At 42.9% G+C, this 144,179-nt stretch overlaps 1 protein-coding gene across 10 annotated transcripts; it reads right to left on the reverse strand.

Moving 5' to 3' along the window:
• Window positions 1-1,494: 1,494 nt before the first annotated feature.
• On the reverse strand, window positions 1,495-58,646 carry LOC130282724 (dual specificity phosphatase 29-like). 10 transcript variants are annotated; one of them, XM_056531288.1, is made up of 5 exons: window positions 58,144-58,530; window positions 57,922-58,060; window positions 13,342-13,559; window positions 12,343-12,563; window positions 1,495-2,401 (listed from the first exon to the last, which is right to left on the reverse strand). In XM_056531288.1, the coding sequence occupies exons 3-5, from the start codon at window positions 13,536-13,538 to the stop codon at window positions 2,166-2,168; spliced, it is 654 nt and encodes a 217-aa protein (XP_056387263.1). In that variant the 5' UTR covers window positions 13,539-13,559; window positions 57,922-58,060; window positions 58,144-58,530; the 3' UTR covers window positions 1,495-2,165. The 10 variants fall into 10 exon arrangements, with proteins under 10 accessions (XP_056387263.1, XP_056387259.1, XP_056387258.1 ...); XM_056531284.1 differs by lacking the exons at window positions 57,922-58,060; window positions 58,144-58,530 and adding an exon at window positions 58,542-58,646; XM_056531283.1 differs by lacking the exons at window positions 57,922-58,060; window positions 58,144-58,530 and adding an exon at window positions 58,581-58,645.
• Window positions 58,647-144,179: the final 85,533 nt, after the last annotated feature.

The following is a 144,179-nucleotide window of genomic DNA, read 5'->3' on the forward strand; positions in this document are numbered from 1 at the left end:
CATAAGCTTGGCGTGAAAGAACCTGCCCAGTCACAGAAACAAAGAACAGAGGGGAAAAAAGCCCTGACGCGTTGTCCACAGCCTAATCCTAACATGGCCGATGCTGTGGATGACAGTAAGAGATCCAACGCCAAACTAGAGCTTCCTGGCCCACAAACGGGTAAGAAAAAAAGACAAATGCTACACACACACATATAACACATATGAACATTAAAAGATGTAATATAGCCAAAAAAAAACTTATCCACCGGAGTACCCCTTTTAAGCATGATCATCGTACTATTAAGAGATTTGTGGCTGATTCAGAGCACAGATGGGTTCATGCAGATAAAGGCACATTGAGGAAGATTTCAGCCTGATCCATGAATCAGATCAAGACAGCAGCTGCTAAAATACTATTGCATAGCAGCAAACTGATATTTGAAGCTGCTGGTGCCTCTGGAGGACTCTACACCTTGATGTCCTTGGGACTCCAGAGTCTTGCAACTGTACATAAACCTATTCAGCCACCACTAACCAATGCTCACAAGCAGAAAAGGCTTCATGGGCAGACAAATACATGAAGACTAATTTTCAGTCCTGTTCACTGATGAGTGCCGTGCAACCCTGGATGGTCCAGATGGATGCTTGGTGGACAGCCACCCTGTTCTAACAAGGCTGCGAGATCAGCAAGGCGGTGGTGGAGTCATGTTTTGGGCCGGAATCGTGGGAAGAGAGTTGGTCGGTCCCTCTCCAAAGTATGTGGAGTTTCTGACTGACCACTTTCTTCCCTGGTATAGAAGGAAGAACTATGCTTTCCATAATAACATCATCTTCATGCATCTCAATGCACCATCTCATGCTGCAAAGAATACCTCTACATCAATGGCTGCTATGGGGATAAAAGGAGAGAGAGTCATGGTGTGGCCTCCAACCTTTGGAGCATCCTCAATTAAAAGATCTATGAGGTTGGGATGCAGTTTACAGCAGCTCTAGGTGGCTATTCTGACATCTTGCAAACAAATTCAAGCAGAAACTGCCTAAAAACTCACAAGTTCAATGGATGCAAGACTTGTGAAGCTGCTATCAAATAAGGGGTCCTATGTTAAAATGTAACGTGACCTGTTAAAATTTTTAAAATGTTAAAAGTTTGATTGAAATTTCAGTAAATATGCTGCAAACACAACAAATGACAATTTTCAGTTCTTTACAACCTATAAAGTGTTTTGAAACTTACTGTGCATAATACTTTGGAACAGTGCATTGTATGTTTATGTTAAAAATTTTTTACTGTTATCATTAGGAGGTTTGTTCAACAAAATTTGAATTGTACTCTTAATAGTTGATAACATGAGAATTATGCTGATTATTTACATCAGTTATTTAGGTAAATGAGAAAAATATCATTTGCATAATAATTTGGAACAGGGTGTATTTTAGAAAGGTTAATGTGTTGCCAAGATGTACAACATAATAAAAGTTTTTGAATCAGACAGTGCCCAAATGATAGTGGTTGTAAGATCATATTTATTAATGCTATAGAAAACTTTTGTAAACATCAAAAAACATAAAGGGAGCTTCATGCTACATTTGAAGTATAAACAATTATATAAATAAAGTTAAGATACCTTTCATTTCCCTACATTGTTTAGTATATGCAGAGCTATCTTTAGCAAACCTGCTTAGTTCCCCCTTGGCATCCCATTACTACGATAGCAAGAAGCAGCAGAAATCTTTTCTGTAAGACTATTGGTAAACATACTCTCTTAGAATTATGTGAATTGGAACAGGTAGTCTAAAGCATCTTTCTTCAACACCCTTAACAGGCTATGGCTCGAGACAAATCCCATCATTTCATCAAACACTTCATGCCCATTTTTTTATGCTTAATATATGGCTTCCCAGGCACATCCCTAATACATCTGAATAAACCCTAGCTTAAAAAATTTGCAGGAACATATTGCACATTTATAAATTGTTTGAATACTGTGCTTTAGTTGCTTTGAAAGAAAACTTGAATGATAACAGAATAAGAAGTACTAGGCCAGCTTCTGTAGAGGACTGAACAAGAGGTCACAACCTGTATAATGGGAGACACTTGATGCAGATCAAAGAAGAAACTAAACTGAATTTGAGATATCCATCACAAACTGTAATTTTGGATTATTGGATCTGTTTTATTAGTGTCATTCATTCTTGTCAAAACCATTTTCAGCATCCCGTGCAGCTCGCCTCTCTAAAGCGAGCTCAATGTCCAGCTGCCGTAGTTGCTTCAGGAAACCCCGATTGGGAAGGATACAGCGATGTTTCAGAACTTGTGTAACTGCATCAACAACTGTCATTTTTTCATAGATCATCAGGTAAGCCAGGGCAAGGGAGGCTGAGCGGCTTCGGCCCATAGCACAATGAACTAACACTTTACCTGCATAAAAAAGAACAAGTGGCTTAGGGAGTGTTTTGTCATGGTATTGCAATAAAACGGAAATTGTGTGGCTGGATACTAAAAAGAATTGGGCTAAGTTAAGGCAGAGGTACTGAGTTGCACTATACACAATGTGCCGGAAAAATCATTTAAAACCAAATAGATTAGAAATCAGACCTCAAGGTATAAATGGACTTGTGTTTTAGGTGTGTAATTATTTACATAAAATTGGTGGGAGTGTAACTGGAGTAATACGATGCAGCTGGTTTCATATAAAATTGTGTAATTTATTAGATAAATACAAAAATTTTTATCTGAGCAGGGCCCTTGCTACAGATCCAGTGATATATGGTTGATATAATATTGATAAGATTATAAAACAATACTAGGACGATAATAAAACAAAGTTAGTAAATGGAAGTGACAGTATGCCACCTTAAAGGAAAACTGTCAGCTTTCTCCACCCGCACTAAGAAGCGGTACTGGCTGGTAGTGCAGGGGATACTGATCAGTTTGATCCTAACCGTGCCCGGATCCGCAGCGCCGTTCGGCCTTGCTCTTCTATTTTCAAATTAGGTGCTAATTGGCACTCTGACGTCAGTGTCGGGCCGCATCGCCGCCCAGCTCATCAATATTCCTCCCCTCTCTCTTCATTAGAGCGGGGAGAAGGGGGAAAGGCGGAGGGAGGGGAGGAATATTGATGAGCTGGGCGGTGCTGCAGCCTGGCATGGACGTCAAAGTGCCAGTTAGCACCTCATTTGAATATACCGAAAATAGAAGATTACAGCCGAGCGGCACGGCGGATCCGGGCACGGTAAGGATCAAACTGATCAGCGTCCCACGCACTACCAGCCAGTACCGTTGGTTAGTGCGTGGGGGAGAAAGCTGACAGTTTTCCTTTAATGAAAAAGTCTTAGTATACTGAAAGTAAAGTAATCACTTTGGTAATGCTAGATACCAAAGTGCTAGCGCTAGTGCAAGCGATAGGTGGGGTAACTGAATTACTGTATCAGATGCCAGCAACAGATATCTCAGTTTAGTAACAGTTCTAGGTTACAATGATAGTTTCAGTGCAGGAATAATGTATTTTCTGAATGTATCAAGAGTTAGCAGAATAGAGATAAAGTCTATCCCGTTAGGGTGGGCTATACAGGTTGGCACGGGCTGCGCCCGGCCTGCAGATACAAAATACCTGTATTGAAGATGAAGATCGCAGCTTATGGTAATGTGTATCGCCGGGATTTGCTGACTATGCACTGTACCGGGAGATGCCAGGTGACGCTGCTGTAATATGGCACGTATCTGGCCTCATGAGTACAGACCACAGCCAAGTACTGCCACCTTATTGCCACTGCATAACTGCATCCTTATTCTCTTGCAAGCACTATAGTCTCCACAATCGGAGACCACTGCAAGATGTGTTACGCACCTTACATCTTTCCAACTGCCGCACGAGGACATCACAGACAAGGTCTGTACCTGTTACTCCTGCTGCCCGGACATCGCGACAGTTAGCTGGACGCAGATATACAGCGGAGTCAGCACATCCCAACGATACACAGCATCACTATAAGCTGCGATTTTCACCTTCAATACAGACATTTTTTATCTGCAGGACGGGCGCAGCCCGTACCAACCTGTATAGCCCACCCTAACAAGATAGACTGAATCTCTACTCTGCTAACTCTTGATACATTCAGCGAATACATTATTCCTGCGCTGAAACTATCATTGTAACCTAGAACTGTTACTGCACTGAGATATCCGTTGCTGGCATTTGATACAGTAATTCAATCACCCGCGTATCGCTGCATATTGGATCTAGCATTACTAACATGATTACTTGACTTTAAGTATACTAATAGACTTTTTCATTAAGGTGGCATACTCTCACTCCTATTTACTAAAATTGTTTTATCGTCCTAGTATTGTTTTATAATCTTATCAATATTTTATCAACCATATATCACTGGATCTGTAGCAAGGGCCCTGCTCAGATACCAGTTTTTGTATTTATCTAATAAATTACGCAATTTTATATGAAACCAGCTACATCGTATTACTCCAGTTACACTCCCACCAATTTTATGTAAATAATTATACTCCTAAAACATAAGTAATTTATACCTTGAGGTCTGATTTCTAATCTATTTGGTTTTAAAGTGTTTGTTATGGAACAAAAATTAGACCTCTGTCTGTAATTGAGTATACTGTATAGTAGTGCTTCTTAAAGGAGATATCTCATGGAATAAAAGGTATCCCCTAAGTTTTAGACAATGGGGGGTCCAAGCGATGACCCCCCACGTGATCTCCTGTATGGAGCCCTGGCTCTTCCCTGGAGCAATGCGTCACGGCCCCCACCCGAAGCGGGGGCTGCCACGCCCTCTCCGGCTATCTTCACCCCCCCCCCCCCATAATCTAAAACTTATCCCCTATCCTGCACATAGGGGATACGTTTTTTTTTCCATGAGACTACTCCTTTAAGGGATAACACAAGGGATGCCAAAGGCAGTGTTCACACACACACTTTCGCTTCTCCTGTGCATTTCTTCAGTGGTACGCTAATGTAAACTAGTGAATGGGATTTGATAAATAGGGAGAGATTTATCAAAACCTGTGCAGAGGAAAAGTTGCCCATAGCAACCAATCAGATTGCTTTTTTCATTTTGCAGCAGGCTTGTTAAAAATGAAAGAAGTGATCTGATTGGTTGCTATGGACAACTGGGCAACTTTTCATTTGCACAGGTTTTGATAAATCTCCCCCTATAGTGCTGTTGCAAGAAAAAAAAAAGCATGTTATAGATTTAATTTACTGCTGATACATTCTATTAGTATTAAACTTTTTTTTTTTTAGTAATCTCAAGCAAAAGATAATAAACAGAATAGGCCAATTCTGTCTTGTGAATAAGTGATGAGTGTCCCTTGTGGACCAAGTTTACAATATGGTAGATGGGGAGACACAGGTCTTTACTACTGCCACACACTTTAGGCTCATGCACAACAGAATTTGGTGCTGATCCCCAGAATCAGTATCATTTGCACAGCAAGTGTTTTTAAATTATTTTTTAAACATAATAAAAATCATATAAATTTGGTATCTGAGTAGTTGTGACCTGCTAAGTTAACTTGACATGTCATTTATGCTGCATGGTAAATGTTATAACAATGAAGTAGAAGTAGAAGATATTCTTAGGGTATCTACCAACCCAGATATAACCATATCATTCAGCAATAAGCAGTTAAACTTTTATTTCTATATTCTAAAATACACAAAAAAGTGCCTGTATGATGAACCACCAGGGGCCCGAAAGGATGGCTCACCAGGAAATTGGACAGAAACAAATTCCCCTCAACCAATCTGTTAAAGGGGTACTCCGGTGGAAAACTTTTTTTAATTTTTTATTATTTATTTATTTATTTTTAAATCAACTGATGCCAGAAAGTTAAACAGATTTGTAAATGACTCCTATTACAAATTCCTAATCCTTCCAGTATTAGTGGCTGTATACTACAGAGGAAATTCTTTTATTTTTGAATTTATTTTCTGTCACGACCACAGTGCTCTCTGCTGACACCTCTGTCCATGCAAGGAACTGTCCAGAGCAGGAAAAAGCCCCCATAGTAAACATATGCTGCTCTGGACAGTTCCTAAAATGGACAGAGGTGTCAGCAGAAAGCACTGTGGTCATGACAGAAAAGAAATCCAAAATTAAAAGAATTTCCTGTAGTATACAGCTGCTAATAAGTACAGGAAGGATTAATTTTTAATAGAAGTAATTTACAAATCTCATAAAACAAAGAGAATATGCTTGGCACTACTGTATTAACGCTGTATGGGGGAGAACTACCGTATTAAAGTACTGTCCCCTTGCAACCGCTGGAGATGCCAATAATGGTGCTTCCACGCTTGTAGTAGAAAGTAAATCACGTCCAAACAATGTAGATAGAAAAAAGCGGAGCACTCACAACATTAGACTTCTTGATTGCGATCAGACTTTATTCATGTAGTCTTACGGGGATACAAGCAGGGGTGTGCGGACGGGGGTGCGGGGGTGCCCTCTTGGTGACGGACCGTTTGGCGCCGAAGCGCTTCGTCAGACCGGGAATGTCAGGATCACAGGAAGAGGTGTGCTTAAGATAGGTCAAGATATTCATGACGTCTCAGGTAAGTTGATGCGCCATTGGATACTAGTTACCTTAACCCCTTAAGGACTCAGGGTTTTTCCGTTTTTGCACTTTAGTTTTTGCACTTTAATTTAGTTTCCTCCTTACCTTTTAAAAATCATAACCCTCTCAATTTTCCACCTAAAAATCCATATTATGGCTTATTTTTTGCGTCACCAATTCTACTTTCCAGTGACATTAGTCATTTTACCCAAAAATTCACGGCGAAACGGAAAAAAAAAATCATTGTGCGACAAAATCGAAGAAAAAAAACACCATTTTGTAAATTTTGGGGGCTTCCGTTTCTACGCAGTGCATATTTCGGTAAAAATGACACCTTATTATTCTGTAGGTCCATACGGTTAAAATGATACCCTACTTATATAGGTTTGGTATTTTCGTACTTCTGGAAAAAATCATAACTACATGCAGGAAAATTTATACGTTTAAAAATGTCATCTTCTGACCCCTATAACTTTTTTATTTTTCCACGTACAGGGTGGTATGCGGTTTAATTAATGATATATTTTTATAGTTCGGACATTTACGCACGCGGCGATACCACATATGTTTATTTTTTTATTTTATTTACGCTGTTTTATTTTTTTATGGGAAAAGGGGGGTGATTCAAACTTTTATTAGGGAAGGGGTTAAATGACCTTTATTAACACTTTTTTTAAACTTTTTTTTTGCAGTGTTATAGGTCCCATAGGGACCTATAACACTGCACACACTGATCTCCTATGCTGATCACTGGCATGTATTAACACGCCTGTGATCAGTATTTTCGGCGCTTGACTGCTCCTGCCTGAATCTCAGGCACGGAGCAGTCATTCGTCGATCGGACACAGAGGAGGCAGGTAAGGGCCCTCCCGGTGTCTTGTAAGCTGTTCGGGACACCACGATTTCACTGCGGCGGTCCCGAACAGCCCGACTGACTAGCCGGGATACTTTGACTTTCGCTTTAGAAGTGGCGGTCAGCGTCGTTAAGGGGTTAATACAATACATTGTGTAAAACATACAAAAAAGATTAAAAGCAAACTTCTATTACTGCGAGACTTATAGAATATGATAACAAGTTATAGTAAAGCTCCATATTCTTGTTTTTCTTTTAATACGAGCGGGCCTGTAGCGTCCGTTCGGATTATCCATCTAGCTTCACTTTTTAAAAGACTCTGATGCCTGTTCACACCTCTACTTCCAGTTTCTACTTGTTCTATAGATTCAAACCGCAGTTGATCAGGATTATTATTGGGGCATTCTCTCATGTGGGATATGAGGCATGGGGCTCCTATTCCAGTTGTGAGGGATTTTAAATGCTCTCTTACTCTGTGATACAATGGGCGTATTGTTTTCCCTACATAGTAACGCATGGACAGATCAAGCAATATACAACATGTGTCGTTTTACAAGTAAGGAATTGTTTAATTTGGATAGTATATCCACCTAGTTGTATCGATTTGTATCTGCCATTTTGTTTGCACTGTTTACAGGATCCACATGCAAAATTGCCAATAGGACGAGAATCCCAATTACTTCTATGTTTCGTTTTTTCCCTGCTTCTTTTATTGTAAAAATCTTGGATTGTGCCATTCCTGCGGTATGTTACAAAAGGGTTATGTTCAGTAATGTGTGTAAGGTCTGTATCCTGTTGTAGCATGTACCAGTTTTTTTTAATAGATCTCCTAATGACATCATTCATAGATGTATTTTTAAACGTAAACGTGAATCTATTTGAGTTTTGTTCTTTCCGGGATGATGATCGTAAAGCTGTTCTCAGGATTTTACTAACTTTATGTCGGGCTTTTTGTAAGACAGGTAGGGGGTAACCTCTTTTTAACAATCTCTCCTGTAATTCATCTGCCTGCTCTTCATACTTTAGAGGGTTATTATTGATTCATTTTAGTCGGATGAATTGACCTGTAGGGATACCATTTATCCGTCATATTAAACTCCTCCTCCGGTTTGTTGATGATGTGTTCGTGGTGTGGGATGGGTCGGAATGTCAATTCAACTCCTTTGTGCAATATCTCAATGAGGTTAACACCATGAATATGTTCACGTCTGTATTTAATAAAAATGTGTTAGTTTCTGGATGTCCAAGTGGATATTATTAATCATTCTATAGTTACATCTGGCTTTAGAAAGAGTACATGCAGAAACTCTATATTGCACTATGACTCATCCCACCCAATCCACACAAAAAATGGTATCCCTACAGGTCAATTCATCCGACTAAAACAAATTAATAATAACCCTCTAAAGTATGAAGAGCAGGCAGATGAATTAAAGGAGAGATTGTTAAAAAGAGGTTACCCCCTACCTGTCTTACAAAAAGCCCGACATAAAGTTAGTAAAATCCCGAGAACAGCTTTACGATCATCACCCCGGAAAGAACAAAACTCAAATAGATTCACGTTTACGTTTAAAAATACATCTATGAATGATGTCATTAGGAGATCTATTAAAAAAAACTGGTACATGCTACAACAGGATACAGACCTTACACAAATTACTGAACATAACCCTTTTGTAACATACCGCAGGAATGGCACAATCCAAGATTTTTACAATAAAAGAAGCAGGGAAAAAACGAAACATAGAAGTAATTGGCTAACGGATTCTCGTCCTATTGTCAATTTTGCATGTGGATCCTGTAAACAGTGCAAACTAAATGGCAGATACAAATCGATACAACTAGGTGGATATACTATCCAAATTAAACAATTCCTTATTTGCAAAATGACACATGTTGTATATTGCTTGATCTGTCCATGCGGACGTTACTATGTAGGGAAAACAATACGCCCATTGTATCACAGAGTAAGAGAGCATTTAAAATCCCTCACAACTGGAATAGGAGCCCCATGCCTCATATCTCACATGAGAGAATGCCACAATAAGAGTCCGGATCAGCTGCGGTTTGCAGCTATAGAACAAGTAGAAACTGGAAGTAGAGGTGTGAACAGGCATCAGCGTCTTTTAAAAAGTGAAGCTAGATGGATAATCCGAACGGACGCTACAGGCCCGCTCGTATTAAATGAAAAACAAGAATATGGAGCTTTACTATAACTTGTTATCATATACTATAAGTCTCGCAGTAATAGAAGTTTGCTTTTAATCTTTTTTGTATGTTTTACACAATGTATTGTATTAAGGTAACTAGTATCCAATGGCGCATCAACTTACCTGAGACGTCATGGATACCTTGACCTTTTTTAAGCACACCTCTTCCTTTGATCCAGACATTCCCGGTCTGACTAAGCGATTCGGCGCCAAACAGTCCGTCACCAAGAGGGCACCCCTGCACCCCCGTCTGCACACCCCTGCTTGTATCCCCTGAAGACTACATGAATAAAGTCTGATCTCAATCAAGAAGTCTAATGTGGTGAGTGCTCCGCTTTTTCTACCTACATTGTTTGGACGTAATTTACAAATCTGTTTAACTTTCTGGCACCAGTTGATTTGAAAAAGTTTTCCATCGGAGTACCCCTTTAAGGGGAAATCAGTAAGAATAAAGGTCGGCATTTATCTTTGTAGGTGTAAGTGAAGCATTTTTCCTACACTTTTTTTTTGTGTGTGCTGGTAATGTGTAGGAGCCCCAAATTTATTAAATGGTCACAGAGCATTTGATAAATTTTGTCAGGTCACATTTTCTGAAATTTCTCTCTTCACATACCCCAAAAAGCTCAGCTAAGTCTGTTTTAGAGACACTTCAGTGGCTTTTTGCCTTTTCACAAAAAGGCGCAGTTGATAAAACCCGTCCATATCATGTATATTATATTGTGTATTTCCACAATCAGTGGATTGCAACTCAAAATCAGCAGAAATGTGTAAACCAAAAGGTGCAAATAAACACACAAAAAACTGTCTAAATTCAATGATAAACGTCGGCCACAATCTTTATGCTAGATATGCAGAAGATAATATCTCACACCACCCTCACCACGCGTTTTAGCCATGACCTCGTATGACCTCATCAGGGGACACTGTGAAGCATGTAGGTATATGAAAAAACTTATCAACAAAGCATATTGGGTGATCAAGATAAACAAAATATACGTCCCCCTAACAAAAAGCCCTTTATACAACTCTATACCAGCATAGTGGGCACAACTGCACAGCCTACCACCACTTCAGCATTGGGACATAGCACCCCAACCAATGATGATTAGAGATTTATTCTTGCTGGTTTCTCCTTAACAGATTGGTGGAGGGGAATTTGTGTCTGTCTCATTTCCAGGCCACTGGTGGTTCCTCATATACACACACCTTTTTATTTTAGTATGTATAAATAAAAGTAATATTTTATGCACTTTCCATTTCCTATTTCCCTGTTTATAAAAAAACAGTCTTAAAAAACAATGGTGGAATCTTTATATTTCTTACTCCTAGAGAATGATTTAGTTTTTAGTCTCAATAAATTATATAGTGGGAAAAAAATGATTGTCCAACAAGAAAACAAGCCCTCATAGAGTCAGTCAATAGAAAAATAAAGTTACAGCGGGGATGAAAGAAACACACTATTGTCAAAAAATATTGTAGCCCTGTTAGGTAAACAATGCCATTTTCTGACAATGTCTGGCGATATCAAATAAAGAAAGAATACAAAGTTAAAGGGGCAATCCAGAAGGAGGAAAAGTGAGTTTTGTTACACTCACATTTAATGGCAATATCGGTAACATCGCTTGTCTATTGGTCATTACACGATTTTGCCTGGATGCAATAATCATATATATGGACATTTATCAAAGGGTTTAGTCAGGTTTTCTTTACTATAATTGTCGCAAAATTGTCGCAACTGCGACTACGCGATTTTTCTGGAAAGCGACATTTTGACTGGAAAGCGAGAAAAGCAAGTTTTCCAAAAATTAACTACGTGGTAATAATTTTAAAATGTACTACGGGTAGTCAGGTATTTATTAACTGTGACAGTCGCAACTGCGCAAAAAAAAGTCGCAACAGGGTTAATAATTTACTGAATTTACTCCAGCTCAAACATGGAGCAGAAAAAGCTACTACCAAAGTAAAAAAGGAAAAATTGCTTACGTGAAAGAAAATTATCAACAGGCTGAAACCAGTTGATAAATAAGTCACACATAAGCAAAAAAAAAAGTAAGGAAAAAATTACTAAAAAAAGAATACATAAGCAAACATTGATAAATGTCCCTCATAGTGCACTCCCCCTCCTCTAAATCTTAAAAGGTATATTGATGGGACTGGGGCAGAAGTGGAGCACCGAGAGCAAAGAAAAGTATTTACTTGTGACTTACTGAACAAATTGCAAAAAAAGTTGATGGATTGTAATAGCATATGTGGGTTTTGATTTTTTCCCAGTCATTGCTAAAAGCAGAGGATTTTACAGCTCCCAATGAGGTGAATGGTATCTGTATAAATCTATTTACACTAAATTATCCTGGTGTTGGCTACAGACAGCGGTTTGTCAGTTACGATAGGAAGGGAAGTGGAGTATGGCCACACATAAAAAGATCGCTTCCTTCATTTTTTAAGGCCTGTGAAAAATGAAAGAAACAATCTGATTGGTTGCTATGGGCAACTCAGCTACTTTTCTTCTGCACAGGTTTTGATAAATCTCCCCGAAAATCCACTGATTCTGTGTGAGTTTTCTGTAAATTTTGTATCATGTGAGGCTGTACATGTAGGGGTTTTGGAATGCTCTTGTAAAAATTACTGAGTGTGTAAGTATTACCTGTTCTTGGGTACAACTTGGATAAGTAGAATTACATTTTTCTATGTTTACATGCATTTATACTTACTGTTTGACTTGTTAAGAGCCTTGTGGATGAATTCAGCTGCAGGGTAAAAAAACTGACTAAGGTTAAAGCTGGGTAGATCTGCTGCTTCCACCCCATAATACTCTATGTCCATATCACTGTAATACTCTGCCCCTGTATCCACATTCCAGCGCCCATGTGCGGCATTGACAATATGCGTGAAACCACTTTTCTCCAACCCATAGCGGTCCAGAGCAGTTTTTCTATAAGAAAGAAAACAATTCAGTGACAAATGATTTCATAAATGAATGGGAATATCACATTCTACAATTTTATTGACTGGCTTGGAATGTATGCTAAACTTTTGGAAAGTTAGATTCAGTTCATGTCAAATTTGTCAATCCTATCTATTTACAGTATCTAATTTCTGCCAGATATTCTACTTTCTATGTACAGAAATATTATGGTATGAGCTCTATTAAAACGTTAAATAAATTGTCCTACAACACAAAATAGTGTAAACAGACAAAAACATTAGTAGTACAATAGTAAAGCCACATTGCCCAAACAACAATGGGGTAAGAGGCTGAGCAAATAAGGCCCACAGGTTTACCCTCACCAAACTGCCCAAGTATATGAATAAATTCCCACTACATGAAGTCACAAATTGTCCCACATGTCCCAACGCACTTTCCCCTTAGGTAAGAAAAACTATAACTGGATTCATCAGAAAACTTCAAAAGGCAGTATAGCAGAGTACAAAGAGATGTGGCTGTGATAGTCAATAAAACTACCAGATGGGGAAAATAGCTTGGTCCGCTAGGGAACCACTCATTCAGGTCCTAACATGAGGGTGCTGCGCTAGGAAAGGGATCTCTAGATGGACGGTCTCCTTTCCTCAGGGCAGCTGCATTTTGTCAGAATCATTATAGCAGAAGTCTTACAACATTTGGGTTGTAGTTCATCTTTTCTTCCTACACTTACTTACAGCTTATATTTTGTTTGTAATTATGTTAATAGGCACATTATGACTATACTCACTCATCACCAATATACAGGTTGGGGAAAACTTCATCAACATGGCTATGTTTGGCTGGACCATGCCAAAATATTCTTTCTAGCTCAAATGCTCCAGGAGTGCAATATCCTGTATCTGGATCCACAGCCACTGCTGCATATGCATTGGTCATCTTCTGGTTAATGGTGTCAGCAGGCATTCTTGCTTGGGCAATCGGCATAGGCAAATGGTTTTGTAGTCTCTATATGGACAAAAGTGTTCAAAATTAAAGTTGGGACCATTTTTTTCTAGGATACAGGATCATTGCAGATGGCAAGTACAAAAACAACTTACACATAGTGTAGCTATTCAATATGTGAAGGACTCTTGAAACTTTACTGTCTTTTTTAAAAACTTTATCAGTCGTGGTCTCGTTGCTGCAAACTTCATCTCCCCCCATCCCCCAGATATAGTTGGGAGAAGCCTGAAGAAGTGCACTTGACTTACCTGTTCAGGCGCTTGGCCCGACTCACTGCAGGAGTTGTACTTCATAGACTATAATAGAGGCTCTCATGATGCAAGTCTCCACCAACAAATGATCACTTTATAAAATTATCTTTTGGTGTACATTCACACTGCAGAGAATCTGCAGCAAAAAAAAAAAAACCCTTGTGAACGTACGCTTATAACTGTAACTATTTATTCTGCCTCTGCCAGATAAAATGCATGTTTTAAATTAAATTATGATTTTAGAATGATGGCATATATGCAGTCATTTAACATATTTTATTTATTCATTCATAGGCATGACTGTCTTCATCAAATTCCTTTCTCAGCAACTTCAGAGGCTTTTCATAGGTCATGAACTGCTAATCACTGTACAATAATATATTCTAGGCCAAAAACAATATCCGCTTTACTGCTAAACATTGTAAAACGCATACCTGCTGTCACCCTATATAAGTTTAAAAAAAATTCTACCTTAACCCCTTAAGGACCCAGCCCATTTTCACCTTAAAGGGGTACTCCTCCCCTAGACATCTTATGCCCTATCCAAAGGATAGGGGATAAGATGTCAGATCGCCGGGGTCCCGCTGCTGGGGACCCCCTGGTCCAGCAGCGGGACCCGGCGATCTGACCATCATCATCCCCCTATCCTTCGGACCTAGGGCATCCAGCTCGATCACCGGGGTGGAGTACCCCTTTAAGGACCCGGGCATTTTTTTGCTCATCTGACCACTGTCACTTTAAGCATTAATAACTCTGGGGTGCTTTTACTTCTCATTCTGATTGAGAATGTTTTTTCATGACATATTCTACTTTGTTAGTGGTAAATTTTCATCGATATTTGCATCATTTCTTGGTAAAAAATAAAAAAAATTGATGAAAAATTTAGCATTTTTTTTTTTTACTTTAAAGCTCTCTGCTTATAAAGAAAATTGACATCCCAATATTCAAAATATATATTGATTCACATATAAAATATGTAGGGATGCACCGATATATCGTCGGCCGATACACATCGGCCGAAAATAGCTATTTCGGGGAAATGCCGAAACAACAAAAATGTGCCGATAATGACCCACCTCCCCTGCCCGCCCACAGCACAAGTTGCAAACACTGCCAGTGGCAGAGGCGTAGCGTGGGGGGGTGCAGGGGGGGGGGGCGGCCTCACTGGGCGCAACATCTGGGGGGGCGCGCTCTCCGGGATAGGAATACTTCTTTTTATGTGCCCGGGCCAGCTCCCGTGTGTGGCTGCAGGCGGGGGCCAGCCAGCGCATATAAAACCTAATACTGTATACTAAAAACCAGGGGGCCTCCAGCTGTTGTGAAACTACAACTCCCAGCATGCCCGGACCGGCAAAGTCACTGACATCCCATGCGTACAACCATAGAGACGCAGGAGGACCGCAGGATCGTCGCAGGAGAACGCGTGCTGGCCGGGGCCTGGTAAGTGACCGGCAGCGCGTCATCTCCTTGAGTGTTCCAGTCACCGCTCCCCGGTCCATAGGCCATAGCAGTAGGTGTGACCCAGGGCCGGAGGAGCGGTGACCGGAACACTGTGGGGGCAGCAGTACAGACATACAGCCTCCAGCCATACACTGTATATGGCTGGAAGCTGTATGTCTGTCGGGTGGGGGGAAGCTGCCTACTACTGTGGGGGAACTGCTGACCTAATGTGGGGGGGAGCTGCCTAATATTGTTGGGGGAGAGCTGCCTACAAATGTGGGGGGAGCTGCCTAATATTGTTGGGGGGAGCTGCCTAATATTGAGGGGGAACTGCCTACTATTGTGGGGGGGGGGGGAGCTGCCTAATATTGTTGGGGGGAGCTGACTAATATTGTGGGGGAACTGCCTACTATTGTGTCGGGGAGCTGCCTTCAAATGTGGGGGGACTGCCTACAAATGTGGGGGGAGCTGCCTAATATTGTGGGGGAACTGCCTACTATTGTAGGGGGGGGGGAAGCTGCCTAATATTGTTGGGGGGAGCTGCCTAATATTGTTGGGGGGAGCTGCCTACTATTGTGGGGAACCTGCCTACTATTGTGGGGGAACTGCTGACCTAATGTGGGGGGGAGCTGCCTACAAATGCGGGGGTGGGGGGGGGGGGAGCTGCCTAATATTGTTGGGGGGAGCTGCCTAATATTGTTGGGGGGAGCTGCCTACTATTGTGGGGAACCTGCCTACTATTGTGGGGGAAATGCTGACCTAATGTGGGGGGGAGCTGCCTAATATTGTGGGGGAGCTGTCTATTAATGTGGGGGAGCTGGCAATCTAATGTGGGGGAATCTAATCTAATGAGCGGAGCGCTGCATTTTACCAGAAGACGTTGAGAAGTCATTTTCGGTTTCGGTATCGGTTTCGGCCGGACATTTATTTTTTTTTTTTTTCCGGAAATTTCCATTTCGGTGCACCTCTAAAAAATATGTCTACTTTATCTTTGCATCATAACATTTACATGTTTTTACTTTTGGAAGACATCAGAGGGCTTCAAAGTTCAGCAGCAATTTTCCAATTTCTCACAACATTTTCAAAAATTGGAATTTTTCAGGGACCAGTTCAGTTTTGAAGTGGATTTGAGGGGCCTTCATATTAGAAATACCCCATAAATGACCCATTATAAAAACTACACCCCTCAAAGTATTCAAAATGACATTCAGAAAGTGTGTTAACCCTTTAGGTGTTTCACAGGAATAGCAGCAAATTGAAGCAGAAAATTCAAAATCTTCATTTTTTTTTTTTTTTTTTACACTCGCACGTTCTTGTAGACCCAGTTTTTTAATTTTTACAAGCGGTAAGAGGAGAGAAATCTCCCTAAAATGTTTTACCCAATTTCTCTGGAGTAAGGAAATACCTCATATGTGGATGTAAAGTGTTCTGCGGGCACAGAAGGGAAGGAGAGACAATGGGATTTTGGAGAGTGAGTTTTTCTGAAATGTTTTTTGGGGGGCATGTCACATTTAGGAAGCCTCTATGGTGCCAGAACAGCAAAAAAAAAAAAAAAAAAAACACATGGCATACTATTTTGGAAACTAAACCCCTCAAGGAATGTAACAAGGGGTACAGTGAGTCTTAATACCCCACAGGTGTTTGACGACTTTTTATTAAAGTTGGATGTGTAAATGATTTTTTTTTTGCACTAAAATGCTGGATTTCCCCCAAATTTTACATTTTTATAAGTGGTAATAGGAGAAAATGCTCCTCAAAACTTTTAACCCCATCTCTTTTGAGTATGGAAATACCCCATGTGTGGAGATCAAGTGCACTGTGGGCGCACTACAATGCTCAGAAGAGAAGGAGTCACATTTTGCTTTTGGAAAGCAAATTTTGCTGAAATAGTTTTTGGCAGACATGTCGCATAAAGGAAGCCCCTATGGTGTCAGAACAACAAAAAAGAAAAAAAAACATGGCATACTATTTTGTAAACTAAACCCCTCAAGTAACGTAATTTTTTATTTTTTTTTACTAAAATGCTGTTTCCCCCCCCAAATTTTGCATTTTTACAAGAGGTAATAGGAGAAAATGCCCCCAGAATGTGTAACCCCATCTCTTCTGAGTATGGAAATACCCCAAGTGTGGACGTCAAGTGCACTGCGGGTGCACTACAATGCTCAGAAGAGGAGTCACATTTGCTAATTTTGCTGAAATGGGAGGGCATGTCGCATTTAGAAAACCCCTATGTGCCAGAACAGCAAAACAAACAAAAAAACAGATGTCATACTAATTTAGAAACTACACCCCTCAAGGCTCTCTGTACTGCTTGTTACATTCCTTAACACCCCACAGGTGTTTGATATATGTTCATTAAAGTGGGATGTGATAAGGAAAAATGTCATTGTAAATACATTTCTTTGGAGTAAGGACATACCTCATATTGGGATGTAAATTTGGAATGTACTCTGGACTTGGTACATTGGGGTCAAATTATGGGAAATTAAAATGAATAGGGAAAATGTAGTACTTCATGGAAGTGCGATACTCCATCAAGCAGTTTTTAATGCAGAGGCCTGGATGATCGGGGCAAGTGTCACATTGATAGGTGGTGTCCTTCCGTATCCCCCTCTTGTGACACACTCTGCATTTTTTTCTGAGATCGTCCCTTCTTTCCAGTGTGAGGGATTTCACCTGGAAAGTGCTGACCTGGGACGATCCTGGCACCTATAACTCCAGTTTCTTGGGAACTCCGGCCTGCTCTTTCCCAGTCACCAAAGATCCGGGCCTTTAGGAGGAATGTCCCTGTGTTGCCAGCGTACTGGGACAGTACAAAAGAGTTGTACATGGCAACCTGTACTAAGTAGACCGCAACTTTTTTGTATGGCTTGAGGACTTGATCAGAGAGATCCACTCCCCCCATATACTGATTGTAGTCCAGAATACAATCAGGCTTGATGACCATTGTTGTGGTACCTCTCACAGGGACAGGTGAGTTGCCATTACCATGAATTGTGGTCAGCATAAGGATATCCCTCTTATACTTATACCTGACCAGCAACAGGTTTTCATGGGTGGGCATGGGACTCACCCTTGGGCATAGGTGTCAACAAAATTTAGAGCGAGGCCTCTCTGGTTCTTCCGCACGGTCCCACAAGCAGACGTAGATCTGGTGGCAAGGGAGGTGAACAGAGGGATGCTGGTATAAAAGTTGTCCACATACACGTGGTAACCCTTATCCAGTAATGGGTGCACAAGGTCCCAAACGAGTTTCCCACCCAGAGCAGGGGGACATTCTGGGGGTTCAATATGGGAATCCCGTCCCTCATATACTCTAAACTTGTGTACCCGGAGGTACTCACACAAAGTTTGTAGAGTTTCACGCCATAACACGCCTGCTTCGAGGGAATATACTGGCGGAAGAGGAGTCTCCCCTTTAAAACTGATTCATCTACAGAGAGCTCCCTGAGCGCTGCATAGGCCTCCAAAAATTTGGCACCAAAGTGATCTATGACCGGCCTCACTTTGTAAAGCCGGTCATACGAAGGATCACCTGGGGGGGGGGGGGGGGGGGACATGCCGCACTATCAGCGTAATGCAGGCATTTCCAAATGGCCTTGAACCGCTTCCGTGCCATGGCAATACTGTAAAGCGGGGTCTGGTAGAGGATGTCCCTCGCTTCAGTACTGCCTGACACTTGTTTTTTTGACTAGGCCCTTATGCAGTACGAGGCCCCAAAATGTACTAATTTTGGCTGCACTGACGGCGTATCATTCATTGGACCTAGCCTTAAACGAATCAGGGTAGTGGGCAATTAATTGTTGGGTGTACAAGTTAGTTTGCTCCACCATATGATTGACAAAGTCGACACTGAAATAACTAAAATAGTCTATTTCAGTGTATCCGGCAGCAAGTCGCCAACAAACACAAGAATTTGTGGCTGATACCCCTCTGGGGGTCCTATTACGAGCGGCATGGACTCTCGTACTAGTGTCATCCACTGGGTCACTATCGTGGGGGTATGTGGCCTCACATTGCCGCCGTCTTCTGGGGGACTCATCATCAATGCTAGAGGATGAGGAGGATGTGGAAGAACACAGGAAAGTAGGATCTTCCTCGTCCTCACTGGCAGATTCAGAGTCGGAGGCAAGTAAAGCGTTTGCCCTCCTCGGTCGAAAGTGCCCGGCAGGCCATCACCTTTTTCTCTGCGGGGGGTGGGGGGGGGGGGGGCGAGTGTAGTGTATGTGTTTGGTGTAGCTTATATATCATGGTGTTATAAAAAAATAAAGTAAAAAAAAAACGCTGTATCCCAAAAACAAAAGGGGGGGGGGGGGGGGGCAAATGCAGCGCCCTGAAACCCTGATAGGGCCCGACCCGCAAAATCTGTGGTGGACCCTTGAGGACCCATTAGGGGGTCAGGGGGGGGGGATTTTTATTTATTTATGAATTTATTCAACCTCCCACCTGTCCCTGCACTGAATCTCACCCTGCACTAACCTCTTCTTCAGCCCTGAGGGGCACAGATCTTGGCAGAGGGGCGTCCCTGGATCTTCCGCTGACTGAGCTCGGTGGGCGAGCAGAGCTGAGAGAATGGGACATTAACCCCTCCCCTACCGGCTGCTATTGGTTGGACGGTCCGACCAATAGCAGCGCTCTTGGGGAGGTGACGGGATCACCATCTCCCCCCAGCTCCACAGGAGGTATTTGCCAGTATATAGTACATCGCCGATCACCTTCTAATTCTGGGTCATCGGGTCTCACGTGACCTGTATCGCCGCAGATCGCCGGTGTGAATTCACTGTGGTCTCAGGACCCCCCTGGGCATTGTCACGGGATGCCTGCTGAATGATTTCTTATGGATATCCTTTCTCCTGTGAAACCTGTCTCGTGAGCAGAGAGATTTCACTTTAACTATATAAATAGCAAAAAGGTCAAAAATGAAAGTGTAGGCCCTTTAATATATTTTCTTTTTCCTGATGCCAGTTTATAATTTCTTCCTCAATTTTTGTAAACAAATTCTTCTCCACTGTGTTCACCGAGGAAAATGAAATGCCAGGTGAAATACAGCAAGATAAGGTAAACTCCCCAGTACAGGTCACCTGTGTAACCCAGGAAGAAGTACAGTGCCACCTACAAAAAATCAAAATTGACAAATCACCAGGTCCAGATGGCATTCACACTTGAGTTCTAAATAAATTAAGTAATGTGTGGTAGCTTGGGGGTGTAGGGTAGGTAGTGTGTAGCTCTGCAGTGATGAAAGGGTGTTGGATTAACCCTTAACTGTCGTGATGCCAGGGTGAGGGTTCCTTTCTGTATATATGTCCTACTGCCACCCATCCCAGGAACGATAGAGAGGAATAAAGGATTGTCCACAACCGGAGTTTTAGTAAATTGAAGATAACTTTTACTGCAGATTTTATGCAGGTTAAATGTAGTAACAGTCTTTACAGAGGACCGGACTTTAGGTTCCTCACAGGACCTTGTAAGCTTGAAGCAATTGCTTTATGCTGTTCCACTGGATTTAGGGGAATTGTTTAGGTCCAGCAGCCACATAGGATTAGGATTGAGTTAGATTGAACTCACGGTTTTGTATTCGGCTGAAGTTAGTAGGCTTCAGCCCTAGATTTGTCTTGAAGGTATACACAGAACTCCTCTCTCTGCTAGGCCGGAACCCAAGAGAGTGATGATTGGGTAACAGCGCCCTTATATCTAAAGGGGTGGGCTTTAAGCTTATTGGTCCCCCAGACCTGTCAGTCCTAATACAAAGCATTGTGGTACAACACGTGACATGAGCACCTGACCTGGAAGGTCCTTAACCTTAGCAGAACAATATAATTAATAATCATGTGACCTAAGGTCCTGGAATCAATATTTACACTATACATTACATATATTACAAACACATAAAATTAAAGAAGGAAGAGGTGACTAGGGGTTATCCCACTAAGCATCCTATCAGTGCGGAGGAACTCTGACCTTCGGGACTTATAACACAAGGTACAGTACGTGTACGGTATCGGGACACCACAAATGTAATAGACAGACCCCTATTTATTTAAATGTTCAGGGACTCTATAGTGACAGGGACTGTTCCCCAGGACTGGCGCATGGCAAATGTGGTGCCAATATTTAAAAAGGGGTCAAAAGGTGACCTCGGGAATTATAGACCTGTTATTTTAACCTCTGTTGTATGTAAATTGTTTGAGGGTTTGCTAAGAGATGCTATTTTGGAGTATCTTGATAAAAATAAATGTATGCCTCCATGTCAGCATGGCTTTATGAGGGATCGGTCCTGTCAAACTAACCTGATCAGCTTTTATGAGGAGGTGAGCTCCAGACTGGACCAGGGGGAATTGCTGTATGTCGTGTATCCAGATTTTTCCAAAGCATTTGATACAGTGCCACATAAAAGATTGATGAATACATACATACATTTATACTGTTTTTTTTTTTTTTTTTTTAAATGGGAAAAGGGGGGTGATTCAAACTTTTATTAGGGAAGGGGTTATATGATCTTTATTAACTTTTTTTCCACTTTTTTTTGCAATGTTATAGATTCCATAGGGGGCTATAACACTGCACACACTGATCTTTTACATTGATTAATGGTTTCTCATAGGAAACCATTGATCGATGATTCTGCCGCTTGACGTTCATGCCTGGATCTCAGGCACTGAGCAGTCATTCAGCGATTGGACACCAGGAGGCAGGTAAGCGGACCCCCCTCGTGTCCTACAGCTGTTCGGGATGCCGCGATTTCACCACGGCGATCCCAAACAGCCCCCTGAGCTAGCCGGGGTAGTTTAGTTTCACTTTAGACGTGGCAATGGACCTTGAAAGCCGTATCTAAAGGGTTAATATCGCATGGCCCTGCATTATAGAAAGGGAAAGGACCCAGGATGTACATGTACGCCCTTGGTCCTTAACAGGATAAGTATATCAGGGGACCATACAGAGATCTCTCCCATGATCTATTTATACCCAGGACTGTATCTATAACAAGGGGGCATCCTCTACGTTTAGAGGAAAGAAGGTTTCTACACCAGCACAGACGGAGGTTCTTTACTCTAAGAGCAGTGAGACTGTGGAATTCTGTTTGAGGAGGTGGTCATGGAGAACTCTGTAAAAGAGTTAAAAAAGGGGTCTGGATGCATTTTATGAGAATAATAACATTACTGGTTATGTATACTAGATTTATAGGGACAGAACGTTGATCCAGGAATTTATTCTGACTGCCATGTTTGGAGTCGGGAAGGAATTTTTACCTCTAGTATGAGGGTTTTTTCCTTCCTCTAGATCAACTCAGTAGGGCTCATTAGGGTTATAGGTTGAACTTCATGGACTCTGGTCTTTTTTACCAACCTCTATGAACTATGTTACTGTTACTTACGGCCTCCTTTCAGTGACTAATGTGCATGTGCCGCTTCCAGGGAACATCTGTAAGTGAAAACTCTCTGCTTGAGAGATTGATTTCACAGAGCAAGGGATATCCATATGTATATTGAGTGTTTACTATGAGGAAGTGGTCCGGACGCCATGGTGCACTCAGGGCTTAGGAATGCCCTGAGTGCACCAAGCAAGTTCATTTGTATAAACAGAAAAATGGCAATGATGGAGGTATGTAGCCACGGATCGGGAAATGGTAAAGACCATTGGCATTAGTGTTACCCCCACTACCAAAAAGTTAGTGCTGGTATTCCCTTTTAACATATATAGGAATAAAATAATCACTGATGGCCAGGGCTTAGACAAGGTACAGAAGTAGCAGGGTTAACAGGCCCTTAAGAAGGCCCAAATGAAAATACCAGTTATATAAATAGCCCTGGGTTGTAGTAGCCCGTTAACATCTTTGCATAGTATAACCAGCCCCATGGATTAAAGATGCACTGCATGTTAGCTGTTGAGTTGTTGTTTTTTTGTTCCATAAGGCAGACCAAGCAGTCGCTTATGGGCGCACGGACCAGAGGGCGGAAAAATCAAGGACTTTTTTAAGCCGTGTTGCGCCCCGCCGCCCGCTGGGCTGTGTTGTTTGTTCCATGTGTGTCGCTCGCTCATAGAGCGGCGCCCACGGCAGCAGAACAGTTACTCTCCTGGGCATCATGAACAGGCTTCACTACTACTTCACTTGCTCCTAGTGCAACCTCACACCTCCCCCTGGGACCACAGATAAATAAAAGCTGCCCTGTGCAGCCGGTGCAGGGGCCTCTCACAAAACACATATGAGCAGCGGCGCTGCACCGCCGCTGCTTACTGTTCTTAAGTGCCTGCTGCGCTATTATGCGCCGCAGGGACTTTAGACCAATTGAATTTCACTTCTGGCGGAAGCGTCAGCGTCATGTGCTGAACGCTTCTGCCAGTGAGGATCCTGCGCCCGGGCAGCAATAACATGAGGGACGCTTCCTGCAGACAGAACGCCGCACAGGTGAGGGTGGGGAGCGGGGATTTTTAATGCAAATGGGAGGGGGGTTGATTAGAAGGGGTAATTAATAGAAGTGCGGGTGTTAATGGAAGCAAGGGCAGGAGGGGTGAATATAAGAAGGAGCGGGGGGGGGGGGGTTTAATGGAAGCAGAGGGGGGGGGTTTAATGGAAGCAGAGGAGACAGTGGAAGCAGATGGGGGGGTTAATGGAAGCAGAGGAGACAGTGGAAGCAGAGGGGGGGTTTAATGGAAGCAGAGGAGGCAGTGGAAGCAGAGGGGGGGGGTTAATGGAAGAAGGGGGGATGGATAACGGAAACAGAGCAGGGGGGATGGATGATGGAAGAAGGAGCAAGGGGGGGGGTTAATGGAGACGGGGTGGATAATGAAAGCAGGAGGGCATAATGGAAGAAGGAGCAGGGGGGATGGATAATGGAAGCAGGGGGGTAATGGAAACGGGGGTGGATAATGGCAGCAGGGGGGGTAATGGAAGTGCGGGGGGATGGATAATGGAAGCGGGGGGGGGGGGGGTAATGGAAGCGGGGGGATGGATAATGGAAGCAGGGGGATGGAGGTAATGGAAACGGGGGATGGATAATGGAAGCGGGGGATGGATAAGTCGACTACCACACTCCACCACCGGCCACCAGAACTCCCACACGCAAGTACAGATAATGTATAGATGTGACCTGCAGTCCTATGTAACACCACAGATAACACAGTGATAACCCTCAGAGTACAGATAATGTAGTAGATGTGACCTACAGTCCTATGTAACACCACAGATAACACAGTGATAACCCTCAGAGTACAGATAATGTAGTAGATGTGACCTACAGTCCTATGTAACACCACAGATAACACAGTGATAACCCTCAGAGTACAGATAATGTAGTAGATGCTACCCGTGTTATCTGTGGTGTTACATAGGACTGCAGGACACATCTACTACATTATCTGTACTCAGAGGGTTATCACTGTGTTATCTGTGGTGTAACATAGGACTGCATATCACATCTACTACATTATCTGTACTCAGAGGGTTATCACTGTTATCTGTGGTGTTACATAGGACTGCAGGACACATCTACTACATTATCTGTACTCAGAGGGTTATCACTGTTATCTGTGGTGTTACATAGGACTGCAGGACACATCTACTACATTATCTGTACTCAGAGGGTTATCACTGTGTTATCTGTGGGGTGACATAGGACTGCATATCATATCTACTACATTATCTGTACTCAGAGAGTTATCACTGTGTTATCTGTGGTGTTACATAGGACTGCAGGTCACATCTATACATTATCTGTACTCTGAGGGTTATCACTGTTATCTGTGCTGTTACATAGGACTGCAGGTTACATCTACTACATTATATGTACTTGCGTGTGGGAGTTCTGGTGGCCGGTGGTGGAGTGTGGTAGTCGACTTGGGGGGGAGCTTCGCTTGTGTTGGCAGAAATCCTTGCACCGGCCCTGTCCATATATATTTTGAGTATTTAAGCTTATAAACAGTTGCTTAGTTGTGTCAGTAGTTATGCATGTGTGTTACTAGATACATCCTCAGCACTCCTCATTCTGCTGATCACTAAAGATCCTGTTCAGTGTGAGGTCAAGTGACCAAAGAAGCATTGGACAGGACCTCGGCATGTAATTTCAGTCTTTACTAGCGAATGTAACTAAGCACTCTCTGCTCAGCTGTGTGACCCCTGACATCATCTACAGCAGTACAGTTCCCTGACAAATTGCCCTCAGCAGACATATGTACAGGCTATGTCTGTTTATTGTCAGAAAGACATTTCATAAATGTGCTTAGTATTGGCAGTATGTTTGCAATTATTTGCAACCTTACATATTTATTTTCTTGCTCACTCAGGCAGTTTAATACAGTTGCCTATTGATATAAATGGTTAATGTTTAGTTTAAGTGTGCAAGGTATGTTAAGGATTTCCAAAACTTTTAAGAGATAGAACACAAGCCTCTGGTGCCCTCAACTTAGGTCAGACTGTGATTTTAAAGGGGAAAACATTTATTCATTTCAAATTTGTAAATTACTTCTATTTAAAAGTTTTAATCCTTCCAGTACTTATCAGCTGCTGTATGCTCCAGAGGAAGTTGTGTAGTTATTTCCAATCTGATCACAGTGCCCTCTGCTGCCACCTCTGTCTGTGTCAGGAACTGTCGAAAGCAGGAGAGGTTCACTATGTCCTGCTCTCAACAGTTCTTGACACAGACAGAGGTGGCAGCAAAGCGTAATGTGGTCAGACTGTAAAGAACTACATAACTTTTTTTTGAGCATATAGCAGCTGATAAATACTTTATAACTTACAAATTGTTTTCTTCTCTGGAGTATGCCTTTAAAAGCAGCCCTGGTACACACATCCCACACACCCACATACAATATCATCCACCCAGCCCTCTCTGGATGTCTCCCGGTCACTCAGAAGACAAATTAAATGGAACAGTGGGAACATGGAATGTAAAATGGGCCTTAGAAAGGTAGAAGTTGTTATCTTATGGGTAACACAAGGATTTACTATAACAGAGGTAAGGAGAGCAGACAGATCCTCTATACATCCAGTGACACACAGGTGGTGATTTCTCCAATCTCTGAGCTGTTCTCTTTCCTTTTCTTCCCCATCCTACCCCGAACGCTATCATGGCTTCTGCTCATGACTAGTCTCTTCAGAGTTTGTCACCAATGTTTTTGCTCCTCACCTTTGCAGCATATCTCTTACTCTCTCTATATAATACTGACACACACTGTGCCCCTGAATATAAAAGTGCCACACACTGTGCCTTCTGGATATATTGGTGCTACACCCTTATATAAAAGATGGGTTTTTGTTTCAAGTCCTATGCAAGTATATGGGACTTCCAGTACCTTACTCCACAAACTCCCCTCTGCATCTCCTGGTGAATGTGTCAGTCCGGCTTGCAAGCCACACTCCATCTCACAAAGACATGCCCACTGTTTAAGCACCACCCCTTTTATTCTCTACCCTTTTTGTGCATCGGTCTGGCTTGCAAATCACGCCCAGTCCCACAAAGTCATGTCCCCTTCTATTTTCAACTTACAATATCTTCATCACAAATCAGTCCCACCGGAGGACAGGACATGAGGAAGGGATAGGAGGATGGGATATGAGGATGGAAAAAGAGGTCGGGCTAGGAGGTCGAGATATGAGGATGACCCATACGGTCGGGATAGGAGGACGGGATATGAGGACAGGATAGGAGGTCTGGACATGAGGACTGGGTATGAGGTCGGCATATGAGGACGGGATAGGAGGTTGGGATATGAGGACGGGATAGGAGGCCGGGATATGAGGTCGAGATAGGAGGTTGGAATAGGAGGTCGAGATATGAGGATAGAATAGGAGGTCAGGATATGAGGATGGGATATGAGGTTGAGATAGGAGGACAGGATATGGGGTTGGGATATGACAACAATACATTACATGAGGATGGGATATGAAGTCAAATGCTTCCTCCATTGTTGATTTTCCTCCCCAACATGGATTAGGAAGGAAAAACCAGGCAACGCCGGGTACTCAGCTAGTAAGTAATAAACTTAAAAGATTTTTTAGACAAATTTGTAAAATGTATAATATTTTTTTTTACATGTCCTGTAGATATGCCATAAATGTATTAAATGGGAAAGGCACTTAAAAAGGATCTGTTAAAGGTGGAGCTTGGATGTCGAGCTAAGCGGTCGCATGCGCTGGAGCTCCTGTTGCTCTGCACTCCTGAAAAGTGGCCGGTACTTACCCCTGCGGCTCTTTGGCTCTAGCGGAGGACCTTGCTGGTATGCGTTGGCGGACTCTGTGTGCAGCGGTCTTCTGGTGCGGGAATGGGGTTCTCTTTTGCGGCTGTCGGGCGGCATCTCTACCGCTCTGCGGTGGTGTCAGCTGCTCCCTCCAATCCTTGGGCTGAGATGAATCTTCTTTGGGCAGTGAGGACTCTTCGCCGCCATTGCAGCCTTGTGGGCATGGCTTTCCTATCGCTAGGATACTCCTCGGCTCCTCAGAGCTGGCCTGGGAGGTGTCCATAAGGCTCCAGGCTGTTTGCTGCTGCAGGTGAGGTGGATCTCCATACAATCTTCTATCTTTGCCTCTGCTGCCTTTTGCCCTACCATTACGGGTGACTTGTTACTGTCTTACTGGGGCTTTTGGTGCTTTGTGGTCTGCCTCCGCAATCTGCGATACGCTGTGGACCCTGCTCCTGCCCGGTGTGCTTCATCTGCATTCCTTGGACTGGGTTTCTGGTGACTTTCTGCCTGCTCTTTGTGTGGCCCTGTTGATCATGGGCGGCCCTCGTCACAAGAATAAGAAATCCAAAGTGTATGCTGAGACCTTTCGGCAGACTTCTGATGAGGAGGCTTCCTCTTATGACGGGTCCTCCTGCTCCGGTGGCCCTTCTCAGCAAGATCCTGGTACTCAGACTCCGTTTCCTACTAAAGTTTCTGTGCAGGCGGCGAAAGCGCTGAGCCAGTTCTTCAGCTCTCAGGACCGTCCTAGAGGTGATTCTCCTGATCCGCCTCTGTCACTGATTGAAGGGTCTCCGACTCTCCAGCAGCCGCAGTCCCATAAAAGGTCAGTCTATGATGCCACAGCTATGGACCATCGGTTCTCAGAGCTCTTAGCGGCCTTTACCTACTGTCAATCCGTTATGGTGACTAAAGTGGATGAGCTGCAGCAGGAATTTATCTTGCGACATGAGACCCAAAAGGTACGTGAGCGCACTGAAGAGGTGGAGCACAGGGTCTCTGTGGTGGAAGATACCTTACACCCCCTACCAGAGCAGGTAAATTAGGTGCACAATAGATAAGCCTAACCCTCTGTAGTTTGGTCTATATTTATGCGGGACAGAGACAGCTTTGATAAATCTCCCCCAATCTCAGGGGGAGATTTCAGTTTACCATTTTCTTTGTAGGATATATATGTCTATATGGGTAGTGTCTACAGTGTTGACAAAGTTTTTCTTGTGGGATTAGATTAATTGTGGTTTTAGTCATGTTCGGCGTTCTTTAAATGCCCGTAGCAGTTGTATTTAGGGTCTAGGTCTGCACTGTGTTAGAGACTAGCAGTTTGTCACGTCCCGTTAAGTGTTAGAGTGATTGACTTTGTTTCAGTGTTATGTGTCTGTGCCCTGTTCGTCTTTCTGTTGGGTGAATGTGGTATGTATGGTCCCGGTGCTCTGCCCTTCTCTGTTCTGGTCCTCCCTCGGGTTTTCCTGTGCATGTGCAGTGTTATATTTTATGATGGGGACACAAAAGGTGGCTAGCTGGAATGTCTGGGGGCTTAATTCCAAGTTTAAACGGCCTTGTGCCTGGACTTTTTGAAACGTCAGTCTCCTCACATTGTCTACAGGAGACTCATATTACGGGTCAGAAAATTCTTGCTCTAAAAAGGGCCTGGATAGCGAGGGGCTATTATACTTCCTATTCCAACTATGCTAGGGGTGTTTCGGTGCTAATCACGAAGTCCCTGTCCCTGGCGGTTTCTCAGGTAGCCTGTGACCACTTTGGGAGATTTGTGATTTTACACTGTTCTCTGGGTTCTTTCTCATTTGTTCTTGTCTCTGTTTATGTACCTCCTCCCTTTCAGGTTTCTGTACTGGAGCTTGTTACTAACAAACTAATGTCTTTTCCCTCTGACCCTGTCCTTTTCATAGGTGATGTCAACATGGCTCCTGATCCACTGATCAACCGCACCACTGCTGCTGACCCTGGCTCCTCCTCCTTTAATACTTGGCGATTGGCGTTGGGCCTGAACGACCTCTGGAGGTGGAAGTACCCCACTGCTACTTACTTTTCCTTTTACTCGTTCTCTCACATTGATTTCGCACTGACATCCGACGACCTCCTTCCTTTGGTAAGAAAGGTTTCCTACACCACTAGGGGTGGTAGTCCTGCACTTAGGCCCTAATCCCCCATCCCGTATCTGGAGCATGCACCCTGGGTGGCTACAGGCCGGGGCAGTTGTGGAGGCTCTGGGAGCTGCTCATGCTGATTATTGGCACATAATGCCGCTTTTCCTGACCCCTTAGTTAAATGGGACACCTACAAAGCCATGATTAGAAGTGTCTTTACAGCAGGAGTAGCAGGCCAGCGGAAATGTAGGTCAGAGATGAAGGGTAACAGTTCAAAATATAGGGCGGTACTTGGACTAGCGTTGTGCATGAGGATAGAGATAATAGGAATAATGTAATGAATCCCAGCCCTCACTTATCTTCAAGCAATGTAGATTTATTCATGCAAGACGCGTTTCGGCGGTAAGCCTTTTTCAATTGCAGACATATCTGCAATTGACATGTCTGCAATTGAAAATGGCTTACCGCCGAAACGCGTCTTGCGTGAATAAATCTACATTGCTTGAAGATAAGTGAGTGCCGGGATTCATTACATTATTCCTAGAGATGAAGGGTAGGCTGTTGCAGGAGGTGAGTGTTCTTTAAACACAGTATGTTAGGAACCCCTCTCCTGAGACAGAGAGAGTATGGGCCAAGGCGCAGAGATCCCTGTTGGTTATTCAGAAAGATGGGGTCCAGTTGTGGTTAGCGGATAGGGAGGCTGCCCACTTTGAATTTGGAGATAAAAATGGTAAACTTTTGGCACATTTGGCGAGGGCGAGTCACCCTGCTACCTCTATCCCTTGTATTAAGGGCAATGACAGTGCTGTGGTGGTAGACCCCCGGCTGATCTGTCTTTCAGGACTTTTACTCCTCTTCGTATGCGGCCCCTTCTTTGCCCTGTCATGGGGAAATGTTGTTCTTCTTGCGTGACTTGTCCCTTCCCACACTTAGTCGTGCACAGGCCGAGGCATTAGATGCATTAGATGCCCTCTTCACAGTTGAAGAGGTTGAACTGGCCATATGTGATCTTCACCATGGGAAGATCCCCGGTTTAAATAGGATGATAGGTGATTGGTATAGGATGAATGAGGAGCAACTGGCCCCTATACTTCTTAAATTGTTTCACTGTTTCGATAGCTGCGGCTAATGCTCTTCCAGACTCTATGAGGGAGTCGTTGATTGTAGTGATCTCTAAGCCTGGAAAGGACCCGCTGCTGCCTGATTCTTATAGACCTATTTCCCTGTTGAATGTTGATATTAAGATCTTGGCTAGAGTCCTGGCTACTCGCCTATATCGGGTCATTAATGCTATCATTCATCCTGACCAAATTGGGTTTATGCCGGGTAGGGCCACTGATGTTAATTTGAAGCGTCTGCAACTTAACATAGCTGCGGTGGGGGAGGGGTTTCCTACTGGTGTGGTGGTTAATCTGGATATTTACAAAGCCTTTGACTTTGTGTTGTGGCCTTATCTGTGGGAGGTTGTAGGTGCGTTTGGGTTTGGTCCCCGAATTTGTGCTTTGGTTCGCGTACTCTACAATGGTCCTAGAGCCCGTATTCGCACTAAATTAGATGTTTCTGCTCCCTTTCTTCTGGGCCATGTGACGAGGCAGGGGTGCCCGCTATCTCCCTTCCTTTTCGGGTTGGCGATGGAGCAGGGACCCTGCGATCTGTGGTATTCCCAGGGGGTCAATTGTAGAGAAGGTTTCAATGTATACGGATGACACCCTGGTATATTTAGTGGATGCAAATGGTTTGCTCCTGTCCCTTATTGATCTACTTGACTGGTTTCCTTCAATTTTGGGCTTGCGGGTCAACTGGACTAAGTCATCCCTAATGGCACTATCCTCTGGAGTTTCCCTCCCAGCCTCTCTTCTGGCAGGGGTGCAGGTAGTTTCCCGTTTTAGATATTTAGGGGTCAAGGTATCTGGATCCCGGATACATTATCTGCCCCTGAACTTGGAGCCTCTTCTCCGCTCCACTGTGCTGTGGCTGACTGCCTGGTCCTAACTCCCTCTCTTCTTAGCGGGCAGGATCAATATTTTTACCTTCCTAAATTCCTTTATCTGTTTCATTTAGCTCCCACGATTCCCCCTAGGAAATATTTTAACACACTGTGTGGTGCTCTGGGATCCTTATACTGGAAGGGGAAATCTCCCAGACTTGGTCGGGCTCTTTTCCAGGCTCCTAAGTGGCATGGCGGCTTAGCTGCCCCTGATGTCTAACTATTTTCTTGCCTCCCAACTGGTCTACGCAGTGTGGTGGCTCAATCTGGATGTGTCCAACTCAGCGACTGCCTTGGCTGGAGCAATTATGAGTTCCTATGAAGCTCTTACTAATACACTCTACAGGTATCATTCTCATTCTTCTTTTCCTATTCCCCTTCAGACTGTAGCTAAAGTATGGTTCGTGGTGTCGAGTAAATTTCCACAGCCTCTGGTATCTCCTAGAGCACCCTTGTGGGGGAATGTACATTTATCTCACCTACATGGGTTACAGGAAGCCAGGTTCTGGGGTTCTCATGGTGTCAAATTTGTGATCCACTTGTTTGCTGAGGATCAGGTTCTCTTTTCCTTCTCAGACATGAAGGAACGTTATGATATCCCTGGAAATGCCTTCCATAGGTATCTTCAGCTTAGGCATGTGGTTCAGGTGCAGTTTGGCTCCCTGACGTATATTTTCTAAGGTGGAGCTTCTCCTGGGCACCATGGATTTCTCTAAACCCTAACTCAGGCCAATGCTCTCCTTCAGACACTTGGGCCTAGCCCGTTTTCACAAGAATTTCCTAAATGGGTGGCTGATATCCCGGATTTGTCTGAGGATCAGTGGAAGGAGGTTGAAGGCTCTTATTATTCTACAGTAGTCAGTAGTAGAGAGATGCTGATCCAATCCCGGTATGATTTACGGTTCTATTATACTCCTGCTAAGCTGAAGCGTATTGGTGTTTCTCAATCTGATTTGTGTTTCCGTTGTTCTTGTGAAGTCGCCACTTTTCCACATGCTGTATGGAAATGTCCTGTCATTGCTCTCTTCTGGAGGGAGGTGATGGGGTTTCTGGCTGATAATCAAGACTTTCCTTTCCTACTCACCCCTATGGTATGCTTGCTGGGAGTCATTAATGAGGTGGTTTCTAGTTCACTCAGATGCCTATTGATTCGCTTTTTGCTGTTCTGTGCCCGTAAGGTGGTAGTGATGACTGGAAGGATACCTCCCCTCCCCCGCTGTCTCTTTGGCTGACTTTGGTCAACAAGTATGTCCCGTTATACCAGGCTCTTTATGTGAGTCGTAAGTGCCCAAAGAAATTTGACAGGGTATAGACCCCCTGGCTTCTGCTTGATGAGTCAGCCAAGTGTGGTGTCCCGGTACCACATCCTATACGGTACCTATGTATGTGTGGGTCCCCATAGCCAGAGTCCCTAGGACATAGGGATCCCTGTCACTTAACCCCTTGTCGCCTCTATTTCTACTAATAGACCAGTGGTCTATATAAGGTTAATGTAAATGTAATGATATATCTGTAAATAAATGGTTAATTAACTGTGCCATAGCGTTGCAGGACCTGCGGGTGAACTCTATGGTATTAAGCTTAAGGACCTTTGGAGGCCCTGTGACGTAAGCAATCCCATTACTCTCTGTAATGGTGAATGACAGATGTTCAGACCAATCGGATTCACCCCGCCCCCTGCCCATATAAGCGAGCGGCGGCGGCCATGTTTCTCTCTCTTACCTCGTGGGCTGTCATGAGAGAAGGATCTGCGCAGCAACTAACGCAGTGAGTTAGACCCGAGCCTTGCGGCAATGGCTGAACAATTCTAAGTCTAGAGTGTATCAATCCCCAGACACTCTGCAGCATCACCGGACCTAATAATACCCCTAAATCCGGACGGATCTGCAAATATCTACCCTAAATTCAGAGACTGTATGACTAACTCAAAGGTCCACAACAACTGCCAGTCACTAAGCAAGATAAGGACTGTTTATATGAGACTGTTACTGTGCCTTGGATACTGCAAGCACTTAAGTAAAGTTGTTCAAGTTCATGTTCAATCTCTTTGTGGACCTTCAGTCATTTCATGCACATATCGTTACTGGGAAGGGCGGCGATAGACCGGAGCATTGACTCAGCATAACAGCCCTCAGCCTGGCATCACGAACTATAGCATTACATTATAACATTATTATAACATAACATTAACCCCTCCTATACCGATACCATACCACTACTACCATACACCCCCCAAGGGCTACCACACAAGGCTAAAGAGTTATCTGAACCCAGTTCTGTGAAAGCAGCTGTCATTGTACTTGGTTCCCTGAAATATGGTTGTATGCAGTTGGCAGTTCAATGAATGTCTGGGCTTCTTGGTATTACAAAAAAAATCATCTTAAAATCACTGAGTGACAAGGTCAGCACCCTCCATACTTAAGACACAGACAATAAGTCATAGCTAGAATGCTTCAGCTTCTAAGCCCCACAAAATGTCTAATTATAGGTGGTAAACTAATGCTTGTAATGCTGTATGTTAACATGTTTATTATATTAATAATTAAATCAACATATTACTTCTTAATCTGAAAATCTGAAAATGAAATAATACAAATTATTTATATCATGCTACAAAGTACAGTTAAAGTACAACTCCATTATAGCCTACAATATTAATAGAATTGTTTTTTAACCCCTTAACGATGAAGGACGGGGTCACGCCGCTATGCTGACCGCCACGTCTGAAGCGAAAGTGAAAGTATCCCAGCTGCTCAGTCGGGCTGTGCGGGACTACTGCGGGGAAATCGTGGCGTCACGAACAGCTTACAGGACACCGGGAGGGCCCTTTCCTGCCTCCTCTGTGTCCGATCGGCGAATGACTGCTCCGTGCCTGAGATCCAGGCAGGAGCAGTCAAGCGCCGATAACACTGATCATAGGCGTGTTAATACACGCCTGTGATCTGTGTAAAAGATCAGTGTGTGCGGTGTTATAGGTCCCTATGGGAGCTATAAGATTGCAAAAAAAAAAGTTTAAAAAAAAGTGTTAATAAAGATCATTTAACCCCTTCTCTATTAAAAGTTTGAATCACCCCCCTTTTCCCATAAAAAAAACTGTATAAATAAAAATAAACATATGTGGTATCGCCGCGTACATAAATGTCAGAACTATAAAAATATATTGTTAATTAAACCGCGTCAATGGCGTACACGTAAAAAAAAGCGCATTTTTGGTCACTTTTTATACCATTAAAAAATGAATAAAAAGTGATCAAAAAGTCCGATCAAAACAATAATGGTACCGATAAAAACTTCAGATCACGGTGCAAAAAATGAGCCCTATACCGCCCTGTAGGTGGAAAAATAAAAAAGCTATAGGGGTCAGAAGAGGACATTTTTAAACGTCAAAATTTTCCTGCATGTAGTTATGTTTTTTGCCAGAAGTACGACAAAATCAAACCCATATAAGTAGGGTATCATTTTAACTGTATGGGCCTACAGAATAATGATAAGGTGTCATTTTTACCGAAATATGCACTGCGTTGAAACGGAAGCTTACAAAAATTACAAAATGGCGTTTTTTCTTCGATTTTGTCGCACAATGATTTTTTATTCTGTTTTGCCGTGGATTTTTGGGTAAAATGACTGTCACTGCAAAGTAGAATTGGTGACACAAAAAATAAGCCACAATATGGATTTTTAGGTGGAAAATTGAAAGGGTTATGATTTTTAAAAGGTAAGGAGGAAAAAACGAAAATGCAAAAACTGAAAAACCCTGAGTCCTTAAGGGGTTAAGCAATAATACTCTTCCAAGAGCAAATATGTACAATTTTTTTATATCAACTTGTTACAGAAGGTTAGACAGATTTGTAAATTACTTCTATAAAAAAAAAAATATCTTAATTCTTACAGTATTTATCAGATCCTGTATGCTACAGAGGAAGTTGCATAGTTCTTTTTAGTCTGACCACAGTGCTCTCTGCTGACACTTCTGTCCATGTCAGGAATTGTCCAGAGTAGGAGCAAATCCTTATAGCAAACCTCTCCTGCTCTGGACAGTTCCTGACATAGACAGTACTGTCAGCAGAAAAGCACTGTGGTCAGACTGAAAAGAACTACTCAATTTCCTTTGTAGTAAACAGCAGCTGGATTAAGATTTTTTTTTTTTTATAGAAGTAAATTAGAAATCTGTTTAACTTTCTGGCACCAATTGATTTCATTTTTCCCCCCACCGGAGTACCCCTTTAAGGGTGTATGGAGTGTGCTCCAGAGCCAAGCCAACTTCATACCTGACAGCTGCTGGCTGTTTTCAGCAACTTAAAGCCGCTGCTAATAGCTGGCATGAAGCGATCTCTTGTTTAACCCCTTGATGATGCAGTAATTTTTCATTTATGTATTTTCACACTTCTCCTTTTAAAATCCTTAAAGGAGAACTCCAGAATATAAAAATTGTCCCCCATACTGCCAGCAGTAAAAAAAATAAAGATGTACATACCTTCCTCTGCTCCCCCGGGGCCTTCGGTAACCGGTTCCGGTCTCCGCCGCGATCCTCTTCCTGGTTGCCGGTGGTCGGCAAGCCATACAGCACTCAGCCAATCACCGGCTGCAGTGAAGTCCCGGCTTGGCTGGCGATAAGCTGAGCGGCAGTCTGACGTTTTTGGCTCCGGCAGCAGGTGCCGGTGTAGTGAAGAATTTTGTGTCTTAAAGGGTTCTCACACTGCCGCTCAGCTTATCACCGGCCGAGTCGGGACTTCACTGCGGCCAGTTATTGGCTGTGCGCAGTATGACTCGCCGACCACCAGCAACCAAGTAGAGGATTGCGGTAGAGACCGGAGCCGGTTACCGGAGGCCCCGAGGGAGCGAAGGAAGGTATGTATATCTTTATTTTTTTTACTGTCGGCAGTATGGGGGACAATTTTTATATTCTGGAGTTCTCCTTTTAACTCTTTCAATTTTCCCTCTACAGACCCTTATGAGGGCTTGCTGTTTGCGGAACCAATTGTACTTTGTACCACAAAGTCTGTGGAGAAGCCCCCAAAAATGATTTTGGTTGCAAAATTAAATTTTTTTTTATTTCTACGCAGTACACTCTGTAGGTCCATACAACCATACCCAATTTATACAGTTTTTTTTATTAGGTGTTTTATTTTACTAAGTTAACTTAATTTAAATTTAATTAATTTAAAAGGAGGGCACTAAGCTTTGACAAGAGGTTCTCAAAAATTGATGCCCAAGTGTCTAAAGTTTCATTAAAGACTATGCGTCCCTTTGATGATTCCTCTTAACTAAAGGACCCGATGGATAGAAGGGCAAGGGGTCATCTTAGGAGAGCTTGGGAAACAGCTGCTCTCCTAAATGGTAATATTGCTGCTATTTTATTAGGAAGAACTATGTATGGTTCAGCTAGAATATTGTCTGAGGCCATGTTTACACAACAAAATATCTGAGTGGAATCTGGCAGAAGAATTCTTTAACCCCTTAAGGACCATGGACGTACGCCTAAGCACCCTGGTAGTTAAGGACCAAGGACGTACGCATACGTCCGTGGGAATTTCGGTTCATCAGACCCCCCCCCCCCCCCCCATGTCGGCGATCGGCGCAAATCGCAAGTGAATTCACACTTGCGATTTGCGCGATTCTTGGTCATTACGGGTCTATGGTGACCCGGAATATAAGGGGGATCGTGGTTGTCCAAGACATCCATGATCCCCCTGAAGGGATAGGAGTAAGGTGGCAGGGGTGCCCCCCCTCCTATCCCTGCTATCGGTCGTATAGACGCGACGACCAATAGCAGATTAACTTTCGTTTTCCCCGTTCTGCCCACCCACAATTGGCGGGGCAGACCGAGGAAACGAAGGGGACTGGCTTACCCTCAGGGCAACTATCTGTGTCTGAGATCGGCGGGCGGCGATGTCGTGCAGCAAGCTCCCTGGATCCGATGGAAGCCGGTAAGTTGCCTAGCAACATCTGTAGGGCTACAGTCCAAGACCACTATATAGTGGTCTCTATACTGTAGCACTCCAGATGTTGCAAAACTACAACTCCCAGCATGCCCAGAAAGCTGTTTGGGCATGCTGGGATTTGTAGTTTTGCAACAGCTGGAGAGCTACAGTTTGAGACCACTATACAGTAGTCTCTGAACTATAGCCCTCCACATCTTGCAAAACTACAACTCCTAGCATGCCCACACAACTGTTTGCTGTCAGAGCATGCTGAGATTTGTAGTTTTACAACATCTGGAGGGCCACAGTTTGCAGTGGTCTCTATACTGTAGCTCTCCAGATGTTGCAAAACAGCAAATCCCAGCATTCTGGGAGTTGTAGTTGCGATCCCTCCAGCTGTTGCATAACTACATCTCCCAGCATGCCCTTCGGCAATCAGTACATGCTGGGAGTTGTAGTTTTGCAACTGCTGGAGGCACACTGGTTTGGAAAATACTGAGTTAGATAACAGAACCTAACTGAAGGTTTTCCAACCAGTGTGCCTCCAGCTGTTGCAAAAGTACAACTCCCAGCATGCACGGTCTGTCAGTACATGCTGGGAGTTGTAGTTTTGAAACAGCTGGAGGTTTGCCCCCCCCATGTGAACATACAGGGTACATTCACACAGGCAGGTTTACAGTAAGTTTTCTGCTTCAAGTATGAGCTGCGGCAAATTTTTCGCTGTAGCGCAAACTCCTAGCGGGGAACTCACTGTAAAACTCGGCCAGTGCAAATGTACCCTAATAACACTACACTACACTAACACATAATAAAGGGTAAAACACTACATATACACCCCCTTACACTGTCCCCCCCCCCCCCCCCAATAAAAATGAAAAACGCATTTTGCAGCAGTGTTTCCAAAATGGAGCCTCCAGCTGTTGCAAAACAAAAACTCCCAGAATTTCTGGACAGCCACTGACTGTCCAGGCATGCTGGGAGTTTAGCAACAGCTGGAGGCACCCTGTTTGGCTCTACCAGAGCCCTGTCGTATTTCAAGGAAACAGTTTAGGGCCACATATGGGGTGGGAGAAATTACACTACAAATTTTGGGGGGCTTTTTCTCCTTTTACCCCTTATGAAAAGGAAAAGTTGGGGTCTACACCAGCCTGTTAGTGTAAAAAAAAAAATGTTTTACACTAACATGCTGGTGTTGCCCTTTACTTTTTATTTTCACAAGAGGTAAAAGGAAAAAAAGACCCCCAAAATTTGTAACGCAATTTCTCCTGAGTACGGAAATACCCCATATGTGGGCGTAAAATGCTCTGCGGCACACAACAAGGCTCAGGAGTGAGAGCGCACTATGTACATTAGAGGCCTAAATTGGTGATTTGCACAGGAGTGGCTGATTTTACAGCGGCTCTGACAAACGCAAAAAAATAAATACAGACATGTGACCCCATTTTGGAAACTACACCCCTCACAGGATGTAACCAAGGGGTATAGTGAGCTTTAACACCCCACAGGTGTTTGACAAATTTTCATTAAATTTGGATGGGAAAATGAAAAAAAAAAAATTTCACTAAAATGCTGGTGTTACCCTAAATTTTTCATTTGCACAAGGGAAAATAGGAAAAAAGCCCCACAAAATTTGTAACCCCATTTCTTCTGAGTAAGAACATACCCCATATGTGGATGTAAAGTGCTCTGCGGGCAAACTACAATGCTCAGAAGAGAGGGAGCGCCATTGGGATTTTGAAGAGAAAATGTGTCCGGAATTGAAGGCCACGTGTGTTTACAAAGCCCCCATAGTGCCAGAACAATGGACCCCCCCAACATGTGGAGTTTTTGGAAACTACAGCCCTCACGTAATGTAATAAGGGGTACAGTGAGCATTTACACCCCACAGGTGTCTGACAGATTTTTGGAACAGTGGTCTGTGAAAATGAAAAAATGTATTTTTCTTTTGCTCAGTCCACTGTTCCAAAGATCTGTCAAATGCCAGTGGGGTGTCAATGCTCACTGCAGCCCAGATTAAATTCTGTGAGGGGTATAGTTTCCAATATGGGGTCACATGTGGGGAGGTCCACTGTTCTGGCACCACGAGGGGCTTTGTAAACGCACATGGCCCCTGACTTCCATTCCAAACAAATTCACTCTTCAAAAGCTCAATGGCGCTCCTCCTCTTCTGAGCATTGTAGTTCGCCCTCAGAGCACTTGACATCCAAACATGGGGTATTTCCATACTCAGAAGAAATGGGGTTACAAATTTTGGGGGTAGTTTTCTCCAATTACCCCTTGTAAAAATGTAAAATTTGGGGAAAAACTAGCATTTTAGTGAAAAAAATTCTCTTTTCATTTACACATCCAAATTTAACAAAAAGTCTTGAAATACTTGTAAGGTGTTAAGTCTCACTGTACACCTAGTTACGTTCCTTGAGGGGTGTAGTTTCCAAAATAGTATGCCATGTGGGTATTTTTGCTGTTCTGGCACCATAGGGGCTTCCTAAATGCGACATGCCCCCCAAAAACCATTTCAGCAAAATTTGCTTTCCAAAAGCCAAACGTGACTCCATCTCTTCTGAGCATTGTAGTTCGCCCGCAGAGCATTTTACGTCCTAACGGGGTATTTCCATACTCAGAAGAGATGGGTAACAAATTTTGGGGGGCATTTTCTCCCAATACCCTTTATAAAAATTGTAAATTTGGGGGGAAAAAACTGCACTTTAGTAGAAAAAAATATATTTTTATTTTTTTCATTTACACATCCGACTTTAACAAAAAGTCGTCAAACACCTGTGGGGTGTTAAGGCTCACTGGACCCCTTGTTACGTGCCTTGAGGGGTGTAGTTTCCAAAATGGTATGCCATGTGGGGGTTTTGCTGTTCTGGCACCATAGATGTTTCCTAAATGTGACATGCCCCTCAAAAACCATTTCAGAAAAACTTACTGTCCAAAATCCCACTGTCGCTCCTTCCCTTCTGAGCACTCTACTGCGCCCACCGAACACTTGACATACACATATGAGGTATTTCCTTACTCGAGAGAAATTGGGTTACAAATTTTGAGAGGATTTTTCTCCTTTTACCCCTTGAAAAAATTCAAAAACTTGGTTTACAAGAACATGCGAGTGTCACTTTGCTGCTATTCCCGTGAAACACCTAAAGGGTTAACACACTTACTGAATGTCATTTTTAATACTTTGAGGAGTGCAGTTTTTATAATGGGGTCATTTGTGGGGTATTTCTAATAAGAAAGCCCTTCAAATCCACTTCAAACCTGAACTGGTCCATGAAAAATTCTGATTTTGAAAATGTTGTGAAAAATTGGAAAATTGCTGCTGAACTTTGAAGCCCTCTGATGTCTTCCAAAAGTAAAAACATGTCAACTTTATGATGCAAACATGAAGTAGACATATTGTATTTGTGAATCAATATATAATTTATTTGGAATGTCTGTTTTCCTTACAAGCAGAGAGCTTCAAAATTAGAAAAATGCAAAATGTTGCATAATTTATTGGTGAAAAATTTGATGAAAAAATGGAAGTATCGACAAAATTTTACCACTAACATAAAGTAGAATATGTCACGAAAAAACAATCTCTGAATCAGAATGAAAGGTAAAAGCGTCCCAGAGTTATTAATGCTTAAAGTAAAAGTGGTCAGATGTGCAAAAAACACTCTGGTCCTACACTGAAAAATAAAGCGGTACTCCGGTGAAAACCTTTTTTCTTTTAAATCAACTGGTGGCAGAAAGTTAAACAGATTTGTAAATAACTTCTATTAAAAAATCTTAATCCTTCCTGTACTTATTAGCTGCTGAATACTACAGAGGAAATGTTTTTCTTTTTGGAATGCTCTCTGATGACATCACGAGCACAGTTCTCTCTGCTGACGTTATTATAATAATAACGCTTTATTTATTGTTGTCCTTAGTGACATTTGAACCCAAGTCCCCAGCACTGCAAGGCAGCAGTGCTAACCACTGAGCCACCATGCTTCCCTTAGCATACATCTGCTATGCATGGTTGCTAAAATGGACAGAGATGTCAGCAGAGAGCACTGTGCTCATGAGGTCATCAGTGTTCCAAAAAGAAAGGAATTTCCTCTGTAGCATTCAGCAGCTAATAAGTACTGGAAGGATTAAGATTTTTTAATAGAAGTAATTTACAAATATGTTTAACTTTCTGCCACCAGTTGATTTAAAAGAAAAAAGGTTTTCACCGGAGTACCCCTTTAACCCCTTAAGGACGCAGGACGTAAATGTACGTTTGGTGAGGTGGTACTTAACGCACCAGGATGTACATTTACGTCCTAAGCATAACCGCGGGCATCGGAGCGATGCCCGTGTCATGCGCGGCTGACCCCGGCTGCTGATCGCAGCCAGGGACCCGCCGGCAATGGCCGACGCCCGTGATCTCGCGGGCGTCCGACATTAACCCCTCAGGTGTCGGGATCAATACAGATCCCGGCATCTGCGGCAGTTCGCCATTTAAATGAACGATCGGATCGCCCGCAGCGCTGCTGCGGGGATCCGATCATTTATAACGCCGCACGGAGGTCCCCTCTCCTTCCTCCGTGCGGCTCCCGGCGTCTCCTGCTCTGGTCTGTGATCGAGCAGACCAGAGCCGGAGATGACCGATAATACTGATCTGTTCTATGTCCTATACATAGAACAGATCAGTATTAGCAATCATGGTATTGCTATGAATAGTCCCCTATGGGGACTATTCAAGTGTAAAAAAAAATGTAAAAAAATGTAAAAGTTAAAGTAAAAAAAAAGTGAAAAATCCCCTCCCCCAATAAAAAAGTAAAACGTCCGTTTTTTCCTATTTTACCCCCAAAAAGCGTAAAAAACATTTTTTATAGACATATTTGGTATCGCCGCGTGCGTAAATGTCCGAACTATTAAAATAAAATGTTAATGATCCCGTACGGTGAACGGGGTGAACGAAAAAAAATTAAAAAAGTCCAAAATTCCTACTTTTTTAATACATTTTATTTAAAAAAAATTATAAAAAATGTATTAAAAGTTTTTTATATGCAAATGTGGTATCAAAAAAAAGTAAAGATCATGGCGCAAAAAATGAGCCCCCATACCGCCACTTATACGGAAAAATAAAAAAGTTAGAGGTCATCAAAATAAAGGGATTATAAACGTACTAATTTGGTTAAAAAGTTTGTGATTTTTTTTAAGCGCAACAATAATATAAAAGTATATAATAATGGGTATCATTTTAATCGTATTGACCCTCAGAATAAAGAACACATGTCATTTTTAACATAAATTGTACGGCGTGAAAACAAAACCTTCCAAAATTAGCAAAATTGCGTTTTTCGTTTTAATTTCCCCACAAAAATAGTGTTTTTTGGTTGCGCCATACATTTTATGATATAATGAGTGATGTCATTACAAAGGACAACTGGTCGCGCAAAAAACAAGCCCTCATACTAGTCTGTGGATGAAAATATAAAAGAGTTATGATTTTTAGAAGGCGAGGAGGAAAAAATGAAAACGTAAAAATTAAATTGTCTGAGTCCTTAAGGCCAAAATGGGCTGAGTCCTTAAGGGGTTAAGGGGTTAAATAGAAGAATGCTTTAAATTAATTTCTGCTGTATTGTGCTCATGGCGAAAGTCCTGATTATGGCTTCCACTGAAAGAATTGTCATGTCAATTCATTCGACGGAATCCACTTGGAAATGCATTGCAGTCTATGGAGACGGCACATCTCTGATCAGTTGTCTGCAGAATGTCCGCCTAGAAAATGTCCAGGCAGACATTCTGCTGTGTGGACAAGGCCTTGGATGGAAACTTAGCAAAGCAAACATTAGAAAATACAGGTGGGAGTGCATTATAGCCAAAAAAATGTGGACAGTAGATGACACCAGTCATTCGAAATTATGTGCTATTCCAAGCGAGGGGAATTTAGTTTTTGACCCTACTCTAAGAGTCTAGATAACTCTTGAAAAAGTACATAAGAAATATTTCCTGAGGCGAAAGCTTTTACCAGGAATGAATCCTTTGTTACGTGCAATGCTGGAAACTCAGCCAGTAACACATTAAATCCTCACCAAAATGACATACCAATTCTTGAAGCAAAATTAAAATCTGCATTGCAAATTCATAAAATGCAAATTGAGTACATTTAGTTAATTTAACATTTTGACATAGATTATATATCTCTATATTTTTTTTGTGGATTTCATGGTGGAAGCCATTTCAAGATCAGTGTCAAATCCAACTCATATTGTAGAACATACCCTTTGTGTGGTCATGTTTTTATTTGGTTCTTGTGAGAAATATTATATGCTTCATGTAGAAGGTAATAAATTTGTGCCAGAGATTAACTGTACTTGTTAAAGTCCTGGGAACAGCATTTTGTTAGCTATTCAGTACTCGGATCCTTGACTTTATAAATAGACATGTTAATATTATAAAACTTATATTTTATCACTAGCTGGGTACCCGGCATTGCCCAGTTTTTCCAACCTAATCCTTGTAGGGGAGGAAAAACAACATAGGAGGAAGTACTTGTCCTCATATCCCGACCTCATATCCCATCCTCATATCCCGATCTCATATCCCGACCTCATATCCCGACCTCATATCCCGACCTCATATCCCATCCTCACATCCTGACCTCATCTCCCGCCCTCATATCCTGTCCTCATATCTAATCCTTGTATCCTGTCCTCAGGTGGGATTGAAAAGATTTTAGGCCAGAAAAAGGAGGCGTGGTTTTTTATGACTTGCAAGCCGGACCAGAGGACAAAAAGAGTAGAAAATAAAAGGGGTGTGGCTTAAATGGTGGGTGTAGCTTTGTGAAATGGGTTGTGGCATGCGGGATGGATGTGGCTGGACTGACCCACTCACCAGGAGATGCAGAGCAGAGCTTAGAGTAAGGTACTGGAAGTCCTATATACTTGCATGGGACTTAAGACAAAAACACTATCCTTCACGTTAGGGGGTAGGTTAGGGTTAATTTAACTCATATATTTTTATTAGACATAAAAGTAACATGTATGCCAAGTTTCCTCAAAATATCTCCAGCCATTTGGAAGTTATGCTGGAACATAAATTTCCCATAGTCTTAGGCCCCTTTCACACTATAAAAACACTTCCGTTATGAACGCCCGTTAGGAAATCGGCAGTTATATGGCCGGTACAAAATCACTAACGGCCGTTAGAAAATCCCATTATAGTCTATGGGATTCTTCTAATAGCCGATTTAACCAGTTATCGCCCGTTATTAATAACAGCCGTTATTTTGTGACGGGCGATAGTAACGGGAGAATTAGTGCATGCACTATTTCTCCCGTTCATTTGCCCGTCACAAAATAACGGCCGTTATTAATAACGGGTTAAAACGGCTATTAGAAAAATCTCATAGACGATAATGTGATTTTCTAACGCCCGTTAGTGATTTTGTACCGGACGTATAACTGCCGATTTCCTAACGGGTGTTCATAACTGAAGTGTTTTTATAGTGTGAAAGGGGCCTTACATGGGACTTTAAACAAAAACCCCAACCCTCGCAAATGGGGGTGGGTAAGGGTTATTTTACCTATCCTATGTTTGTAGTTGACATAGTAACATATGTACCAAGTTTCATGTTAATATCTTTAGTGGTTTGGAAGTGATGCTGGAACATGCACATACACACACACACACACACACACACTTTGGCCGACACCTTTCATTGTCTTTAGACTGTTTTTATGTGTCTAGAAAAGGTGCAAGCAGAGTTTATTTGCGCCTTTTGGTTTACACATTTCTGCAGATTTTGAGTTGCAATTTACTGATTTTGGCAATACACATGATATAGAAAAGTTTTATTAACTGTGCCTTTTTGTGAAAAGGCACAAAAAAGGCGCAAAGCCACTAAAAAAGTCTCTAAACTACACCAGCCCAGACTTACCTTAGCTTTGTGGTGTATGGGAAAAGTAAAATTTCAGAAAATGGGTACCTGCACAAAATTTATGAAAAGTTCTGCGACCGTTTAATAAATGTATTGTTCCTACACATCACCAGCACACAAAAAAAAAATGTGTAGAAAAATGCTTCACTTACACCTACAATGATAAATGCCGGTCTTTTGAGTTTTATATATGTAGATTAATCACGCAATATACAGAAAAGAAATGCCACCCTTATAGGTGTTGGGTAGTTTTTAGTTTTTTTAAATAATACTATTGGAATTTGGTTAAAAATGAATGTATGTTGTAAGTAAATGTAAACATATTTTTTCAGAAAACATCTGGGAATCAAACTGATTGTGCCAGCAGAGTTGCCTGCTTTCTGCGAAGAGGGTTGGCTGCACACATGCAGTCAACTGTTTGTGTCAACCATACACTATAGTGGACAGTGAACATTTGCATGTGACCGCCACCTCTATAGAGGACCATACTGGCCATTAGGCACTTGAGGGCCTGTGCCTAGGGCTTCAATGTTGACTGGGGACGACACTTGGAAAAGTGGTTTGCCCGCAAATAAAATAGATGGGTTCCCAGGCATCTCCAACCTGTTTGCAGCCGCTGGAGCCAAATTGCATAAGACAGCCAAGTCAGCTGTCTTATGCAATTTGCTTACCTCACATTGACATTATTGGGCTGTGTGCTTATGGCAAAGCGCCAGGAGCTCTGGACAGAAAGTGCTAAATAAAAATAGACCTACATACTTTTCCTGCCCAGGGGTCATTTGTTATCTAAAGGGTCTTTACACAGGGTGATTATCTGTGGAATGGGCCATTTATTGCCCAGTGTAAAGGACCCAGCCATCAGCTGATGGATGAGCAAACTTCTTTCCCTGGTAAAATCTCTTTGCTTTTAACCTTTCCTTTAAACTGGATTCCATTTGCACATTCCAGTTAGCTCTTTTTTATGCACATTTTGTGATGCGTAGAAAGCAGTGGCGGACACAGACAGCAGAGGGCCCCTGTGCAAAAAATTTGCCTGCCCCCCCCCCCCAACATAGATGAACATATAAATGCAAATAAATATATGCTGCCTAAAGGGGGGCTCTAAATCTATGGTGCCTAAAGGGGGGCTCTAAATCTATGCTGCCTAAAGGGGGGCTCTATATCTATGCTGTAGATTTAGAGCCCCCTTTAGGCAGAATAGCTTTAGATCCCCTTTAGGCAGCAGATATTTAGAGCCCCCACATCAGGCACTGGCAGCATACTTACATCTGCCGGCGGGTCGCGGGATGAAGAGATTTCTTGGAGGTGCGCGCTATAAGTGATGTGTGCACGTCATCGCATGTGCCACGCAGGAAGTTGCGCTTGCAATGACGTCACTGCGCGCACCTCTGCCAGGAAGTACCCGCATCCCATGACCCGCAGGCAGATGTAAGTAGCTATTAGCAGAAATCTCCTGCCCGGCGCCCTGGGACTTCATGTCCCAGGCGTCGGGACACGAGAGATACAAATGCTGCATGCATCATTCAGGTCCCATGGTAGGGCCGGCCCAGCATGAGAGGGGGCCAGCTGCCGACGGGCCCCCTCTCACGCTGGGCCCCTGTGCAGTTGAACATGTTGCACATGCGATATGTCCGCCCCTGGTAGAAAGATTATCTAGAATTAAAAATTGAAATATATGAATAACATGTAATTATTCATGAATCTCATTCTCAAAGGGGTTTTCATAAGACTTCAGACTGCATTTTCTGTACTGTATGTCAAGATGCAACAAGTGCTCTGCATCAGGGACATCACCTTCTGAACAGCACCTGCAGGTATCACCAGTAGATGATTACCAGTGTTTTTTTTGGTTTTTGTTAGATCTTCTTAGAGAAAAAAAAAATATATATTTTTTCATTTAACAGACTCCTTTCCTTTTCCCCCTTCCCAACCCTCCACCCAACTCACTGAAAAAGAGCTTGATTCTGTCTTGTGCATCAGTATTGTCAATATTTTATAATCTTGCAGATATAAACTGACCCCCCTCCTTCCCCAGAACAGTGCTTACATTATACTTTTTTTTTATTTATGCATTCAGTGTTGTTCTAACACATTCTTACTATATAATATAATCTGGATTATGTATATTACTATTTAGTAGGGAGTTGAATAATGTTTCATGCGCTATATATACATATATAGAACCAAGCACGCTGAGCGAAAAAAGAAAGAAAATCATGGCTGGATTGAGTCTTTGTACATCTGAACCAGGATGAGAAGAAAAGGGCAGGGGAATTACGCCAGTCAGAGAGGACATCACCTGTAACCTTTAAACTGTATTTATCACCTAGATTTTTGTTTTTGTTTTTAATGATTAGAGCCAAATACTAAAACAAGTTTTTTTTTTTTATCTGTTTCTATTTTCTGATTGTAATTTTTTTTTCATTTACATTTTTAGTACATTAATATGGGGGAGACTTCTTGTCTGAGCAGCTTTTATTAGCATTCAGAGAGCATTTAAATTTTACAGCAAGTCCCATAGACATAGGCAGAATAGTCTGGAACAGACCTCATTGTATGGGAGAGGTTTGTAAGCATGCTCTGTGATCTTTGCAGAGGTCATTCTGGGGGGGGGGGGTGGCGGGGGGTAAATTGCTGAGCTCTGAATGTCATCTATTGTTAATGGTGTCTTATCCATATACTGTGTCAACCTGTACTGCAACCCTGTCTGTTATGGTAAGAAAGACACAAGTGAATAATTCAAATCTGCAAAAACTTGTAAGGGGGAAATTTATCAAAACCTGTGCAGAGAAAAAGTGGAGCAGTGACATTTTCCCTTTAAATGTTGTTACCTGTGCATTTAATAAGTTATGGGTTCAACTTGTACCCGCCACAATGACAACCTACAGACAAACATTGTGGCACTGGTAAGTGAACACCAGATTTCATTTTTTCAGAGGCCTTTAAAAAAAACAAAAAAACAATAATTGTAATAATAAATAAAGCTGGAATCTGATTGGGTGCTATGAGTAACTTACTCCACTGTTGTTCTGCTCAATTTCTGATCGGTTTCTTGTATGCTTCTTTGCTGTTGCTGTTTCCATGGTGCCCTTTGCTTACCCCATCCTGGCGGGCAATCCCTAGCCATATAGTTTTTTTTACCTGCCTTTGGAAAAGATTTGTCACTCCCTCATGTCAAGAGAAGACCGAGAAGTGGTTATGAGCAGGGACTGAGCATCGTTGAAGCAGTGATGGCTAAGGACTCTGGCAAGCGAGATTCACTTTTTTAGCAGTTTCACAATGAGGGGCTGTCCCACATGATAGAGGATAACTGCTGACTGGGTGTGACAGTCTCAAGAACAGGGTTCCGTGTCTCCCGGTGGAACGGAACAGAGAGTTGGGGATGCGTGCTGCATTCATTCTCTATGGTTTCTGCCAGAGATAGCCGAATACTGCATTAGCTGTCTCCAAGGCTCTGATAGAGAATGAATGGATGTTTCATACAGAATGTAATTCTAAAAAAGGATGACTGTATTGATACATAACTGCACTGACATTTACACAGCTGGCAAATGCTTGATTGGGGGGCACCCAGAAGCCCACCAATCACCTGTTTCCTAGAGCCGTAATAGTGACAACAAATACTGAAGCAGCCTGTTCACTATGTAGAAAGCTGTGTGCTTTATGGCTCTGTTCATTGTGTGTTGCTGCCTTGCTGTAAATGTCAAGTAAAGACTTCCACAGAGCGGTGGGTGGATAGCGGCGGTGGGTGGATAGTGGCGCTGATCAGGATATCCTGATCAGCACCGCTATCCCCCCACCACTCTGTGGAAGTCTTTACTTGTCTTTTCTCGTAATGTCGGGGAGGCTGCAGACCAGGGATTTACTCACTCACGCTGACCATTGTTGTGAATTCACACAACCGCCTCTGGTAAGAGTTCCTCACCACATTAGTTTGATCCTTACATTGGCGATCTTACGCTATGGAGCGCTCTTTCATTTCTTTTTTGCGGGAAATGTGGCACTGGGAAACATCTGATTGGTAAGGAACCAGGTGTCAGCACCTCACCGATCAGATATTGATGACCTAGTTTAAACAACTACAGTGATTACTTATGTCTCTAGGCTACAATGTTTTTCCTTGGCTGTTTCCTCTGTGCACTGTTGATAGACCTATCTGCAGGGAGGAGAGCGAGAGGAATGTGCAGCCTCACAGTTATTGGGAAGAAAAATTTTAGGAACACTTTGTCCGAGGGAAGAATTAGTGGGATGAGAAGGGCTCTATGGGTCCCTGCTGCTACCCCCAATAGCTTTACTACTGTCCAAATATAACACTTGCATTTATATGCAATCCTGGATCATACAGGTGGCCAGTTTTATAGTGAGGCCAAACAAATAATACAAAAATGCATCAGCCAATGTAAGCGATTCATCACAACCTGTCTAGAGGAAAAGTTGCTGAGTTGTCCATAGCAACCAATCAGATTGCTTCTTTCATTTTTGAAAAGGCCTCTGAAAAATGAAAGAAGCAATCTGATTGGTTGCTATGGGCAACTCAGCAACTTTTCGCCTGGACAGGTTTTGATAAATCTAACCCTACATCCTCTGGAGTTTTCCAGCATAATAATGCACCCACTGGATGCAGCTGTGGTGTCAGCGGGGTGCAATGCAGGGTAGATGTTATAACCCAGGGGGCAGATGCTATTAACCCCTTCTTGACGTGATGCCAGGACGTGGTTTAGCCTTAACCACCCAAAGGTAATACCGCTGGTCCTGGGTTAGGCAACTATACAGAAGACGTGACTGACTTGATATTTGACATGAAGATGACTTTGAGCTTACTTGAGCTGACTTTGTGGCTGTAGACTTTAGGCTTGAGGCCTCCAATGCTCTGGACATACACACTGAGACGACTGCACTGGACCTCAGCAGGAGCAAGAGTGCTGGAAGAGAGAGAGTGCAGCCCCTCCTCTGGTTGTTATATAGGGTTGGGGGGGGGGGGGGGGGGCTGTGCAAGGAGCTCATAGGTCACTTGGAGGGTCAACTGGTCACTAGTGCCTCCTGGGTAACATCACATGGCCATAGCAATTAAAGAAACACTACGCTTTTAACCCCTTAAGGACCGGGGTTTTTTCCGTTTTTGCATTTTCGTTTTTTGCTCCTTGCCTTTAAAAAAACATAACTCTTTCAATTTTGCACCTAAAAATCCATATGCTGGCTTATTTTTTGCGCCACCAATTCTACTTTGTAATGACATCAGTCATTATGCCCAAAAATCTACGGTGAAACGGAAAAAAAAAATCATTGTGCGACAAAATTGAAAAAAAAACGCTGTTTTGTAACTTTTGGGGGTTTCCATTTCTGCGTAGTACATTTTTCGGTAAAAATGACACCTTATCTTTATTCTGTAGGTTCATACGATTAAAATGATATCCTACTGATATAGGTTTGATTTTGTTCTACTTCTGGAAAAAATCATAACTACATGCAGGAAAATTCATACGTTTAAAATTGTCATCTTCTGACCCCTATAACTTTTTTTATTTTTCCGTTTATGGGGCGGTATGAGGGTTCATTTTTTGCGCCGTGATCTGAAGTTTTTAACGGTAACATTTTTGCATTGATAGGACTTATTGATCGCTTTTTATTCATTTTTAAATTATATAAAAAGTGACCAAGAATGCACTATTTTGGAATTTGGAATTTTTTTGCCCGCACGCCATTGACCGAGTGGTTTAATTAATGATATATTTTTATAATTCGGACATTTCTGCACGCGGTGATACCATATATGTTTATTTTTATTTACATTGTGGTTTTTTTTTAATGGGAAAAGGGGGGTGATTCAAACTTTTAATAGGGGAGGGGTTAAATGATATTCATTCACTTTTTTTTTCACTTTTTTTTTTGCAGTGTTATAGCTCCCATAGGGACCTATAACACTGCACACACTGATCTTCATCATTGATCACTGGTTTCTCATAGGAAACTAGTGATCGACGATTCTGCCGCATGACTGCTCATGCCTGGATCTCAGGCACTGAGCAGTCATTCGGCGATCGGACAGCGAGGAGGCAGGTAGGGGCCCTCCCGCTGTCCTGTAAGCTGTTTGGGATGCCGCGATTTCGCCGCGGCTATCCCGAACAGCCCACTGAGTTAACCGGCAGCTTTCCCTTTCGGTTAATAGCGCATGGCGCCGCGATCGGCGCTGCGCGCTATTAGCGGCGGGTCCCGGCTTCACTATGACGCCGGGCCCGCCGTGCTATGATGCGGGGTTACCGTTTAACCCCGCGTTATATCACGAGAGCAGGACCAAGGACGTACCAGTACGTCCTTGGTCCTTAAGGGGTTAATGTATAACATATGTACACTGTGGTTAACACTGGAGCCCCCTGGGGACATGAAGTGAGACTGCCTGACAGAGCAGGAGAGGTACAGAGAAACACCATCCCGTACTGGGCCACCACACAGCATTTTGACCACATACAGCCAGCTGCTCATTTGGCTTCACCGTTACATCTTCATTCTTTATTAGTTACTGTATTTTGTCTGCAATTGTAGAATCTACACACATTGTATTTTCAACATAATTTTCCAGTTCTTTTTTGGTACAGTGTAGAAAAAAAATTCCCATCAGTAGGCTAGCTCATGCTGACATATTTATTTAAAGGAGTTTTATATACAAAAACATATTGATCACAGGGGGCCCCCTCCACTAGATCAATAGTACGAGGGTCACACTCAGTACATGTCAGTCTCCGCTAAACACTAATTCCCCCTCGCCACAGTTGTCCTTAAGAGAAGGATTAACCTTTTATGTTAATAGGCCAGTCAGACTGACAGTGTATTTACAACAGTAATTTACTGGGCACACAAAATACTTAATACTATTTGGTAACATATTGGATCAGACTACAGCAGCTTCATGACATTTCAAATGTAGAACAGGTATTTTCTAGACTTTACTATTTTTAGGGAATGTTTTAACTGTGAAGTCAATTTTTTGTCTATCAATTTTGGACTGCTATTATGGTAGAATACATTCTGTATTAAACTTTAAAGTCCACACAAACCTGTTTCAGTGTATGTGGTCTTGATACTGGGTAGGTCCATGCTGTGCTATCTTTGCAAACAGTCATAATGTATACGTTACTTAAAGGGGTTGTGCGCTGCCCTGACTTTCGGAGCTCCGCTCACAGCTTCCGGAAGTTTATTACTTCGAACGCTGTGTGCGGGCTTCCGTGTTAGCGGCCGCCGGGCGTGACCTCACGCCCGGCCCCTCGTGACGTCTCGCCCACCCCCTCGTGGCGTCTTACCCGCCCCCTCAATGAAAGTCTATGGGAAGGGGGCGCGACCGCTGTCATGCCCCCTTCCCATGGACTTTGGTAGAGGGGCCGGGCGAGACGTCATGAGGGGCCGGGCGAGACGTCACGAGGGGCCGGGCGGACACGGAAGCCCGCACACAGCGTTCGGAGTAATGAACTTCCGGACACTATGAGCGGAGCTCCGAAAGTCAGGGCAGCGCACAACCCCTTTAAATGAGCTCTGTCAGATTCAAAAACATTTTATATGTTGTACATCTTGGCAAAACATTAACCTCTCTAATATACTTCATAAGTAAATTTTATTTCCTTTTTCTAGAAATCATGGCTTCTAAAATCCAAGCTGAAGCATAGGCATGGACAAAGTCCAGTAGATGAGGGTGGGCTAGCACTCTTCTGTGCTCTCTCCTGTCCTATCAGACACCTATCAGATAGAGTGCTAGCCCACCCTCACTTACTGGACTTTGTCCACACCTGTGCTTCAGCTTGGACAAAGCCATTTTATAAGCCATGATTTCTATAAAAAAGGAAATACAATTTTCTAATGAAGCACATTAGAAAAGTTCATGTTTTGGCAAGATGTACAACATATAAAAAGTTTTTGTATCTGACAGTGTCCATATAAATATTTTCAGTAAACATTACAAATACATTCTCATATTAGTATAATACATCAGAGTTAAAGACTCTCAACAATGATAATACATTGTGCTTCCAACAAATCCCTGTTAAATGTCCTTGTAGGACACATTAGACAAAATACTTTTGTACATAGCAGTGCTGTGTGCAGAAAGCTTTACCGTTGCAACATTATATAAACTATTACCCCCAGAACTAATGATTTTAGTGGAGAATATCTAACACCGCATGGAATGGTAAATTTCACAATTTTATTTGTGCCTATGAAATCAGGCATTTGGATGTACAATATAGTTGCAAACATCTACAAGATAGAGCTTTAAAGGGGTACTCCAGTGGAAAACTTTTTTTTTTTTTTTTTTTTTAAACAACTGGTGCCTGAAAGTTAAACAGATTTGCAAATGACTTCTAATAAAAAAATCTTAATCCTTCCAGTACTTATTAGCTGCTGAATACTACAGAGGAAATTATTTTCTTTTTTGAACACAGTGCTCTCTGCTGACATCACGAGCACAGTGCTTTCTGCTGACATCTTTGTACATTTTAGGAACTGTCCAGAGCAGCATATGTTTGCTATGGGGATTTTCTCCTACTCTGGACAGTTCTTAAAATGGACAGAGATGTCCACAGAGAGCACTGTGCTCGTGATTCAGCAGAGAGCTCTGTGTTCCAAAAATAAAAGAATTTACTCTGTAGTATTCAGCAGCTAATAAGTACTGGAAGGATTAAGATTTTTTTAATTGAAGTAATTTACAAATCTGTATAACTTTCTGGCACCAGTGGATTTAAAAAAAAAATAATAAATAAAAAGTTTTCCTCCGGAGTACCCCTTTAATATGGCTAAGTGCATAAAAAAGGGAGAAGGATTGGTGCTCAAGGCTCTGGAAGCAATAGACACTCATTGAATACATATTCTCCAATATAGATCAGCTGATTATCATCTCTAAAAAGTGAAACACTTACAATCGTCTTAAGTATTGGCTTAAACACTGAGATAGAGTTGTCTTTTTTTTTATTCTCCTTAAAAGCAATGTGTCATCAGAAAGTGACCTTGATGTAGTTTATATTTAAAGGGGGTTCCCTCTCTTGCCACAGGATAGGCCATTAATATGTCATCTGTGTAGTGCTGACACCCAGCACCACTGCTGATCAGTTGATCACCACGGTCCCAGCACCCAAAAAAAAAAAAAGAGACAATGTACAGTGTCCAGCAGCCTCAGCTCTGTACATTGTTTGTAGTGGAGGCTCAGAGTTTTTGCAGGTCAACTCCCATTTACATCAATGGCAGCTAGGTTACAATAGCCTAGCCTCACCACTGTATAGGCCACATCTTTGGATAGGCCATCAATAGTTTTTGGCCATAAAACCCCTTTAGGGTACGTTAACACGTACATTATTCTGTGCAGATTTGATGCGCAGGATTTCAAGCTGTGTTCAGTTTATATTGAAATCTGCAGCATAAAATCCTGCGCATCAAATCTGCGTGTCAAATCTGCACAGAATACTGTACGTGTGAATAGACCATTAGGGTACGTTCACACGAGCGGATTTTTTTTGCAGGTTTTCCGGTACGTATTTGAAAGTGGGCAGGCTCTTCTCGGCTGTCCGCAGCAGATTTTCCGCCGTGGAATTTACACTGCGGAAAATCTGCCGCAGTCCCTATTGACTTTAATGGGGCTTGCAGCGGATTTTCTGCAACGTAAATTACGCCGCGAAAAATCTGCTGCAGACAGCTGAGAAGAGCCTGCCCACTTTCAAATATGCAGCGGAAAACAAAAAAAATTTGCCCGTGTGAACGTACCCTAAAGATGTTTATCTTATTTTTCATTTTATAATATATTCAAAAATCCTGATATCTTATGGTTTTAATTTTGACCACTAAGTCTAATAATAAGCTGATGCTTTCTGTTCTGTATCGAAAACTCCTCTTTATCATCACAAGCAGAATTACGATGATAGGTGATACCAGTATATAGATAAGATGGATCATCTCATTCACAATAAGTGATTGTCTAGAAAACATAAAAGTGTATATGGTTCCCTCCAGCCTATTGCTTCCTATGTCCACGGAGCTGCTGTAAAGCATACCTCTAAATGCTGTGAAGAAACCTCAGGCAGTATGGTTGCCCATATAATAATGTACAATGAAATAACATAAAATGTTACAATTAAAAAGAGAAAAGGATGTTTTAGTATCTGTCTCTAATCGGTGAAATAAATCACCAAATTACACTATACGGTATTGAGTGGTCAAATTCTAAAACCCTTGGCAGTAAAGATCAAAATACAGTGGTCCCTCAAGTTACAATATTAATTGGTTCCGGGACGACCATTGTATGTTGAGACCAGAACTCTATGGAAACCTGATAATTGGTTCTGAAGCCCCAAAATGTCATCCAAAAATAGGAAAAAGTGAGAATTAAAGAAAAATAAGTAGATAACTAATATAGATAAAGCAAGTCCTTACATATAAAAGTAGGAAAGATCTGCTGAGAGCTGTAAATCATTGTCTATGTCAGTGTTTTCCAAGCAGGGAGCCTCCAGCTGTTGCAAAACTACAACTCCCAGCATGCCCGGACAGCCAAAGGCTGTGTAGTTTTGCAACAGCTGGGAAACATGTATGTGGGAAACATCCCACAAGACATACAAAGAGAGATTGATCTTAAGGGGTTACAAGAACTCAGCAGAGTTACCTTAATGGGCATCAGGGGAAGGGGAAATATTCTCACTCTAATATAAAGGCCGCCACCCCCTGTATTGGTATTCTATCCTTGCCTTTTGAGGCTATCCATCTCCTTAACATGATGGTGCCAACAAAGACAGACAATCCCTACTTATTGATACATTGGGGAAAAAAATAACAAACCGAGGAAAGGGGTTAGATACCAAACATCGTTGGGTCACCCAAAATGATGTGATACCCAAGAGAAGATCTCCATGTGGGATCAAACAACAATGCCCCTAAGATCAAAGAAAATTTTAAACAGGAACAGAAATCTGTGCTTGGACTTTTGCTCTGTTTCCCACAAGTTTCTAATACAATGTTCAGTAGGTTTATCAGGGCCTACAGAGATAAATACATATAAATGGGCAATATCAATATTATTAGTATGTGGGTGCTGCACGGAGGTCATGGGGGGTCCCAGCGGCAGGCCCCCCCACAATCAGACATCTTATCCCCTATCCTTTGGATAGGGGATAAGATGTATTTGGCCAGAGTACCCCTTTAATATGCAGTATTTATCACACAGACTTGTGGGTGAGAGGAACAAAGCTTATCTGGAATTCAGACAGACTCTTGTAGTATGCAGAATAACTTCTAGACGAGCATATACTGCAGAGATAGATGTAGAGTATGCATTAGAAGCAGGGGTCAAGTCCTGGGAAAAAAGTGCAGGAACTTACCCAAGATTTCAACTGAAGGGCTGGTCCTGCAGAACTCATGCTAATGGGAACAGTGTTGCTGCTGTGGAAAAAGTGCAGGAACTTAGTTCCTATGCGTTCCTGCAGGACTTGAGCCCTGATTAGAAGGTAGTATTAGCCGTGCCACAATTGTGCATGAAGATACAGTTAGAGATGAGCGAATTTACAGTAAATTCGATTCGTCACGAACTTCTCGGCTCGGCAGTTGATGTCTTATCCTGCATAAATGAGTTCAGCTTTCAGGTGCTCCCGTGGGCTGGAAAAGGTGGATACAGTCCTAGGAGACTCTTTCCTAGGACTATATCCACCTTTTCCAGCCCACCGGAGCACCTGAAAGCTGAACTAATTTATGCAGGAGAAGTCATCAACTGCCGAGCCAAGAAGTTCATGACGAATCGAATTTACTGTAAATTCGCTCATCTCTAGATACAGTAAAAATAAATAAATAGGTACATGTTATTATGGCTAAGCTAGAGCATCCAAAGCCATACATGCCTGTAGAGGTGTGGCATTTAGTCACTTCAGTACACACAGCCATAGAACAATAGATGCAAACATGCGTAAGTCAAATGAACCCCACTATGCTTCTGGGGCCAAGTAATACAGACAACAGGCCAAGAAAACAAGGCGCCCATTGCCTCTTTTATAAAGTGCCAGTGTAGTGCTATGCAATAGATATAATGCCAGTACATAAAGAGAAGGGTACCTAGCCCATTCTCAGTCTCATAGAGGTCACTGGTTAATTTCCTATACCATAATCCTCCACAGTCCAAGAATTAATTTTGCCTAATTGGTTGTATGTATTTCTGGTGATACTTAAATCTGTAAAAAAAAAAAAAAAAAATCTAGGTGACACATTCCCTTTAAAAACTTGAAAAGAAGACTATAACAATGTTTCACTTCTAGTCCCAGATATGCATTTACTTTTCTTGGAATCTGTGCTGCTGACAGGCAGGTATCTGTTTAGTCATTGGGACACATAAATCAGAAGTCTTTTTCATATTGGCTGTAGTCCACACATGAATATAGGCTTAGTGGTCTTACAGACAAAAATCTCATTGCCCACGCAGTACAGACATGCGGAAGTACATTGCTCTAATAATGTTGTAACAACTCACATTTCTTTGTGCCACTTCCAGTAAGACACAACATGACAGCATTGGTAATGCGGTTGGCTCCATGTATTTCACTTACTGACCAGTGTATTGCTGTATCCTGATCATTATTCACCTGTATGGCGCATGCATCAAGTAGGAAATCACTTCTCTGTATCTTTCCAAGGATGGCCACTAAGGCTTCTCAGAAATGTAGAAAGCACTAGAATATCTTACCTATGTGCAGTTGTCTATCCACCTAATCAAATCAACTCCTGAACAAACAGCATTATCAGATTATTCGTCATAGTACCAGTTTTAAGCCCATCATACTATCTTCCCTCGGACCCCAATGTACCTGAGCACTCTGTAGACCCCAGACTGACTGAGCCACTCTGAAAAACTTGCTAGTGGAAGCTGAGCTATTTTTAGGGTGGGATTTGCTGACACTGACCTTGGTGGTGAGGTGGAGCAGCCTGCAGAAAGGGGGGGTCAGCTGTTTTATCTGCTTGTCAGACAGGACTGTTAGGGGGCAAAAGACCCTTAACCCTGACAGACAGCAGTCTGGTCTGTAAAAAAAAAAACAAAAAAAAAAACCTGCTTTGTTCCCTATTTACTACAGGCCCACACATGAAGAAGAGTAGTAATTATCACATTAATCTTGTCCATAGAAAAAAGAGTAACATAATCCTAAAACGTGTCAATATAACTGCTAATACATGTGTTGCGTCTACGGATGACTAAAAAAAATCTTACATTTTATGTAACTTTATATAGCGGGAGATTTATCAAAACCTGTGCAGAGGAAAAACTTGCCCAGTTGCCCATAGCAACCAATCAGATCACTTCTTTCAATTTTAGTAAGGGACTGTGGAAAAATGAAACAAGCGATCTGATTGGTTGCTATGGGAAACCAGACAACTGTTCCTCTGCACAGGTTTTGATAAATCTCCCCCTATGTTCTTACTTGTGAAGCTTATTTTTCATTTTATTCTACTATTCCTATGATCCGTCTTTCTCACACACAATTTATTATACTGTTCAGTTTGGTAATAGGGGGGGGGGGGGGGGGTATTTATCAATTTTGCCTGTTGACAGTTTCTTTTTACCCTTTTTTTTTTTTCACTATGGTTTTCGTGGACATGCACCAAATTTATCATTTGGTGCAAGTTGTTAGTAATTTTGGCTCAAATGTTGAAATCATCTGTTCACAGCGCCTTTTCCACAGAACTTACCACCACAGAGGACAGCGTATTTTACCCTGTAGAGCAGCCATTTTGGAGTCCTGCCTGCAGTATATCAGTAAGCGACAGGAGTTATTTTCTTTTGCGGGGTTTATAGCCACCATGTGAAATGGATTTTATTTTCAACTTGTGTAGTTTTTTTGTTACTTTAGTGCAGTGGTCTTCAACCTGCGGACCTCCAGATGTTGCAAAACTACAATTCCCAGCATGCCCGGACAGCCGTTGGCTGTCCGGGCATGCTGGGAGTTGTAGTTTTGCAACATCTGGAGGTCCGCAGGTTGGAGACCACTGCTTTAGTGCTTACCTTTCCTGAACCTGTGTGGCCATGTCCAATGCTGGCTCAACCGAGGGTGAAGGTTCCTCAGAGACAACTATGTCGCAGAATAGTATTGAGCAGCCCTGGAGGCGTCGCTTTTTTAAATGTATTTTGGCGCCTTTACATTTTCTGACATTGTTAAGTGTGTTATCCATGTGCAAAATTTCTTGGCGGGGATTTGCGCCAAAAAAAAACGGGAATTGCACCAAAGATAGATTGGTGCAAATGTTGAATTATTGACTAAAGTTAAAATCACACACAGGACCGTGTGATTTTGAGAAAGTTGTAAAAATGACAGTGGAGAAGTTGTGGCAAACTTTGGCGCAAAAAGACACTGCGCCAAAGTATTGCGCCAAAGTTACGTGGAAAAAACCCACATAAATCCTTTGATAAATACCCCCCATAGTGTTTTGTACTTTTTGCTGCTCTGCAGACTACATACAATGTAAAGTGAATACCTCTATTTTGCTGCAGAGTGTGAATTGTCGGCTGAATTGTAAAGTGGACCTGTCAGCTCTCCTGCCTTGTCAGTTTTAGTAAATTCTTGTATGCACCATAAAATAATTATGCTGGAGAATGACTTCTTCAAACCTTAAATAAATTGAAGAGTCACTGTATTGCTGATTTGTCCATGTCAGTTGTGGGCAATAGAAAAATCCAATTGATGTTTTTTCTTTTGTTTCCAGGAGGAATGGCTTAATGCTGAGGTCTAGGAAAAGATTCTCTGAAATGATAAAATTGGGAATAGAAGTATTTTCTAAAGCAGACATGTCAGGAGAGTTTTTTTTTTTTTTTTTTTTTTTTTTTTTACAGGGCATATTCAATTTTACTTTTGGATCACTTCCACTTGTTGACAAGTGGGCTGAGCATCCAGTATGGGTTTAGACAGGTGTTGTAAACTACTAAGTTGGGTGAGAGTATCTTTTTGCTACATCTTCATGTCTCGATACCATGTTGTGTTTTTTTTAAACATTTTATATACCGTATATACTCGAGTATAAGCCAACCCGAATATAAGCCGAGGCCCCTAATTTCACCCCAAAAACCCAGGAAAAGTTATTGACTCGACTATAAGCCTAGGGTGGGAAATACATCATCCCCCCATTTCATCATCCAGACCCCTGTCATCATCATCCCCCACCTTCATAATCACCGCCTGTCAATCCCTTCATCAGTGGTCTTCAACCTGCGGACCTCCAGATGTGGCAAAACTACAACTCCCAGCATGTCCAGGCATGCTGGAAGTTGTAGTTTTGAAACCTCTGGAGGTCCGCAGGTTGAAGACGACTGTGGCCTTTGTGATCATCCAGACCCCCCCTTTTGTTTTCTACTCACCTCCCCTCGGTGGGAAGGAAGGGTGAGCTGGTCCGGGCCATCTATGCTGCAGGGACCGTCCGGTGGGGAGGGTTGGTCATTCCGGGCTGTCCATATTCCCCGGGGGGGGGGGGGGGGGGCCCTCTTCTCCGCGCTCCGGGCCTGCCCTGGACAAGTGACATTGCCTTGACGACGATGCACAGGGACGTTCATGCGCATCCCTGTGCATCGTCGTTAAGGCAACGTCGCTAGTTCGGGGCAGGCCCGGAGCGCGGAGATGAGGGCCCCCCCCCCGGGGAATATGGACAGCCCGGAACGACTAACCCTCCCCACCAGACGGTCCCTGCTGCATAGATGGCCCGGACCAGCTCACCCTTCCTTCCCACCAAGGGGAGGTGAGTAGAAAACTAAAGGGGGGGTCTGGATGATGACGAAGGCCGCAGTGGTCTTCAACCTGCGGACCTCCAGAGCTTTCAAAACTACAACTCCCAGCATGCCCAGACAGCCGATGGCTATCCGGGCATGCTGGGAGTTGTAGTTTTGCAACATCTGGAGGTCCGCAGGTTGAAAACCACTGAGAAGGGATTGACAGGCGGAGAGTTCACTTGAGTATATGCTGAGGGGGGCGTTTTCAGCACTAAAAATCGTGCTGAAAAACTCTGCTTATACTCGAGCATATACGGTAACTGCTAACATCACTTGTATCTAGTAAGACACTCAATGGTATGTACATGTCTATTCCTGGACAACACTTCATCCTCTCCAAGTGTAATGCTGCAGTCCATCCTCGCCAGTATACTACTCATCCTGACAGGCATAGCCACGGGTTACCTTTTTCCCTCCTATACTGCAGCCCATAGTCCTCCCTGATTCTATCTCTTTGTGCATGCTGTGCTTGGTTACCTCCGTAGAGCCCTCATGTCCTCCCTCCCAGATTATTAGATGGCTAACATGTGCACTCAAACATATCCCAATCATCTGGGGTTACCTTGTATAAGAGGCAGTTTCTTCTTTCCTGAGCAATAGGTTCCTGGTAATGCAGTAAAGGGATGTGCGCCTATGTTTCTGCTACAGTGTATGACTTTGGCTTGCCTATTTGACTCTGCCTAGTACCTTGTATCACACATTTGCTTCTCCTGTATTTGAACTCACATTGGTCACCTATAAACCTGTTCTGTCCTCCCCAACCTGTTTTGCATGTTATGACCACCTACATACGCTTTTAGCCCAAGACCTCAGCCAGTAACCAAACTTGTCTCTGCCTGTTACCTTGGTGCTTCACAATAGCATCTTATGGCCTGTTCTGCCAGCCACCACCCACACTAGGTCCACTTGCAGAGGCATCAACCTGATTGTCCCCTGCAGCAAAGACCAATGTTGATAGGAGAGTGTGGTATCCCAGTGTGGAACACACCTGTCTTCCTGACCTGTCAGGTGGATTTCACTTAGCGTGTCTGCTTCGGGTCTGCTTGTACTATATAATGTATTGTCAATGCACTTTTATGCTCTTGCATCCTAAAGAGTTAACTTGTCTGTGCAGGAGCATGCTGAGGGGATCACATGTCTGCCTCAGCCAATCAGGGATAAGGGTCTATTCACACGGAAAAATTTCTGCTTGCCGAATTTCCACCTCAAATTAAAGCCCATAGACTTCTATGGGCTTCCACACGCCCAATCACATTTCTGAATTTCCACTTGCAGAATTTCCACACAGATTCCGCACCAATTCCACAAGTGGAAATTCAGAAGGTTGAATAGGAGTGCGAAAACCCATAGAAGTCTATGGGCTTTAATTTGAGGCGGAATTCCGAATGCGGAAATTCTGCCATGTGAATAGACCCTAAGTCTGCTAGACTGGGAGGAGCTACTTAGTTGAGTGATGGAGAGGAGAAAAAGTGGAGGTCACCTCTAAACATCTGCTGTGGACCTGTACCTCACCACATGAGGACAGGCCTGAGGAGCCCAGTAGCTGCACTAATCTGTTCCAGAGTAACCCTTTATAAAGCATTGGTACGGCCTCACCTGGAATATGCTGTTCAGTTTTGGTCGCCTGTTCATAAAAGGGACACTGTGGAGCTGGAAAGGGTGCAGAGACGCGCGACTAAACCAATATGGGGCATGGAACATCTTAGCTACGAGGAGCGATTAAAGGAGTTATAATTGTTTAGTCTTGAGAAGAGACGTTTAAGGGAGGATATGATAAACGTATATAAGTATATTAATGGCCCATACAAAAAAATATGGAGAAAAACTGTTCCAGGTTAAACCCCCCCCAAAGGACGAGGGGGCACTCCCTCCGTCTGGGAAAGAAAAAGTTTAGTCTCAAGGGGCGACACGCCTTCTTTACCATGAGAACTGTGAACTTATGGAACAGTCTACCTCAGGAACTGGTCACAGCAGTAAAAATTAACAGCTTTAAAACAGGATTAGATACATTCCTGGAACAAAATAACATTAAGGACACAGCCCATTTTCACCTCTAGGACGCAGCCCTTTTTTGCACATCTGACCACTGTCACTTTAAACATTAATAACTCTGGAATGCTTTTACTTATCAATCTGATTCCGAGATTGTTTTTTCGTGACATATTCTACTTTAATATAGTGGTAAATTTTTGTGGTAACTTGCATCCTTTCTTGGTGAAAAATCCCAAAATTTGATGCAAAAATTGAAAATTTTGCATTTTTCTAACTTTGAAGCTCTTTGTTTGTAAGGAAAATTGATATTCCAAATATTATTTTTTTTGGATTCACATATACAATATGTCTACTTTATATTTTAATCATAAAATTGACATGTTTTTACTTTTGGAAGACACCAGAGGGCTTCAAAGTTCAGCAGCAATTTTACAATTTTTCACAAAATTTTCAAACTCGCTATTTTTCATGGACCAGTTCAGGTTTGAAGTGGATTTGAAGGGTCTTCATATTAGAAATACCCCATAAATGACCCCATTACAAAAACTGCACCCCCCAAAGTATTCAAAATGACATTCAGTAAGTGTTTTAACCCTTTAGGTGTTTCACGGTAAAAGCAGCAAAGTGAAGGAGAAAATTCAAAATCTTCATTTTTTACACTTGCATGTTCTTGTAGACCCAATTTTTGAATTTTTACAAGGGGTAAAAGGATAAAATTTATACTTGAATTTGTAGCCCAATTTCTCTCGAGTAAGCACATACCTCATATGTCTATGTAAATTGTTCGGCGGGCGCAGTAGAGGGCTCAGAAGCGAAGGAGCGACAAGGGGATTTTGGAGAGTACGTTTTTCTGAAATGTTTTTTTGGGGGCATGTTGCATTTAGGAAGCCCCTATGGTGCCAAAACAGCAAATAAAAAAAACATGGCATACCATTTTGGAAACTAGACCCCTTGAGGAATGTAAAAAGGAATTAAGTGAGCCTTAATACCCCACAGGTGTTTCATGACTTTTGCATATGTAAAAAAAAAAAAAAAAAATTTCACTAAAATGTGTGTTTCCCCCCAAATTTCACATTTTTGCAAGGGTTAATAGCAGAAAATACCCCCCAAAATTTGTAACCCCATCTCTTCTGAGTATGGAGGTACCCCATAAGTTGACCTGAAGTGCATTACGGGCGAACTACAATGCTCAGAAGAGAAGGAGTCATATTTGGCTTTTTGAGAGCAAATTTTGCTCGGGGGGCATGTCGCATTTAGGAAGCCCCTATGGTGCCAGGACAGCAAAAAAAAACGACATGGCATACCATTTTGGAAACTAGACTCCTTGAGGAACGTAACAAGGGATAAAGTGAACCTTAATACCCCACAGGTGTTTCACGACTTTTGCATATGTAAAAAAAATAATTTTTTTTTTACCAAAAATGCTTGGTTTAGCAAAAATTTAACATTTTTAAAAAAGGTAATAGCAGAAAATACCCCCCAACATTTGAAGCCCAATTTCTCCCGATTCAGAAGACACCCAATATGGGGATGAAAAGTGCTCTGCTGGCGCACTACAGGTCTCAGAAGAGAAGGAGTCACATTTGGCTTTTTGGAAGCAAATTTTGCTCTGGGGGCATGCCGCATTTAGGAAGCACCTATGGTGCCAGGACAGAAAAAAAAAACACATGGCATACCATTTTGGAAACTAGACCCCTTGGGGAACGTAACAAGGGGTAAAGTGAACCTTAATACCCCACAGGTGTTTCACGACTTTTGCATATGTAAAAAAAAAAATATTTTTTTTACACTAAAATGCTTGTTTTCCCCCAAATTTTACATTTTTACAAGGGATAATAGCAGAAAATACCCCCCAAAATTTGTAACCCCATCTCTTCTGAGTATGGAAATACCCAATAAGTGGACGTGAAGTGCACTGGGGGCGAACTACAATGCTCAGAAGAGAAGGAGCATCATTGAGCTTTTGGAGAGAGAATTTGGCCATGTGCATTTCCAAAGCCCCCCGTGGTGCCAGAACAGTGGACCCCCCACATGTGACCCCATTTTTAAAACTACACCCCTCACGGAAGGTAATAAGGGGTGCAGGGAGAATTTACACCCCACTGGCATTTGACGTATCTTTGGAACAGTGGGCTGTGTAAATTAAAAATTTTATTTTTCATTTTCACAAACCCCTGTTTCAAAGATCTGTCAGACACCTGTGGGGTGTAAATGCTCACTGTACCCCTTGTTACATTCCGTGAGGGGTGTAGTTTCCAAAATGGGGTCACATGTGGGTATTTATTGTTTTGCACTTATGTCAGAACCACTGTAAAATCAGCCACCCCTGTGCAAATCACCAATTTAGACCTCAAATTTACATGGTGCACTCTCCCTTCTGAGCCTTGTTGTGCGTCCGCAGAACACTTTGCGCCCACATATGGGGTATCTCCGTCCTCAGGAGAAAATGCGTTACAAACTTTGGAGGCTTTTTTTCTTTTACCGCTTGTGAAATTTTAAAGTATGGGGCAACACCAGTATGTTAGTGTACAAAAATGTTTTTTTTTTTACACTAACATGCTGGTGTAGACCCCAACTTTACCTTTTCATAAGGGGTAAAAGGAGAAAAAGCCCCCCAAAATTTGTTAGGCAATTTCTCCCGAGTACGGCGATACCCCATATGTGGCCCTAAACTGTTGCCTTGAAATACGCCAGGGCTCCAAAGTGAGAGCGCCATGTGCATTTGAGGCCCAAATTAGGGATTTGCATAGGGGTGGACAAAGGGGTATTCTAAGCCAGTGATTCCCAAACAGGGTGCCTCCAGCTGTTGCTAAACTCCCAGCATGCTTGGACAGTCAATGGCTGTCCGGAAATGCTGGGAGTTTTTGTTTTGCAACAGCTGGAGGTTCCGTTTTGGAAACACTGCTGTAGGATACGTTTTTCATTTTTATTGGGGGGGAAGGGGTGGTGGTGGGGGGGGGGCAGTGTACGTGTGTATATGTAGTGTTTTACTCTTTATTTTATGTTAGTGTAGTGTAGTGTTTTTAGGTTACATTCACACTGACGGCGGATTACACTGAGTCTCCCGCTAGGAGGTTGAGCTGCGGCTGCTGCAGCTCAAACCTGAAGCAGGGAACTCGCTGTAATCCGCCGCCAGTGTGAATGTAACCTGTACATTCACATGGGAGGGGGGGGGCAAAACTACAACTCCCAGCATGCACTGACAGAACGTGCATGCTGGGAGTTGTAGTTTTGCAACAGCTGGAGGCACACTGGAAAATACTGAGTTGGGTAATAGAACCTATTACCTAACTCGGTATTTCCCAACCAGTGTGCCTCCAGCTGTTGCAGAACTACAACTCTCAGCATGTACTGATTGCCAAAGGGAATGCTGGGAGATGTAGTTATGCAACAGCTGGAGGCACGCAAGTACAACTCCCAGCATGCCGAGACAGCCATTTGCTGTTCCTGAATGCTGGGAGTTGTAGTTTTGCAAGATTTAGAGGGGTTCAGGCTGGAGATCACTGACAGTGGTCTCTAAACTGTGGCCCTCCAGATGTTGCAAAACTACAAATCTCAGCATGCTAAGACAGCAAACTGCTGTCTGAGCATGCTGGGAGTTGTAGTTTTGTAATATCTGGAGGGCTACAGTTTAGAGACCACTGTCAGTGATCTCTAGCCTGAACCCCTCTAAATCTTGCAAAACTACAACTCCCAGCATGCCAACACAGCAAACAGCTGTCAAGGCATGGTGGGAGTTGTAGTTTTGCAACATCTGGAGGGCGACAGTTTAGAGACCACTCTCTAAACTGTCGCCCTGCAGATGTTGCTAGGCAACAGACTCTGCACATGCGGCGTCATACTTACCTCCACCGCCGCCGTGATCACAGCCGCCGCCGCCGCCGCCGCTACTGCACGGTTCCCCCCGCTGTGCCCGGACACCGATGGGCGGGCATAGCGCGGGGAACCGAACTTTAACCCCCCCCGCCCCCAGTCTGCTATTGGTCGGCCGCTCCGCCGATCAATAGCAGGGATAGGAGGGGTGGCAACCCTGCCACCTCACTCCTATCTCTTCAAGGGGGATCGAGGGTGTCTTGGACACCCCCGATCCCCCTTATTTTATCGCGGCGCCGCGATTGATGGGCAGGGGGAGAGCGCTCCCCCTGCAAACACCATAGATGCCGTGATCAGACTGATCACGGCATCTATGGGGTTAATGCTGCCGGGACCGGCGCGATCGCGGCCCCGGCAGCTGCGGTGGGACTCCGGCTGTGATTGACAGCTGAGTCCCACCCGCGATCTCCTGCGCTGCCCGCGGCAGAGCAGGAGATCGCTTGGACGTATGCATACGTCCATTTGCGCGAACGTGTAATTCGCCTGGACGTATGCATACGTCCAATAGCGGGAAGGGGTTAATGCTTATGAAGAAATATAAAATCCCATCCCTTCCCCAATGTCGCGCCGCACCCCTACCCTTCAGCGCCCCTACCCTTCAATTCCCTGGTTGAACTTGATGGACATATGTCTTTTTTCGACCGTACTAACTATGTAACTATGTAACATCACCCTTTACAAGATTCCACCAACCAAGTCGTCCAGCAAATCAGACCCAAGTCCACAGTAGGGAGATGACCCAAGAGGGCCCACAGACCCCATTCGCAAAGCAGAGGATAACAGGAGATATGAAGCCTCAGGCAACTGTGGTCCACAAGCTAAGTTCAAGCCTGGCAGTAAGCCCTAATTCAGGATTCCAAGTGTAGAGCAGAGTCAGTGTTTGTCAGCTCCAAAGTATTGTGCAAGTTATTCAGACATGTTAAGACCTGTCTAAAGTAAATCTCTGTCAAGCAAGAAGATCATCTGTCAGTCAGAGAGGACTAAAATTCCCATAGTGCCTAGAAGCAACTGTGATCCCCAAATCATTCCTCAGCGCACTATATGTTGAACTATCGTTTATTTTGCAAATTCCTGCGTAAAATTGAGTAGTTTCAGTAACCCTGCATGTGTGGTGGTTATTGCCTCAGCGCTTGGCCCAGGAAGCTACTACCCTTGGAGTGTGGAGGTTAACACTACCCTGACATCACAAACTCTACTTTAGTCACAGCACCCCACCAGTTCAACATACATGCCATTGGCTCAAGTAGCCTACCACAAGAGGGTTAAAGGATGAAAACCAGGTACTTAGACAGCACTCCTGGGAGGGGTCTAGAGTTAAACTGGTTGGGTTTCATAGTGTTTCCACACCCACTGTCTGGTGCACCAAATGGTCAAGTAAAATAAGCGACGTGTAACATTTTACCAGGCATAGCATTATGCATTGTGTAGTGTCTGTGCCTGGTATTGCAATTTAATCATATTCATTTAAATGGAAATGAGCTTCAAAGATTTACAGTACAAAATGTATGGAGTTGTGACCCCTACAACTGCTAAATCTAAAGAAGTGCTGGGAGTTGGTTTCACAACTCATGCAAGGCATCTTTATATTGGAACACTGAACTAGAATCTGCTCATTCAACTTCAGATTAATATAGTAAAAGTATAGTATAGTATAGTATAGTATATAGTAAAAGTAAGCTGTTCGAAGAATGTTTTAATGTATGATCAATAACTATATAATCACTTAGTCGTAAGATGTTTATTATTTGCCTTTTTGAGTGTCCTTTGTAAGCCCATTGCTGTTTACTGTTTGTTCCTCAAGGACTTGATATTTAACAGGCAACAATTCCAATGTAATCCTACACCTTCCATTGTGTAATCTATATCCTAAGATAGTGTGCTATATATACATACATACATTGTACTCATTGGACTGTTAAGTAACATAATTGATTCTTGTTAATACTACTTTTTGATTTAATTTATACTAGTAAGGAGTAAGTGCCTCTTGTAAACCATCTAATACACAGTGTAAGCACTGACAGCTGAATTCAGAATTTAGGATTTTCCTAGTGGTGTGACGGAAAATATAGATTTTATGAAGACAGGAGGCGAGTATCAAAATGCATATTCCTTCTTTATTAAACTCCCTAGCAGAAAGAAATGCAAAGTAACTTTAACATTGAAAGAAAAAACCTGGATGCAGGTCACCTAGCAACCTGACCGCACCCTAATCACCATTCCCACCAATCCCATCCAACTTGCTCCTTATAAAACTGGCTCCGGCTCCACCCTCATCCTCTTTCTTGAAGCGAACGGTCCCTAGCATACCACGGTGCAAGATGAACCACTGAATGGAACTAACATCTTCGGCCAACAGCATCATGACACTGCCAGCTCCAGCCAAAGCAACGAAACTTCCCATTCCAGAGAAAACGGAACTTCTCGCCTCCAACCATAGAACAGACGACCAAACGAAAGGACTAGATCAGCAACCCCGATTCGTCCTGGCATAACGGTCAATAACCTGAAAGAGAAGAAAACACACACCATGACAGGGTTGGGTAAACAGGGAGGGATGATACTCGCCTCCTGTCTTCATAAAATCTATATTTTCCGTCACACCACTAGGAAAATCCTAAATTTTATATCAGACAGGAGGCTCGTATCAAAATGCAAGTTCAAAGTACAATAAACCAATCTCACAAAACAGACATTGAAACATGATGTTCAGGTAGAAAATAAAAAGTCAGAAAAGTAACCTCCGACGACCAATCCGCCGCCTTTAAAAGTTCAGACAACGAACCTCCCGTCTGTGCCACTTTAGTGGCCATGGCGCCACGAGAAGAATGCGCACGAAAAAGCGAAATATCAACTCCAGCCAGTTCCATAACACACCTCACCCACCAAGATAACATTTGAGAAGATACTGGTAGATGAGGTGAACGAAACGAAATCAACAACTGCGAAAAACTCGGAGAACGTACCTCCTTCGTCATTGCTTCATACGCCTTAAGGCAACGTACCACACAAAGCTTGGGATGTGCCAGAAAACTCGGATAAAAAACAACGCGTAAGTCAGTTTTCGTACGTCTAGATACGGAAAACTGAACCCCATGAGGAGTAAATTGTCTCCTGGAAATGTCCAGAGCCCGAACATCCGAGACACGTTTAACCGACACCAGGCACAATAACATAGTAAGCTTATAAGACAACATCTGGAGAGACAAAGCCTCATTGTCTTCCCAACTGGAGAACATACTCAACACTAACGACACATCCCACGTGGATTGATATCCGACACCTGGCGGTCGTTTAAACCTGATTCCTCTCAATAATCGACACACTAACGGATGTTGACCAACCAACACCCCATCAATTGCCACATGTTGGGCTGAAATCGCCGACCTATACACGTTAATGGTCCGATAAGCTTTACCCTCATCAAAAGCTTGGGATAAAAAATGTATCACTCCTGACACAGGGGCAAGAATGGGATACATTTGTTGCTGTGCGCACCAATGAACCTAAAATCCCCAGGCTGATCGGTAAGCCGACCTGGTACCTGGAGCCCAGGCTTCTCGAATGAGGTCCCTAGCTGACTGCGATAAACCTCTATCAGAGATGGAACCCCCGAGATCTTCCAAGCCACCAGAGGCAACTGGTCTGTCAGCACCAGCGGGTGCAACTCCCCCGCCGGACCCGTCAGAATAGATGGAAACTGCGGGCAAATCCTCGGGTGATCTATGGTCATTCCCAAGACCTGTGGGAACCACGGCTGGGTCGGCCACCATGGAGTAATCAGAACCAGCGTTGACTTCTGTGACTCCGTTTGCCATAAGACTCTGGGAATCATGGCGAATGGGGGAAACGCATACAGCGTCCCCCGAGGCCAAAACTGCAGGAAAGCATCTGTCACCAATGCTTCCGGATCTGGCCTCCAACTGAAAAACTTGGGCAGTCGGCGATTGAGCCGTGATGCGAACAGATCATGCACAAGTGGACCCCACAAGGTCTGGATAGCCTGAAAAACTACCGGATGCAATGTCCAGTCGCTTCCGTCCACCAGGTGTCTGGAATTCCAATCCGCAACTGAATTGGAAACGCCCGGTAAATATTCCGCCTGAAGAACAATGTTCCTCTCCAGGCAGAAAAACCACAGCTCCTTCGCCAGATCCGACAGTTGTCTCGACCTGGTGCCCCCCAAACGGTTGACATATTGTACAGCGGAGATATTGTCCATGCGTATGAGCACACAACAATCTCTCCGTCGGGGCACAAAACTGCGCAGAGCAAACGTACCCGCTAGTAACTCCACGCAATTGATGTGTAACTGTGCCTCGATCGGGGACCATTTGCCCCCCGTGGTGGACGACCCGCACCGGGCGCCCCACCCTTCGAGACTGGCATCCGACTCTATAATCAAGTCCAGTTTGGAATTGAAGATTGTCCTCCCATTCCAATCCCGGACATGCCGAAGCCACCACCGTAATTCCTCTCGCGCTTCTTGCGACAGAGGGACCAGAGTCTCGTACGTCAGGCCGCCTGACAGATGAACATTCTTCAACCTCTGCAGCGCTCTGTATTGAAGCGGTGCCGGAAAAATCGCTTGCACCGAGGCTGCCAACAGGCCCACAATGCGAGCCACTGCTCGCAAAGTCACCATCTCCTTGCGCAACAAACTCCTTATTTCTTTGCGGAGCACCGCAAGCTTCTTGTTGGGCAGACTCAAAGTCGCCAACTTTGTATTCACCACAAATCCTAAGAACTCCATCACCTGGGCCGGAACCAGGACAGATTTTTTCTCGTTGATGAGAAACCCCAATTCCTCCAGCAGGGACATGGTCCAGCCCACATGTATCCGAGCCTGATCGTACGATCGAGACATGATCAAGATATCGTCTAGATAAATGATCAATCTCACTCCTCGACTTCGTAGACACGCCACCACCGGTTTCAAAAGTTTGGTGAAACACCATGGGGCGGACGACAGACCGAACGGGAGACAAGAAAACTCCCATGTCTGTCCCTCCCACCTGAACTGTAGGAAAGGTTGGGAGGACCGATGAATCGGTACCGTGAGATACGCGTCTTTCAGGTCGATTTTTGCCAACCAATCTCCTGGGAGCAATAAGTCCCTGAGAAGATGAACGCCCTCCATCTTGAAGTGGCTATATAGCACGTACTTGTTCAGATCTCTTAGATTTATGACCGGTCGATGACCGCCATCCTTCTTCTTTACCAAGAAGATACTGCTGAGAAAACCCGGTGAATACTCGTCTACCGGATGTATGGCTCGTTTGAGGAAGAGATCTTCGATCTCCGCCTGAACCAGTAACCGGTCTGCTTTCGAAAAATGGAGAGGACCCGGCACCCGCCGTTGAATTGGCGTGGACACAAACTCTATGGTGTAACCCGACACCACCTGAAGGACCCACGGATCTACCGTAATCCGGGACCAAGCGTGGGTAAAAAACCAAATCCTGCCCCCACAGGCATATGTGTCACGACTGGGACAGTTAGACCCACCTGTGCTCCTGCCTCTCGGTAATCCACGGGCACCTCTAGCCCTCCAGAGCCTCCCTCTCGCTGGAAAAAACGGTGTGGGGGCAACTGCTGCAGCAACCATCGGGGTCTGAGATCGATCCTGGACATACTGCCCCGTGCCTCTATGATAGGGTCTAAAGTAGGTACCACGGGCGGAAGGGCGACCCCTACCCCTTCCAGCCTTTCCGAAAACCTTGTTCCCCAGATTCTTTTTTAGGGAATTTTGGGCTTTGTCAAGGCCAGAAAACAAGCCCACAAATTTGTTTATATTTTTTAACAGGGAATCCCCGAACAACAGCCCCTCAGCGGAAGGGCCCGGTTCCTCCGTAGCTAAATGGGAAAGTTGCGGGTCCAAGCGCATGAGAATGGACCGTCGACGTTCAGTCGATGCGGCAGAGTTAGCATTACCCAAAAGGCAAGCAGCTCGGACCGCCCACCCTTTCAGGGTCGCTGCATCTACCTGTTCGCCAGAGGCGACGGCCCGCTCCGCCATATTAAGGATCTTGGTGATGGGGCCGAGGAGGTCCAACAACTTATCCTGGACCGACCGAAAAGAGCGGTCAATCCCCTTTTTTGGATTCTTTCCCGATTTCACCAGATATTTGACCAATATAGGATCTAATTCGGGAGTAACCGCCACCTGATTGGCCAGAGAAGGCCGAGGACACTCCGCACGGAGTTTATTACAATTACTTTTGCCCAATGGTTTACGGAGCCAGGCCTCCAAGTATTTCGCCACTTCCGGAATGGGGGTACACTCCCCAGACCGTGGGTGCTTAATGTCAAAGAATGGCACGCCCTGGGAATCGAGGATAGCATTTGGAGAGACTATGCCCTCATTAACGGGGTCGCCTAGGGCCGCTCCCTCTTCCTCGTAATCAGCGTCCACCTCATCACCCGAGTCAACCGACTGGGACAGCACCGACTCGTCCTCCGATTCCACCTCAGAGTCGTCCACAAAAGTGTTGGGTTTTACCCGTTTAGCCGCCCTAGCGGCCTTGTGCACTAGGACATCTTCCTTGTGCAAGGGACGTTTTCCCCGCGATTGGTCATCGCCCCCGGACATGGGGTTGGCTTGATTATTTATGCAATCTCCCGCAACAGGAGAGGTCTGAAAGTCTGATGTGTGGTTTTTCTTCCGGTCAGACTTGCCGGGTCTTTTTGAGCTAGAAGCTCCTGCATCAACCACCTCCAAATTAGACACGGTAGGTGGAGGGGCATACGCATCGCGACGAGTACTCAGCATCGCCATCGACACAGAATTAGTAATGACATCATTAATGGATGACATGGCCGATGTCAAGGCCAATTGCACCGACCTATTGACCAGCGCGGTAATTTGATCCGCAGACATAGATTCTGTCTGCTGCGTGTTATTGGGGCCCTCCCCCAGGGTCATGGTACCATTATCAACAGACATAATTAGAAAATCTGACGTGGGGGAGAAAAACGGATACCCAAGGATCTGTGGAGAAGAGAAAAAAACAGTAAAGTTTAATTCAAATAGAAAAAGAGAGGGGGGGGGGTGAGAGGGTGTGGAGAGGGGAAGATGATCCCCACACACCCCAGAATTAGACTGCCGTGTATTAATGTACACAAGAATAAATATAAATGAAGCACAGTCAAAGACCTGCAGAGAGAGCAATAAATCACCACTCTCTCTGCAGGTACCTGCCGCCGACAGCGCTGCAGAGCGCTCTCGCCGGCGCTGCTGTCAAAACGAGGCCCGGAACGCAGCTATACAGGCAAAGGGGAGGGGGCGTGGCTAGCTCCTGCCCCCAGGCCCGGCTAGACGCGTGGCCAGCGCACAAAGATTCGCGCGCACAGGCCGAGAAGAAGGGCAGGCCCAGACAACAGCACCCTGACGTCACCAGCAATGGCGGTGAGTACAGGGGACACCAGGGACAACGGGGAAACCAAAGAACGCCGACAGGTGAGGCGCGGAACCGGGAGAACCGGAGCACGCCCCGACCCGCCGGAATGGAAACACAACAGGCTAAAAAACACCTACCAGCCCCGGCGTATACCGTATCTACGCCAGGGACAAAAGTAAAAACGAAAAAACCCCAGGCAGAATAGATAAAGGCCGGAACCAGAGTTCCAAGTGTGCCAAGGGGTAAAAATAAAAATAAAATCAAACTTGTCACATGAAAAACACTAACAAGAAATCTAAGCACTCAGGGTACTTATCTGGTAAGCAGCTAGTGAGCAGAAAGAAAGAGAATGAGGGTGGAGCCGGAGCCAGTTTTATAAGGAGCAAGTTGGATGGGATTGGTGGGAATGGTGATTAGGGTGCGGTCAGGTTGCTAGGTGACCTGCATCCAGGTTTTTTCTTTCAATGTTAAAGTTACTTTGCATTTCTTTCTGCTAGTGAGTTTAATAAAGAAGGAATATGCATTTTGATACGAGCCTCCTGTCTGATATAAAATCATTGGTTATCTTGTAACAATGTCACTTGTGAAGGAGATGACTATCTTGCACAAAACGTGGTCTTCCAGGCGGTGGTCTTATCAAAGTAGATGACTTGAATTCATAATAAATGGTAGAACTGAACATCTGTCACAAGGAGTGGTCTTCTTAAAGGGGTGGTCTTTTGGGGAAGTTTCGCTGTGAAAGTGAACATTCAATTCCTGAAGTTGATGTGTTGGAAGCAGGAAACATGGTAAAGCATAAGCAAATGAGTGTCTTTGACACCAGCCTAATTGTAATAGCTTCCTGGTATGCAGTGGTAACCGGAGAATGAGCCTCATGGTCGCAAAGCATGCAAAGCTTACTGATACACATAGGGAACAAAGCTTAACTTGTCTGGGTCTATTTCCTCAAAACAGTAAACTGTTAACAAAATATGAAATAAAAAAAATACAGTTAATGTGGCACCAAGATTCACTACGGGAAGAAAGTAAGTTGACTACAGTAGCAATTACAATACCAAACTTGTGTACATAAATATATTTCTTTATTTATGTGTTTACCTGGCCAGCCACCGTTTCTAGAGTGGGCTGGTGGTCTGTAACCTAGAGGTTGTTCAGTGAAAGAAAGGGGAGTCAGCGCTGCTCTCTGTGATGTGACATCACAGCTTACAGAAGACACACGGCGGACATGGATGATCTGTATACACTATATTAGTAAGTTGGTTTATTATACATTTTGAGACCTTACACAGGTTGTTTCTGTTGCTAGACAACTCCTTTAAGTAACCTGGAATACTGATGTTCCAACTAGTGAGTTTTGTCTTTCTATGCCAACAGTTTTAAAGTAAAGATACATATCACTCCACCATCATACTGTTGGTGCATGATTTTAACTTGTTAGGTTAAAAGTTTATTCCCTTTTTATTAACATGTTCTCTTTTTTTCCACCCTCCCATTGCCCCCACTCATAGACCTGGTTCAGTTCATATTATTGGCTTTAAAGGGGTTATCCAGGAAAAAACTTTTTTTTATATATCAACTGGCTCCAGAAAGTTAAACCGATTTGTAAATTACGTCTAGTAAAAAAATCTTAATCCTTTCAGTACTTATGAGCTCCTGAAGTTGAGTTGTTCTTTTCTGTCTAAGTGCTCTCTGATGACAAGTGTCTCGAGAACCGCCCAGTTTAGAAGCAAATCCACATAGCAAACCTCTTCTAAACTGGGCGTTTCCCGAGACACGTTTCATCAGAGAGCACTTGGACAGAAAAGAACAACTCAACTTCAGAAGCTCATAAGTACTAAAAGGATTAAGATTTTTTAATAGAAGTAATCTATAAATCTGTTTAACTTTCTAGAGCCAGTTGATATATAAAAAAAAAGGTTTTTCCTGGATTACCCCTTTAAGGGTAATTTATTGACAGACAGTCAGAACAACTGAAATCGATCGGAACCAGATTTGGTACCAGGTGAGTATCTGACCCCGTCCCAATTACATATCAAGTCCTGTGTATGCACGAGAAGAAATCACACTGACACAGAGTTCAGCTAAATGTTACTTCCTGTATTACAACAGTTACATGGATTTATATAGACTGAAAACAATGTGCCATGTGCAAAGCTATACGTCATGAATAGCTGTCCTTGTGATTGGTTTCTTCCATCTGCAAGTGTTCTTCATCCAGGGTCTTATCATCTTGGGTGTAGCTCCAAGGTGCCATCTTATACACATTGTTTCAAGCACAATGGGAGGGGGAGCGAGCTAGTGAGTGGCCATTTTAGCAAGCATATTCTAAATAGCCATTTTACCTTATCCATTACACAACTAGTTGTAGATAATGCAAATATGCCCATATTATATACATTACCCAAGGAGGTGACACTCATTTGGCTCATAGTTTTTAGAAGTGGCTAGCTTCATGAGTTGTTATCCTGCATGGTTAGATCAATTGCTGCTGCCTATGGTACAAGTAAGTCCCTGGATACCTAAAAGATTCCAGGGACATATTGTGCAGTTTTAAGTGCGTTGTTTGAGAAAAGGCCTGGAGATGGTTAAAGGGGTACTCCGGTGGAAAACAGTGGGCTCCAAACTGTTCCCTCCCAGATCATGCATAACTACAACTCCCATAATACTCTTTGTCTGTTAGTGCATGCTGGGAGTTGTAGTTCGGCTACAGTTGCAGGCACACTGGTGGGAAATCGCAGAGTTAGGTAACAGACTAACTTATTGTTTCCCCACCAGTGTGCCTCCAGCTGTGGAAAAACTACAACTAGCATGCACGGTCTGTCAGTGCATGATGGGAGTTTTGCAACAACTGGAGGCACCCTGTTTGGGAAACACTGCCGTAGGGTATTTTTGGTGGAGGAGGCAAACGCCATGCTTGCATCCAAGTCTGTCCCTATGCAAATCCCTGATGTAGGTCTCAAATGCGCATGGCGCTCTCTCGCTTCAGAGCCCCGTCGTATTTCAAAGCAACAGTTTAGTGACACTTATGGGGTATTCCCGTACTCGGGAGAAATGCTATCAATTTTGGGGGGCTTTATCTCCTTTTACCCTTTATGAAAAAGAAAAGTTGGGGGCTACACCAGCATGTTAGTGTAAAAAAATTAAAAACAAATTTACACTAACATGCTGGTGTTGCCCCATACTTTTCATTTTCACAAGAGGTAAAAGGAGAAAAAGACCCACAAAATTTGTAACACAATTTCTCCCGAGTATGGAAATACCCCATATGTGGATGTAAAGTGTTCTGCAGGTGCACAACAGTGAGAGCGCACCATGTACATTTGAGGCATAAATTGGTAATTTGCATTGGAATGGCTAATACTTATGGCATTTCTGACATGAATGCAAAAAAATAAAAAATATACCCATGTGACCCCATTTTGGAAACTACATCCCCCAAGGGATGTAACAAGGGGTGCAATGAGCATTTACACCCCACAGGTGTCTGACCGTCTGGTCCGAGAAAATGAAAAATTTATTTTTACATATGCACAGCCCAGTGTTCCAAAAATCTGTCAAATGCCAGTGGGGTGTAAATGCTCACTGCACCCCATGTTACATTCCTTGAGGGGTGCATTTTCTCAAATAGTGTGCCATTTTACTGTTCTGGCACCATGGGGCTTCCTAAATGCAACATGTCCCCCAAAAACCATTTCAGCTAAATTCTCTCTCCAAAAGCCAATTTTTGCTTCTTCTCTTCTGAGCCCTGTTGTGTGCTCGCAGGGCACTTTACGTCCACATATGGGGTATTGGTATATTCAGAAGAAATGGTGTTACACATTGTGGGGGCTTTTTCTCCTATTACCCCTTGTAAAAATTTAAAATTTGGGGTAACATCAGCATTTTGGTGAAAAACAAAATCTTATTTTTAATTTTCTCATAGAACTTTTGCGAAAAAAAAGTCAAGCACCTGTTTGGTGTTTAGGCTCACTGTACCCCTTGGTACATTTCTTGAGGGGTGTAGTTTCCCAAATAGTGTGCCATGTGGGTTTTTCCTAAATGTGCCATGCTCCAACAAAACCATTTAATCAAATTCGCTCTCCAAAATCCCATTGTCGCTCCTTCCCTTCTGAGCACTCTAGTGCACCAACAGAACACTTTACATTCACATATGAGGTATTCCTTTACTCAAGAGAAATTGGGTTACAAATTTTGGGGGGCTTTTTCTCCTTTTACCCCTTGTAAAAATGGGGGAAAAGGGGCTACAAGAACATGTTAGTTAGTGTAAAAAATTGAGATTTAGATTTTTCTCCTCCACTTTGCTGCTATTCCCGTGAAACACCTAAAGGGTTTACAAACTTTCTGAACTTCCTTTTAAATACTTTGAGGGGTTGTTTTCTTTCTTTTCATAATGGGGTAAATTATTAAAGATTTCTAACAAAAAGACCCTCAAATTCACTTAAAAACTGAACTGGTCCCTGAAAAATTTATATTTTGAAATTTCCGTGAAAAATTGGAATGTCTTAGATGTCTTCAAAAAGTAAAAGCATGTCAACTTTATGATGCCAACATAAAGTAGACATATTTGTGGGAGATTTATCAAAACCTGTCCTGAGGAAAAGTTGCCCAGTTACCCATAGCAACCAATCAGTTCACTTCTTTCATTTTTAACAAGGCCTTTGTAAAATGAAAGAAACGATCTGATTGGTTGCTATGGGCAACTTTTCCTTTTCACAGGTTTTGCTAAATCTCCCCCATTGTATATGTGAATCAATATATAATTTATTTGGCATGTTCATTTTTCTTACAAGCAGAGATTTTCAACCTGTTAAGGACCAAGGGCGTACCTGTACGCCCTGAGTCCGTTTCCTTTCTATAACGCGGGGCCACGGCTGGGAAAGTTGATCACCGCGTCTAAAGAGAAACTAAACTACCCCCGGCTAGCTCAGTGGGCTGTTCGGGACAGCCGCGATGAAATAGCGGCATTCTGAACAGCTGTAGGACACGAGGAGGGTCCCCCTACCTGCCTCCTGGTGTCCAATCGCCAAATGACTGCTTAGTGCCTGAGATCCAGGCATGAGCAGTCAAGCGGCAGAATCATTGATCAATGGTTTCCTATGGGATAACAAAGATCAATGTAAACATAGGCATGCACAGCCTATTGCATTAGGATGTGCACCCTAAAGCACAAACTCAAGCTGCATGTGTGCGTATATATATATATATATATATATATATATATATATTTACACACACATACATATACATACACACATACACACACACACATACACTTTCTTGCTTGCATGCACACATACATAAACAGACCTGCACTCATATAGGTGCAGTATAAGTCCCCGCACATTAGGTTGGCATTATAGTTCCCCCCCCCCCATATTAGGTTGTCAGTATAGTTCCCCCACATTAGGTTGTCAGTATAGTTCCCCCACATTAGGCCGTTAGTATAGTTCCCCCACATTAGGCTGGCAGTATAGTTCCCCCACATTAGGTTGGCAGTATAGTTACCCCACATTAGGTTGGCAGTACAGTTCCCCCCACATTAGGTTGGCAGTACAGTTCCTTCCACATTAGGTTGGCAGTATATGTCCCCCCACATTAGGTTGGCAGTACAGTTCCCCCCACATTAGGTTGGCAGTACAGTTCCCCCCACATTAGGTGCAGCACAGTCCCCCCCTACATTAGGTGCAGTACAGTTGCCCCCACATTAGGTGCAGTATAGTTCCCCCACATTAGGTGCAGTACAGTTCCCTCACATTAGGTGCCACCTAATGTGGGGGAACTGTACTGCATCTAATGTGGGGCAACTGTACTGTACCTAATGTGGGGGGAACGGTACTGCACCTAATGTGGGGGAACTATACTGCCAACCTAATGTGAGGGAACTGTACTGCACCTAATGTGGGGGAACTGTACTGGTGCAGTATAGTTCCCCCACATTAGGTGCAGTACAGTTCCCCCACATTAAGTGCCATATAGTTCTTCACATTAGGTGCAGTATAGTTCTCCACATTAGGTGCAGTACAATTCCCCTGCATTAGGTGCAGTATAGTTCCCCCACATTAGGTGCAGTATAGTTCCCCCACACTAGGTGCAGTACAGTTCCCCCACATTAGGTGCCACCTTATGTGGGGAAACTGTACTGCACCTAATGTGGGGCAACTGTACTGCACCTAATGTGGGGGGAACTGTACTGCACCTAATGTGGGGGGGGGGGGAACTGTACTGCACCTAATGTGGGGGGGGGGGGGGGAACTGTACTGCACCTAATGTGAAGGAACTATACTGCACCTAATGTGGGGGAACTGTACTGCCAACCTAATGTGGGGGAACTATACTGCCAACCTAATGTGGGGAACTGTACTGCACCTAATGTGGGTGAACTGTACTGGTGCAGTATAGTTCCCCCACATTAGGTGCAGTACATTTCCCCCACATTAAGTGCCGTATAGTTCTCCATATTAGGTGCAGTATAGTTCCCCCACATTAATTGCAGTATAGTTCCCCCACATTAGGTGCAGTATAGTTCCCCCACATTAGGTGCAGTATAGTTCCTCCACATTAGGCGCAGTATAGTTCCCCATCTATACATCTGTCTGTCGTATCATGACCGGATTATTATTCAGTGAGATAAGTGACAGACGAAACTATAGTCCTGCCACCTATGCACTTGTCCCTGAAGAGTTGTGCCCCTTTGAAATGCACCACAATGAAATACATTGGATTTATGTGGCTTGAATTGAACTAATATTGTATGTAATCACTGTACAAAATATAGATATTCTTACAACTTCTACACTCACCGAATATTTTGTGGAGGTTTTCTACAAACCAGCTAGTAAACTACTAGTGGCTTTGCTATACACACTGCACCAGGTGCCTCCATTCCCTCCATAACCAGGGAGAGATAGGAGGTTCCTGTTGCAGGTTGGCGTTCTCTAGGAAGGCCTCCCTGCAGTAACAGGTAGGGGGTCCTAAGGGACTAAAAGGGCCAGTATAGCCTAACCCTAGTAACAGACCCAGTATCTAGGATCAGTTGTGTTTGTGAAAAATATAATTTTTTATAAAATTTTTATAAATTTTTGATATTTTTTATTTAATGTGTGCCTATATTTTAATTGTATACCAATAAAAGTGTGTTTTTATTACCTAAGTGTTATTCCTACTGTACTAGGGGCTCCCAGGGGTAGTTTCCTTAGATACTGGCCATTTTAGTTTATAGTGGGGGGCAGGATTGAGCTTTAGTACTGTTGTTTTAGTCTTCTCCGGCGTTCTTTTAACGCCCGTAGAGGTAACGTTTAGGGTCTAGGTCTGCACTGTGTTAGGGACTAGTAGTTTTTCTGTGTCCCGTTTAGTGTTAGACAGGGTGTTATTTGGGATGTTTTTGTTCTGCCTTATTGCTGTTGTTTTTGTGTTTCATGTTTGTGCCCTGTTTGTCTTTCTGTTGTTTGTGTGTGGTGTGTTTGGTACCGGTGCTCTGCCCTTCTCTGTCCGGATCCTCCTGTGGGTAAGCAAATTTATTCTGTGTAATGGGGTCTATGAAGGTAATTAGCTGGAATTTAAGGAGGCTGAATTCTATGTTTAAAAGGGCCTTGTGTCTGAACTTTGTGAAACACCAGTCTCCTCACATTGTCTGCCTGCAGGAGACTCACATTACGGGTCAGAAAGTTCTGTAACTTAAGCGGGCCTGGATAGCGAAGGGGTTCCAAACTTATATTCTAATTATTCTAGGGGTGTCTCTGTATTAATCAGCAAGTCTCTGCCATTGACGGTTACCCAGGCTGCTTGTGATCACTTTGGGAGATTTGTGATTTTACACTGTACCCTGGGTTCCTTTTCTTTTGTTCTTGTCTCTGTTTATGTGCCTCCCCCCTTTCAGGTCTCATTGTTGGAGCTCATTACTGACCATCTGTTGTCTTTTCTCTCTGATCCTCTTCTTTTTATAGGTGACTTCAATGTGGCTCCTGACCCATCGCTCGATCCCAACACTGCTGCTGACCCTGGCTCATCGGCTTTTAACACCTGGAGCTTAGTGTTGGGCCTGACTGACCCGTGGAGGTGGAAGTACCCGACCGGTTCCTCTTTCTCGTTCTACTCAGCTGTCCATAGGTCGTTCTCTCGAATTGATATTGTGCTGGCATCTGAGGACCTCCCCCCGGCGGTAAGAGAGGTTTCCTACACTACTAGGGGGATCTGAGACCACTCGGCTGTCTTGGTGGTTTTGCATTTAGGCCCTGGTCCTCGTTCTCGTATCTGGCGCATGCACCCTGGTTCGTTGCGGGCGGGTGCGGTAGAGGAGGCTTTGGAGGCAGCTCATGTTGAATACTGGGAGCATAATGCTGCTTATCCTGATCCCCTGGTTCAATGGGATGCCTACAAAGCTATGGTTAGAGGGGACTTTATAGCGGGAGTTCAGGGTCAGCAGAAACTTAGAACCAAAATGGAGGGTAAGTTACTGCAGGAGGTGGGAGTTCTGGAGGCAGAGTATATTAGGAACCCCTCTCTCCTGAAAATGAGAGGGCGTGGGCCAAAGCTCAGAGTTCCTTGTTGGTGGTTCAGAATGATAGGGTTCAATTGCGGTTAGCGGATAGGGAGGCCTCTCTTTTTGCATTTGTGGATAAAAATTGTAAATTATTGGCGTATTTGGCAAAGGCTAGTAGGCCGGCTGCCTCTATCCCCTGTATCAAAGGTAGGGATGGTACTTTGGTGGTAGACCCCCCAGCTGATTAACAGTGTCTGTAGAGATTTCTACTCCTCCTTGTATGCAGCCCCATCCTTGCCCTGTCAGGGGGAGATTCTGTTCTTTTTTGAAAGAATTGTCCCTTCCTACTCTTAGTCGAGCTCAGGCTGAAGCGTTAGATGCCCTTTACAATTGAAGAGGTGGAACAGGCCATACATGATCTTCCCCATGGGAAGACCCCTGGTTTAGGGTGGATGAGGAGCGGCTGGCCCCCATACTCCTTAATTTGTTTTGCTCCATAATTGAAGCTGATGCTCTTCCAGACTCTATGCGGGACGCGCTAATTGTAGTGCTTCCTAAGCCTGGAAAGGATCCCTCATTGCCTGATTCTTACAGACCTATTTCCCTGTTGAATGTTGATATCAAAATTTTGGCTAAAGTGTTGGCTACATGCCTTTATGGAGTCATTGGCGCTATACCATGCGCTGGAAATGCGTCTGATGGTATAGTCTGTTTTACCTGTGTCCAGTGATCTTCAATAAAGCTGTTTTGTATTTTGAAGTGCTGCATCATTGCTCTTCTGTTCTAGCTTTTGATATTCCCTGATAATTGCGGCCAGCACCAGGACTTGACACTGCAGTGTACCTGTCGTTAACAAAAACTTTTTATGTAATTTACAGAATACCATTATATGTAAATTTGCAATATAAATTTGTTAAAAAATGTGTATATTTTTGTCCCTGCGGCTATTGTCTGTGTGCCTCTGTGAGGAGACCAATTACAGGAAGTGTGGGTGGAAAAGCAGGGCACTGTACACTGAGGACATGCAGGACTCTGTACACTGGGGACAAGCAGGGCTCTGTGCACTGAGGACAAGCAGGGCTCTGTGCACTGAGGACAAGCAGGGCTCTGTACACTGAGGACAAACAGGGCTCCATGCCCTGAGGACAAGCATGGCTCTGTACACTGAGGACAAGCAGGGCTCTGTACACTGAGGACAAGCAGAGCTCTGTACACTGAGGACATGGAGGACTCTGTACACTGAGGACAAGCAGGGCTCGGTGCACTGAGGCACTGTGACACACTTCCGGTCCACACAGCAGGTTTATTGACAAGTCAGGAGCCTGCACCAAGGCCTGCCTGTCCCACCCTCACTTCCTGAATTTGGTCTCCTCACAGAGACACACAGGCAATAGCAGCAAGGACAGCATTTTTTTCACCAAAATATATACACATTTTTTAATCAATGTATATAAAAAATTGTACTAAAAGTTTTTTTAACGACAGGTACACTTTAAAGTGACATCTCCAGGTACCAGCTGCAATACAGACATATCCCTGGTAGCTTAAAAGCAGCCTTATAGTTATGTAACTTGTTAAATTAATAATTATTTATAGTTTGGTTGACATTTTTTGCACTTACATATGATATTTTTAATGCTACCTTACCTTTTAGGTTGTCTGAACTAACCATGGCCAAGAGTACACTAAATCTGTCATAGATTAAGTATTGTACAATTTATGTTTGCCATGCACATAGGTTCAGCAGAACTCCAGACCCCACCATAAGCATGAGTTAGTGACCAGCCCCACTGTGCCACATACCTGATTTGGCTTATACTCCAGGGTAAATGGGATAATTTCAGGTGCTCAAAAGAAACCCCCACAAGCGGCTCAGGTCAGAATTAGGTTTATTCCCTGAATGTGCATGATTCTGACCTGATCCGCTTGTTAAGGTTCCTTTCAAGCGCCTGGATTTATCCCATTTACCCTGGAGGATGAGCCATTTTCTTTGTACCGACTTTGATGGAAAGGTAGCTGAAAGTTTTGTTTATTACCCCACACGCTTTCCAATGTTGTGCTGGGCTCACACAACCAGCCTTGGTAAGCGCTAAATCACATTAAAGGGGAACTATCATAAAAATACATTTTTGCAATTGCACTCCTTATGGTAAATAAAAATATTTCTACTATACTTTGTTTAAAAAAATTGAAGTTTTCCATTTTTTCTTTGTGCTTAAAAAAGCTCAAGAGCACATTTTCCCCCCATCTTATATACAGACTTAGGACCGCGGCCCAAACACAGAAAGTGTAGCCTGGAGTGCTGAGGGGGGGGGGGGGGGGGTGTCCAGCCTCATCCAATCATAGCTCCTCTCACACTTAACTGCCATATGCTGTAGGTTGGACACCCCTCAGCCTTCCAGGCTGCACGTCCTGTGTTTGGGCTTCGGTCCTAAGTCTGTGTATAAGATGGGGGGAAATGTGCTCTTGAGCTTTTTTTAAGCACAAATAAAACAAAGAAAACTTCATTTTTTTTTAACCAAAGAATATTAGAAATATTTTTTATTTACCATAAGGAGTGCAATAGCAAAAATTTGTTTTAATGAGAGTACCCATTTAAGCATTTATTAGTACTGCTAGTATTATGCTATGGAACGCTTCTCATTTTCTTTTTAGACATACCTGAGTTGACTTTGGGCCCTGAAGACAACATGAACAACAAAAAACGTGGTTTCAAATGGCTGGAAGTGCTCAACCCCAAATGCGGTTGTGCATTTATACTGGGGGAGCAGATCCTGCCCTTGTAGTCCGTTGCTAGGGGCGATCCCCAGCATAAAAATACATACAATGGAGGATGCCTGCAGCGGACTACAAGTGCCACAATAGAATCCTACACCAGATAAACGGTGTGGATATGTAACAATTAGAATACAATACAAGAATATGGATGCACTACTGTGGTAGATGTAAACAATACATTGGCTATCCCTCAACACTGATGTTAAAATTGAGACATTCGCCAGTGTATCCTTATATGAAGGACACACCAGAGCCCGCACACCAACGCCAAGGTTTCTCATTTTGGTGCGAGACCTAACGCTAGTCCTACCTGTGCTTGATAAACAGAACAGGGGCCAGTGGGCAATTACGGCAGCATTCGGCTGGCTCACAACTTCCTTCCAGATACCCTCCAGTGTTACTACGCACACATGCAATGGGAGGAGGGAGGCAAGCTGCAAGCCCCACCTGAGTTGGCTATTATGGGTGCCCGGCCTCACAGGTGCTTCCTTAATGCTGCCTGGTAGATATTCAAGGCGCATTAAATTTTAAATTTGGAGGTGTGTAAACTCCAACATTAATGCGCCTTGAATATCTACCAGGCAGCATTAAGGAAGCCCCTGTGAGGCCGGGCACCCATAATAGCCAACTCAGGTGGGGCTTGCAGCTTGCCTCCCTCCTCCCATTGCATGTGTGCGTAGTAACACTGGAGGGTATCTGGAAGGAAGTTGTGAGCCAGCCGAATGCTGCCGTAATTGCCCACTGGCCCCTGTTCTGTTTATCAAGCACAGGTAGGACTAGCGTTAGGTCTCGCACCAAAATGAGAAACCTTGGCGTTGGTGTGCGGGCTCTGGTGTGTCCTTCATATAAGGATACACTGGCGAATGTCTCAATTTTAACATCAGTGTTGAGGGATAGCCAATGTATTGTTTACATCTACCACAGTAGTGCATCCATATTCTTGTATTGTATTCTAATTGTTACATATCCACACCGTTTATCTGGTGTAGGATTCTATTGTGGCACTTGTAGTCCGCTGCAGGCATCCTCCATTGTATGCATTTTTATGCTGGGGATCGCCCCTAGCAACGGACTACAAGGGCAGGATCTGCTCCCCCAGTATAAATGCACAACCGCATTTGGGGTTGAGCACTTCCAGCCATTTGAAACCACGTTTTTTGTTGTTTGTTTAAATTTTAAATTTGGAGGTGTGTAAACTCCAACATTAATGCGCCTTGAATATCTACCAGGCAGCATTAAGGAAGCACCTGTGAGGCCGGGCACCCATAATAGCCAACTCAGGTGGGGCTTGCAGCTTGCCTCCCTCCTCCCATTGCATGTGTGCGTAGTAACACTGGAGGGTATCTGGAAGGAAGTTGTGAGCCAGCCGAATGCTGCCGTAATTGCCCACTGGCCCCTGTTCTGTTTATCAAGCACAGGTAGGACTAGCGTTAGGTCTCGCACCAAAATGAGAAACCTTGGCGTTGGTGTGCGGGCTCTGGTGTGTCCTTCATATAAGGATACACTGGCGAATGTCTCAATTTTAACATCAGTGTTGAGGGATAGCCAATGTATTGTTTACATCTACCACAGTAGTGCATCCATATTCTTGTATTGTATCCTGAAGACAACATGGTCTAAACAGCCCCTTGTTTTTTGCCTTTTTACAGGGATCACTGTGGAATAACAGGTCACAACCTCAAAGTGACAAATGGCTTTGAGGTTCAAGAGACACAAGGGATCAGACAGAGAGACGTCCAGATATAGCCCATGGTCTTTGGTTGACAGAGTATGTGCAAGGTCCGTAAATGAAAGGTCAGGACAGAAAGGTCAGGACAGGCAGCACAGGTTTGTTGTCAGAGACAGGCCAAGGTCAAATAGAAGGTTGAGAAACAACAGGTTTGGCATTATAGGGGAGTCTTAAGGGCCCAAACAGAAACAGAAGAAGAAGCATGATAGTGAGAAGCACAGCCTAGAGCGCAAGCACAGAAGGTGCTTTCTGGTTGGCATAGCCACTGGGTTAAACTTGACAGGCTTTAATTTAAGTGGGGCGAAAGGAATGGGATGTTGTCACACCTCAATGGCAGCTGCTTACCTCCCACTGAAACAAAGTTTATGGTCATGGTGAAATCTAACATTACCAAGATTGTGCAGAATTCAATCTTATGTGTATGACCAGCCTTAGAAATGACAGTGTGCTATGTCCTTTCTAAGTCAAGAAAAGGCAATTAAAATAATGGGCTTTAGTTGAGCAAACAATTGCCGAGATATCTGTAATATGTATACTGTCTGTGCTTAGGTACAGTTAGAACAAAGAGTTTGCTGATGTTTACCCCAGCATGCTTCCATAGTATGAATTATTTATAGTGTATGTCTTAAAGGAAAACTGTCAGAATAGTCACCCACACAAACCAGTGGTACTGCCTGGTAGTGCGGGTGACGCTGAGAAAAACAATGCTTAGGGTGCATTCACACCACGTTTTTGCAATACACTTCCCGTATCAGGTTTTTGATGAAAAACTGATTCCTCAAAACCGGAACAAACTGTATCAAAACGTGTGTACAAATTTTTGCCCGTTAACAGTTAAAAACCGTATACGGTTTAAAAAATGATGTCCGATTGCATACATTTTTTATGAAAAAACTTATAAGTTTTTTACTTTTCACTCCATTATGAATGAAGTTTCACTTGTTTAATTGAAATTCCAAGAAAAAAATAAAACTGTGCAAAGTCAAAAACCGTACGGTGAAAACCAGATGGAATCGTATTCATATATAGTTCTGTACGGTTCCCATATACTCCCATGTAAAAAAAACGTATACTGTTTAATACAGTTTTTCACCTGGACCAAAAACTGTGGTAGGCTACGGTTTTGGGTATGGAAAAAAACTGACAAAACCGTACAGGATGCAATACGGTTTTCAATGGAGAGTCAATGCATACGGTTTTCAATACAGTTCCATGCGGTTTTCACATAGAAAACGTATACAGGAACTGTATTGCAAAAACGTGGTGTGAATGCACCCTTACAATGCCTGGATCCATTGCTCCGTTCGTCTGATAGTTCCTTCTTTTTGAATATGCAAATTAGCAGTAAGTGGCATGGGCGGGGTAATGATTCAGCCTTCGGGCACTGTGACGTCAGCGCTGTTTCTTCGGCTTTTGGCCCGGTGTAATGAAGAACTGTGTCCCGAACAGCTGATGAAAATGCTGAGTCAGCACAGGCACTGTGATTGGCTGAGGCGCACACACCCGCCTCATACTATTGGTTGGTGGGGTGTGTGCAGTCTCGCTCTACTAACTATTGTGCTGCCAGAACACAGTTCTCTGCAACCCCTCCACTCATGTATTCAGCTTTTCCCAATCTCTGTGGTTTCCCCAGCTTTTCCTTTTCCCCCAGCTTTTCCTGAGGCTTTTCCCTTGCTACCTGGACACAGTTATCTGCAACCCCTTCACTATCATCTACTCAGCTTTTCCAGAGGGTTTTCCCTTGCTCCCTTGCTCCCTGGACACAGTTCTCTACAACCCCTCCACTTTCATGTACTCAGCTTTTCCCGATCTCTGTGCTTTTCCACAGCTTTTCCCTTCTCCACTCCCCCCCCCCCCCCCCCCATGATTTAGTATTTCCGTGATGTGTGGCCATACCCTTAGGCCAGTGGCCTCTAAATTGTTGACCTTCAGCTTTTGCAAAACTACGACTCCCAGCATGTCCAGACAACCGTTTGCTGTCTGGGCATGCTGGGAGCTGTAGTTTTGCAACAGCTGGGGGGGAGGGTTCGACAGCTGCCAGAGCAAGCACAGAGATCGGGAAAAGCTGAGTGCTTGAGTGGAGGGGTGCAGAGATCTGTGTCCAGGCAGCCAGGGAAAAGTCTCGGGAAAAGCTGGGGAAAAGGGAAAAGCACAGAGATTGGGAAAAGCTGAGTACATGAGAATAGAGGGGTTGCAGAGAACTGTGTCCACGCAGCAAGGCAAAAGCCTTGGGAAAAGCTGAGTACATGAGAGTGAAGGGGTTGCAGAGAACTGTGTCCAGTCAGCAAGGGAAAAGCCTCAGGAAAAGCTGGGGGGAAAGGGAAAAGCTGAGTACATGAGTGGAGGGGTTGTAGAGAACTGTGTCCAGGCAGCAAGACAGCAAGGGAAAAGCATTGGGAAAAGCTGGGGAAAATCACAGAGATTGTGAAAAGCTGAGTACATGAGAGCGGAGGGGTTGCAGAGAACTGTGTCCAGGCAGCAATGCAGCAAGGGAAAAGCCTCTGGAAAAGCTGAGGAAAAGCACTGAGATCGGGAAAAGCTGAGTACATGAGAGTGGAGGGGTTGCAGAGAACTGTGTCCAGGCAGCAAGGGAAAAGCTGGGGAAAAGCCCAGAGATTGGGAAAAGCTGAGTACATGAGAGTGGAGGGGTTGTAGAGAACTGTGTCCAGGCAGCAAGACAGCAAGGGAAAAGCATTGGGAAAAGCACAAAGATCGGGAAAAGCTGAGTACATGAGAGTGGAGGGGTTGCAGAGAACTGTGTCCAGGCCGCAAGGGAAAAGCCTCGGGAAAAGCTGAGTACATGAGAATAGAGGGGTTGCAGAGAACTGTGTCAAGGCAGCAAGGCAAAAGCCTCAGGAAAAGTCCAGAGATTGGGAAAAGCTGAGTACATGAGGGTGGAGGAGCTGTAGAAAACTGTGTCCAGGCAGCAAGACAGCAAGGGAAAAGCCTTGGGAAAAGCACAAAGATCGGGAAAAGCTGAGTACATGATAGTGGAGGGGTTGCAGAGAACTGTGTCCAGGCAGCAATGTAGCTGGGGAAAAGGGAAAAGCTGGGGAAAAGCACAGAGATCGGGAAAAGCTGAGTACATGAGAATGGAGGGGTTGCAGAGAACTGTGTCAAGGCAGCAAGGGAAAAGCCTCGGGAAAAGCTGGGGAAAAGCTGAGTACATGAGAGTGGAGAGGTTGCAGAGAACTATGTCCAGTCAGCAAGGGAAAAGGGAAAAGCTGGGGAAAAGCACAGAGATCGGGAAAAGCTGAGTACATGAGAATGGAGGGGTTGCAGTGAACTGTGTCAAGGCAGCAAGGGAAAAGCCTCGGAAAAAGCTGGGGAAAAGCTGAGTACATGAGAGTGGAGGGGTTGCAGAGAACTATGTCCAGTCAGCAAGGCAGCAAAATAGTGGGCAGAACTAGGCTGCACCCCCCAATCGCCCCCCCCAACTAATAGTATGAGGCGGGTGTGTGCGCCTCAGCCAGTCACAGTGTCCGAAAGCTGAATCGTAACCCCGCCCGTGCCACTTACTGCTAATTTGCATATTCAGAAATAAGGAGATATCAGACAAACTGAGCAACGGATCCAGGCATTGTAAGCATAGTTTTTCTCAGTGTCACCCGCACTACCAGGCAGTATCACTGGTTTGTGCGGGTGACTATTCTGACAGTTTTCCTTTAAGGATATTTTAATATGGACTAAACAAAGTCTGACAGTCTTCAAAACAAGTTTGATGCCAGGGGGTTTCTAGTATGATGGCTGGTTGTAGTGAAAAATTTGTAAGCTATAAAGTATGGGAGCTACATTATAGTAATGCTAGTAGAGACCCATTATGGCCACCTGTTAAACAGGATTATATGTAGGTTGGCTTTGAGCTAATTCCTTAGAATAAAATACTAGCATAGACAGATGAAGAAAAGCAATATGGAATGGAAACATTGTGAGTAAAACATGTGTAAAGCATTGTACCAACACCAGTATGTGTTGTCCGAAAATGAGGAGTTAAATGGGTATTCCGGGCAAAAACATCTTATTCCCTATCGAAAGGATCCCTGGGACCCCCCGCGATCTCCCTGCAGCAGCCCGCATTCTATGCGTAGCTGCGTCTGAAGTTTCGGAAACCGCCGGGCTTCCGAGACGGGGATGTGCTGTCACGCCACACCCCCTCCATTCATGTCTAAGGGAGGGGGCGTTGCGGCCATTACGCCCCCTCCCATAGAAATGAATGGAGCGGGCGTGGCGGGCCCCCCACGATCAGACATCTTATCCCCTATCCTTTTGATAGGGGATAAGATGTTTTTTGCCCGGAATACCCCTTTAATATAGCAACCTTTCCTGTCCAATCTAGTAGCATACAGCCATTTTGTTTTTGCCTTTGAGTTTGAATGGACAGTGTACTTTGATAAAATAAATAGCCTTGGCATGTTACATGGCACAAGTAGCTCTAGAAAATCAGTCCCTATATTCATTTTAAGGAAGGGATGAACAAAACTAGTACAAGCTATGCTATTGAAGTCAAATATGGGTTATGAACTTGCACTGAACTTGACTGGAGTATGAATATTCATATATGCATAAGTCATTTTGATTGAAGTATGACTGTAATTGTACATTGTTTTAAATGCTAAGTTTGCTATAACAGCTGCTGTTAATTTTCCCTTCAGTAGACAGCAGAAATCTGCCAGAGTTATCTTTGCTCTACATTTTGACTTAGACTGCATTCACACCACTTTTTGCAATACAGTTCCCATATCAGGTTTTTGATGAAAAACGGATTCCTCAAGAGCTTACTAAACTGTATCAAAATGTGTGTACAAACTTTAACGTTAAAAACATTTGGAAAATGATGTCCGGTTGCATCCGTTTTTTAAGAAAAAAGGTATACGTTTTTAACATTTCACTCCATTATGAATAACGTTTCACTTGTTTGATTGAAATTCCAAGAAAATAACTGTGCAAAGTCAAAAACCGTATGGTGCAAACCGTATGGAACTGTACACACATACGGTTCTCTACAGTTTCCATTGACTCCCATGTTTAAAAAGAAAACGTATACGGTTTCAATGTGGTTTTTCACCCAGACCAAAAATCATGGTAGGCTATGGTTTTGGGTACGGGAAAAAAATTGACAAAACCGTACAAGACGCAAAACTGATGCAACCAGATGCATCATTTGGCATACGGTCTTCAATGGAGTCATTGCATACGATTTTCAATATGGTTCTGTACGGTTTTCAAATTGAAAACGTATACAGGAACTGTATTGCAAATTTGTGGTGTGAATGCACCCTTATCCAGGAGGATCCAAGTCAAAGGACCCACCTCTGTCATCCATATGCCTTAATATAACACATAAAAAATTATTATTTAATATTGTAGCATAAATTAATAATTAAACAGTAAAGTCAGAAATGTTTTGTTTTAAAAGTTTAAAATGTTTTGTTATAAAAGTTTTAAGGATTATGGGAAAGAAGACCAGGAGAGAAATCAGGACAAAGAATAAAACGAAGACAAAAATCCAAGAATGGGACAGGAAGAAATGATAAAAAACAGATGAGGCAGATACACTGGTTAGTGGAAATCTCAACTATGCAGATGATAATGCAGTGGTTGAAATTATGAGTAAAGAAAGAGCAGGACCTGCCGTTCAACCAATTGCTGGCCACAGTGGTGTCCCTTCTCGGCCAGTGATTAGCAGGTCCAGCACTGAGGACTTTTAAGCAAAAAGAAGAGAAAAGATCAGGGGACCAGGCGAATGGGAGCTGAAGGGACCAGTAGGAGACTGTGTGCCTTTTTTCTATTCTTCCCTTGACCCAGCACCATATTATTTTAATGTTAGAAAATACTGGAATACCCCTTTAATCGTATTAATTTAAATTAATTTAATTTAAGGATTCAGGACCATGTATAGACGTTTCCACCTTTAACTTTTTTTTGCATATTTTGCTAAGGCTTCCAATTTCTAACAAAACAAATTCAATACAATATCTCAACATGGTAGCAGAACTATTAACAGGCTGCAATCCACATCACAGCCACTGGGTGGCCACACATAGACACATATAATACATATATGCTTTTATATAGCTGGTTGTTCAATTCCACACATCACAGATAGCTTGAGCCAAGAGGATGTAAAGAAAGACACATATGTACATCAAACTTTCTAGGAGATCTAGTTAAACTTTTGCAACCTCTATTGCATTTTATATTGTTGCATTATGTACTAAGCATAAAATCCTATGTTATGTACTTCTGCTTCTTCTCTTTGCCTCCAGTTTTATATCCAGTTGACGAAGCTGTTCAAGGAAGCCAGGGTTGGGGGAGATGTCTCGATGTTCACTCACAGTCCGCAGAGCGTCTAACAAAGACATTCCCTCAGAGATCAGTAAGAAAGCCAGGACAAGGGATGCTGCTCTGCTGATCCCCATAGCACAATGAACTAACACCCTACCTGTAACAATAGATACCAGTAATATATCACATTAAATATAAACATGGTTATATACAAATGCCAGTTTAAACAGTTTCACATTGGATATATCATGTCCTGTAATAATAATAATAATAATAGTAATACATTTTTTTTTTAACCTGTGATGAAACAGCCAGTTATGCTTCACAAGTCCTAACTGACAGCCATGTAAAGAAACATTACATATTAAAGGGGTTCTCCGGTGCTTAGACATCTTATCCCCTATCCAAAGGATAGGGGATAAGATGCCTGATCGTGGGAGTCCCACAGCTGGGGACCCCGGGATCTTGAACGCGGCACCCCGTTTGTAATCAGTCCCCAGAGCGTGTTCGCTCCGGGTCTGATTACCAACGACCACAGGGCCGGCCGTGTGTGACATCACGCCTCCGCCCCCGTGTGACGTCACACTCCGCTCCTCAATGCAAGCCTACGGGATAGCTGTCACGCCCCCTCCCATAGGCTTGCATTGAGGGGCGGAGCGTGACGTCACACGGGGGCGGAGGTGTGACGTCACACGCCGCCAGCCCTGTGGTCGTCGGTAATCAGACCCGAAGCGAACACGCTTCGGGGACTGATTACAAACGGGGGAGCCGCGTGCAAGATCCCAGGGGTCCCCAGCGGCGTGACTCCCGTGATCAGGCATCTTATCCCCTATCCTTTGGATAGAGGATAAGATGTGTAAGCACCGGAGAACCCCTTTAACCCCTATGGAAGTAACACTATGTGAATATTATGAATTTTATAGTTAGTTTCAATGCAGAGCACACAACTTGTCTTATTCCATAGAAAATAATCATATTGCACAGAATCTGGTGCCAGACATACTGAACGTTGTACTAATAAATGATTATTTTATTTATATACCCTGATGATACTACTGACTTATTCCACAAGATATTTTTTATGTTTATTTGCTCAGGTCACACAGACCAGTGAACAGCCAATACATTTTGTACATACTCACTATCTGATTCAGGCACCTTATGGTCTGGCTGGCATGTCTGACATACTATTTCATGGATAATTATAGATCACTAGGAATTATTTAAACACACATTGGTTCTGTGTATACACAGTTACTGTAACATAGCTTTCTGTCTGATGTCTCAATCTGTCTATTCAGTTGTCTGCACATTATACACACATGTTAGTCATTTAAAATGTATTGTAAAATAGGGTAGACTAAGCATCCCCCCACTCCTCTCTAAAATGGCCCAAAGAGAAGCCTTCCGTTGGTTAAAACTCTCCACCTTTAACCTCTGACAGATAACCCAAAACTGGTTGACTATTTTCCCACAACTATAATACAAAGTATAGGAGAGTCTCTAGTTCCCAATGACCCAAGCAGCCCAAATAGCACCTGATATCCACGGTGTCAATTGAAAATAAATAATGGAAATATATATTGAGGCTCAGGGTCTTGAATATTTGGTTAAAATAATTTATTAATTTAATAAATATATATAGTGTATGCCAATCTCACAGGGCCCTTGTGAGTTAGAAATTATACAATAAAATCAAGGTAATAGCATATATATTGCAGAAGGCAAAAAATAAAAGATAAAATAAAATACAATAAGTATAGTTAATATATAAATGAGGTATACATTTTGCATTCAAATAAGGTGCATTTAGTCAGTGACTTCGCATCTGTAATCCAGCCAAATGTCATAAATGAATAAGAGGACTGCCCTTTGTAATCCAAAGGGTGATAGTACAATGGTAATAAGTATCCTTTGTAGAAACAGATACTTTGTATGCACTTGTGATGATGTGTCTCTGCTTAGTTGTCTATGCAAGAGGTTCGCTGCTGGAGACTCTGCCGTCTCAGCGGTATGCAGCAATAATACAGATAAGTAACTGTTCTTCAAATTTGTTACAATACCTGCATATAGTTAATGGTGGATGGTAACACAATCCCTTTAGGCAAAGGGTCCAATGTAACGTATGCCGTAGATAGGATGGCTCTGTATCCAAAATAGGGCTGGGTGATGTGGCACTCTAAGGTATAAGCTGGGTGCGTTTCAAGTCCTCCATAGGACTTTTCCTCAGCAGCTAAGATTGGCATACACTATATATATTAAATAAATTAATAAATTATTTTAACCAAATATTCAAGACCCTCAGCCTCAATATCTATATTCCCACAACTGTTACCCCAGCAGAGTCCCCAGAGCTGGATTCTCATAGGCTGGCAGTACACTTATCCTACACAACTTCAGCGATGACCACACAGAACACTGAAAGCCATCCACTTCCACAGTGCCTTACTAGATAGAAGTGCAGTAACTTCACTAGCTCATCTCTACTTAATGACATCCACCAAAATGTTGCCCTCTCTGCAAAGGTGGTGCTCAGTCCTGATAAGCTTCACACAGGCTTGCTCAACTTTTCCCAGCCTCTAGTACACAATTGCCTTTTTAGCACCCTGATGTATACGCCCAGGTTTACTTTTCTAGATACACAGACCCCAGAAATTGTGCTAGGAATTACAGAAGGCTGTAGGCACTATAAGTGCAGTGGTGCTTTGCAACGCCTGAGACCTATATGGCGAGCAAGGCTTCTCTTCAGAATGCTGAGTGACATGTACCTGAGGGTCAGCACTGAGAGGGAGCAACTGAAAGGCCATGGGTAGAACTAAAAAGGATTAATATAATAGAAGCCATGACATCATCAAGATGGTATTTAATTTTTTATTTGCTTGTACATCAATATGAGTCAGCCATATTGTCGGAGCTTTTGCTCTGTTAGCAGCTACCTGGACATAGGAAACAATAGACTGGAGGGGAAGCATTGACATCTGTGGGAAAAGTTTTTTAGTCATGCTCTATGCCCTGTGCCCTGAAATTTTTTCTGACCAACACCTATTGTCAATGGCCTAATCCTGTCTAATCTATACACTGAGGTCACCTTTTATTGTAATCCTGGCTATGATGATAGTGAGAAGACTAGTTAAACCCTGCACATTGTGTTTCACTGGTAGAATCCCCATTAATGAGCTGTGGGGAAACCCAGTAGCAAATGATTGAGTTGCTTACAGGGCTCTGCAGGAGCAATGAAGCATTACAGAGTGTCTGAACGTCTGTGTTGGTAACATTCATTGCTAACTTAGAATTTCTTAAGAGGGTATTTTTTTATCTAGTTATCTAAAACACACAACCATTATATAAATTCTAAGCATCATGTCAGGCAGTGCTCATCACCTGCTCAATACAATCCCTACAGTGAAGCATGGTGGCAACATTAAAGGGGTTCTCCCTTGTTTATACTGTTTTTTGTTATTATGTTTGTGTGTTATGTGTGTATAAGTATGTGTTTTTTTATGTGTGTTGTGATTATGTATATATGTATTTTCTTACCTTTTGTGAAGATCCGGAAGATGGCCCCTTTTTCTTCCAGTGGCTTGCTGTGTACCTCGGCCTCCGCCATGTTGTGTTCTGTAAGTGGGATGTCGGGGGGTGTGTTCTTGCTTCTGCCCTTCCTATCTTCTGACGTCCGAGGCGAATCTTTTCTTCCTGTTTCTTCCGTGGCTCAGCGACTAATCTGCGGCCTCTTCCGGCGCATGCGCAGTTTTTTTTTTTTTTTTTTACCAATAAAGTTTTTTTTTGTCTAATTGACAAACTGTCTGCACATGCGCCAGTACGCAAGTGCTACGCTAACAGCGTAGCGTACGTCAGGTCTACACTAATAGCGTAGCTTCGCGCAAGCGCAGACAGTTTGTCAATTAGACAAAAAAAACTTTATTGGTAAAAAAAAACAAACTACCTGCGCATGCGCCGGAAGAGGCCGCAGATTCGTCGCTGAGCCACGGAAGAAACAGGAAGAAAAGATTTGCCTCGGACGTCAGAAGATAGGAAGGACAGAAGCAAGAACACACCCCCGACATCCCACTTACCGAACACAACATGGCGGAGGCCGAGGTACACAGCAAGCCACTGGAAGAAAGAGGGGCCAGCTTTCGGATCTTCACAAAAGTTAAGAAAATACATATATACATAATCACAACACACATAAAAAACACATACTTATACACACATAACACACAAACATAATAACAAAAAACAGTATAAACAAGGGAGAACCCCTTTAAGCTTCAGGGGTGTTTTTTTTTTAGCAGCTGGGACAGGGACTGGTCAGGATTAGGCAAAAGCTGAAAGGAGCAACATACAGAGATATTCTTAAAGCGTACCTGTTGTTAACAAAAACGTTTTATATAATGTAGATGTTACGCCGAGCGCTCCGGGTCCCCGCTCCTCCCCGGAGCGCTCACAGCGTTCTCCTGTTCGCAGCACCCCGGTCAGACCCGCTGACCGGGTGCGCTGCGATAATGTCCCTAGCCGGGATGCGATTCGCGATGCGGGACGCGCCCACTCGCGGTGCGCATCCCGACCCGCTTACCAGACTCGCTCTCCGTCTGTGCTGTCCCGGCGCGCGGCCCCGCTCCCTAGGGCGCGCACGTGCCGGTTCTTTGCGATTTAAAGGGCCGGTGCGCCACTGATTGGCGCATGGTTTTTAATTAGTGTGTTCACCTGTGCACTTCCCTATATTACCTCACTTCCCCTGCACTTCCTTGCCGGATCTTGTTGCCATTGTGCCAGTGAAAGCGTTCCTTGTGTATCCCTAGCCAGTGTTCCAGACCTCTTGCCGTTGCCCCTGACTATGATCCTTGCTGCCTGCCCTGACCTTCTGCTACGTCCGACCTTGCTCTTGTCTAATCCCTTGTACCGCGCCTATCTCAGCAGTCAGAGAGGTTGAGCCGTTGCCGGTGGATACGACCTGGTTGCTACCGCAGCTGCAAGACCATCCCGCCTTGCGGCGGGCTCTGGTGAAAACCAGTAGCAACTTAGAACCGGTCCACCGACATGGTCCACGCCAATCCCTCTCTGACACAGAGGATCCGCCTCCAGCCTGCCGAATCCTGACAGTAGATCAGGCCATGGATCCCGCTGAGGTCCCGCTGCCAGTTGTCGCTGACCTTACCACGGTGGTCGCCCAGCAGTCGCAACAGATAGCGCAACAAGGCCACCAGCTGTCTCAACTGACTGTGATGCTACAGCAGCTTCTACCACAGCTTCAGCAACCATCTCCTCCGCCAGCTCCTGCACCTCCTCCGCAGCGATTGGCCGCATCCAGCCTCCGTTTATCATTGCCGGACAAGTTTGATGGGGACTCTAAACTTTGCCGTGGTTTTCTCTCGCAATGTTCCCTGCATTTGGAGATGATGTCGGACCAATTTCCAACTGAAAGGTCAAAGGTGGCTTTCGTGGTCAGTCTTCTGTCTGGGAAAGCCCTGTCATGGGCCACACCGCTCTGGGACCGCAATGATCCTGTCACTGCCTCTGTACACCCTTTCTTCGTGGAGATTCGAAGTGTCTTCGAGGAACCAGCCCGAGCCTCTTCTGCCGAGACTGCCCTGCTGAACCTGGTCCAGGGTAATTCTTCAGTAGGCGAGTACGCCATCCAATTCCGTACTCTCGCCTCTGAATTGTCCTGGAATAACGAGGCCCTCTGCGCGACCTTCAAAAAAGGCCTATCCAGTAACATCAAAGATGTGCTGGCCGCACGAGAAATCCCTGCTAACCTGCATGAACTTATTCATCTGGCCACCTGCATTGACATGCGTTTTTCCGAAAGACGTCAAGAGCTCCACCAGGATATGGACTTTGTTCGCACGAGGCGGTTTCTCTCCCCGGCTCCTCTCTTCTCTGGTACGCTGCAATCTGTTCATGTGCCTTCCGCCGTGGAGGCAGACCGGTCTCGCCTGACACCTCAAGAGAGGACACGCCGCCGCAATGAGAACCTATGCCTGTACTATGCTAGTACCGAACACTTCTTGAAGGATTGTCCTATCCGACCTCCACGTCAGGAAAGACGCATTCCGATTCCGCTCAAAGGTTAGACAGCTCTAGGTGTGAACTCTGCTTCTCCACGTCTTACTGTGCCTGTGCGGATTTCTTCTTCTAACTTCTCCTTCTCAGCTGTGGCCTTCTTGGATTCCGAATCTGCAGGAAATTTTATTTTGGCCTCTTTCGTTAACAGGTTCAACATCCCAGTGACCAGTCTCGCCAGACCCCTCTACATCGCCTCTGTTAATGGTGAAAGATTGGACTGTACTGTGCGTTACCCTCTTAATGTGCATTGGACCCCATCACGAAAAGATTGAATTTCTGGTACTTTCTAACTGCACCTCTGAAATTCTTCTTGGACTACCTTGGCTGCAACGCCATTCCCCTACCCTTGACTGGACCACCGGGGAAATCAAGAATTGGGTTACTTCTTGCCACAAAAAATGCCTTATGTCTGCTCCCAGTCCTGCCAGTCAAAACCCTATGGCTCCTCCGATACCAGGTCTCCCCAAGGCCTATCTGGACTATGCTGATGTTTTTTGCAAAAAACAAGCAGAGACTTTGCCTCCTCACAGGCCTTATGACTTTCCTATTTATCTCCTCCCTGGTACTACTCCACCCCGGGGCAGAATCTATCCTCTGTCTGCTCCGGAAACACAAGCCATGACGGAGTACATCCAAGAAAATTTAAAAAGGGGATTTATCCGCAAGTCTTCCTCCCCTGCCGGAGCAGGGTTCTTCTTTGTCTCCAAAAAAGACGGTTCCTTACGACCATGCATTGATTACCGCGGTCTTAATAAAATCACTATAAAAAAACGCTATCCCCTGCCTCTTATCTCGGAACTCTTTGACCGCCTACGTGGCGCCAACATCTTTACCAAATTGGATTTAAGAGGTGCATATAATCTCATCCGCATCAGGGAAGGGGACGAGTGGAAGACCGCGTTGAACACCAGAGATGAACACTTTGAATATCTGGTTATGCCCTTTGGGCTTTGCAACGCCCCTTCCGTCTTCCAGGACTTTGTAAATTAAATTTTTCGTGATTTATTATATACCTGTGTTGTGGTCTACCTGGACGATATTTTGATTTTTTCTTCTAACCTAGAAGAACACCGCCGGCATGTCGGCATGGTTCTTCAGAGACTCCGGGACAATCAGTTATATGCCAAGATGGAGAAATGTCTGTTTGAATGCCAATCTCTTCCCTTCCTAGGATATTTAGTTTCTGGCCAGGGACTCCAAATGGACCCGGACAAACTATCAGCCGTGTTGGATTTACCACGCCCCTCCGGACTCCGAGCTATCCAACGTTTCTTGGGGTTTGCCAATTACTACAGACAATTTATTCCACATTTTTCCACCATTGTGGCCCCAATTGTGGCCCTAACCAAGAAAAACGCCAACCCTAAGTCCTGGCCTCCTCAAGCGGAAGAGGCTTTCAACCGTCTCAAAACTGCCTTTTCTTCTGCTCCCGTACTCTCCAGACCTGATCATCTAAACCCTTCTCACTGAAGGTAGACGCCTCCTCGGTGGGAGCTGGAGCTGTACTCCTACAGAAAAATTCTTCCGGATATGGTGTTACTTGTGGTTTCTTTTCTAGGACCTTCTCTCCGGCGGAGAAAAACTACTCCATTGGTGATCGAGAACTACTGGCCATAAAACTGGCCCTCGAGGAATGGAGGCACCTGCTGGAGGGGTCCAAATACCCAGTTATTATATACACTGATCACAAGAATCTCTCTTACCTTCAGTCTGCCCAACGGCTGAACCCTCGCCAGGCTAGCTGGTCGTTGTTCTTTGCCCGTTTTAACTTTGAGATTCATTTTCGCCCCGCTGACAAGAACGTTAGGGCTGACGCTCTCTCTCGTTCCTCGAATGCCTCTGAAATGGAAGCCTCCCTGCAACACATTATTCCTCCTGACTGTCTGATCTCTGCTTCCCCAGCTTCCATCAGACAAACTCCTCCTGGAAAGACCTTCGTCCCTCCACACCAGCGCCTCAGGATTCTCAGGTGGGGACACTCCTCACACCTCGCCGGCCATGCTGGCGTCAAAAAATCCGTCCAGCTCATCTCTCGTTTTTATTGGTGGCCTACCCTGGAAGCAGATGTTACTGATTTTGTTCGGGCTTGTACAGTCTGTGCCCGGGACAAGACTCCTCGCCATAAGCCTGCCGGTCTCCTTCATCCTCTGCCTGTTCCTGAGCTACCATGGTCTCAGATTGCTATGGACTTTATTACAGACTTACCTTTATCCCATGGCAACACAGTTATTTGGGTGGTCGTTCATCGTTTCTCCAAGATGGCACATTTTATTCCTCTTCCAGGTCTTCCTTCTGCACCACAGTTGGCGAAACAATTTTTTGTGCACATTTTTCGCCTTCACGGGCTTCCTACGCATATCGTCTCGGATAGAGGCATTCAATTTGTGTCGAAGTTCTGGAGGGCCCTCTGTAATCAGCTTAAAATCAAATTAAACTTCTTGTCTTCCTATCATCCCCAATCCAATGGGCAAGTGGAGAGAGTTAATCAGGTTCTTGGTGACTATTTGCGACATTTTGTTTCCTCCCGCCAGGATGATTGGGCCGAATTCCTACCATGGGCCGAATTCTCGTACAATTTCAAAGTCTCTGAGTCCTCCGCTAAATCCCCATTCTTTGTGGTGTACGGCCGTCACCCTCTTCCCCTCCCTCATCCTCTGCCTGTTCCTGAGCTACCATGGTCTCAGATTGCTATGGACTTTATTACAGACTTACCTTTATCCCATGGCAACACAGTTATTTGGGTGGTCATTGATCGTTTCTCCAAGATGGCACATTTTATTCCTCTTCCAGGTCTTCCTTTTGCACCACAGTTGGCGAAACAATTTTTTGTGCACATTTTTTGCCTTCACAGGCTTCCTACGCATATCGTCTCGGATAGAGGCATTCAATTTGTGTCAAAGTTCTGGAGGGCCCTCTGTAATCAGCTTAAAATCAAATTAAACTTCTTGTCTTCCTATCATCCCCAATCCAATGGGCAAGTGGAGAGAGTTAATCAGGTTCTTGGTGACTATTTGCGACATTTTGTTTCCTCCCGCCAGGATGATTGGGCCGAATTCCTACCATGGGCCGAATTCTCGTACAATTTCAAAGTCTCTGAGTCCTCCGCTAAATCCCCATTCTTTGTGGTGTACGGCCGTCACCCTCTTCCCCCCCCTCCCCACTCCCACGCCTTCTGGTTTGCCCGCTGTTGATGAGGTGACTCGGGACTTCTCCACCATCTGGAAAGAGACTCAAAAATCTCTCATACAGGCCTCATCCCGGATGAAGAAACATGCCGACAAAAAAAGAAGAACCCCTCCTGTCTTTTCTCCTGGAGACAAAGTGTGGCTCTCCGCCAAGTATATCCGCTTCCATGTCCCCAGTTATAAACTGGGACCACGTCATCTTGGACCTTTTAAAATCAAATGCCAAATCAACCCTGTCTCCTACAAACTCCTTCTTCCTCCTTCTCTCCGTATTCCAAATGCTTTTCATGTCTCTCTCCTTAAACCACTTATCCTTAACCGCTTCTCTCCTAAGGTTGTTGCTCCTACTCCTGTCTCCGGGTCCTCAGACATCTTCTCGGTTAAAGAAATTCTTGCATCCAAGACGGTCAGAGGTAAAAACAAATTTCTTGTAGATTGAGAAAATTGCGGCCCGGAGGAAAGGTCATGGAAACCCGAAGATAACATCCTTGACAAGGACCTTATCTACAAATTTTCAGGTTCTAAAAAGAGGGGGAGACCCAAGGGGGGGGGGTACTGTTACGCCGAGCGCTCCGGGTCCCCGCTCCTCCCCGGTGCGCTCACAGTGTTCTCCTGTTTGCAGCGCCCCGGTCAGACCCGCTGACCGGGTGCGCTGCGATAATGTCCCTAGCCGGGATGCGATTCGCGATGCGGGACGCCCCCGCTCGCGGTGCGCATCCCGACCCGCTTACCAGACTCGCTCCCCGTCTCTGCTGTCCCGGCGCGCACGGCCCCGCTCCCTAGGGCGCGCGCGCACCGGTTCTTTGCGATTTAAAGGGCCGGTGCGCCACTGATTGGCGCATGGTTTTTAATTAGTGTGTTCACCTGTGCACTTCCCTATATTACCTCACATCCCCTGCACTTCCTTGCCGGATCTTGTTGCCATTGTGCCAGTGAAAGCGTTCCTTGTGTATCCCTAGCCAGTGTTCCAGACCTCTTGCCTTTGCCCCTGACTACGATCCTTGCTGCCTGCCCTGACCTTCTGCTACGTCCGACCTTGCTCTTGTCTAACCCCTTGTACCGCGCCTATCTCAGCAGTCAGAGAGGTTGAGCCGTTGCCGGTGGATACGACCTGGTTGCTACCGCCGCTGCAAGACCATCCCGCCTTGCGGCGGGCTCTGGTGAAAAACAGTAGCAACTTAGAACCGGTCCACCGACACGGTCCACGCCAATCCCTCTCTGACACAGAGGATCCACCTCCAGCCTGCCGAATCCTGACAGTAGATAATACCATGATATGTGTATTTGTAATAAAGATTGGTTAAAAAATGTGTATATTTTTGTCCCTGCAGCTATTGCCTGTGTGTCTCTGTATTTGACCTCACACCTTTGCCCTTGATAAAGCTGGTTACGGCCAGGCATTTTAAATGCAGTCTAAAAGTTCAGAATACTCGAAAAATTATAGCTGGTGGTTACATGAATATTGCATGATGGGAGACTAACATATCCCAAATGGGGACCAATAGACCAGCCTTTGCTGAAAAGAAATAATAGGAGAGTGACTCCATATCAAACTGAACTGATAGACTGTGCTTTTAAACACACACATTATATTATTTTGGATTTTTGCTCACAGTTATACATTTTTAAATGAGAAATAAAGGATTTAAATGTATTGGATAGGGCTCCCTAGTTTGGGATTTAGTCCCAGGAAGGTATATACCTGAATGGGAATAGTTGTTTGAATAATTATAGAAGTGCACGGGTTGGCGTGACATGTAGGCGTACGGATGTGGACATGTGTGCTCTCGTGATCCTCCGGACCTGTGTAGCGGTGGAGCATCAGAGGAAGCCTACACGCAGGTGATCTCCAGCCCCGAGCCTAGGTGTGAGAATCATTGGGGTGAGACAGACCGAATCCTGGAGAAGAAGTATGTGACCCCTGAGTGTGGACCTAGAGCAGGGGATGAAATGGTGTACCTGCGGGGCTGTGAGAGAGCCCAGGCCATGAAGCTGCGAGGCTGTGAGAGAGCCATCAGGGGGAGACAGCTGGAAGCCAGGTACTGCACCGGGAAATAAATAGAGGGTGCTGACAGCCAGGGGAAACTGAGGGATCTAAGTGTGGCCAGTGGGACCTGCCAAGCTGCCCAAACCAGCTGCTGAGGAGTTGGAGCAGAGGGATCAAACGCCATAGTGACTGGAAGATACTTGAGCTCCGCGGCGAAACAGCTACCAGCCGACAGACCGAAAGCACCCCAGAGTTCATTACTCCTTTAAAAAGGTATGAACAGTTCTTTATGTATATGAGCATGAATGGTGGTAAAAGTGGAGCAGAATAGGACAAACCCTATGTGAGTGCAAAGAAGAATGCTGGGAAACTAAGAAATAGTGGAAAAACAAACTGTGTACTTACACATATCTATCTTATAGTGTGCACAGCACCTAAGATCTATGCAAAACAAAAGGAAAAACCCCTTGGGCCATGCCGAGAGGGAAAAAGAAGTCAGATTAATATGGACTTAGATCCGGTTTCCATAGCACATTATTTGAGAAAAGGAAGTAGAAATATTGTCTTCAGATATTTTGAGAGAAAAACAAAACCCTCATGAGGGAAGAGTTAAACAGGGGAATATATCATTGTGCCCATCAAACATGGATGATAAAGCTGATTATGCTCCCAAAGTTCTGGTGAACTACAGGCTACTACACAAGCAAAGATGTCCCCAATTGTGGGGGAGATGGGGAGTGTGGCAAGCATGCCTAGAAGTTCCTCACCTGTGAAACATAATACCCTATCAATTCAAACACGTGTTCAGTCCTTAGGTGTGCACATACAGGGTGGCTTCCCAATGTCTACCTCAGGGCTCCTTCACCTGAGCATAATCAACCGTACTCATAGCAAAAAAAAAAAGACATATAACCGGGAATTGCACTTAAAAGTTCCTTTTATCTCAATTTTCATTCATTACAAGAACTGCAGTGAGAATTCAGAACATATTCATCCAGGGCATAAAAACTGTTCAGAGATCCTTCCATACGGTGTCTTCAGAACTGTCCATCCAAAACTTGCTGTCTGTAGGACGGTATGTTCCTGGCCGCATGGACGCTAACTCGGAGGGGGTGAGGAAGAGCTCGCTGGCGTGCGAGCCGCTGAAGGATGTTTCAGGAGTCTCCTCCCTTTCTCAACATAGTTTCTGTGAACCCATCACCACATACTAATAAAAGTATTTATCTCGCGAGATTTCTCATTTCTATATCCAAAAAACATAAAATAATTAAAACGGGTTCATGACCGGACAGTACTTATAGAAAAACATTAAAATTACAGCTCTCATTGATCCCTTTTGGTGCTAGAGAATCAAGACACTGTATCCAGAATACCTCCCTTTGATCTAATCTTTTCTTTATTTGTTCAGTATTGGTGCCCTCTATCTCCTCCAGTATTTGCCACCTTAGCTCGCTTATTTGATGTCAATTTTCTATGAAATGCCTAGCCAGGCTAGTTTCTCCATATTTTTCTCTGGATACATTATCTTCATCCTCCACTTTCTTTTTATATGTCCTAATAGAACTCCTATGTTCATTTAGTCTAACTTTTATTGCACGAACTGTCTGTCCAGCATATGACATTCCACAAGGACATTTTAACATATAAATGACTTGTTTTGAATCGCAAGTATGAAATCCTTTTAATCTAATTTTATTGCCACGTGTGGGGTGAATGACATTGTCACCTCTAATTATACTATTGCAGTTTTGGCACGATCTACATGGGAATGTTCCCACCTTCTGCGTTTTTAACAAGGACTGTCTGGTGTCTTTTTTCTCTCTTATATCTGCCCTGATCAGGTGATTAGCAATGGACTTATTTTTTCGATAAATGAATCTTGGTTTCTGTTTGAATAACTTCCCATATTTTTCATCAGCTTTTAGTAGACCCCAGTATTTATTGACCACCTTTCTTATTAATTTAGCATGACCATCATATGTAGATAGATAAGTAAAGCCTCTATCTTTCTCTTTCTTTTTCATTTTATTCTTTTCTCAATTCTTCTCTGGGAATTTGATCCACTTCTTCCGCTACTTTCATCAATTCTTTTTCCTCATAACCCCTTTGGACAAACTTTTTTTTATTATTTTCTCTTTATTTTTTTATATATTCTTCTTCTGAACTGCAAATTCTTTTAGCTCTTATTATTTGCCCCTTCGGTATTCCTCTGAATACTTGTGGGGCATGTCCGCTGTTTTTATGTAACAAATTATTTCTGTCACTCTCTTTGGAGTACAGAGTGGTTTCAAACCTACCTTTTTTCATATCGTACTTCAACATCTAAATAATGGATCAAATTAGGGCTATGTTCACACGTAAACTCAATTAATGGATGACAGCTATTGAGATACTGGATATATGCCATTAACTTTTCAGGGGTCCCCGTCCAGATGACAAAATAGTCATCGACGTATCTCAGCCATTTTTTTTTACATATATTGATAAGGGATGTGCGGGAATAAATCTCTCTTCAAACTTACTCATAACTTACTCATAAATATATTAGCTAAACGCGACAGGGGACCCCAATCGAAGTCCCCTGTTGTTGCAAAAAGAATTCTTGTCCAAACCTGAAATAATTTTTATACAAGATTAATACCAGCAGATCCATTATAAATTGTATCTGAGCATTGCTCAGTGTGACATCCTTAATCAATTCTTCTTTTATAGCCAATATTCCCTCATCTGTTGGGATATTGGTATATAGACTTTTGATATCCAATGTACATAATAAGATTTTTCCTTCTACTTTACATTCATTAATTTGGTCTAGGAATTCATTTGTGTCCTGTAGACAGTTCGGCAATTTTTTTTACAACTTTTTGAAGAAATGTATCAACATATACCGCTAATGGGTATAAGACAGAGTCGACCCCCGAGACAATAGGTCATCCCGGGGGTCGACTCATGTCTTTGTGTATTTTTGGTAAAAAGTACAGAAGGGGTACACGGGGGTGATTATTAAACAGCAATTCTTTGATGTCTTTAGTTATTAAACCGTCATTAAACGCTTCATCTATCACATTAACAACCTCCTTTTTAATCTCCCTTGTTGGATCATTATGTAGCTTTCTACATATACATATCTTTGTCCTGTACGACTGTTGGCCCCCCCTTATCCCCTTTCTTAATAATCACCGCGGTTTCTTTTTTCAGCTCTTGTAGTGCGTTTTTTTCCTCTTTAGACAGATTAGATTTTAATCTTCTTCACCCCCTCAGAATTAGCGTCCATGCGGCCAGGAACATACCATCCTACAGACAGCAAGTTTCGGATGGACAGTTCTGAAAACACCGTATGGAAGGATCTCTGAACAGTTTTTATGCACTGGGTGAATATGTTCTGAATTCTCACTGCATTTCTTGTAATTAATGAAAATTGAGATAAAAGGAACTTTTAAGTGCAATTCCCGGTTATATGTCTTTTTTTGCTATGAAACATAATACCCTGCCAGCAGTAAATTCTATTATCCCAACTTGGTCTGTTCTCCCCCTAGAAATGACTCTGGGAAGCGGTGCAATCCCTAAGTTGCTTGCAGCAAAAAATATGCAAATAGATGAGGGCGTTATGCAATTGGCAGAGGAAGAAACAGAGGAGGAGCAGGAAGAGGATTGGGACTGGAAATCACAAATACAGTCAATACCAACTAAAATAGACTTGAATAATGTGATGCCCAGACTAGAAATGTCTCACAGAAAAGAAGTTGAGCTTTTGAGGGCTGATGTTAAACACATTGGCCACCAGCTGAATGAAACAGAGTTGGAACAAGAAACGGCCTTTCAACAATTGGAGCTGCAGAGGAAAAGTATAAATCTATTTCTAAGGAAATAATCGAACTGAAAAACCATATTGACGATATTGAAAACCGAAGTAGGAGGTGCAATATAAGGATTCGAGGACTACCAAAAGAGGTGGGACCCACACAACTGGAGCCTTGGGCCCAAGATTTATTAAGAGACGTCTTGAAACAAGGGTAAGATGAATATATTGAGATTGACAGAATTCATCGGTCACTAGGAACTAAATCAACAGATCTAAAAAAACAGGAGACATAATTTGTTGTATCCAATATTATAAGGAAAAAGAAACCATAATGAGAGCCTTAAGAGAAGCGCCTCCCCTCACATATAAAGGTCAGTTACTATCTATTTTCCCTGACCTAGCAAGAAGAACATTACAGCTTAGAAGGTCACTACGCCCTCTTTTGGATCTTCTGAAGGCCAGAGGAATAAACTATAGGTGGGGCTATCCCTTCCACCTAATTGCAAAAAAAGATTGCAAGATGGTGATCTTCAAGGACCCAGATGACATTAAAAATTGATGGACACCTTTGAGTTGCCAAAAATATTACTACTGGAATGGCCAGAGGCGAATCTATTAAGTGTATGCTCTATAATAAAAAAAAAATTGTTATTGATAACTGGAGGCAGCGATAGTTTACCACCAAATGCCAAGTACTTCTTAGTCTACAGTAGGGAAAGCGGCAATGTGTGCCGTACTGACAGGTTGTCACTAGGTTTGATAGGTAGGATACTAATCTGCGATCTTCCGCCAATTTTTTGTGGCTTCATTGTTGTGTCTTATGTCAATTGTGTATTTTCCATATGTGTTGCCCTCCCTCCCTTTTTTTTTGTAACTCTGGATATAAAACTGACCTATGCCACTACTTACTTTTAGCACATATAATGTGGGTCAAAATATTCCCCCAAAAAGAAAACAGATAATGCGGAGCTTTCAGAAAAATGGGGTTCACATATTTATAGAAGAGACCCAATTTAAGGCCTCACAAATCCTCAAAAAAGTGTAATAATAGTAGTTATGCCATAGTAATTAGGTTTCACACCCCACATCCTTTAGCTAAAAAAGGGGGAGTATCAATTGCACTGCATAATTCACTTCAGTATGCCATAATGGGGAAGAAAGTAGATCTAGAAGGAAGATATCTGTTTATTAAACTAAAAATAGATGGAACACTTTTGGTTTTGTCAAATTAATATTTCCCAAATACAGGACAGGTGTCGTTTGGCTCCAGGGTACTGAAAGACTTGGAAAATTTAGCGTCAGGTTCTAAGATAATAATGGGAAGAGATCTTAATATACAACTGAACCCCGCCTTAGACTCATCAACAGGTAAAACTACATTATCTATATCATCTTTGAAATATATTGAAAGAGAATTGGCACTACTGAAACTTGTGGACTTATAGCAATTACTCAGCGTCACATAATAGCTATGAAAGACTGGACTAGATGTTTGTACCCCACAAACTACTAGACATGAGCCCTTAGTGTTCGATCAATATCCCAATTTGGTCAGATCATGTCCTGGTATATGCGAAATTAGAAAACTGTGGTAAAAAGGTTAAAACATACACATGGGCCGACATTTATCATTGTCTTTAGACAATTTTTTGTGTCTACAAAAGGCACAAAAAAGGCGCAAACAAGGTTTATTTGTTTTTTGGTTTGCACATTTCTGCTGATTTTGAGTTGCAATCCACTGATTTTGGCAATACACATGATTTGGAAGGGTTTTATGACTGCACCTTTTTGTGAAAAGTCACTGAAAAGTCTCTAAAACTACACCAGCCCGGACTTAGCTTAGCTTTTTGGTGTATGTGAAGAGAGCTTTATCAAATACTCTGTGACCATTTAATAAATTTGGTGCTCCTACACATTACCAGCTCACAAAAAAAGGTGTAGAAAAATGTTTCACTTACACCTACAATGATAAATGCTGGCCATGGCATCTAAATGATAATCTGAGATAATAAATGTATAATGGAACTCAATAACACAGTTTTAGAATTTATTGGGATCAGCGAAAAAGATGCAACCCCTAATCCCAATAAAATGGGAGGCACTTAAATGTGTATTAAGGGGAATTTTCATCTCACATGGTAGTGGGATTAAAAAGGAGGGTGCCCAAAAATGAACATATTTATTGGATAGCCTAGGGAAAAGGGTGATAGTAATAAAGTGAATCCCAATGACCAGTTGAAAGCGGAGATTTCAAATTTGAGAAGGGAGATATTGTAACAACGGTCATTATATATAAGGGATAAAATTAGGCAGAGAGGATTTGAATATGATAATAAATGTGGAGATGCCTTACAACCCCGTACAGAGTAAAAGCAGATCAGTGCTATACAATCTGAGTCGGGTTCATTGGTACATGGCCCATCCGAGATACTGGGAGAGTTTCATAACTACTATAGAGACCTCTATAATTTATTTGGAGGGAACAACAGGCATTTATTCAAGAGAAAGCAGCTTACTTGAGGAATAATAATTTAACAAACATTTTATTAGAAGAAAAAGAGGAAATAGAACAGGATTTTACATAAATAGAGGTTGAAGCAGTAGTAAACCAACTTAAAATTGGGAAGAGCCCAGTGCCCGATGGGCTGACATGTCTTTTATTCAAAAAATTTGGCCAGATTCTTTCCCTGTTTATGACAAAGATATATAATTCTATCTCACCTACATACTTATTTGCACCACAGTCCCTACAGACACATATTGGCCCTCATTTACTAAAACCCACTAGTTTTTCCAAGTTATTTTGGTGCACAGTGTCTGAGACATATCTGAGACATGTCTCAGACACTGTGCGACAGTATGCACCAGGAAGATCCAACAAACCTGACAATGCATTGTGAAAAGCAGAATAAGGGGCGTGGTCTGTTGCATGGCTGGCCCAAAAAGGGGCGTGGTTTCACAACCTGACCTATTTATTATTGAATTCACAGAAAATCATGTGAATAAATGGCTGGAAATTTCCACCTAGAAAAAGCTGGTCAGAAAATGTTCCCGACTTGTTAATCTGTGATCCTATAGTAAATATGGTGGAATCCTACAAGTCTGAAACATTTCCCACTAGTAAAAACCCTACACTCCAGTAAATTAGGCCCATTGTAGTGATACAGAAAACTGGAAAGGACTTAACTCTATGTGGAAACTATCGTCCGATTTCCCTAATTAACAGATATGGAAATTTTTTCCAAAATTTAACAAATCGCCTACATAATATTATTCCAAGATTGATAAACGGAGAACAAGTTGGATTTAAACCGGGCCGGGAAGCCAGCGACAATGTAATTAGAACAACTGCCCTGATTTCACAGACTCTCCTCCAGGGGACCCCAACATGTCTATTAACGGTAGATGTAGAAAAAGCATTTGATAGGGTAAATTGGAGTTTCCTGGAGGAGACACTTGTGGAAATAGGGATGGGGAAGAGAATGAAAAATTGGATCATGGCTTTATAATAAGGAGCCAAGTGCTCAGGTTAGAGTACAGTAAATGGGGTACTTTCAGATAGTTTCAGGCAGACAGTTTTAGACAGATCAAAAACGGAACCAGACAAGGTTGCCCTCTGTCCCCATATTTATATATCTTGGTAATGGAATCATTAGCAAACGCTATCAGATCTAATGAGCTAATTCTGGGGCTCCAGATTGGTTCTTGTAAACATAAATTAGCTTTATTTGCATAAGATTTATTAATATTTGTTACATCACCAAAGATGAACCTTCCTTCTATTCTTCAGGAATTTGCAACATTTGGTAAATTAAGTAGTTTTTAAGAAAAATATACAGAAATCCGAAATACTAAATTAAATATTCCACAACAAGATAGAGAACAGTTGGAATCTTATTATGTGCTTAAATGGAACTGAATCCCACATCAGTTACCTGGGAGTACTGATCCCTTAGGATTTTGGTAAACTACATATTCTGAATTATATGCCCATGATAAATCAAATAGAGAAAGATTTGGATAAATGGACCCACCTACCATTATCATGGTTTGGAAGAATAAATGTGCTAAAAATGGATGTCCTCCACCTTGTCTATTATATATTTTCCAGACTACCCCGGTAATGTTACAACAACCCTTTTTTTATAAAATGAAATAAAACTGTTAATAAATTTATATGGAATGACAGTAAAGGTCGCTTAAAACTCTCCTCCTTTTCTGGATAGATAAATTGAATCTGGATAAAATAAAAATACCATCTATATTTAAAACCCTATATGAAGCCTGGAGAAGCTTCTTAACCCCTTAAGGACTCAGGGTTTTTCCGTTTTTGCACTTTAGTTTTTTCCTCCTTACCTTTTAAAAATCATAACCCTTTCAATTTTCCACCTAAAAATCCATATTATGGCTTATTTTTTGCGTCGCCAATTCTACTTTGCAGTGACATTAGTCATTTTACCCAAAAATGCACGGTGAAACGGAAAAAAAAATAATTGTGCGACAAAATCGAAAAAAAAACGCCATTTTGTAACTTTTGGGGGCTTCTGTTTCTATGCAGTGCATATTTCGGTAAAAATTACACCTAATCATTATTCTGTAGGTCCATACGGTTAAAATGATACCCTACTTATATAGGTTTGATTTTGTCGCACTTCTGGAAAAAATCATAACTACATGCAGCAAAATTTATACGTTTAAAAATATCTTCTGATCCCTATAACTTTTTTATTTTTCCACGTACAGGGCGGTATGAGGACTAATTTTTTGCACCGTGATCTGAAGTTTTTATTGGTATGATTTTTGTTTTGATCGGACTTTTTGATCACTTTTTATTCATTTTTTTAATGGTATAAAAAGTGACCAAAATACGCTTTTTTGGAATTTGGAATTTTTTTGCGCGCGCGCCATTGACCGTGCGGTTTAATTAATGATATATTTTTATAGTTCGGACATTTACGCACGCGGCAATACCACATATGTTTATTTATTTATTTTTTTTACACTGTTTTATTTTTTTTTATGGGAAGAGGGGGTGGGTGGGGGGTGATTCAAACTTTTATTAGGGAAGGGGTTAAATGACCTTTATTAACACTTTTTTTTTACTTTTTTTTTGCAGTGTTATAGGTCCCATAGGGACCTATAACACTGCACACACTGATCTCCTATGCTGATCACTGGCGTGTATTAACACGCCTGTGATCAGCATTATCGGCGCTTGACTGCTCCTGCCGGGATCTCAGGCACGGAGCAGTCATTCATCGATCGGACACCGAGGAGGCAGGTAAGGGCCCTCCCGGTGTCCGGTCAGCTGTTCGGGACGCCGCGATTTGACTGCGGCGGTCCCGAACAGCCCGACTGAGCCGCCGGGATACTTTCAGTTTCACTTTAGAAGCGGCGGGCAGCTTTGACCGCCGCTTCTAAAGGGTTAATACCGCACATCGCCGCGATCGGCGATGTGTGGTATTAGCCGCGGGTCCCGGCCGTTGATGAACGCCGGGACCGACACGATATGATGCAGGATCGCGGCACGATCCCGCTTCATATCGCGGGAGCCGGCGCAGGACGTAAATATACGTCCTGCGTCCTTAAGGGGTTAAATAAATATAAACTTGTTAATATACCAGGTCCTCTAATGCCATTATTGGATAATAAGGATATACTAGTGAACCGTCATATATCCACTAAAAAGTTACAAGAATTGAAGATGAAAGATGTTATGAGTATTGGGGGTCTGAAATCGCTTAACAGGGTACTCCGGTGGAAAACTTTTTTTTATTAAATCAACTGGTGCTATCACAAGCACAGTGCTCTCTGCTGACATCATGAGCATAGTGCTCTTTGCTGACATCTCTGTCCATTTTAACCCCTTAAAGGGGTAGTCCAGTGGTGAAAAACTTATCCCCTATCCTAAGGATAGGGGATAAGTTTGAGATCGCGGGGGTCCGACCGCTGAGGCCCCCTGCGATCTCCTGTATGGAGCCCCGACAGCCCGCGGGAAGGGGGCATGTCGACCTCCGCACGAGGCGGCGGCCGACACGCCCCCTCAATACAACTCTATGGCAGAGCCGAAGCGCTGCCTTCGGCAATCTCCAGCTCTGCCATTGAGATGTATTGAGGGGGCGTGTCAGACGCCGCTTTGTGCGGGGGTCGACACCCGCTATCTGGGCGGAGAGCCGGGGCCCCGTACAGAGAGATCGCAGGGGGCCCCAGCGTTCGGACCCTCCGCGATCTCAAACTTATCCCCTATCCTTAGGATAGGGGATAAGTTTTTCACCACTGGAATACCCCTTTAAGGACCCAGCCAATTTTTACTGTAGGACCCGGCCATTTTTTGCACATCTGACCACTGTCACTTTAAGCATTAATAACTCTGGGATGCTTTTACCTTTCATTCTGATTCCGAGACTGTTTTTTCGTGACATATTCTATTTTATGTTAGCGGTACAATTTTGTCGATAATTGCATAATTTCTTGGTGAAAAATTCGAACATTTTATGAAAAAATTAAAAATTTTGCATTTTTTTTTTTACTTTGAAGCTCTCTGCTAATAAGGAAAATGAACATTCCAAATAAATTATATATTGATTCACATATACAATATGTCTACTATATGTTTCCATCATAAAGTTGACATGTTTTTACTTTTGGAAGACATCAGAGGGCTTCAAAGTATAGCAGCAATTTTCCACAAAATTTTCAAAATCGAAATTTTTCAGGGACCAGTTCTGTTTTGAAGTGGATTTGAAGGGCCTTCTTATTAGAAATACCCCACAAATAACCCCATTATAAAAACTGCACCCCTCAAAGTATTCAAAATGACATTCAAAAGGTTTGTTAACCCTTTAGGTGTTTCACAGGAATAGCAGAAAATTGATGGAGAAAATTCAAAATCTTCATTTTTTACACTGGCATGTTCTTGTAGACCCAGTTTCTGAATTTTTACAAGGGGTAAAAGGAAAGAAATCTTCCTAAAATGTGTAACCCAATTTCTCTTGAGTAAGGAAATACCTCATATGTGTATGTCAAGTGTTCGGCGGGTGCACTAGAGGGCTCAGAAGGGAAGGAGCGACAGTGGGATTTTGGAGAGTGAGTTTTTCTGAAATGGTTTTTGTGGGGCATGTCGCATTTAGGAAGCCACTATGGTGCCAGAACAGCAAAAAAAAAAAAAAAAAACACACGGCATACTATTTTGGAAACTACACCCCTCAAGGCACATAACAAGGGGTCCAGTGAGCCTTAACACCCCACAGGTGTTTCACGACTTTTTGTTAAAGTTGGATGTGTAAATTATTTAATTTTTTCACAAAAATGCTAGTTTTCCCCCAAATTTTAATTTTTTACAAGAAATAATAGGACAAAATGCCCACCAAAATTTGTAACCCCATCTCTTCTGAGTATAGAAATACCCCAGCAGAGCACTTTACATCCACATATGGGGTATGTTCTTACTCAGAAGAAATGGGGTTACAAATTTTGGGGGCTTTTTTCCTATTTTTACTTGTGAAAATGAAAAATTTTGGGTAACACCAGCATTTTAGTGAAAAAAATTTGTTTTTTTCATTTTTCCATCCAACTTTGAAGAATTTTCATTAAACACCTGTGGGGTGTTCAGGCGCACTATATCCCTTGTTTCGTTCCGTGAGGGGTGTAGTTTCCAAAATGGGGTCACATGTGGGTATTTCTTTTTTTACGTTTATGGCAGAACCGCTGTAAAATCAGCCACCCCTGTGCAAATCACCAATTTAGGCCTCAAATGTACATAGTGCACTATCACTCCTGAGCCTTGTTGTGTGCCCGCAGAGCATTTTACACCCACATATGGGGTATTTCCGTACTCAGGAGAAATTGCGAAACTAATGTTGGGTGTCTTTTTTTTCCTTTTACTGCTTGTGAAAATAAAAAGTATGGGGCAACACCAGCATGTCAGTGTAAATTTTTTTATTTTTTTTACACTAACAGGCTGGTGTAGCCCCCAACTTTTTCTTTTCATAAGGGGTAAAAGGAGAAAAAGCCCCCCAAAATTTGTAGTGCAATTTCTCCTGTGTACGGAAATACCCCATATGTGGCCCTAAACTGTTTCCTTGAAATATAACAGGGCTCCAAAGTCAGAGAGCGCCATGCGCATTTGAGGACTAAATTCGGGATTGCATAGGGGTGGACATAGGGGTATTCTACACCAGTGATTCCCAAACAGGGTGTCTCCAGCTGTTGATAAACTCCCAGCATGCCTGGACAGTCAGTGGCTGTCCGGAAATGCTGGGAGTTGGTGTTTTGCAACAGCTGGAGGCTCTGTTTTAGAAACACTGCCGTACAATAAATTTTTCATTTTTATTGGGGGGGACAGTGTAAGGGGGTGTATATGTAGTGTTTTATCCTTTGTTATGTGTTAGTGTAGTGTAGTGTAATGTTTTTAGGGTACGTTCGCACTGGCGGAGGTTTACAGTGAGCTTCCCGCTAGAAATTTGCGCTGCGGCGAAAAATTTGCCACAGCTCATACTTGAAGCAGGAAACTTACTGTAAACCTGTACATTCACATGGGGGTGGGGGGGCAACCTCCAGCTGTTTCAAAACTACAACTCCCAGCATGTACTGACAGACCGTGCATGCTGGGAGTTGTACTTTTGCAACAGCTGGAGGCACACTGGTTGGAAAACCTTCAGTTAGGTTCTGTTACCTAACTCAGTATTTTCCAACCAGTGTGCCTATAGCTGTTGCAAAACTACAACTCCCAGCATGTACTGATGCTGGGGATGTAGTTATACAACAGCTGGAGCTACTCAACTACAACTCCCAGCATGCCGAGACAGCTGTTTGGGCATGCTGGGATTTGCAGTTTTGCAACATCTGGAGGGCTACAGTTAGAGACCACTGCACTGTGATCTCCAAACTGTGGACCTCCAGATGTTGCAAAACTACAAATCCCAGCATGCCCAGACAGCAAAATGCTGTGTAGGCATGCTGGGAGTTGTAATTTTGCAAGATCTAGAGGGCAGTATAGAGATCACTGTGCAGTGGTCTCTAAACTGTAGACCTCCTGCTTTTGCAAATCCCAGCATGCCCAAACAGCTGTCTAGGCATGCTGGGAGTTGTAATCTTGCAACATCTAGAGGGCTACAGTCTCAGACTGTAGCCCTCTAGATGTTGCTAGGCAACTTACTGGCTTCCGTCGGATCCAGGGAGCCGTCCTCTTCTGCCGCACGACATGCCGCCCGCGCCGATCACCGCAGCTTTTCCGGTTTTGATAAATTTCCCCACAAATGCACCAGTTTCATAGAGATTTCATATAAATTCAACAAGAAGAAAATTTTATGTAACATTGCACTCCATAGCATTGCTTATGAAAAATATCTTGATGGAACCAGCATCTGTGAAGCACAAAATATATTAACTTTTATAAATTTATTTTATGCTACTTACCATTGGAAGACTGCAGCCCAGCTTGTATAAACTCTGCGGTTGGGAAGAAGTAAACACTCAAGTCAAAATGTGGGTGATCATCTGCTTCCACACCATAGAAGTCAATATTGAGATCCCTGTAGAACTCTGGCCCTGTGTTGATTCGGTACTTTCCATAGGCAGCATTTACAATGTGAGTGATTCCCAACTGACGTAAAACGGATTTATCCCTTGCAGTAAACCTATACAATAAAGATTTATGTTTTGAGCAAATTATTTCAAAAAAATTAAAATCATGGGCAGTTTCAAACCGATATACTCTGGTTTGCTGCCTTGATTTGTAGAAATTTCTGAAGTCAGTTGCTCTTGTAACTGCATGTCCACTGAAGCATTACATAATAAGAAGAGGCCAGATCACATATATTGAGTGAACAATGATCGGTTATTCAAAACAGTGCACTTGATTCTAAGGAACCACTGATGAAAGTCTTAATGCACAAGAGCGGCTAAAATAGAAGAAAATGGTAGGGTCACACATACGGTATCCTGAGAAGATTTGATGCACAGGATTTTCTGCTGCAGATTTCAATGTAAACTAATTGACTGAACACAGCTTCTAATCTGCAGTTACAAATTCTGTGCAACAAATCTGTGCTGGATACTGTAAGTGTGAATAGAACCTTAAAAAAGTAATATTTTTATGGATCATGTTAAATGCTAACTGTCACTTAAACAAGTGAAACACCAATGTGTTTTGGACTGTATGCTGTTTGACAGAGCGAAGAGCCATTGGCTCCCTGCCCTGTCAATCACTTTTGTGGCCACCCACATTATGCAGGCAGCCATAAGAGGCCGAACATCCATTCCTCTGCACTTCGGCACATGAATGATGTCATCATCATTTGCCAAGCTTTTTTTTTTTTTTTCTTCCAATCTGCTATTACTACCTAAGAGTGGTGCTGCTATTACTACCTAAAAGGGATATCTGCTATTACTACTACCTAAAGAAAGTTGTTGCTATTACTACCTTAAGGTGCTGCTGCAATTATTCCCTAAAGGGAGCTTGTGCTATTACTACTACTACCAAAAGGGGCTTGCTGCAATAATTACCTAAAGGTGACTGCTGCTATTACCACTTAATGGGGCTGCTGCTATTACTACCTAAAGGGGGTTTCTACTTCTACTACCAAAGGGTGCTACTGCTACTACCTAGAAGGGGGCTGCTACTACTATATATATGGGGGGGGGGGTGCAACTACATAAAGTGGACTGCAGCTATATAAAGGGGGGGGGGGGCGACTATGTGCAATGGGGCCTACCTACAGGGAGTTGATACTGCCTACAGGGAGTAAATACCAACAAGTGGCACCTACCTACTCGGGTCACCTACATAATGGGGAAAACCACAGGGACCTGTCTACTTACTGGAGCAAACGATCTATCTAATGTGGGGGGGGGGGGGCTACCTACTCTTTACCAACCCATGTATCTACCCACTCTACTGTTTGAGACACCAAGAAGGTCATTATTACTATTTGGAGCTCTATAAGTGCTGGTAAGGTATAGAGTGTTAAATCTTTGTGTGGCAGGTTTTGTCGACACGAGTTGTGGCTGGAAGAAATCATCATAGGCTGGGCTGGATGGAAAAGAAAAAGGAAAGTGACTACGATCACCTGCGAGTCACCTGATGTAACTGTATGAAATCATTTCTATGTTCTGCAGAGCCCGTGTAGAGCTCATATCTACTACTATACAGTCGCTGTATGGGGGCAATATTTTCTCCTTGTATACTGGTATTATGGGTTATACAATTAGAGAGGATATTATCTGTCACTGGTTTTAAGAGGAGCTGTCAGGTCTATTGAATGTCTGTCTGTTGTAGTACAGATCTAGCTACTGCCAAACACATTGGTGGCATGTTGTTCTGTTTCCATGTAGAGAAGAGGGGCAAAGACTCGTGTCTATTTCCAGACTCTATGCTTCTGTGGGTACAGTACTGTAGTGAGAGGCACCTGGCTCCGCAAATGTACAGTAGAGACCATCCATTCAGATAGTACTGGATATGAATTACTGATTACATACCTATCTGCAAAACTCTTCACACAAGGTGGTTGTGAGGGTAGCAGCTTGGTGCACTGTGGTACCATAATGTTGTGCTGTCATACCTACATTAAAACTTTTTGTAATGCAACTTACTCATTTTAATTTTTAAGTGTTAAGTGCAGTATGAAGCAATACGTTGAGATGCATGCAAGTGTTTACCCAAGCAAACAAGGAGATCAGGAAAGACCACAAATACTTTTATTGTGTATTCTGCCTGAGTAACAACTTAAAGGGGTACTCCAGTGGAAAACTTTTTTTTTTTATCAACTGGTGCCAAAAAGTTAAACAGATTAAAAAATCTTAATCCTTCCAGTAATTATTAGCTGCTGAATACTACAGAGGAATTATTTTCTTTTTTGGAACACACAGCTCTCTGCTGACATCATGAGCACAGTGCTCTCTGCTGACATCTCTGTCTATTTTAGGAACTGTCCAGAGCAGCATATGTTTGCTATGGGGATTTTATCCTATTCTGGACAGTTCTTAAAATGGACAGAGATGTCAGCAGAGAGCACTGTGCTCGTGATGTCAGCAGAGAGCTCTGTGTTCCAAAAAGAAAATACTTTCCTCTGTAATATTCAGCAGCTAATAAGTACTGGAAGGATTAAGATTTTTTAATATAAGTAATATACAAATCTGTTTAACTTTTGGCACCAGTTGATTTAAAAAAATAAAAATAAAAATTACGTTTTCCATTGGAGTACTTCTTTAAGGCTCCTAGGCCCAAACACAAAATTTGTTCTAGGGCCCCCACCGGCCATGTGACATTTATTAGACAGGAGTTTTCTTATGTGGTAGATGTAACTGCTACCTCTGCACCAGTTATGCCCCTGTATTCTGCTTTTTATTCCCAGTATGGCCCTGAATTTACTCCCATTCTGGCTGGTATCACAGTGCTGGTTGTATATTTAACTGGTGTGGTAATATGTGTTTTATAGATCTAACATCTGCTTCTCTCTAAGTACTACTGCAGAGTGGGTTCTTTGTTGTACAACTTGAAAATCAATAAAAATGATCTGATTCAATAAATGAAAATACTACTGCATACTGCATCTTTTTCACAGTTATCATCTCCCTCATTACACTTGGTAAAACATTATCCTTTACTATTATTTATAGGTTTCCACATTTACTTACGCATCTCCAAGATAGAGGTTTGGCCACACTTGGTTCACATGCTCAGTGGATCCTCTGTGATTCCAAAGAAAGCGCTGTAGGTCATGGACAGGCAAAGGCTCATAATTGGACACGACACCAGCCATTCTAAGACAATGTAAAGGTAGATGCTTTCATTGTCGCCTGACTTTATGATTGTGTATCAGACTCACAAGTTTATAATTACTGCATAGATTATTGCTAACTGTCCGCAAATTGCACCAGCCAAATTGTAATCATCTTGTTATAGAATCATTTGTTTTTCTATACAGTATGTTCTGGTTTATAGGCCCAGAATTTAACTGTTTGTTTTGTAGCATATACCGTATATCGAAATCTTTTATTCAGGAACAGAAATCTTATGTCCTGGTTTGCAGTAGAACGGTGGCTGCTCGTGCACTAGGACATTATAATGAAATATAATTAGCTACTATTTGCGACTATTTTCTGATTGGCTCAGTGTCTATGTATGACATTTTGCATTATTATATACACGGCCGATTCTGATTCACATTCTGAAGATTACTCTGTCACTGGTATTTATTGATCTTGTATTTATACTGCCATTTTTACTCTGAATTGGTATTTTAAAATTGCTTATTTGTATAGATGCATACTATGACTGATGTCAGTCATGGCTTTGGCCATGCCCCCTGATGACCTTTTACATGTATTTAAACCTGCCTTTTGACAACCTGTACAGATATTCCATTACCTGCAATTGAAAAAGGGAGATTTTACTCCCGAAACACGTTTTGCTTGTTTGTTTTTTTTCATACTCCTTGGAATCTGGATCCTCCATGATAGCGCCTCTGCAGTATTCTTTACAGTTTCCTGCCACATTATAGTGAAATGGTGAAACAGTAGAGTGTGCTCAATTGGTTGTTTTTGTATCTCTTATAAACTATAATAGAGAGTGACTGTACATGTGATGCTACATTCCACTGCAGAAAAATGAATTCATAATACAGCCTTTTAATATGGGTCAAAGCTTGCACGTAATGCCCCATAATCTGGTAGGTTGACCATCACTGTTATGAACTGTTTTACAGTATTCAGTCCCATTTGTTGGGAGTACATGTTTAATTATCGTCTAATATTTTAAATGTGGAAGAGCATTTAAAATCTTCCACACGGACACATCACAGCAGCAGTCCCATTTATTTCAATGATATTTTGCTGCTCTATTCACATGGCGTATTTCCAAGGCAGCAACATCTGCCACTGAAATCCTGATTCCGGCGTCCACAAAAACATTGAATCAGTTCAATGTGTTTGTGGATTCCACAAGGAAATACTTTGCTGTCATGTTCTGACAGCACTCCGCTGTCTGTGGAATGTCCTCACGGAAATTTTCTGTGCGAACATTCCACCATGTGACCATAGTCTTACAGGTTCTACCGTGGTGCACCAAAGAAAGCCTAAAGAAGATGATGCAGATTTTAAAAAATATTGTTATTTCTAAATATATAGTATTATGTATTTGTGATTTGTACAAACCTAAATAAATTTGGCAGGAAAAAGCTATTCATGTCCACATTTAGAAGAGGTTTTAATTTATTACTGGGTTAAGCAGGTCTGACTGATTTTAGTGACTCAACTCCTTTTGAAGGGTATTTCTTTTATATTAGTAGTATCACAAGCAAGCAGACACACATCCCTTTTTCAACTGCTGTATGTTATGTTTAATCTTGACCTTTAGTTACAATCAAATAACATTTTGACAATTAAACTTTTATTATATACATTTAAAGAGGATTTCCAACTAACAAAGCCTATCCCCTAAAAATAAGCAGTACTCGGGTGGAAAACTATTTCTTTTAAATCAACTGGTGCCAGAAAGTTAAACAGATTTGTAAATTACATCTATTTGCAAATCTTTATCCTTCCAGTACTTACAGTGGGGCATATATTATTTAGACAAGTATTTAGTCAGCCACCAATTGTTACGCCGAGCGCTCCGGGTCCCTGCTCCTCGCCGGAGCGCTCACAGCGTTCTCCTGTTCGCAGCGCCCCGGTCAGACCCGCTGACCGGGTGCGCTGCGATAATGTCCCCAGCCGGGATGCGATTCGCGATGCGGGACGCGCCCGCTCACGGTGCGCATCCCGGCCCGCTTACCAGACTCGCTCCCCGTCTGTGCTTCCCCGGCGTGCGCGGCCCCACTCCCTAGGGCGCGCACGCGCCGGGTCTTTGCGATTTAAAGGGCCGGTGCGACACTGATTGGCGCATGGGTTTTAATTAGTGTCTTCACCTGTGCACTTCCCTATATTACCTCACTTCCCCTGCACTTCCTTGCCGGATCTTGTTGCCATTGTGCCAGTGAAAGCGTTCCTTGTGTGTTCCTAGCCTGTGTTCCAGACCTCCTTGCCGTTGCCCCTGACTACGATCCTTGCTGCCTGCCCTGACCTTCTGCTACGTCCGACCCTGCTCTTGTCTAATCCCCTGTACCGCGCATATCTCAGCAGTCAGAGAGGTTGAGCCGTTGCCGGTGGATACGACCTGGTTGCTACCGCCGCTGCAAGTCCATCCCGCTTTGCGGCGGGCTCTGGTGAAAACCAGTAGCAACTTAGAACCGGTCCACCGACACGGTCCACGCCAATCCCTCTCTGACACAGAGGATCCACCTCCAGCCTGCCGAATCCTGACACCAATTGTGAAAGTTCTCCCACTTAAAAAGATGAGAGAAAGGCCTGTAATTTTCATCATAGGTAAACTTCAACTATGAAGGACAAAATGGGGGGAAAGAATGCAGGAAATCACATTGAAGGATTTCTAATGAATTAATTGGTAAATTCCTCAGTAAAATAAGTATTTGGTCACCTACAAACAAGCAAGATTTCTGGCTCTCACAGACCTGTAACTTCTTCTTTAAGAGTCTCTTCTGTCCTCCACTCGTAACCTGTATTAATGGCACCTGTTTGAACTTGTTATCAGTATAAAAGACACCTGTCCACAACCTCAAACAGTTACACTCCAAAATCCACTATGGCCAAGACCAAAGAGCTGTCGAAGGACACCAGAAACAAAATTGTAGACCTGCACCAGGCTGGGAAGACTGAATCTGCATTAGGCAAGCAGCTTGGTGTGAATAAATCAACTTTGGGAGCAATAATTTGAAAATGGAAGGCATACAAGACCACTGATAATCTCCCCTGATCGGGGGCTCCACGCAAGATCTCCCCGTGGTGTCAAAATGATCACAAGAGCAGTGAGCAAAAATCCCAGAACCACATGGGGGGGGGGGGGACGGGACCTATAGAATGACCTGGAGAGAACTGGGACCAAAGTAACAAAAGCTACATCAGGAACACACTACGCGGCCAGGGACTCAAATCATGCAGTGCCAGAGGTGTCCCCCTGCTTAAGCCAGTACATGTCCAGGCCCATCTGAAGTTTGCTAGAGAGCATTTGGATGATCCAGAAGAGTATTGAGAGAATGTCATATGAAACTAAAGTAGAACGTTTTGGTAAAAACTCAGCTCATCGTGTTTGGAGGAGAAAGAATGCTGAGTTGCATCCAAAGAACTCCATACCTACTGTGAAGCATGGGGGTGGAAACATCATGCTTTGGGGTTGTTTTTCTGCCAAGGGGACAGGACAACTGATCCGTGTAAAGGAAAAAATGGGGCCATGTATCATGAGATTTTGAGTGAAATCCTCCTTCCATCAGCAAGGGCATTGAAGATGAAACGTGGCTGGGTCTTTCAGCATGACAATGATCCCAAACACACCGCAAATGAAGGAATGGCTTCAAAAGAAGCATATCAAGGTCCTGGAGTGGCATAGCCAGTCTCCAGATCTCAACCCCAAAGAAAACCTTTGGAGGGAGTTGAAAGTCTGTGTTGCCTAGCGACAGCCCCAAAACATCACTGCTTTAGAGGAGATCTGCATGGAGGAATGGGCCAAAATACCAACAACAGTGTGTGAAAACCTTGTGAAGACTTACAGAAAACGTTTGGCCTCTGTCTGTGCCAACAAAGGGTATATAACAAAGTATTGAGATTAACTTTTGTTAATGACCAAATATTTATTTTCCACCGTAATTTTCGAATAAATTCTTTAAAAATTAGACAATGTGATTTATGGATTTTTTTTCCTCATTACGTCTCTCATAGTTGAGGTGTACCTATGATGAAAATTACAGGCCTCTCTCATCTTTTTAAGTGGGAGAACTTGCATAATTGGTGGCTTACTAAATACTTTTTTGCCAAACTGCATCAGCTGCTGTATGCTCCAAGAGAAGTTCTTTTCTTTTATCATTTATTTTCTGTCTGACCACAGTGCTCTCTGCTGACACCTCTTTCCATGTCAGGAACTGTCCAGAGCAGGAACAAATCCCCATAGCAAACTTTTCCTGCTCTGAACAGTTCCTAATATGGACAGAGGTGCTAACAGAGAGCACTGTGGTCAGATAGAAAAGAAATTAAAAAAGAAAAGTACTTCCTGTGGAGCATAAAGCAGCTGATAAGTACTGGAAGGATTAAGATTTTTTAATAGAAGTAATTTACAAATCTGTTTAACTTTCTGGAGTCAGTTGATATGACATTTTTTTCCCCGCCGGAGTAGCCTTTTCAGCATATAGTGACCCAAATTCCTACCCCTACTATATATAATGCTTTGAGTGTAATTCACATATTGTAACTAACATGATCCATTTTTAGGATTGTTTATGTTTTTTGAGAATATCTAGTAACTATCATGTTAATTGATTAAGAAAGATTGCTTGTTTTAAATGTATTTATTGAATGGATTTGGGAGCTTTCTTGATGAAATAGATAGTTTGATCGTCATCTGTTAGTAGAGTCTGTTGAGATATGCTCTATTAGCAGATCACCACTGGACTGCTGCTGGAGGTCCTCTTTAATATTATTAGTGGATGCCTTGTTGCACATTTTGTGCTGCTTTGGTGCTGGTTACACTCTGGTCAAGATACAGTGACCCCCCCGACCTACGATGGCCCCGACATATGATGAAATCGACATACAATGGCCTCTCAGAGGCCATCGCATGTCGATGTCAGCATCGACATACGATGCTTTTTTATGTCGGGGCCATCGCATTAAGTGCTATCCGGCAGCGCCAAATGCTTAAGCTGCTGCCGGATAGCAGCTTAATGTTCCCCGTGTGGTGCGGTAAGTATTACTTACCCCTCCAAGATGCTCCAGGGTGCCCTCCAGGTCCAGCGCTGGTCTTCCGGTGTCTTCTCGGCCCTCTCCGATGACGTCAATACGCTGCTGCGCACGTCATCCAATAGGAATGGCGTACGCAGCGGCGTAATGACGTCACTACGCAGGCCCAGTAAGGCCTTGCGGAAGACAGAAGAGGACCAGAGAAGACAGCAGAGGACCGGAGAAGATAGCGGAGAGCCCAGCGGAGGCCGGGGTCACCATCGGGAGCAGCGGGGACACCATCTCGAGCGGCGAGGACAGGTGAGTACAGCTTCCTATACTTTACATTGCACGAATCCCTCAACATACGATGGATTCGACAAAAGATGGTTCGTTTGGAACGAATTACCATCGCATGTTGAGGGACCACTGTATTCAATTTTCCATGACTATATATTACTTGCACCTTCCTGATTGCAGGGCAGTATCGGACCTGGATGCAAGCAATTGTTTTCTTTTTTTCATGTTGGGCAGATGTCTATTCTGCCGGATAAATTCGGCTGCGGAAATTCTACTGTATGCTCAGAGCAGCATAATTCCTTTGAAAACATTTGGAATTCCGCCGGATAAATGTCTGCAGTGTGGACAAGCCCTTAGGCAACAAGAGAAATGTATCTAAGGCCATAATGCAAGTGTGTCATAGATTTATATCTAAGTTCTATTGTAAACAAGCAAAATATGTTTAGCTGCGTGAAAACATATGGATTCTAAAATCAATATAATAGCCATGTCAGAGCAAAGTTTGTCCTGATCAGACATAGTCACACAATAGAGAACTATTACATTTCTTCCCTATACTTAAACATCTTTGGACCCTCAATTCTGCTGTCATCCTAAGCATTTGTAGAAACACAACCACCCCATCCGCTAAAGGGGTTATCCAGGGATAGAAGCACAGAGCTAATTTCTTTTAAACACAGCACCACCTCATCTTGTGTGAGGTATTGCAGCTCAGTTCCTTTGAAGTGAATGAAGTTGAATGCTGTTTTTGGAAGAAATTAGCTTTGTGTTTGTTATTAGTTGTGTGTGCCCTTTGGTTGCTAATGCCAATACTGTGTATGCTTCTGGCCATGTGCCCCATTACTATATCTACAATGCTGCCCATTACCCACAAATACTGTACTCTAGATATATAGATATAACAGAGCCTAAAGATGGGGAAAGAGATTACAGTAAGGGCAAAAACTACAAAATAATGGGCCCCAGGCCAACCATAAAATTTATTCAAATAACAGGTCAAACTAAAAGACTCTCCTTCTTATGTGCAGCCCCTTATGGCCCTCTCTCACATACACTGCTGCACATGGCCCCCATCTCTAGCACAGACTACTTTTAATGACCCCTCTCTCAGAAACTGCTGCTCATGGCCCCCTCTGCCACAGACACTGACACTCACTGCCCCCTCACAGAGACTGCTTCTTAGCCCCTCTCTTTAAACTCATGATCATGCCCCCCATCCATAATACAGACTGCCCCTCAAGCCCCCATATATATTGCTTCTCAGAGCACTCTCCCTCACACAGATATCTTTCCCCCTATGCCTCCTCTATTACCTTCTACTGGGTCAGTACCTAAAACTCCCTGTAGGATCTTTGATGACATCACCAAAAAGTTCCAAAAGATAAGGACATCACAGGCCCCAACAGGGTGATATTAACTGTTTCTTCTTTTGGACTATAATGTCTTTTCCTAGTATTTTTTAAAATAACAATGAATATAAGTTACACCTTACATTTTCTGGAGCAACAATTCTTTCAGGGACATTTCAATAGTAATTGACCGTTGGCTGGTTTGGTGGCTGTTTTTCCATAATGCTACTTCTAAAGTAAACTGCTCTGATGTGGATAGAACGCAATTCTTTGCCCCATATAGATATGACAGCAACAAAGAACCATACAAATCTGGCTTATCTGATACCAATGGCTATAAGAATTTATAATAAAAATAATAATAAAGGGCAAAAGTTTTCTTTCAAGAATGCTTAAAAACAATGTCATGTTACTTTTGTAATGAAGCTTTTTAAAGCCTGTTCCTTGCTTTGTTGAAATTCCACACTTGAAGTCACTTGTAAAATATACTTCTATTCATGTAAATGACAGTGTATTTATTATGCTCTCAAGACATTGTGCATATTTTTGCAAATATAAAAAGTATTTTTGTAAGTCTTTTACCTTATAAACAATGGATGGCAATCGTTTGTAAACACAGGATTTTTCTCTTTCTTCTTTACCAGTCCTCACTGTAGTTTGATGCCACACTATGTTCTGTAATGTCCCTCTATTACAAGATGGATCCTAAGTCCAAATGTTTGGGCTCTGACTCAGGGGAATTTTACTTTGCTTCTATTTTTATTCAGTGATAATTTAATCTCTGGAGGCTTTCCTTCTCTCACCGTGTATCATTACAAGACACTGGCATGGTAGAAAGATAGGGTTAGTCTGAACAAACTGCCTAAAGCTTATTGTCAAGTGACTGTTAATGAGATGCATGAGAGTGAATGAGATGAATGAGAGTCTTCTGAGAGCAGGAAACTGATTAGGCAGAAATGTATTTAGTCAAAAATACTAGGGATGTCCCTATACCATTTTTTTAAGACCGAGTACCGATACTTTAACCCCTTAAGGACTCAGGGTTTTTCCGTTTTTGCACTTAAATTTTTTCCTCCTTACCTTTTAAAAATCATAACCCTTTCAATTTTCCACCTAAAAATCCATATTATGGCTTATTTTTTGCATCGCCAATTCTACTTTGCAGTGACATTAGTTATTTTACCCAAAAATGCACGGCGAAACGTAAAAAAAAATCATTGTGCGACAAAATCGACGAAAAAATGCCATTTTGTAGCTTTTGGGGGCTTCCGTTTCTACGCAGTGCATATTTCGGTAAAAATTACACCTTATCATTATTCTGTAGGTCCATAGGGTTAAAATTATACCCTACTTATATAGGTTTGATTTTGTCGCACTTCTGGAAAAAATCATAACTACATGCAGGAAAATTTATACGTTTAAAAATGTCATTTTCTGACCCCTATAACTTTTTTTTATTTTTCCACGTACAGGGCGGTATGAGGACTATTTTTTGGTGCCGTGATCTGAAGTTTTTATCGGTATGATTTTTGTTTTGATTGGACTTTTTGATCACTTTTTATTCATTTTTTAATGGTATAAAAAGTGACCAAAAATGCGCTTTTTTTTGAGTTTAGAATTTTTTTGCGCATACACCATTCACCGTACGGTTTAATTAATTATATATTTTTATAGTTCGGACATTTACGCACGTGGCGATAACACATATGTTTATTTTTTTTTTTTTTACACTGTTTTATTTTTTTATGGGAAAAGGGGGGGGGGATTCAAACTTTTATTAGGGAAGGGGTTATATGACCTTTATTAACACTTTTTTTTTACATTTTTTTGCAGTGTTATAGGTCCCATAGGGACCTATAACACTGCACACACTGATCTTTTACACAGATCACAGGCGTGTATTAACACGCCTGTGATCAGTGTTATCGGCGCTTGACTGCTCCTGCCTGGATCTCAGGCATGGAGCAGTCATTCGCCGATCGGACACCGAGGAGGCAGGTAAGGGCCCTCCCGGTGTCCTGTCAGCTGTTCGACGTCCCGAACAGCCCGACTGAGCAGCCGGGTCACTTTCACTTTCACTTTAGAAGAGGCGGTCAACTTTGACCGCCGCTTCTAAAGGGTTAATACCGCACATCGCCGTGATCGGCGATGTGTGGTATTAGCCGCAGGTCCCGGCCGTTGATGAGCGCCGGGACCGACGCGATGTGATGCAGGATCGCGGCGCGATCCCGCTTCATATCGCGGGAGCCGGCGCAGGACGTAAATATACGTCCTGCGTCATTAAGGGGTTAATTCTAGTGCTCGCTGATACCAAGTACGAGTACTTTTATTTTAAAGGGAATCTGACAGCAGGGTGACGCGGTTTCAGGCGCTGCTTACTGTGCTGATATGTAGGTTCCTTGTTGTGTACAATGGAGGCGGCTGCTGTAGTAAGAGCCAAGATTTCTCTTTTCTCCATTGGGCAGAACAGGGAATTTGCATTGGCGGCGAAACCAATGTATCTGGAGCAATTGTGCTGATGATCACTTGGTAAGCAGCGATAGAAACCAGGTCACCTGCACTATCTACTTATAAATTCAAGTTAGTGCAAGTGACTCTGCTGTAACATTGCCTTTAATAGTAGGGAGTATAGATAGGTGCAGACATTAGAAGCAGCCCCTCTGTAGACCGCAGCCCCCCCCATTGTAGCCAGCAGACCCCCCCCCCTTGTAGATAGCAGGACCCCCCTTGTAGATAGCAGGCCTTCCCCTTGTAGATAGCAGGCCTCCCCATTGTAGATAGCAGGACCCCCCATGTAGATAGCAGGACCCCCCATGTAGATAGCAGGCCTCCCCTTTGTAGATAGCAGGCCTCCCCTTTGTAGATAGCAGGCCTCCCCCTTGTAGATAGCAGGCCTCCCCCTTGTAGATAGCAGGCCTCCCCCTTGTAGATAGCAGGCCTCCCCCTTGTAGATAGCAGGCCTCCCCTTGTAGATAGCAGGACCCCCTTGTAGATAGCAGGACCCCCTTGTAGATAGCAGGACCCCCCTGTAGATAGCAGGACCCACCCCCCCTTGTAGCCAGCAGGACCCCCCTTTTAGATAACAGGCCTCCCCCATGTAGCCAGCAGACACCCCCACCTCTTGTAGATAGCAGGGCCCCCCTTGTAGTTTCTCACTTGCACCTGTCCGGTGTCGCGGCTCTGCAGCCCCGTACTCATCACTGCCGCTACCCCGTTCTGCCGTCCACATGATGGCGTTTTATGGAGGAGCATGTGACATACACGTCATTCTGCTTCCTCCGTAGTGTTACGCTGGGCCTCCATACAGATTACCCATAAGGTGTCTTCCAGGGATTTATAACACTTGCTCCAATTCCCATTCAGGCTTGCCCCTTCCTGGGACTAAATTCCCAAAACTCGGGAAGCCTATACTATAAAATGTAACTTTTATTCCTTTATTTTAAAATTAATTATAACTGGTGAGAAATCAAAATTAGTGAATTAAAACCACAAACATTGAGTCAGATTGAGTTTTTTTTTTTATAAGTCATTCCCCTTTTGTAATTTCCAGTTAGTTGGATATATTTTTTTTTATCCATTTGCCATCTTTGTTCCTATTGGATGATTTTCTATTAATTCCAACTCTTGTATTTTTCTGCAAGCTCTGTCTCAGCATTGCTGTTTAAAATAGTACACACAACACCCCCCAGACGTTTCACCGGCCGTAATCGGCTTTATCAAGGGTCGGGGTACTAATGGCTTCCATTGTCCAGGTAGACGGGTTTAAATACCCTCTGTTTGTAGGTGGGGACATACTCCACGTTATCACTGCCAATCCGATCCCATTTCGCAATGATCATGTGATTTTCACTCACCGGAATCGTTCCTGAGTGGTCAGATATTAGATTAGATCTTAATTTAGCCAATAGGGAATTTACCTGTACATAGGTAATTTCCGGACCTGCGCACTTCTCCACTATCTGTTCCACTTGCTTCCTGGTTTTGTCATGGTGTCATTGCATGGGATCACGTGCATTTTCACATGATCCCCACGTACTTTTCTGAAGTCTTATGCTTACCTCGGTCACATGATTCCTCACTGGATCAGTGACGTGTTTGTTTATCTATACCACGTGGTATCCGCGGGCTATGTCTGACGTCTTTTGCTTACCGCGGTCACATGATTCCTCACGGGATCAGTGACATGTTTGTTTATCTATACCACATGGTACCCGCGGACTATGTCAGTATTATGAGCTGTTATAATTATGTCACGTAATTTATTTTTCTGGCCCAATCAGACAAGTTTTCTAGTCATAATATTTATCGGTACAGGCAATTGTTCTTATTTTTATTTGCAATTACAAATTCTAGTCATGAATGATAATCCTGTTTATTATTTCCTTATTTAATATGTTTATGTATTTATATTATGATGAATTATTAGTTATATTATATTAGTGATCAGATGTATTGACATCATTTTATAATCTACATGGATTATAGAGATTAAATATACTTAAACTATTTTTTAATACTACTTTTTTTTTTTTTAACTATACGGGTTTCCCCCCCCCCTTTTTTTCCCACTGGATCATTATATATATATATATATATATATATATATATATATATATATATATATATATATATATATCATTATGATTTTCATATATTTATCCTTATTTATCACCAATTAACATAATCAATTGCTTATTTTAAGTTCTATATACTCTTTGTATTTATCAATTGGTGCACTGAGTTTGTTATTAGTTATTAGTAACATCATCAATCAGTGGTTTTAAGTTCTATATATTCTCTATGTATTCATCAATTGGTCCACTCTGGTTGTTATTAGATATTAATAATCATTTATCTTTATTTATCCTTTAGTCTCATCAATTCACTAATTAATATGATGAGTTGTTAATTTTAAGTTCTGTATGTTCTGTGTAGTCCTCAGTTGATCCATTGAGGTTGTTAATTATTAATTATTTTATACCCCCTGTAATTGTATATTGTAACACAAATCCCTCAATTTATGTATTAGGTGTACAAGTTTGTCCGCCCACTTATTAAGTTATTCCCATATGACCATTCAGCTCACATTTTTTAATTCACCATTTGTGCTTCATTGCAGATTCGCGGCTAATCACCATTCCAGACCGATCCACTATTCTCATTACCTGGTAAGTATGGTTTCTCATGTTCTTAATATTCCATTTTCAGTTATATATTCTTTTATCCTCTTTCTTCTCTTCCCTTTATTTTTCTTTTCTTTTCTTCAATCTGGCAGTGAAGGAGTATTGTCCATTATTTATCATATTATTATCTCATATCAGTCAATAATCCTTATACTTTTTGTACCCAGCTATTTTGATTTTAATTTTAAATTTTTACCTCTTTGCTCATGATCCTCCATAAGACATCATGATGCGGACGGCAGAACGGGGCAGCGGCAGTGATGCGTATGGCAGAATGGGGTAGCGGAGTGGAGCACTCCACCAGGTATCGGATTTGGTATTGGAGACATTAGACGAGTCCCCGATACCATGCAAATACCTGGTATCGGCCCTAATACCGATACTAGTATCAGTATCGGGACATCCATAAAAAATACCTCAACATTTAGGGACACATGAATTGTTACCTTTAGCATTTTGAAAGTAAAAGAGTAAGCCATATATATTTCTAAGATTTACAAATACCCCAACTATCTGTATTCTGGCTAGACAGGGTATTCCTATCATGCCTTTTTGAGGAAATATAAGTCTATGAGATATGGACATTGCCAAGGACAAGGTTTAGCACTCTGGTTTCTTACACCATTTTTTAACTAAACTTCAAAATATATAACAAACTTCATTTGTGTTTAGGGCTTCACACTCGTGAACCACGCTCGTGGTTACAGTAATACATACGTACCTGTATGGAAACATTACAATAAACCAAACGGTCAGATTTGTGCCCAATGACCGCGACGGAGGGCATGCCTTGAGTGGGCATACCTTGTAGTGGATGATTTGAAAAAGAGGGAGGGTTGGGAGGGGTCCGCAAAACGTCACGTACGCCCCTCCCGTAGTAGCAGGAGCGTTATATACCCCCGCCCCTACCTACAACTACTCCCGCCCCTCACACAAATACAGCCAATAGGCTTCACACTTGCGTTCAGGGCTTCACACTTGTGCTCGTGGTTACAGTGATACATACGTACCTGTATGGAAACATTAAACTAAACCTAAAGGTCAGATTTGTCCCCAATGACCGCCTTTAGTGGGCAAAAATGAACCTGTTAGGAATAGGGGGCAAAATAAACTGTTAGAAAGTGACACACAACATCCTACCTGACAGACCTGGTGATGATATCCTTGTGGAGCCATATCTCCTGTAATCAAACTACCCTTGAATAAACAACTTGCCTGACTAAACCATACCCTTAACTGACAAGCTACCCACTCAGTGATCTTAAGAGTGATGTCCCGATGCGATTTACCGATCCTTTCATCGCCATCATGCCTGTAGACATGACCAGTCCCCACGCAACCAACATACCCATAGACGCGAGAGTCCTGTACACGAACCATCATGCCTGTGGACTAAACAGATCCCATGTACCATCGTGACTATGGATGTGTCATATCCTACCCAACCATTGTGGCTATGGACCTGAGGCTCTTTTATTTTATATTATTTATTTATTATATTTCCATTCTTTGCGACCACATGTGCGTCATGAAATTATTTCTGTGAAAAAACGTGTCCGTGACAATGCCTTCGCAGTGTATCCTCCTGCAGGTGTGGCAAGTATGAAGCATATACAAGCGCCTACGTGTCGTGATGTAGTTGCTTGGAAATGTGTCAGTAATAACAATTGCGCAGTGCCCTCCCCTGCAGACGTGGCAGGTAGAACGGGTATACAACAGCCATATGAAGCGTGATGTTGTTGCTCTGAAGACGTGTCAGTAGCAACAATTACGTGGTGCATCCCCTGCAGACGTGGCAGCTATGACGAGTGTACAACAGCCTATGATTTGAGATGTTATTGCTCTGAAGATGTGTCAGTAACAATTACCTGCGTGGTGCCTCCCCCTGCAGACGTGGCAGGCATAACGGGTAAACAACCACCAACGTGTTGAAATATTATTGCTCTGAAGATGTGTCAGTAACAATAACTTGTGTGGTGCCTCCCCCTGCAGATGTGGCAGGCATAACGGGTAAACAACCACCTATGTGTCGTATAGTTATTGCTCTGAAGATGTGTCAGTAGCAATTAACTGCGTCATACTGACCCCTGCAGATGTGACAGGCATAACGGGTAAACAACCAGCTATGTGTCGTATATTTATTGCTCTGAAGACCTGTCAGTAGCAACTAACTGCGTGATACCGACCCCTGCAGATGTGGCAGGCATAAAGGGTAAACAACCACCTATGCGTCATATAGTTATTGCTTTGAAGACGTGTCAAAAGCAGTTACCTGCGTTGTGCCACCCCCAGCGGACGTGGCAGGCATAATGGGTAAAAAACCATCTGTCTGTCGAGATGTTGTTGCTCTGATACAAGCACCGTTACAAGCACATACTTACCTGTGAAATGGTTAATTTCTATATAATGGCAACAACACCTTTAGAATGATGAGTATAGATGGTACCTAATAGTATGAGGCAGATAGCGTCCATGTTTTCCCGCATGCGCATCGGAGAAGACTTGCGCAGTATTCCTCTGTTGAGACGGAGGTGATAATGAAGTACGCGTGCGCAGTATTCAGACGCATGCGCCGCAATAGCCTTGTGACATTGTTTTGTTTACATCCGAGTACGCGTGCGCTGAATAAGGCACACACGTACAATGCGGAGATAAGAGGGATCGCCAGCACCACCGGAACTGGCCGGAATGACGAAGTTCGGGGGAAGGAGGTAGAGAATTGACCAATCGTCTCCAGGCAGGGATGATTGACAGTTGCAATAGCCGATGATGGAGCCGTTTTTCACCTAATAAGGTATCGGTCCTCACACTGGTCAATATTATACACCTGGAGATAGGTCTTTTGACCTGTCAATCAAAATATAGAGTACTCTATTGGTTGTGATTGTAGGAGAGAGGTTGAACTTGATTAGGGAGGTTATATAAATCCCCTATATGGTGTTCTCATGGTCATTGCTCCCTAACCTCTGAAGACGTCACAATAAGTGACAAAACATGTTAGGGGGGGGGGGGCAGTGTGAGGAATTTTAATATCAGCATCAGCAACAATTATCAGCACACACTGCAGGTGTGCTGATTACCAAATCTGAATGTTAGTCCAAATGGACAACAGTATATAGACCATACAGTGTGCTTATGATGCTGGGCTTTTAATTCATTTTCAGCTCATAAAAATTGTTTCTTTAGTCAATAAAAGTTAAGTTTTAAACAATTTTCAGTGAGGGATAACAGGTGGACTTTTTTTTACTCAGTCCTCTTGGACTGAGTTGCAGTATATAATAAACGATTATTTAGTCCACCCCTCACTTGGGTCATTGATCCTTGGGATCTTTAATTTGAGTCTTTTTGTGAAAGGAGTTCATCACTCCATTAATTTCAGACCCTTGCACCGAGTGCTTTACTGTCATGGCTGATTTTTTTTTGTCTTCAGGTCCAAATGTTGACAATTTCTCAAGCAGCACATGTTTTTTCGAGTAATAGGCTTCCTCTGGATCAAATTGATATTTTTTCTGCCTTTAGGGACCTACAAAAAACATATAAACAATACTTACGTTCATGGTGGGAGGTGGCGAGTCTGGAAATATATACACAACAGAAAATAACTTTTCGTGGGCTACGTATTAATATCTTGCCAAATTCACATCAGGAAGATCTCGATTTTATAGCAGGTTGGCAGAATCTTCTTACTGATTGCACTATTCGTATGCAGGAGTATCTCCTAAACTACGAAAAACAGGTATTGAAACGAGCTGGGGCACAACTTGAAAAACAAATTACATAGATACAAACGTTTAAAACAGCTACAGAATGTAATAATCTTGAAAGCAAACTTCAAAAGCATATTAAGTCATTCCAACAGGAGACTAAAGAAAGGAAACATCGCAAATACACACGCGATAAATGCGATTTTGAGACGGGAGTGATTTACATAAAGGGAAATAGAAATTACAATTATAACCCCAACCCCTACACTGACATTTCAGAATCAGACGTTTCTGAGTCTGAAGATCCCGGGAAAGGAGGATCTAATAACTATACAGAGAACAGAGGACGCAGGAGAGGGGGGAGAGGGGGTTATTCTCATAGACAACCTACACGTAAATCACCCGTTAACACCAATTCGAGCGAATCAAGATGTCCCCCTGCAGTTACAACAAGAGATCCAGGTTTTTCAAATTCGAGCAATACTCAAGCAGGGTATATACCACCTACACCTGGTTCATCTTCCTCTTTTTTACAATTGGCACCTTTAGCCAACCACCCCATTGTGAACCTAGCAACACCTGTTGCAGCACCAACAATAACCACCATCAACCCTGGAGGAACTGTACCCCCTCCTGTTTTAGGGATGGGAGCGATACCTCGGGACAAAATAGCGGTCCCAGCTTGTATATTAAGACCACAAACACAAGACCTACAGATCTATAATTTATCCTCAGTTTCCCTTACAGATAGTCAAATTAGAGTCCTTCAAAAAGGGCTATCCTTCACCCCAACACCCAAATTTAAGTCTTTTGAATGAGTGAAGGACATTAACCTGTTCGCCAGAAAATTGGCTCAACATAAGGTACATCAAAATAGGTTAATGAATGGGACTAGTCATGATCAAAGAGAAAGAGAAGCTATTCAGATTCTAGAGGATCTAGAAAGAGAGAATGAGGAAGTTGTTGTGATGTGTCCACCATTCTCTAATTTACGCCCCAGATCTACAACCACACCCAGTTTGTCCCAATTCCCTAATATTGACCCTTTTGTCAATATGGTATGTCAAGAAATTTCCAGGATACAACCTGATAGGAGACTTACCAATATTTCATTAGAGGAAAAGAGAGCGCTGGATGAATTAGCAAATAATGCCTCCCTTGTCTGCAAACCAGCAGACAAAGGAGGGAATATTGTCCTGATGGACAAAGGGGATTTTAAGAGGATGGTGATGACATTATTGGAGGATAGTTCCACCTATACCATCCTTCCAAAAAAATCCCACAGATGATTTCAATAAGGAACTAAAGACTATACTGTTAACAGCAAAGAATGAAGATTTAATATCAGAGGATGAATTTAAGGTCTTATACAATTCCACTCCAACTATAGCTACGATGTATGCACTTCCTAAAGTGCATAAAAAAGGTTCGACCTATTCCTGGTCGCCCGATTGTCTCGGGAATGACAATATTACTCAAGGGATCAGTTTATATGTTTATGTTTATCAGTTTTGGTCGCCTGTACATAAAAGGGACACTGTGGAGCTGGAAGGGTGCAGAGATGCGCGACTAAACTAATATGGGGCATGGAACATCTTAGCTATGAGGAGCGATTAAAGGAGTTACAATTGTTTAGTCTTGAGAAGAGACGTTTAAGGGGGGATATGATAAACGTATATAAGTATATTAATGTCCCATACAAAAAATATGGAGAAAAACTGTTCCATGTTAAACCCCCCCAAAGGACGAGGGGGCACTCCCTCCGTCTGGAGAAGAAATCGTTTAGTCTCAAGGGGCGACACGCCTTCTTTACCATGAGAACTGTGAACTTATGGAACAGTCTACCTCAGGAACTGGTCACAGCAGGAAAAATTAACAGCTTTAAAACAGGATTAGATACATTCCTGGAACAAAATAACATTAATGCTTATGAAGAAATATAAAATCCCATCCCTTCCCCAATATCGCGCCACACCCCTACCCCTTAATTCCCTGGTTGAACTTGATGGACATATGTCTTTTTTCGACCATACTAACTATGTAACTATATGTAGATCAGTTCCTTGCACAATTTGTAACAAGCATGCCATCGTATCTGCGAGATGCTAAAGATGTCGTGACGAAATTACAACAATTAACTTTTCTTGTAACCACACTCATCGCAAGTCTGGACGTTGAGTCCCTGTACACGAACATTGCTCATGATTTGGGCATACAGGCAACTGAGTATTTTTTGAGCACTAGGGGTACACACGATCACCGTCACAATGAATTTTTGATTACACTTTTACGTTTCGTACTCACACACAATTTTTTTCTGTTCGATCGGAAATTTTATTTTCAAATTAAGGGCACCACAATGGGCACAGCTTGTGCACCAAATTATGCAAAAATTTTTCTTGGGTGGTGGGAGAACACTATTGTTTTTTCAGATTTTTCTTATTTCACCAGTCACATTTTATTTTGGGGGAGATTTATCAACGACATTTTAATTTTTTGGGATCGCCCCATCACGGAATTCAATTTATTTGTTACTGCACTGAATACAAACAACATCGGGATGAAATTCACACAAACACTATTAATTTTTTGGACTTAGAAATAACACTGGACTTGGATGGGACTGTACATACTAATGTACATCGGAAGGAGACATCTACTAGACATCTAGTTGACAGATTGTGGAACCAATAAAGAATGTACCTTGGGAGCAGCAGATAACACTAGATTACATGATTAGTGTGGCAACTAATGAATTCTTTAATATTTATAGAGCTGCCTCCAATAGAATGGGACATGCCATATACAAAGTGTTTACAGAGGGGACAGATACCACATATCTGTGGTTGATTTTAGGGGGCAGTGATCTCACCAATTATCTTGTTTCTTTTGATCATTGGCTATGGGAACGGTACTGCAAAGTAAAACATTAGACAGACTTTTTCTTTTTTTAAGGTAATAATAGGTTTTTAGCGACTAAATCATTGAGGACTGAATCATTTTCTAAAATTGACCAGCTATTCCTTGTAGCTTTTCTGATTGTGTCGGCCATACAGCTACAGTGAAAGGAGAAGACAAATTTCCAATTCTTTTTTTTTTAATAGTTTGTTCTGGTTTTCTTGTATTTTCTATTTAGGATGCCATTTCTAGGGTTTTCTTGTTGCTCTGTTGAGTGCTTCATTTAATGAATCTTGCCCTGTCTTAAGCAACCCATAAGTTTAGAGACTTGAGTGTTATAGTCAGTGGTCTTCTTATTGATCTTTCCGACCCGAGAAATTGGCTAAAAGGTAGAGATTGTTTCACATGTAGCAAAAGGAAGCCGTTATAAACATAACATATTACAGTCTCCAGAAATTATCTAGAGCCCCTCCTTTAGAGGCCAGGTGGTGGTAGAGATGCACATAGTAGCATAAAGCATACCAGTTATTATAAAAAAAAAAAAAACCTTGTGAAAAGTTTTTATAGGTCAGCGTCTGAGTGTTCAGACCAACAAATCACTAGAATGAGTGAGGAGAGAAGCACACAGCCACATGCTTCCCTCCCTGCTCTGTGGGACAGTCCCATAGACTTACATTCTTAGACCATCCCAGTCACATGACACAGGGCCAGAAGAAAATGCACAAAGTGCACACTTCTTCGAGGTCTGAACACTTAGACTCCAATCCATCAAAAATGTTTGATATGTCTCTATGACATATCAAAAGTTAACCACCAACAAAGAATTACAGACATAGACCCTGATTTACTATTGTAAACCTGACCTGCTTTTGTTGAGTTGAACGCCAAAATGTGGTACAGTGCCCCACAAATTGTGCCTACAGACCTGAAAAAGGTGTGTTGTTGGCTAAAAGGGGGGGGGGGGTCTAAACAACCAGAAAAGGTTGTGATCTCAAAACCCGACCTATTTACTACTGAATTCACAGAAAATACTGTGAATAAATGGCTGACAATTTCTACCTAGAAAAAGCTGGTTAGAACTTTACTGACCTTTGAATCTGTGAATCCCCATGGAAAATAAGAGTGGAATCCTGCAAGTCTGAAACAACATTTCACACTAATAAAAAACCCAATACAGTGGTGCTTTTTAATAATCAAATATAATGGGAGTAAATCCCAGTTCCTATCGGGGGGTCAGAGCTCTACATTGGTTCTGACAACAAAGAGCCACAGTGCTGATTTAGCATGACCCCATTCCCAGTATTTTTTACCTCCTCAGCAGCAATTCTGGCCCTGTCCGTGGTATGGCATCTAATGAGAAAAGTGGTCAGGTTAAGGGATAACTTAACAGGTCATTGGATGCATAATACTACAGTTACCCCCCCAGCGCAGACTGCTTCAGCTGCTGCCGGATAGCCTTTTAAGATGCCCCTTGTGCTGCGACGATGTTCACTCACCTGTCCCCGATGCTCCGGACCGTCCTCTTCAGGATCCCCTACATGGCCGTCGTTCGCCTTCGTCATCATCACGTCGTGCACGCCGTCCCGTCAACCAATAGGAGTGGCGTGCGCAGCGACGTGAAGATGGCAATGAAGAGCGACGATCCCGGGCAGCAGTGATGGTCTGGAGCGGCGGGGACACCTGCGGTGACAGTGATGGAGGGCGACATCCAGGGCAGCGGTGACGGTCCGGAGCGCCGGGGACAGGTGAGTATAACTATATACTTAGGATTGCACGGATCCCTCAACATACGATAGTAACAACTAACGATGGTTCATTTGGAACAAATTACCATTGTATGTTGAGGGATCACTGTATAGTCATCCATGAGACACATACTGTTACTGTCTGTCTTATTGTAATTAGAACGCCACTATTAGATGAAATAGTACATCCTTTGGTGAGAAGGGATTCAATTTATTTGACATATACCATGTGCTCCATTTTTAGGAAAACCTTTTATATTTTTGGATTTACAAAGTTTAGATTCTCTAGGGTCATTGAAGGTTCAAGTAATAACTACTTCATTGGGATTTTGTATTCCCTTATCCTATCCTTTGCAAGCTTTTGCCACACACACACACACACACACACACACATATGCAAAGCATTGCATGTGTGTACACTTGGTAATTCTCTTATAGATAACAGTGTGTCTCTCTTGCTGCAGGTCTTAGATTTAGCTACTCTATGTTCGCTGGATTGAAATATATTTAAATACCTTTGGAACACTTGTAATGGGAGATGCTTGGTAAATGCCAGTATTGATATACTAATTATAGACATTGAGATGGTGATGCTAATAAATTACAGTATCACTCAGCTGAAGTTCAGGATTAGGCTTTATACATTTCTTGAAGGAATCTGTAGGCCTGTGCTGTCATCTACTGGCATTAAGGAGGTTTTGCAACCAAATAATATTTCTCAAATTGCATGCACTATAATTCTTTTAATGGAAACATCAACCAATTAGGTTTAGTAAAAGCATGTAGCATTTTTTGAAAGGGTACCTATGCTTTTAGGTAATCTTTTGTGTGAAGTATCTCACATAAGTGAGTACACCTCTCTTTTTTTGTAAATATTTTATTATACCTCTGCTACAATGAGTGCACAGCCTGTATAACAGTGTTTAATGTTGTGTCCCTTCAAAATAACTCAACACACAGCCATTAAAGTCGTATTCCAGGAAATAACTTTTTTTTATATATATATCAACTGGTTCCAGAAAGTTAAACAGATTTGTAACTTACGTCTATTAAAATCTTAATCCTACCCGTGCTTATCAGCTGCCGAAGTTGAGTTGTTTCTTTGTCTAACTGCTCTATGATGACACTTGTCTCGGGAGCTGTTAGAGACTACGCTGTCTCAGTTCGTACAGCGTCAGCAGTGGGCTCGATCTGAGGGTACTGCAGCAGTTCTCCTGCAGGCAAGGAAAATGGAAAGCCAGCAATGTTCTCCTGTTGTGGATGGCATGTAGTGTCCTGTGATGATTAGCAGGTGCCGTGGGTCTTTGTGTATCGCTGTATCCTTGTGGGATTTTGGTGGATGACACTTAGGATAAATAGTAGTTTAAGGTTGGACGCGTTTCAGGTCCTCCATAGGACCTTTCTTCAGCAGCTCAACATGTAATGGTTAGAGACATTTTTGTAGGTTATATATATACACATAGCTCCCTCCCCCTAATTGGTGAGGGGGGCGTCACATTCAATTAAAGAAAATGGGATAAGAGAATAGTAAAACATGGAAATAAAGTACTATTTATGTAAGTTAGCTAAAACTTCTATTTTTGGTGATAAAGACAAGTATTGAGCGAAACTTTTGAAATAGAAATAAACTAACGTATACTGTGAAATTTAAATAGACTAGCATATACTATAAAATTTGATGAACACAAATGAACTGGAATTATGTTGAATATGCATTAAAATACAAAGAAGAATAAAAATGTAAATGAGGTGTTTAAACAGGTGATTAAATATATGAATTGCTGGATTGTTTGTAGCCATACATATATAGAAATATTTGTCAGTGTCTATAATGTATATAATGTATATGTTGGTGTATCAAAAAATGGCAAAAATGCCACAGATTTAGTTAAGATAGGTTGCAAACATATAAAATATATTTATAAATATAAAAATATTTCCAAAAATACTCCTAAAATATTTCCCCCCCAAAAAAAAAATCTGTTAATATCTTGGGAAACTGGAGACGTATAGTGGTGAAATTCTGACTCATGAATCCTAAAATGTTGGGGCGGGCAGGGGGTCCCAATCAAGGACACATCGGAGTGCTGATTTACAGCCTGACGCCGATGGGTCATCGAAAGGGACCTCCGCTTAGTCAAGGAACTCGAAGACTTCTATTTCGCTATTGAGTCCCTTCGGTGCGAGAGAGTCAAATTTGAATATCTTTCTAGATTCCAATCTAGACATTTTGCCTATATACTTACCTCCTTGCCAGTTGAGCAGGACTGGCGAGGAGGTAACTATATAGGCAAAATGTCTATATTGGAATCTAGAAAGATTTTCGAATTTGACTCTCTAGCACCGAAGGGACTCAATAGCGAAATAGAAGTCTTCAGGTTCCTCGACTAAGCGGAGGTCCCTTTCAGCACTCCAATGTGTCCTTGATCGGGACCCCCTGCCCGATCCCAACATTTTAGGATTCATGAGTCAGAATTTCACTACTATACATCTCCAGTTTTGCACGATATTAATGGTATTTTTTTTCTTTTATAAATATTTAAGGAGTATTTTTGGAAATATTTTTATATTTA

This window comes from Hyla sarda, chromosome 7, assembly GCF_029499605.1.
Source record: "Hyla sarda isolate aHylSar1 chromosome 7, aHylSar1.hap1, whole genome shotgun sequence".
NCBI classification, from domain to species: domain Eukaryota; kingdom Metazoa; phylum Chordata; class Amphibia; order Anura; family Hylidae; genus Hyla; species Hyla sarda.

Excerpts from the sequence above, each read along its gene's own strand:
- LOC130282724 (XM_056531279.1), bottom strand. The coding sequence starts at position 48,411 with ATGGAAACAGCAACAGCAAAGAAGCATACAAGAAACCGATCAGAAATT. Across the intron at positions 13,560-48,345 it reads TTGAGCAGAACAACAGTGGA|AGACTACAAAACCATTTGCC; the intron begins GTAAGTTACTCA and ends TTGTCCATATAG. Across the intron at positions 2,402-12,342 it reads GGCTCTTAACAAGTCAAACA|GTAAAGTGTTAGTTCATTGT; the intron begins GTAAGTATAAAT and ends TTTTTTATGCAG.